Source organism: Ananas comosus, linkage group 15 (genome assembly GCF_001540865.1).
Source record: "Ananas comosus cultivar F153 linkage group 15, ASM154086v1, whole genome shotgun sequence".
Classification (NCBI taxonomy): Eukaryota; Viridiplantae; Streptophyta; class Magnoliopsida; order Poales; family Bromeliaceae; genus Ananas; species Ananas comosus.
In genome coordinates, this window is record NC_033635.1 from 2,428,755 (window position 1) to 2,566,536 (window position 137,782).

General features: G+C 35.8%; 14 protein-coding genes, 1 long non-coding RNA gene and 1 pseudogene across 26 annotated transcripts in view; 8 read left to right on the forward strand and 8 right to left on the reverse strand.

Moving 5' to 3' along the window:
* LOC109721540 (protein OPAQUE1-like) lies at positions 4,118-26,212 on the reverse strand. 8 transcript variants are annotated; one of them, XM_020249193.1, is made up of 38 exons: positions 25,836-26,212; positions 25,581-25,724; positions 24,686-24,831; positions 24,461-24,617; positions 24,311-24,369; positions 23,402-23,558; positions 22,272-22,421; positions 22,020-22,156; positions 21,355-21,501; positions 21,172-21,273; positions 19,556-19,613; positions 19,339-19,440; positions 18,221-18,258; positions 18,008-18,134; positions 17,734-17,904; positions 16,976-17,107; positions 15,701-15,810; positions 14,893-14,953; positions 14,050-14,227; positions 13,179-13,384; positions 12,807-12,926; positions 12,171-12,269; positions 11,146-11,367; positions 9,939-10,078; positions 9,541-9,652; positions 9,359-9,406; positions 9,176-9,223; positions 8,885-9,055; positions 8,657-8,809; positions 7,684-7,860; positions 6,108-6,245; positions 5,576-5,646; positions 5,390-5,489; positions 5,269-5,325; positions 5,138-5,194; positions 4,930-5,010; positions 4,753-4,835; positions 4,118-4,597 (listed from the first exon to the last, which is right to left on the reverse strand). In XM_020249193.1, exons 1-38 carry the CDS (start codon positions 25,953-25,955, stop codon positions 4,462-4,464), a joined length of 4,515 nt encoding a protein of 1,504 aa, XP_020104782.1. In that variant the 5' UTR covers positions 25,956-26,212; the 3' UTR covers positions 4,118-4,461. The 8 variants fall into 8 exon arrangements, 5 of the variants coding, with proteins under 5 accessions (XP_020104782.1, XP_020104784.1, XP_020104783.1 ...); XM_020249195.1 differs by lacking the exon at positions 21,355-21,501; XM_020249194.1 differs by lacking the exon at positions 16,976-17,107.
* LOC109721722 (E3 ubiquitin-protein ligase SPL2-like) lies at positions 28,127-32,788 on the forward strand. The gene is made up of 7 exons (XM_020249472.1): positions 28,127-28,594; positions 29,509-29,610; positions 29,718-29,888; positions 30,001-30,122; positions 30,402-30,521; positions 31,628-31,914; positions 32,418-32,788. Exons 1-6 carry the CDS (start codon positions 28,235-28,237, stop codon positions 31,911-31,913), a joined length of 1,161 nt encoding a protein of 386 aa, XP_020105061.1. The 5' UTR covers positions 28,127-28,234; the 3' UTR covers position 31,914; positions 32,418-32,788.
* On the reverse strand, positions 33,640-35,923 carry LOC109721498 (nodulation-signaling pathway 1 protein). Its single transcript, XM_020249149.1, has 3 exons — positions 35,799-35,923; positions 34,572-35,634; positions 33,640-33,687 (listed from the first exon to the last, which is right to left on the reverse strand). The coding sequence occupies exons 1-3, from the start codon at positions 35,921-35,923 to the stop codon at positions 33,640-33,642; spliced, it is 1,236 nt and encodes a 411-aa protein (XP_020104738.1).
* On the forward strand, positions 42,771-43,609 carry LOC109721406. The gene has a single exon (XM_020249027.1). It carries the CDS (start codon positions 42,783-42,785, stop codon positions 43,386-43,388), a length of 606 nt encoding a protein of 201 aa, XP_020104616.1. The 5' UTR covers positions 42,771-42,782; the 3' UTR covers positions 43,389-43,609.
* LOC109721405 (copper-transporting ATPase PAA2, chloroplastic) lies at positions 43,755-52,172 on the reverse strand. Its single transcript, XM_020249026.1, has 17 exons — positions 51,474-52,172; positions 51,196-51,273; positions 50,372-50,469; positions 50,193-50,246; positions 49,510-49,596; positions 48,747-48,911; positions 48,366-48,476; positions 48,054-48,122; positions 47,861-47,970; positions 47,232-47,337; positions 46,818-46,884; positions 46,407-46,486; positions 45,818-46,272; positions 45,342-45,516; positions 44,908-45,039; positions 44,269-44,419; positions 43,755-44,152 (listed from the first exon to the last, which is right to left on the reverse strand). Exons 1-17 carry the CDS (start codon positions 52,102-52,104, stop codon positions 44,034-44,036), a joined length of 2,688 nt encoding a protein of 895 aa, XP_020104615.1. The 5' UTR covers positions 52,105-52,172; the 3' UTR covers positions 43,755-44,033.
* Positions 55,030-57,506, forward strand: LOC109721663 (ylmG homolog protein 2, chloroplastic). Its single transcript, XM_020249387.1, has 3 exons — positions 55,030-55,449; positions 55,978-56,177; positions 57,007-57,506. The coding sequence occupies exons 1-3, from the start codon at positions 55,159-55,161 to the stop codon at positions 57,251-57,253; spliced, it is 738 nt and encodes a 245-aa protein (XP_020104976.1). The 5' UTR covers positions 55,030-55,158; the 3' UTR covers positions 57,254-57,506.
* On the forward strand, positions 57,542-59,123 carry LOC109721664. The gene is made up of 2 exons (XM_020249389.1): positions 57,542-57,607; positions 58,584-59,123. The coding sequence occupies exon 2, from the start codon at positions 58,629-58,631 to the stop codon at positions 58,950-58,952; it is 324 nt and encodes a 107-aa protein (XP_020104978.1). The 5' UTR covers positions 57,542-57,607; positions 58,584-58,628; the 3' UTR covers positions 58,953-59,123.
* Positions 60,847-74,952, forward strand: LOC109721033. Its single transcript, XM_020248433.1, is given in 9 exon segments — positions 60,847-60,858; positions 71,921-72,171; positions 72,316-72,355; positions 72,992-73,062; positions 73,678-73,772; positions 74,151-74,218; positions 74,317-74,427; positions 74,656-74,713; positions 74,715-74,952. Coding segments are annotated over 8 exon segments (762 nt in total). The 5' UTR covers positions 60,847-60,858; positions 71,921-71,933; the 3' UTR covers positions 74,796-74,952.
* Positions 61,466-61,879, reverse strand: LOC109721499 (NEP1-interacting protein-like 2). Its single transcript, XM_020249150.1, has one exon. It carries the CDS (start codon positions 61,877-61,879, stop codon positions 61,466-61,468), a length of 414 nt encoding a protein of 137 aa, XP_020104739.1.
* LOC109721500 (RING-H2 finger protein ATL73-like) lies at positions 64,263-64,898 on the reverse strand. Its single transcript, XM_020249151.1, has one exon. The coding sequence runs from the start codon at positions 64,896-64,898 to the stop codon at positions 64,263-64,265; it is 636 nt and encodes a 211-aa protein (XP_020104740.1).
* LOC109721502 (RING-H2 finger protein ATL64-like) lies at positions 69,877-70,353 on the reverse strand. The gene has a single exon (XM_020249152.1). It carries the CDS (start codon positions 70,351-70,353, stop codon positions 69,877-69,879), a length of 477 nt encoding a protein of 158 aa, XP_020104741.1.
* Positions 75,344-85,596, reverse strand: LOC109721032 (F-box/LRR-repeat protein 15). 2 transcript variants are annotated; one of them, XM_020248430.1, is made up of 17 exons: positions 84,788-85,596; positions 82,963-83,221; positions 82,729-82,861; positions 81,698-81,797; positions 81,410-81,607; positions 81,065-81,335; positions 80,847-80,945; positions 80,557-80,645; positions 80,372-80,471; positions 80,104-80,274; positions 78,878-79,030; positions 77,811-77,971; positions 77,523-77,721; positions 76,495-76,955; positions 76,303-76,366; positions 75,881-75,970; positions 75,344-75,754 (listed from the first exon to the last, which is right to left on the reverse strand). In XM_020248430.1, exons 1-17 carry the CDS (start codon positions 85,162-85,164, stop codon positions 75,677-75,679), a joined length of 3,003 nt encoding a protein of 1,000 aa, XP_020104019.1. In that variant the 5' UTR covers positions 85,165-85,596; the 3' UTR covers positions 75,344-75,676. The 2 variants fall into 2 exon arrangements, with proteins under 2 accessions (XP_020104019.1, XP_020104020.1); XM_020248431.1 differs by lacking the exon at positions 78,878-79,030.
* Positions 106,479-110,101, forward strand: LOC109721819 (AP2-like ethylene-responsive transcription factor AIL1). 2 transcript variants are annotated; one of them, XM_020249613.1, is made up of 9 exons: positions 106,479-106,979; positions 107,602-108,259; positions 108,381-108,463; positions 108,594-108,602; positions 108,682-108,770; positions 108,864-108,937; positions 109,017-109,067; positions 109,165-109,241; positions 109,448-110,101. In XM_020249613.1, exons 1-9 carry the CDS (start codon positions 106,739-106,741, stop codon positions 109,924-109,926), a joined length of 1,761 nt encoding a protein of 586 aa, XP_020105202.1. In that variant the 5' UTR covers positions 106,479-106,738; the 3' UTR covers positions 109,927-110,101. The 2 variants fall into 2 exon arrangements, with proteins under 2 accessions (XP_020105202.1, XP_020105203.1); XM_020249614.1 differs by having other exon boundaries at positions 106,479-106,958.
* On the forward strand, positions 117,022-118,629 carry LOC109721820 (protein ELF4-LIKE 3-like). 3 transcript variants are annotated; one of them, XM_020249615.1, is made up of 3 exons: positions 117,023-117,184; positions 117,269-117,307; positions 117,971-118,629. In XM_020249615.1, the coding sequence occupies exon 3, from the start codon at positions 118,030-118,032 to the stop codon at positions 118,387-118,389; it is 360 nt and encodes a 119-aa protein (XP_020105204.1). In that variant the 5' UTR covers positions 117,023-117,184; positions 117,269-117,307; positions 117,971-118,029; the 3' UTR covers positions 118,390-118,629. The 3 variants fall into 3 exon arrangements, with proteins under 3 accessions (XP_020105205.1, XP_020105204.1, XP_020105206.1); XM_020249617.1 differs by having other exon boundaries at positions 117,037-117,184; positions 117,269-117,275; XM_020249616.1 differs by lacking the exon at positions 117,269-117,307 and having other exon boundaries at positions 117,022-117,184.
* LOC109721503 lies at positions 122,442-123,319 on the forward strand (annotated as a pseudogene).
* Positions 136,497-137,782, reverse strand: part of LOC109720983 — a 1,416-nt gene continuing 130 nt past the window's right edge. Inside the window, exons 2-3 of the long non-coding RNA XR_002219115.1 lie at positions 137,519-137,688; positions 136,497-137,153 (exon numbers count right to left, since the gene is read on the reverse strand). This is a non-coding gene — a long non-coding RNA (uncharacterized LOC109720983). The remainder of the gene's footprint in view (positions 137,154-137,518; positions 137,689-137,782) is intronic.

The following is a 137,782-nucleotide window of genomic DNA, read 5'->3' on the forward strand; positions in this document are numbered from 1 at the left end:
CCCTATCTATAATTTATTATATTCACTTTAGCACTCTATGATTTACTGAATTTTTACTTTAATACCATATGCTTTTAACTTTATCACTAATATAACAAAAAAGTTAACAGAGGAGATAACGAAAAGAGAAAAAGGAATCACAGGTACTAAAGTGATACATTTTAAACGACATGATACTAAAACGAAAAAACGCGAAATCACAGGAGTAGTATTTAAAGTTTTTTTTTTTTAATTTTTAAAAGAAAGGTTAAAAAAATTAGTTTATTTTTAGTAAAAAATTGAAAAAAGAGTTTTCTATAAAAAAAAACCTTTTTTTTGAAAAACCTTTTTTTAATATTTTTTGAACAAATCAAACAGCCTTTTACATAGCCTTTGCGTAAGTCAAAGAAAAAAAGTTAGGTGAAAAAATTATCTCCTCTCTCATTTAAATCAAAGTTTTAGAAAATAATATAAAGAGCTAAAGAGAAAATAAATGGTTGAAACTGTAAAATTGACAATAGAAGAAAAGGTTTTTTTTTGTTCATTTTTTTTCTTAATTCAAACAACAAAAAAAACTTACCTTCTATTAATATTATTATTATTTTTCTTTAATTCTCTTCATCCATCCGAAGGGTTTCTTCATAATCTATCTTATATTGGTTCAAAATTTTCCACATCCTGTAATCCATGAAATTAATATTTATAGTGAAACATATATTTAGAAAACTAGGGTTGTTTTATTCGTAATCAATCGAGAAAAAGTAGAGCACACAGAAGTTCCTTATTAACGATTCAAAGAATGCCAAAAAAAAGTTAAAATCTAAAATTATTTCAACTTCTTTTAGATCCACCCAATAATTAATTAAATAATGATAATTTGCTAGTTGTCCCTGTCACTATTTAACATCTTCTTATCCAAATGATGAAGAAAAGTTGCTTGAAAGTGATCACAATAATATAAATATATATTTTTTTAATTCACAAAGTTGTCTTATACACATGATAATTAGGGCCATGGTTTTAACAAAATATGAATTGGCCCTAACAAAATAGGTACACAATCATATATACTTTCTTTTTGCATTTGATCTAACACACACTCGTCATGATAATCTATTAAAATTCACTACAATTTACAAAGGATAGAAAATTTATAAATTCAATTGCAAGATTGGCAGTTTATTAACAAATCCGAATTTACTATTGATAATATATATATACTTTAGATCTGATCACCAAATTTAATAACTTTGATTCATTAATAGTTAAATAATTCTCTTAATAGTAATACCATTGGAATTCAATATGGGATACTGGTATATTAACATAGATTATGTGAAGAAACTTTATAAATTTATAGCAGAAGCGTATAAAATTTGTCTGAATTATAGACTATTTTAAGTTGATTATTTAAACTTTCAAAATTTTAATTTTAGTATACAATCTCTCAATTTGTTTGATTTGAATAAAGTAATTCTCATAATTATAAACTTATTAAAATTTTATTGACTCAAATAAAATAAAATAAAATAAAAAATGAATAGTAAAATAAAATTTTAAAAAATTAAATATTTTAAATCAAAATGATGTATAATTCGTACCAAAATATCACGAAAACCTACCTTACACAGAATCCAAAAGCTTTCGTCAGCAGGAGGAGAGGAGCGGGCTTTTTTATAAAATAACCCTCCAAAAAATTGTAATTGGTAAAAAAATCATATAAAAATTTTATTTGTAAACTAACCCTCCTTTCGCCACGTAGGCGCCACGTCAGGATTTTCTTATAAAGACGGTGAATCGTTCGCCGTTTTCTCTTATTTCTTTTAAAGGCGGTGAATCGTTCACCGCTTTCTCCCATTTCTTTTAAAACGGTAAATCATTCACCGCCTTTCACTTATTTACTGTTTCTTTCTATATCTCATATAATCTTAACAACTTTTAAATCCTAATAATTTATCCATATAATTTCATATAAAAGCAGTTAAGATTATATGAAATTATATAGATAAATTATTAGAATTTAAAAGTTGTTAAGATTATATATAATTTGTTAGAATTTTTATGTGATTGTTAGGATTATATATGGAATATAGAAAATAACAGTAAATAAGTTATGGGAGAAAGCGGTGAATGATTCACCGTCTTTAAAAGAAATAGGAGAAGACGGTGAACGATTCACCGTCTTTAAAAAAAATGAAAAACGTGATGAACGATTTACCGCCTTTAAAAAAATTCTAACGTGGCGCCGACGTGACGAAAAGAGGGTTAATTTTACAAATAAAATTTTGAGTGGATTATTTCGCAAATTTTAAAATTTTAGAGGATTATTTTATAAAAAAATCCGAGAGGAGCTAAAAACGTGTACTAGCCTGGACCGCCTTGTGGTCCAGAAGTACACGAAAAGAGCCAAAAGAGGGTAACTGCAGCACGAGAAAATGCAGCACTAGTACTGCACCGTCCCCCAAGTTAGGACGGATAGCTGGCGACTTATTGATGACGAGCGATTGGGCGGAAAAAATCTAGAATAAATCAATTATATGCACGTTCTTAGTCAATAAAATTAATTTTTTTTAAATTCATTCCTCGGATCATAATTAATAAAAAGTAATTTTACTATATTTTTAAAATAATCTATAATTAACATAGAGTCCGGCTGCTATGCTATCGATAGCACCAAGCACTTAGTGCTATCAAGTTTTCTGCCGTTAGATTAATCATTTTGATTATTTTTACCCGTTAAATTATACTATTTAACCAACTACCTGCTCAACTCTAGAGGGCCCACATCATTCTAACCACACATCTCTTAATCCAATGACCAAAAACTTGATAGCACTAATGATTTTGTACTATTAATAGTATGGTAACCTCGTGTGATATAATAAACTTTCTTTGTTGGAAGGGGGTGGTAGGGGTCAGTCGAGTCCGTTTTCTCTCTGAACCGGTGAACCACCTCCTCCCCCAAGGCCCCAACATGACATCCACGTGACCTTCCTCACGTCTAAATTGCTCCCTTCTGAAATAACTTAAATATAAATATTTGGTAAATAAAGAATTTTAAATTTTTTTCTGTTAAAAAAATTGAAAATGACCGACAATTGTTTCTTCCTTAATCTGAGCCATGCGGGCGGTTAATGATGGTGAAGAAACAAGGTTGGAAGCTCCAGCTTATACGTGCGCTCATTTTGGGTATTTAATTTTAGATCAAAATATTCAGAATTTTTCTAAACTATTGATCATTTGAGTCGGTTACACAATGAATAGTCCTTTAAAATTTTGATTTTACTATCTAAAATTTCAATTTATTTGTTTTTAATCAGTATACAACACTTTGACTTTAAATTTTAAATTAATTATTTATTTTAATAAAATTTATAATTATAAAATTGTATGACATATAATAATCAAACCTGTAAATATATACGATACATTCAAATTTTAAAATCAAAGTGCCTTTTACCGACCCAAACCAAATAAATTTTAAAAATTAGATAGTAAAATCAAAAATTTAAAAAGTTGGATAGGCAACTCAAAATAATTTATATTTCAGAAAAATTCTGTATATTTTTACCTTTAATTTATTTGTTGGTGCCTCGGGCATTTCCCTCAACATTTTTTTAAAAAACTGTTGGGCTTGAAGAGTTGTATAATTTTCTTTTCTAATTTTTCAGATTGAGTTTGGCCAAATAAGATAGGTCTAATTGTCCAACTTGAATGGATCTAGATCTGAATCTATGAGAGCTAACACACCAAAAAAGGGGTTCACATCCAACATCCTATCAAATTTTTGAATAGTCCTATCAATTTTTTTAATGCTAAAACTCTAGAAAGAGTGTTTCACAACTTATCTCTTACCGAAGAATTAACAGTATGCTCATCCCCAGCCTCCTTTGCTTAGATTCTTACAGAAACTCTTATCTCATTAAATTTAATCCGCTAATATTTAGAAGAATCTTTTTCTTAACAAATACGAGTCATTGGAGCATTTCAAATTGGTCAACGAGTAACACAGTTGTGTATTGGTCGCATCACATCTTCTATTAGCTCCAATAATGCAAGTTACAGCTAGCATACTCCCTAAGATATGAGAGTAATAAACTATCTAAGAAAACACAACTATACAGTTATTGCAAGCATATCCAGACCTGCCAAGAAAAATCAATTACAAATGCAAAAAGAGCCAGCATACTCGCACAAGTAGATCATAGAAAAGCACACAAAACAGCTACTATAAGAGGGAAAAGTACAATAGATGTATCTCAACAGTGATCGAATAGATGAAAAGATTGAAGTCATCAAACATGAAGTTAGGGAACCTTGCCTCTATAATCCCACTCTTCTTTGTGGGGAGCTCGTCATTGAACTAAACCTGTTATGAGGCAGATACTAGCCAAATACTTGCTAAGGCATTCAAGATTGGCATGAGTAGGGGGATCAAATTCATGGCTTGTAAGAACAAACCTATTCTTTTTGTCTCGTCATCTAAGAAACAGGAGACTCATCCTGCTGTATCAAGAATTGAGCAGACTGGATATGATGAAGAGATGGTGGAAGCTCGATTTCGGTTGGATCTATTGCAGGAACAGACTTTGATATCTCCTCCGTGGAGAAAGGAATGCTGAAATGGAATAGGAATAAGATGTAACGATCGCATTGAACATTTTTTAGACAATAGGTAAGGATCACAAATAAAAATAGCTGTCAAAAGCATGGTCAGCCTGATAATACCCAGAGTAGCTATATTCATGAATCCAAGCAAAAGTAGGAACTTACCTCAAATCATCATCCAACAAAAAAGAATTTGACACAAGATTTTGAGAGTCTTTGTTTACCATGTCCCTCATTGTTGCAACAACCTGTAAATTGTTGTATGCACTGCTTATAGGAAGGGAAAAAAAAAATATCACATCCTTCTAAAGTTGGCAGATAGAGAAGTGCAAGATAACATGCCTCGCTTGAGACACTTTGCGTACTGTACTTGTCATCCCAATACATCGTACATATTCGATAAATCTGCCTCACACTGAGAGCCTAGTAAATAAGAATTGAGCAATAAATCATCAATTGTCCAGAAAAATCATAGTCAGTTTTAAGAAAGAAATAGAATATAAATCATATATCCAGAATTTTAGAATATTCAGTAAACGTTGGCTTATACCGGACAAATATCATGCTTGATCTCTTTAAGAGTCTTTTTCCGCTTCTGATGAATAACCTGCAATTCCCCAATTTCATAAAAAATCAGAAAAATCTGTATTGCTAGCGTCAATGTGGCAACTTTAGTTTTACCAGAAACTCGACAGCTTGTCTGATGTAATTTAGCTCATCCCAAGCAGCACCTGCATACTACAGTGTATAAAAGATAAGAATCGAAAACATGATACCTAAATAAGAATAAGCAGTTGCTCACCTCCTCTGTTGCATCGGTAATCCACTTTTCCAGCACAGCAAGCCCAGACTTGACATATTCCCCATTAGAAAATGCGCAACATTCTCGACGTAATAGCAGACTATTTATAGTGGTGGGAGGAGGGAATAAGTTTAATCAACAATTAATCTCAAAGTTAGGCGGTTAAATTGATTAGTAACTGTTTACCTGTTGAAAAGTTGGATATTGATGAAGGAAAAAACTTGAGTAATGAGTTTACGAATAAAAAAAGAAGGTACCTGAAAAATACTTGAAGAGCATTACATGCAGCTACCATATGGAAATCAGTAGATGCAGAAAAAGTTACACAACATATTGGAAGTCATAGCAAAAACACAATAGACGATATGAAACTCCCAACATCACATTTATGTCCGCCATATTTACAGTTATTCCAGTAATTATTTCTCTTATCCCTTCTGACGACAAATAAATATAAATATTGACTTTGTTCTCCGTTATTCTAAGACAGTAGATGATGCAGAGCTTACGAAGAAAGATGACACCCACTCCGCCCCATCTTTCACCACCCGTACCCCCAAACTTATTTGAATTAAGCTGTGCCTGATGGAACTATGTTTGCCTAATTGATATATAAACTGAATCTTTTACTTGGCAGCAATGTTAAGCAGATCTTGCATAAGAAAATAGACAGCAGCAGAAGCAAGAGTTAAGGAAATGGTTAGGGAGAGAATCTCACAAAATTTTTATGTAATCGATCCATAAGTGAATCCAAAAATTTGATAATCCGGTCCCAGTGAGTACTTAGTGGCTGTTGAACACTACCTTCTGGTGATCTGGATCTCCTTCCACTAACTCCTCGAGTAGCTTTCGGTGCCTTTGTATGATACATTCACAACAACAAGAAGATTCAAGGTAACTACCTGCGTGAGTCGTTTTTATCTTGCAAGGAAGAATATTCATATTATAACATGCACACAACAGACTAAAGGGACTGCATGGCATCAAGAATTGGATCAGATAGGGAGACGGAGAGCGATACTGGGGGAGGAGGGTCTAGTGACCAGAGGCTTCAGAGCTTGCAAGAGCTCAGGATTCCTCAACACAATTGGGTGGAATAATTCCAGCGGTGGATTATCGAATCCCACCCGTCGGTTGGGATCAAATAGGATTTGATTCGAAAATCATGTTGATCCGCCAGAAACTTGCAATTTGTTAAACCTTCTCTCTCCCCCAATATTTCTTTCTAATTTATCCAATCCAATCCAATCCAATCCACCGGAAGGCAAACAGGCATGAAGGTAACTTATACATATGTGCTTGAATGTGAGAATAAATTATGACCTTGTAAGCATCATTCAGAACAAGCATACTAAGATGTACGGATCATGTACACTCACATATCCAAACAGGTGGTCTTATGTAAAATATGGCACAAGAGATGGTGAAACAAATTCATCTAAAGTTGATATTTCACAGATGTAAAAAGCCAAGTGAAAGTATGATTCTGCCAAGACAAGCCAATTTACCACTACATGTGTTAGAAAGATAATTTCACTACAATTCTTCTGGTCTCTCTATGTTTTGATATTCTATATCTACATCTGGGCCATTGATACGAAGCTGTTGGATTAATGCGTAACTCTATTTCTGCCTAAAAAATCTGCCTAAGAATGCCTATTAATGTGTTAAGATACACTATATGGATGATTGAGTAGAACATAATTAACCAGACCAACCTTTAAGTGAATCTTGATTCTAGCACAAAAGGTTTGTATCAAGTATTAAGCATAAGAAATTTGGTGGTATAACATTTCTGGATGCATACAACTTCGACTGCATAAGGCTGTTTAAAAGACCAATCAAAATTATAAATGGTCATATATACATGTTAATTTTATATTTATATGTGCATGTGTCTGTGTGTTAAGAGTATTCATGCAAGTATGTAAATGCATATAATGCTGGATTTCATATCAACCAAACTGAATGACTTACATAAACTAGTCGATAGAAAAAGAAAAGGGAGCTGCAGAAAAAAACCAATACAGGACAAGGCTTTTCTTTAAGTATGTTAACAAAATAATAGACCCTACCAAAAATATAAAATACAGAAAAGCACACCAAGACCTAAAAAGAGCAACGGAAAGCACAGACCAATATTTCTTCTTCTTTTTTTTTTTTAATGAGGAACTGAATCAGGCCTTGATGTAGAAAATTGTCAATATTGTTCTAATAGCTATTGCAAATATATAAAACCACATAGCATGATAGATGAAGTGCATGATGCAATCAACAACAGGGGCTAAAGACACCTGAATGCAAAGGCTTAGGAGTGGTGATATCTCTCTCTTTAGATTATCTCGAATCAAGCCAAAAATCTTCTCCAAGCAGGCTGTCAATTGTTGCTTAAACAGCATAGCCGGGTAGCGAGCATCTACATGTGAAAGACTCTCTTCTTGTGCAGTATTTTTTGAAGGAGATTTAGGCACCTGCATTACTTGATCAAAAAATCTGATAATATCATGTCTGATTCTATAGATAAAACAAGTCTTTCTATTTGACCAAAAGTTATATCAAGCCCGCAACCATTTATGATGTATTTAATTGTTTCTGCTTGGCTAAATAGAAAATTGTGTCACCGTGATAAATAGTGCAGGTAACTAAAAAATTCTTCATAACAATCTCACAATCATAAGAAAGAAGCCTCATCATTGTCTAGTTATGAAGAGCCTACTCCACTATACATTTGAATTTTGTATCACGTCTTGTTAGTTCATCTAACACATTCTCCCTGTCAATGTATGTACTGTTCCTCCATATATGTAACTATTCATTTAGTCAATGGTGTAGAGATTTGGAGAAACTATTACCATTTAGTTCATTAACTAAATCAACACAGTATAATACTCTTTGTTACTCAGAAAATGTGACTATAATTTTGCCATATCCCCCTTACCCTTTTCTTTGACACTGAAATCTGACCTGCTATAAATGTCTTAAGGAAACGGTGCATAATTATTAAGAATTAGGTCCGGAACTATGTGACTAAATATTGGATGACATGAAATTTAGCTATGCACTGTCGAACTGTTTATTAATAGATGATGGAAAAACAATAGTGTACAGCAATTAGCAAAGCCAAAATCTTAGAACATGATAAATTCAAGTGGCCAGACAGTATAAGAGCACAACAAAAGCCAACTATGAGCAAGCAATGATATTGCTTACAAGTAGGATTAAATTTCTCTAATAAATCAGCAAGCAAGCAAGTTGGAATTCACATACTTGTGATGTCTTTCCACTCAAGACAAGAGACCAGGAAGAGTGTTGAGAAGGTGTTGAAGGGAATACATTTGATCTTAAGTTTCTTTGTAAGAGGCATAAAAGTGTGGAAGTATTGGCTAGCCAGTAAGGCAAGATGTCATTCTCACTTTCCACCTGATCATATTAAGATATATTGAGAGAACAAAAATCATTTCCAAGATATTGAAAGAAAACTAAATGGGTTCCAACCTTCAAAACAGAATTGAGTGCCTCAATTATGTAGTCAAAAATGCTTGTCCTTTCAGCTTCGAAAACTCCCCACTGGTGAAGCCATTTATATATAAGACAAGCTGCAATAGGCTTACCAGCTTTGAATCCCAAATCTTCTTTAATGCACCCAAGTAGAAATTCATGATGTTCCTGAAAAAAAAAGGAGAACATTTAGTTCCAAATATACTTCTCTTACACTTGAGCCGAGGGTATAAAGAGAAATAAGCAATTTAAAGAACTACCAGTTGCCAGAAATAAGAATCCCAGTACCTCATGTCTCTCAATATTCATTCTTGTTCTTCTTAAATCTGTTAAGCTCTGTGGAAAGGCAAAATATTTTACATGTGCAGGAGTTTCTTTAATTCAGGGGAAATAAAAGAACATTTCAGGACACTGATTTAGATGCTACACAATCTGACAAGGAAAAGGACAAGCTAGGTGAGGTTATCTTACATATGACCTCTGGTTGATAGTGGAAAGCATAGAAGGACCCAAATAATTCTGATTAACCAAAAAAAGAAAACACCCTACGGTTAGTCATTGTAAAACAGTATCTACAGATGTATTAATATAGATGAATCTAGCAGTATAGTGTAACAAAGCAAGAAAGAGGGAGAGTTGAATTGTTGAGGAACCTCAGAAAATGGTCTGAATGCCCCTGCTAGATTGTTCCTTGGAGATAAGCTTAATGCTTTTTGCCTCAAAATATGGTTCTCATCATCTAAATTTGAGAGTTTATTCTCCAAACTAAGACAACAAGAAAATAAATATTTAAGCCACAAAAAAAGAAGTTGAAAAATGAGTGAACATGAACTGAATAACAAATTAGTGCTATGGTGGAGAGCAAGTACATGAAATTAGTGGAAGTTTCACATGCTACAGGTAACAGGTAAATAAACTATAAAAGTGTAAAATAGCAAAGTAAAAGATAAATAAATAGAAATAACTAGATGTTTAGCAAGTTAATTGTCCTAATTGAAAATAAAACATTAAGTATGCATATTAAAAAATTCCCATCAAAACAATAAAGTACTTCTGCAAGCTCTGTCGTAGCTGCAAATATCTAGTTTCCACGTCTTGCAACTTGTCCAAAGTATCATGACTGCATTTTCGAGCATTCAAAAGCTCTTGTTCCATTTCCGAGTTCCTTTTTGATAGAGATTCCAATGTACTCTGCAGAAATGCAAGCCTTTCATTGCCTTATAGAAGCTATGTTGAAACAGCTGAAAAATAATAACCAATGAAGAAATTCCTCTACTTTATCATAATTCAGTTATCATCTGTCGATACATATTGAATAACCAATCTAGATCACTTGACGCTAGAAATCCCGATACCAAGTATGTTTATAAACAGTTGTACATTAAAAGATAGATAACAAAGATATTTTAACATGATAAGTCCAATAAATTCACATGATACTTTCCACATGAATTTTGTACAAATTATTAAGTCCAACTGCCACTAAGTAGATAATCTCTTTGGAAATAATGCTTCACATCAAAATAACGAAATTCATAAGATTTTCTAATTAACTAAATGAGCACCAAATTTCAGAAAAGTTGTATGTACCTAGTTAAAAATGCCAAACAACAGAAAGATAGGAAATCTCATTGACTTCTGGTAGTATTTCCAATTTGGTTTAGCGAAATTATAACTACTGACAAAAACAGGCCTATACATATTGAAATGACAGTTTTTGTGAATATTTCGTCCTTCTTTTCTGCCATTTCATACTTGAGTAGAGATGTCCGAAATATGCATTGTCGGATCATATGATTACTTAGATCTGTTTGAAGTAAAGAGGACTACAGAAGTGATACAACCTTATATAACTCTCATGAACACTCGTAGAGCATAGATTAAGAGAAATCATGTGTTTAACATGCGCTAGACCAAAGATTATTGGAGGCTGCTATGAGTATACAAGGATTAGGAGACTAGTATCAGCTACTTGGGCTTAAGTTTTCTAAGTCATGAAGGATAAAGCTTGACAAGTTACTATTACAAATACTAGTGGACTAGTATGGGTAGTTACGACTTATAGAATATCTTGGTTTGGATTAGGCTTTCTTGTTTAAGAATCAAAATATGCAGAGTAAACAGACAGAAACGTACACTTTGTATATTGAATTTTTAGTTGCTATCTCATTTAACTTATTAAGGAATATCAAAATTGTGCATTATCAACTGATATAAGATGTTAATTGATCTAAATTAGACATGAAGTCCACCCATACCTTTAGAACCAAGTTCTCATTTTTACATTGTTCCATCTCAGCAAGCATATTTCTGAGAGCATCTTGATCGTTCATTGATATCTCCAACTGCTGTTTGAGCAAGATATTTTTGTTGCGCTCATTTAAGGTTTCTAGGTTGGCTGCTTCCAGCTCAGCTCTCAAACATTCGAAATCTCTTTGCAGTTTTGAAATTTCGACATCCTTGGACTCTTCAACAGCTACCTATGTTAAGTGTTCAACAGTAAAGTTTTTGATAATTAATTGTAAATAGATTTGAAAGTTACAAATAAAGATGCATAGATGGAGCACTGAATGTGGTATAGTAACGGTTTTAAAGTCAATAACAAAACAATAAATTATCTCCATTTACATAACCATATTGTTGGTATAAATAGATCTAAAAAACATAATAGTTCCCATTAATATTCCTAAATGTTAATGAGACTTGCAAGAACTACCTGGGTTTACAACTGTAACGCATTATTTTAAGTATCATATATTTTTGGTGTACCAGCCAAAACAGAATTACACCACTGGGCCTCTTGTTTTTGCTCATTAGAATGAGAAAGAGTGATAAGTGATAACTGGACATATATGATGAGTAAACCTCTAACTTGACACGAGTAGTTCAAGTGTTCAACTTTGGTCGTAACGACCAATTGTAGATGTGCACTACACAGGCCACTCCTATATTTGGGGAGTGATTATCTACCATGTAAAACATAAGGACTTGGTCCCCACAGGTCTATGTCATTAAATATTTATCCTATTATTCAAAAGGTTTCTATAGGTGCAAGTTAATCTAACCAACCCACTGATCAGATCTTCATAACTGCAGGATAGTACACCGTAGCAAACAAATATTAACCATCGTAATAATCAGGTTACTGAAGCAGGGAACGTTATAAAATATAAAGCCAACAATATAGCACAGTAAAAAACAAAATGATTTAACGTCATTATTTACTTGACTGCCACAAAATAGATAGCAGAAAATTAAATTAAAATTGGGACATGGAACTTACCCGTAGTCTCTTCTCTAAAGTTAACCGCAAAGTCAGATCTTCCAGATTCTTCTCAAGTTTGTTTTTGGCCTCACGCAAAGCGCCGGCTTCATTTGAGGACTAGGATAATTTACGAAAGAGGAGTTAAGGGAACGCATGTTTTGGAACAATGAAAATGAGAACATTAGATCAAGTAATGAGATGAGCTACATACAGAACTAAATTGTTCTAAAAGACATAATAGGAGTATACCATGCAGTATGGCAAACTAAATTTATAAAAGAGGAAGAAGGACCTCTTTTATCAAGAGATATTTGATTGTAACTTCAAGCAAAAGTGTTGAACAAGTTAATGATGCATACTTGTTCAATGTTTGCTTTGAGGATTTCTATATTGGGGATAGTGAGAATTATAGTTAAGAAGAGCTTTAGTTCTAGGTGTTATCCCCAAGATAAAGGGATATCTTCCCTAAATTCCAAGTGGAATTTGCTAATTCTTCATTGTCTTTGATGGGATAGTGAGGATAAACCCCAACCAAAATTGCTGTAAAGTACTAAACAAATCAACTTGTAAAACTCGTGCTTTCTATCTTTATGCAATCTGAAACAATTAAAATACAATGTAATCGTATTCTATATGGTTAGAAGTCCTTCTTACATATTTAAGCCTCCGAAGTTCTCTTTTAGCAAGCTTTTGTCTCCAACCACATTGAACAGATATTGCAGCACGTCTGAATTGCTGAAAAAATGTGCAGATCTTCCACATCCTCCATTGTGCCTAAGTGATTACAGAAAATATAATGATCACATAACTACATAATCCTTATCTGATAATAAAGTTTACTGTTACTAAACTTGCGGACAAGAACATCATGCTTTTCAATGATAATTCAAGGACTGAGTAATGTAGTTATACTTTAAAAGAAAATCAAGCTTTAACTGAAAACTTATCACCTGCCTCAAAGAATAAAACGAAAGCATGATTGACAGAAAATCCATTTACATTAGTAAATATAGAGAAAGAGTGAACCTGAATAACAATAGCAGCTCTGTGCTTCTTCATGTCCATGAACCTTTTGCGAGATGAAAATCCTCGGATGCTAGACTGAATGACAAGAACCGCAGAATAGAGATGCAAAAATAAACGACGGTGTATCCAACCTCGAGTATATTTTTGTACTAAAAGAGCTGCTGCTGTTTCTTTTTTACAGGCATATATGCCTCGAGCCAAATAACCTGGAAAAGTAAATTATTTGGGCCAAAGGTATCTATATTAGGTATGAAACATCAAAATACTGGGACCATACTACATGATTCCAGTTCCACCTCACTTTTTTTCTTTTCCAACTTTTTAGTGAAGAAGGTATTTCATATGGTTTAATGATCACAACCTAAAAGAGTTCAGCATCACATAGGCACCATGGAAGGCTACATGCTGCGTGCCTCAGTCAATATAACAGCATGTGACTAGAAAGCCAATGTTCCATGCCATAGCAATCTTCTTTGGCTCTAAGCCTTTAACATTGTAACTGGTTAGATACAGCAAAAATCAGATTTCATCATTAAAAGCAACGCATTTTGTTTATATTTTCATATAGTTGAACATGCGAAGTGACTGTATGATCAGTCTTCTATTTGGTTTCTTAGTGCATTTTCTTGAACAACAGACTGTAAATGGCCTATAGTTGATAAAGATTCGCCTAGAGCGCCAAGTAGCTGGTATGTAGTACTCAAACTAAAGTGCAGAAAGCCAGAAACTACAACCAATGCACTCTTTAAGTCTATAACTGCAGTTATAGCAGTGCATTAAATTCTATGGAGTTCTACACACACAAACCCCTCATAGAGAGAGAGAGAGAGAGAGAGAGAGAGAGAGAGAGAGAAATTTTGCTGCAACATACCGCGGCAGTATGCTTGAAGACTAACAGCTGCTTTCCTCACTAGGAGAAACTCCTTGTGGGCTAAAAAGGTTCGTAAGAAATCCTGAATAATTCTTGCAGCTTTATCCAAAATCTCAGCACGTCGAGAATCCAAAAGTGCGATCTGACCAGCTCTAAGGAAAACCTTTGTCTTGCCAAGCTGAAGAATTTGAATGTCAAGAAGATTGGTACTGTGATGCGAAGTCAAAAGTAAATTAATAGGGAGTATAACTTAAATTGAACAACAGAAAATCTCAAATTTTAATCGAAGTATCAAACTTAATCTAGAAAAAGCACAGCTGTTTCCACAACAATTTTCGTGCTTGTTTCTGCAGCCAATTTTTAAAAAAATAAAAGATAAAATAATGTAATACTTCCATTGGGATAATCTGTCCATGGCAAGAGAACTGAAGGTCTTTTCCAGCTTGGTCAAACTGAAACATATTAATCCATCCTGTTGACCTCAACTTTTTATTTTTTCCTTCATTACTTCAGCTATAATTAGCTACTCCGCAATGGCTATCACAAACATTAGTAACAAAAGACTACGAAAGTCAGTGAAAAGCAGTTATTCAATTTTTTAAATTCATGACAAATTCCACAATACGCATTTAGTTGCCTGTGAAGATCCATAAGTAGAAAGGGTGATTATGACTAACAAAAATATATGCCAAACAACCATTTAACAACCTACGTCAAAACCTGTGACACTGAAGTTTAGAAAACAATGACACATACATATGAAGCACCAACATTGTTGTAGCACCAATTAAGATTTTGAAGATTATGCAAGAGATATTCAAGTGAAACAATGGAAAGACATACTTGGAAATTGTTGAGCTTTAGTTTCTTTATAATTTTCTCCGTCAAGGACTTCTCATCAAATCTGCAAGAGATAAAAAAGAGTAAGAATTTTATAAAATGCATTGTCGTATTAGTCACCCACGAATAAAGATGATGGCTTGTTATAGTCTTCTAGAAGCATAGAGAAATGAGAGGAAGAGCATGAACTAAGATGAAAGGAGTTAGATGACATAGTTCAGTCAAACTGATAAGGATGGAAACCCATATATGAACTCAAAGAGTTGACTTCTGAGGAAACAACCGTAAAATGGCATTAACGTCTTCTAATGTGCAAGCCGGACGTGAGGCCGAGAATTTGGGTAATACCCAATATGTACGTATGATGGAAACACTAACAAATTAGGTGACAAGTGGGGAATCAACCAGCTTGCTGCATATTGGGGTTTGGAACCACAGATACTATATATGCAAGTAAAAGTAGAAGACGAATCTCCATGACAAGAACAAATGAAAATTAACAGTCCAGATGTTAACTTTTTAAGGCTTAGGTGTTACGAAAAGAACTTGAGAAATTTGATGCATGAAATCCAACTCCACTATAGCTCACAAGTATAGGAAAATGAATAAATAATGCCACATGAGAAAGACATGCACAGCATGTTAAAGTTTTAGTAAGCAAAATGATACTTCATCATACAAACCCAACATGGAACTGAATAGTATCACAAAAGGTCTTCACTAAAGTCGAAGCAAGGACAATGCATAGACATATGAAGTACAATAATTAACAGAATAAGACAGAAACAGCAGTATAGAACTAATGAGCAACCTGTCATCCAGAAATTCAGGAGCTAAGATTCCAAAACGATCTATGAATTCAGAGTATGTCCTCCGTGTTGGATATCCAGCAAGACTTATCCTGATTGCCTCGAGTACACCCTGTATAATAGATCAACCGAGTGATCATGTCAACCAAGCCAACACTGTAAGAAAGAGAAAATGTAGAAAACACAATGGATTCCAAGCAAAATGAAAGGTTAGCTGCAAATAATACAAGAGATTCTAAGAATATTTTAAAGAACTAAGATGTTAAAAATGAACACATGACTTTGAGATATTAAAAAAAAATATAACGCATGTCCAGTTGTGCAAAAATTAGACAGGATGATTTGGTATTGAAGTCACCTCTTGTGGAAGTGTGCCCTCTTAAAGATTTTGAAGCATGAGACTGTCAAAAAATTTTAGTACGGGCAATGCCAGCATGAGGTCTTTATTGTACCTGAACAACCATCCTTGGCTATGACTCCATTGTAAAAATACAGGACTAAAATGAGATGATAGAGCTGCTATGTGCTCAAGAGGAAATGATAGACTTGAGGTTTCTGAAGTTGAAAGGAGGATATAGCAAAACAAAAACCACACTAGACCAAAATGAGGTAGTGAAAAAAAACTAAACCAGATAAATGAAATGAGAATATTATCTTTCTTAACAGAAGAAATCCTTGTATATATAACTCTTTGAAGTGAAGATATAATCCACAAATTCTATAATTGCTCATCCATCTCAAGGTTTTTAATTGAGTAGCAACATCTGATGTTTGCTCTTATGGTCCGCCTCTCGTGAAGGGAGATGGGACCTTGAGTCGCATTCCTAAGACTTCATTATAATAGTAGCATCACCTATAAGTAAAGATGGTATGCGCTGACAAATCTAAAAATTTACCGAAATCAAGGAACCTGCTTCTATCTACGCTGATTTGTTAAGAATTTATGCAACTGCAGTTCTTTCCCTTTTTATGGGCATATGCAGTCCCATGCCAATGACATGATGAAATGGGAGAGCCACATTAAGTTAATTCTGAATTTGAATAACATGTTTTCTTTCTTTTTACCAAGTTAAGTTATCTTCAGTGTCCGGATAATTCTTTTTAAAAGATGCAGAGGTCAAACCTTAGACGTATATAATCTCAGTATGAAGTAATGATTAGGTAGAAATTCAACAAGCCGATTGCATTAAACACTGAGCCCTAAAAAAAACATGTGATTGAAAAAGAGACAAAATATTTACATAAATAATAAAGTAATGAAGTTAATCTGTACTAACCCCGCATCGCAACTGATGTAGAACACTCCAATTTTCAAACTTTTGAGGACAGTTCAAAGAGTTGGGCTTTACACAGCGGATATAATGAGGTTCTGTAGAGTTGAGTGTTTCCATGAGTGCTTGGAGTTGTTGCTGTGAAGAACAGCTAATTATAAACATCAAATTGGAAATGTTATATACAAGGATTTAAGAGCCGTGGCACGGGGACGTGTCGAGAACTGAGTGCCAGTCACAAAAACAATTGTGTGCCTATACACTATGGTATGTGAAATATTTATTTTCTTTGGCACCAATATATCCTAATTGATTATTATATATCTTTATTAAATCTTTTGCACTTTATGGAGATAACTACTAGCTAATTTCAGAAAAGAGGATGACGAGCTGCGCCATCGGCATGGGGGTCATATCGTGCTGATATCTTATCGGCACGGTATGGCACAGTGGGCACAGTCAGTGTAGATAGACATTTAAAACTTTGATTATATATCTACAATTTGAAGAAGCTTAACGTTAAAGGTAAAAAAAAATCTAAGTATACGACAAGACTAAAGAACAACCCAAAAGAATTGCTCTCAGAGAAACTATTTAGGAATACATTGACAAGGTAACTAAGAAATTATGCAACTGCACAAAGCCTAAGCACAGAGCTCTTCAAAAGAAAAGCACCACATGCACACAAAAACAAAACATACCAAGTTGCAAGACAATCTTGAGCCTTAGATAAGAATAAAACAACTTAGATCTGAAGTCGATACCTTAAATCTGGATGCTACAGAAGAAAATTTATAAGATGATCTTGAATCCTCTGGTTGTGAATCAAAAAGTCCAGAAATAAAAGAGCATCTTGAGGAAGACAGAAGACCGCAGTGCTCTACAACTACATAGTCTCGATTTTTCTCCAGAAAAGAATCTGTTTGATAAGTCACCTACAAAAAATAAAAAAGGACTTCATCCTACATCTCATTATGTATGAACAATATGTTCATTTGATAATTTTGCTTACAAGAATAGCTGATTTATAGGACATGCCTTCCCAGCATAATGAGATAAGGCAAAATCTGTTTCAGAGAATTTCGGCTTTTCAAATCTTGGATGTCCTCTGAAGTTCTGATACAGCTTTGTACTGAATACTTTGTTTGTTGATCTCGGAAACATACTGAACATCAAAGCAAAAGAAAAATTAGTAAAAATAATTCTTGTGCGAGTGAAAAAAATAAAAAGAAAGGTAAATTTGTTCTTTACCATGCTTCATCCAATAGTGAAATTATTCCAATTGGCTTCTGCAAAATGAAGTTGCACAAGCACAAGTCATCAGTATTCCAGTAAGCATAGATAAAAACAATAGAATATAGGCTAAAATGCAGTGGATTAAGAAATTTTGCCAGGCTAAAATATTCCAAAGTTGGTTTAATTATGCCTGCACCAGAAGAGGAATCTAAGAGGGACATTGTGAAGACAAATCATGTGCTTCAGCATTTTGCATAAAGTAGCATTTCTCGATAACTAATCCAGCAAATATGTGGTTGCATTATTTCAACCCAAGACTGTTACTACTACAACAAGCAGTAACCCCTCATTATATGTAACGTAAAGCATACAGTTAATATATGCCTGTATGTTTTTTTTTCTGTACAAACTGCAAAAGTAGCTGTAAAAGAAGCGCATGTTCATGCTAAAATATCTGGGTAATAAGTAAATGCTTATATGGAGAAAAGAACATAAAAAAATCTCCTCCAATTGATTTTGCAACACTGTTCTGACAACCAAATATGCAATAAGATGAGTGGAGGTTCGCTCTCTAGCTAACATTACCCAGTCTCGGTGTTTGCACCCATCTTTTAGAATTTAGACGGTCATATTTTGTTAACATTGGATGCTTCCAACCAAGGAAATTTTCTCTTTGCTCATCAGTGGATTCAAAATGGTGGAACCAGATCCATATGATTAGTTCCAAAAGATATTTTAGTAAAAAGTTTGCCCAAAAGATTCTTCTTTAAGAAAAGAAGATTGCAAATGGTTTTTCAAAATCTTCAGAATATAAATCAATCTCGAAATCAATGGGGGTCAAGATGTGCTATTTCGTAGGTCATAAGACTTTCTAACTGTAGTATACAACATTACTTTGCCATACGGAGCGCCAGGTATGTCCTTCCTGGGGTTTAAAATAGAAAAAACAACCAATTATTTGGGGAGAGGGAACAAGTGACAATATATTACACCTAAGGGAATGACATAAGGTGAATAAGTAAGCATTACTTTTGTGAGCTAAAATTTGATAGCCGATCAAACTATTCAGCAAACTGAACTACAACAAGTTTTAGGCATCATAATTTACAGCCTTATACTTCAGGAGAAAAAACCTTCTCGATCAAATCCAGGATATCCTGGTTATCAACGAATTCTATGTAGCTCCAGTTAATTTCCTCTTTTCTGTATTCTTCCTGCTCCATCTTAAATACATGCTGCAATAAGAAACAAGATTTATGTAAAATCACAAAGTTACTAAAGGAGCTTCCGAGCACTTATTAAGGATGAACCGATGAAGTAATAAGAGATTAGTTGATAGCGACTGTACACCTCATTAAAATGTTGCTGAAGCTTCTCGTTAGCAAAGTTAATGCAGAACTGCTCAAAACTAACAAGAAGAAAGGCTGTCAGCAGAGTCAAAAAGATTAAAAACAAAAATTACATTTGGAATCTGATTAAATTATATAGCAAGAAACTTGAACAAAAAAAAAAATCAGATAAAAGCATGCACAACAAAATAAATAACTATCATAAAAATTGTGTCTTGCATTGGGAGCAATCCATTTTGCAAAAATGAGTGAAACAACCAAAAAGCATTCACTAAGGATGAAGTAATCTACATTAGTCAATGAAACCTAACAAAAAACTTCACTATCAATTATCAAGCATATGAGAAATACAAGATGTCAATGATGTAACACATATTGTCTAGTATGATGGATTGATACTTGATTTTAGCTTCCTTGTCCGTACAGGTTACTTAATGGATACCAATACTAGAATAATACATGCCCAATAAATGCCAGATACTTCTATCAACAATTTTGAAAATTTACCAAATGGGAAGGATATGGGCGTGACATGAGATTGGCCTTTTTGGTGTTGGATTATAATTATTCCATCTAGAAACCTATCATTAAGTTCTCACTTATGCATTTGCATGCCAATTGCATCAAGGGTTCTTGGTTGATAAAACCTAAGATTTCTTTTGTTTTAATTAATTTTTTTTCTTGGTTAACAAAGCTCGAAAAAAAAAAAAAAATATATATATATATTTGTACAAGGTTAGTGTGCTTATAGAGCTTTGTATTATCTAATCATTCGAACTGTTTACCATATATCTCGTTATAGAATTAATACATAATTTTAGAAACTTCATACCACTGTATCCCTTACGTATAGTATCTAAAAATTTTGAAGCATCCATACTGTGTCGAATCTATATCACATGTGTGTATCCACCGTCTATGCAATATAGATCAATATGTAATCCGTCATTTAATGAGCACAGGTACAGTAGACATACAGAAAACTTTTTGTTTATACTTCAATGCACCAAAGTAAGCATCGACCGCAACAGACTATGACAGGATGAAAATGCACATACACACGTTAGATATTGTCAAATTATCTGGGATTTCATGTACTTATACAAGCCAGTCAGATCAATCATGCCACAAGGCAAATTGGTGCATGCCAGAAAGAGAAGTCATAAATGAAAACACATAAAAATGAGATGAGTCATTAAATAACAAATTGTTGCAACAATTTAGCTTAAGCATTTTCAGTTAAGCACTTTAATCTGCGAACTTTGTCGTGTATTGCAATTTCATTCCTGGCCACAAAAAGGAAACCAACTTTTCCTCTAACTGTGCTTGATTACGCTGAACAAAGAAACAATTTTAAAAGATAGGTATAATGGTATTCTAACTCGGAAATTTACATTTTTTAAGGTCAGGGATGAAATTGAAATATCTTAGTAAGTTCAAGGACTAGATCACAAATACTGGGGATAGTACATGCACCATCCTTACATTTTACCCTACTTTAAAATTCTAACTTTTGCTAGAGTATCTACGACATGAAGAAAACTATGCCAAAAGGAAAGGAAAAAAATTTGCTAGAAGGAAGACAGGAGTCAAGACTAGAGTGGCCCAAAAAATGACCTGTTATGTTTAAAGCACTCAAAACCATATATGTCCAAGACTCCAATCTGTATTCTGGAATCCAGGTCTTGTCCTACCGACTTATTAACATTATCAACAAGCCTGCAATCACCATGCAAACATAGAATTGTTAAACATATCAAACATAGACAGGTAGAAAATGAAAAAAAGAGTAAAAGGTACCAATCAAATAATCGAGCATAAACAGTCTTAGCTAAAGCATCTCGACTAGCTGCAGCAGCGGAACAGTCAAGTGCTTTGACAATACTTCCCTCGCGAGTTTGTATGGTACGAGAACACAAGGTTGCAAGTAAAAGGCTCATGTCACACCTAATTTGCAAAGAGGAGAAGTCCACAATCTTAAGATAAACAATGAGCAATAAATGTACTGAGAGAGATGCATTGTGCCTCACAATATAAAAGGAATAAAACATTTGCAATTTTGCAGCAATATATAGAAATTGTCATTAAACCTACATCACAGATTTTGTATTCTTGAAATATGTAAAATAAAGATACAAAATAAAATATATGTTCCATACCAAACTTCGACATAGCAAATTAGCAATTCATCAGCAACATATCCACAGATAGTGCACAATGGATGCAAGGCTATCCAATAAATTAAGAGAATTTCAGAACATTTTAGTAAAAACAAGTGCATAAAATAACAGCCAAAATATAACTCAATTTGGATATATGTGGAGAGACAAAATAAGCAAAAAATCAGTTGTTACAATGACCTGGTTTTCATCATCATATTAAACTATATAATATAATAGAAATGCATTTGCTCAAAGTTTCAAGCCACTTGACTAATGAACTTCAAACAAGAAGGAATTACTAACATAAGCAATTCAGCAGCCATCTGGAGATGAAAATTAGATTTCTCATCCTTGATTACTGATGAATCGTGGTCTTCTCCGGGAGAAAATTCAATGTTTCCAAGGTGAAGAATAGCAGCCAAAGTACGAAATACTGCCTCCTAATAGGAACAGAAAGAAAAGAAAATTTTAACCAAGGACATTCCAGTAGAGATATTACCAGTAAAAAAAAGGTTCATGTATGAAGTCAGTATTAGAAGTACAGTAAGCTCTAACCTGCTCTACAAGACTTATACCAACTATATCCATTGCTCTCCGTGTTTTCAAATATTCTTCTGCACTGTTGTTTCCTTCTAACTCATATGTACTGCTTTGATTCAAGTAATGGAAGTTTCTCGGGTGGGCAAGCCTGTACTTCTCTGCATCCTGGAAGTATAATTACAGCGATGAGATTGATAAGGTTAAAATTACCTGCTAACATCATAAGCACCGCAGTGACCAAATGTAATACAGAGCATTGTAAAGAAATTAAAGAACACTAATTCCTGAGATCAACTAAGATGAGTGTGCCAATAAAAGCAGAGGCAAATTCAACTGAACTACATGAGGAGAAGAAATAAAAGAAACAAATTATCACAAGGATATAACAACAACCATTAGTTCACAACACGAAACACTCATGTAGAAGGTTCTGATGGCTTCTTACTTCCTACAATCCTTCCCAGTTGCATATCCATTTTGATTCCCATATGAAGTTTTGTGTAATACTTCTCTTCAACTAAGGTTCATTAGACTCAATTCTCTTTCCCTTACCTAGCTTCATTTCATCTTCTTTCACTCCACAGTTCGTTTGTGAAACTAACTAATACATTATGATATATTACTAAGTTAAGATGACCGTTCTGTTTATATGTCGATTCGTGCTTTTTTTTAAAACCAACTTACAAACAACAGTAAGAACTGCTAATTAAAGAGCGTTGAAGACAGTTTACTATTATCACTTTCGGCATGAAATTTCATTAGTGCTTTGGGGAGCTTTCACAACTTCAAAATGTCTATAGAAACCCCAAACTGATGGGAAAAAGCTTAGATAATTATAATCAGCTCAAAATTTTCAAATGACTTGGCCAAGAAGATGGTAGATAAAGTGCCCCTTTCTTTGCAGGAAGACCAAACCTATAAATATGAGAAATGAAAATGTTAAGGAATAAGCCTAGCAACTCGAAATATGCAAGCAAAGTCATGTATTCAATGAGTTAAGGCCCAACTAGGGTCTGAAAAGGCAAGTTCCTTGATGAAGACACTTGTGCACATAAGTTTACTTGCCCGACGGTTGCTATTCAAACAGACAAGCATATCCAAATGGCAAAAGTATTAATTGGACAACGTTTACAAACTTAATTTACCTTTCCAGAAGCACAAAGCTGATAAAAACAATGGTAATTTCTTTCAGTATCTGTTATCTGTACTACTCGGGATCTTTCCAAAAGGTAAGTTCTAATTGCTGCACCAGATATTCTACCAGTTTTATCAAACTGAATTTCGACGAACTTCCCAAATCGACTGCAACAATAAAACACAACGTATAGTATCACATTGTAACTCAGAGTAAACGGACATGATAACACTAAATTCAAGGTCAAATACAAAACAATTGGACCATTCGGCACATAGAGATAAACTTAGTAAAATTGACAAGGGCAATACAAACATACGTGTACATTGTGGCTAAAGCTGCAGTTGTTGGCCAACATAAGCACGCGTAACTAAGCATGTCTAAGAAATTATGCTACTTGTTCTTCGCACATTATTGTGGAAATTTTTGCATACCACACCACCTTGTGTTCTATCAGCCAAAATTATAGATGGCACAGTGTCCATGGGCATCAAAATTTCAAAGATAAGAAATTATTGTCTAGATGTAGACAGCTCTAACGATATGGATGATTGTCAGGAAAAACCATCATTGTTATAGACGTATTACAGATAGTCATATCTTAGTTGCATCATCTCACAATTAACGCTACATATACACAAAATCAAGAACAATTGACAATTCATTTAGGCATTCTCATAAGTTACAGTTGTCAATAATAAGCCTCAGGCTCTTGACAGTTTCACTCCACATTCTGAACTAATACAAGTGAAAGGAAGATGTTTAAAAAAATGAACATTTAACAACAGATAAAAAGAATATAAATATGTCTTTAAACTATTTGTCAAAGTGCATTTCCCCTGATGATTTTACTTCATAGATGGATCATGGAGCGCACTGTGAAGAGTCAAGAAAGTTCACAGCTTAAGCAAAAACTCACCTAGAGTTGTTGTTTCTAACTGTTCTTGCATTACCAAATGCCTCTAGTAGTGGATTTGACTGCATTAGATTGCAATAAAAATTATTGGTTTACAATGCTGGGGCTAAAAAAGTGACTTCAAGGAACACAACGCAAGCCAAAATAACTTACTTCTAGGACTTGCTGCTCAACAGTTCTGTAATGACCAGCAGCATGTCCACCAACATAAGTTAGGTATTGCATAATCAGCTTCGTAGTCTCTGTTTTTCCTGCTCCACTTTCTCCACTGACCAAAACAGACTGGCTGCGACCCTCATTCATCATAGCCCTGTTAAAGGAATAATGAAGTTATCTCTTTACAAGGTAAAGTATGCATATATGGAACGAGCAACCTGCCTGTAGGATGCATCGGCCACTGCAAAAACATGTGGGCTTAATTCCCCAAACTGGACACCCTTATATTGCTCCATCATGTGCGCATTGTAAAGATGAGGAAGCCTTGTGAAAGGATTAACTGCAATCAAGATGCTTCCTGTGTATGTCTATCAACAATATTAAAGTTAAGAAAACGATGTAAGGGTGAATCCATAAATGGAGAACAAGAAAAAACGAGGCAAGGTATGATAGATAACTGTGAAGACATCTCATGGATATATAATTATTATTAGCATACTACATTAGCAGCTTAAGATCAGGCAATTTGGGGCATGTGAATAAAGGCCTATTTGCTAAAATTAGTTGGCTAATTGTACTTTACAGTGTACACACTCAATTTCTTTTTCTTCAAACTTCTACAAGGAGATGAACAGAAAAGTACACCTCGCTACCAAATTTTGTCGACAGAAATAACTAATGTATCACAAAAGTTAACCAAATGAATGCAGTTAAATTTGCAAGTTCTAATACAATATTCTTGGTAAAGTTACTGATATTCTCGGTAATGTTCTTGAATTTTATCCTTTTTGTTGAATTTACTATAAGCTTTAAAAATTCTCTTTCAATTTCTACTTCAAGAAAAGCCATGTATCTAACGATTAGACTTTCTCATCGCCCAGCAATATTCTAACTTATTACGCAAGATTACCTCCCTCTTCATTGACTATAATGAATCTCATCAAATTCTATGGCAATATAAAGTAGCGTTACAAGGGATTTAGCAAAATATACAAGAATTGAAAGAATCTTTTCTTTGACGAAAAAATTTCCCTGATAAAAATCTTTATGAAGCGAACCAGACAATATCTTGCCTAATTTCATCAAGGGCTCAAAGCTAACTCCAAGAACCACTTACATAGATCTCATTGAGAGCATATCTCCGCGCAAGATTGAAAAGAACCCCAGGCTCATTCAGATACGTCAATTTGGTCATGTCATCGACCCCTCCATGATCCGCGTCCGCATCTCTAGGCAACAACTTCTCCGCAGTCACATTAATCTTCCAGAAACGAAACATACAATCATGCGAAGTCATCAAAAACCCAGACAAATCCCAACATCAAATCAAAAGAAAGAAAGAAAGAAAGAAGAATCGGAAAAGAATCGCAACCTTTTTCCCCTGAGGCGTCACCACGACGACGAGCTTCTCCTTAGGATCGACCACCTCGGCCTCCGCCCACGCGCACTCCTTATCCTCCACCCACACTGCCGATCCTCTTCGAAGCGCCATTACCGACTCTTGCGTATGGAAGCGTAGCGAGAAAGCAGGCTAGGTTCTGTGTGCGCGCGCGCGCGCGTGAGAGAGAGAGAGAGAGAGAGAGAGAGAGCTAGGGTTTGGGATCTCTAATGGCGATCGGTGGTTTTGAGGGGCGGGGGATCTTGTGGAGGAGGCGGGGAGATGGTGAGTCGCAGTGAAGGAGCCACTTCTCCTCGGTTAGCGATGATCGAGGCACGCGGCAACCGAAGGCGTATCTCTCGTTCGAAATTCGCTCCGCCTCTCGCTGCGAGTGTGGACTGTGGACCGTTGCGCGATTTTATATTAACTAGAATGCCATCGAAGGGGCATTTTCGTCATTTCGGATTGATGTGGTTCTATTTAACACGTGCTACACTCAAAATTGAAATTATTTCACGGACCTGGTCCACCAAGTTGCACCAGAACTGGTCCATTTTTTAAGCCCGTACGCCGTAGGCCTCGAGAGTCCAAAATGTTGGATGCTCTCTAGAATGTTTAAATAGTATAATCATAATTTTTATAAAAACTATATCATCTCACGACGGCTGGTCATATATTTTTATGGTATGAACTTGTATAATAGCAAGGTATTCGTGTACTAAATTATGAGTATTCACAAGGGCTAGCTTTTTTGTATTTAAGTTTGGTTTCGTGGGAGAGTGCAAATCTTTTATAGACTCATATGTTAAAATTTTATTTATTTATCACTAATATGTTATCCACTGTATTGAGTCTGTTTGGTATATAAAAAACAAAACTTTTAAAAATTTCTATTTATAAGAACTTCATGCCTATCTGGGAAAAAATCTTAGTTATTTAAGATACAGAAAGTAAGAAGCTCGGCTCACTGTACAATACTCTATACAAGTCTGGAATTGTTTTTATCCATTTATTGTATAAACTAAACGTCAGAAAGATTTTATTTGGTTGTTTGAGTTTAGCTTCGATGAGAAGGGAGAAAGTAAGATACAGCTTAATCGAATTGAAATACACATTACTCGATAGCTATTGTTTCTTTTCATATTGAAACGATTGTTTAGAAGGATAACATAGTTTTATACGAAAATTATTATCAACAAAACTTTATATATATATATATATATATATATATATATATATATATATATATATTGGATCTACTTTTTGATTATTAATAGCCCTTGGATTAAACACTATTCCACCTACCACCACCTACCACCATCATCTCAACCTCACATCTCTCCATCCAAGGGCTAAAAACACACAAGTATCACCCCCATGATACTTTTACAAATATTCTAGCCCTACTCTATATATATATATATATATATATATAAGTTTAATTTTATATAAATCCCTGCAAACATAGTGAATTATAAATATATCTCTACAAAGTTCAACTTTTATATTTTGTTTCTGTAAAAATTTTAATATTTTTAAATATAAATCTACCGTTAGAATCCGTTTGGAAAACTTTAGTTAACCATAAGTTAAATACTTAACTCTGATTAATTTATGAGATAAATTGACATTTTTGTCCCTCTTATATTATACTGTTGTGACTTTTGGAGGGAGGCGTATTTGTGATGGCAAAATTGACATTTTACTTAAAATATAAAACAGTTCTACAACGGTAACAAGTTAGATGGACATATTTGAAAATATTAAGATATTTAGAAAAACAACATATGAAAGTTGAATTTTAAAGAGATATATTTATAATTTACTATATTTGTAGGGATCTGTATAAAATTAACTCTTATAAAAGCATATACTTTCTTAACTACTTTTAGGCGCTTCTAACAAATGTGGATAAACACGTCACAATTTTTGGATTCAAGTCATACACCAAATTTTTTGAAATTTTATTTTTTGAAAGGTAGGTAGCATGCTACCTGTTCCATTTATATCATTTTAAAAATAAACTTAGTTGAAAATATGAATTAATTAAAATTTGAATTTAAAATCTCGCATATCAATTATTAAATTTTTTATCACTTATGTTAGGATTAGGATATAAAAAAATTTAAAATTTTCCTTCATTTTTCATTTTTTTTTTTTTTAATTCATCGAACCGACTGAGCTTACAAAAACGACAAACCCATCCCCCGAACGTAAGTCCGACCCGCGCACGGTGCACCCTCCCAGAGGCAGTTAATACGCTCGCTCGGTGCGAAGTACTACACGCGAGCGACGCAGTCCATCGCTACTTCACGTAACCCAAAGCCCAAAGGGAGCGAGTGTCGTCCTCCCCTCCTCGCCCCCTCCGCCCCGCCCCGACGCGCGCGGGGGCCATGTCGTCGCGCGACAACGAGACCGCGGCGGCGATCGCCCGCGCTGCCACCTCCTTCGACGGCGCCGTCCTCGGCATCGGCCTCGCCCTCTGCGCCGCGAGCACCTGGGCCAAGTACTTCGCCACCTCCCACGCCCTCCGCCGCATCCGCCTCGCCCCCTCCGCCCCCATCTCCGACCTACGCTCCCTCCTCCCCTCCTCCTCATCCGACGACGACGAAGCCGCCCTCATCGTCGTCCGCGGCCACGTCCAGCCCCGCTCCGCCGTCGACGGGCCGCCATGGGCGAGCGCTAAGAGCTTCGGCTCTCTCGTCTCACAGGGCTCCGGCGAGCGCGCCGTCATCGTGAAGCAGACGCAAACGGTACGGATTAGGGTTTAATTTAACAAGCGGATCGTTACGGATTAGGGTTTATAAAAGTTGCTACTGGTGTTGTTCCAAAAATTTGTTAGTAGTAAATGTGCTAGGAAGTGATTTGAGTGGGTTGAATTTAGAAATTCGGCTCTGATTCGATAATTGTATCTTTTGTTACTGATCTGGTACGAACTTCGAAAGCATCTTTAGTTTCCTTAATGTTGACTGATACGAGATATATGGAGCTGAAGTGTTGTTCTGACATCGAGCAAGAAAGAAATGAGTGATCCATTGCTTACATTGCCTTCAATTTTCTCAAGATAATCTGTTATCAAATCTCTTCCAGTTATGTAGTCTACTAGCCTGGTTTCATTTTATTATTCTGTTGTTCATTTTAAATACTATCTATTAAATATCAGCTACCAGTGTTTGTGCCTTTCTACTGCCTTACTATAATTTGTTTTTTTTCCTTCTTCTTTCAAGCTCCTGATATTAGTAATCGAAGAGAAACAACTCTGAAGCAATTCAATTATTTCCATTAAAGTCACGAGTGATGGCCATGATTACAAATTTTTAGTCACGAGTGATGGCCATGGTTACAAATTTTTCACGTAAGAAGTATATGATTCCTGTAAATAAAAATCAGGCATATAAAATGGAAAATTGAACTGAAAACAACATAGAGCAGAATCCATGTAATAATGCATTTCACCCTTTCAGGTTGCCTGCTTTTGAGTTGACCTATTAGAATGTATTACAGATTATTAATTTATTTTGATAAGTAATTAAGTGACATAAATTGACTTTGATTACTATGTTGAATGACAATAAGGGTGAAATCAAAAGTCTGTTACTTTTCCCTTTTTTTACGTCTTTGTGGGTTGTTCATACGTTTCTAATTGTGTCACTTGATTTTTGTGAAGTGCTTGTACAATGAATGGAGGGGAATTTTTGGGTGGAGTTTTGACCTGCATGCAATATTTGCAAAATCTTGGAAGGAGCAAAGGACAAGCTCATTTAGATCGGTACTTACTTTTTGTCATATTCATATTGTTATAACAATGATTATACAGGTTGAAAATGTTGAAATTGTTTTGAAGTGTTAAGATATGTTTCCTACATGACTTTCTAGGTTCCATTTATTCTTGTGGAAGGTGGTCGTTGGCCACGTTCTGGTTATGTTCATGTAAATTTGGATGGATCAGATCATCCACTGCCCCTTACAACAGTTTATCATCAGTTGCATCCTATTCAGGCAACTCCTTACACATTGTTCCAGGCCATTTTTGGTAATGGGTACCCTGTATGTTCTCAGCTTTCTCTATTTGTTTTTGACATGCTACTTCACTATTTCTATTAGCTTCTTCTTGTGCTTATGTTGCTCTTTGGTTTGATAATTATTATTGCTTGACCAGGTTGCATTGTTGGATGAAGAGAAGATACTTCCTGTGGGAAAGGAGATTACAGCTGTTGGATTTTGCAGGACACGAGATGGTGCTTTGGAGGTCAAGTCATGCCAAGAACTACCTTTTTTCTTGTAAGAACCTATTTTCGTATCTGGCTGTTTTTCTCTTTCTCGTTGTGATGCATCGTAACATGGTCTATTGACATTATTCGTAATTTTGATCTGTATAAGATACCATCAAAATTTGTTCACCACCTTCTTTGCACTTCCTACTAAAAATATTGAATTCCTCCAATCCATCTACCTAGACTTATATCCCTCTAATTGAAAGACTCTTTTTTTTAAGCCCAAATTTTAACTTATAATTTGCACCTTTGCATGCAAAAAATTTATTGGTTTTGTGTCATACAGGTCTGAGATGACAAAGGATGAGATTGAAGCTGAGCTAGCTACTAACACTGCGGCTCTTCTTTGGAGTGGCATTTTGCTTGGAACATTATCAATTGGCATACTTGGCTATGCCATCGCTAGGTATTGTATTGAACTTTACTTGTCAAACAATTTTCTCATTTTACACTGCAACATTGTCAACCTATTTCCATCTTAAGGCCAAAAATTTTAATTAGCCCAATTCTATCAAATAATTTTATCTTCTTCAAAGCATGATTGTATTTATCTAAAAGAGACAGTCGATTTGCTTCATTAGTAGGGAGCCTCGATATTGCTTAATCGTGTTTTGAGCTTGAGCTCTACCAAACAAATATGAAACTTTACATTTCCGGGTGATAACGTAGCACATAGCTCCATACTTGTGGCTAATCCCTTCACTTTTTGTCTGACTATAAACTCGGTAAATTGCCTGAATGGTCTTAACCTTTTAGAGGACTTCCAGTTTAGTCCTTGACCTTTCACTTTTTTTACACTCTTTGCTAGCTTTTTTTGTTCTGCTGCAATTTTAGTTCTTTTGCTGAATTTCATTATTTAAATAAAACATTAAACAGAAATGACCATATAATCACCATTTAAGTTACGTTTATACTCTACTGAAGATGTGAAATGAATATTTGTGTACTGGATGGTCAAGGTACCTTACTTGAGTTCTCACTCTTGTATGGTAAGAAATTTGGGGCAGATTGATGATGGGTATATAAAACTACAGCGCCCACCCAGCAACCTTGTTTTGACATTGAATTTCTGGGTAATGCCAACATATGTAATGCCGACATATGGTGTATGAACTGTCAGTTAGTAGCTGAAAAACATGTTTCATTGCTGTGCATTGAACAACTAGATTCTGGAAAATTTAAGCTTACAAAAAATCGTAGAATAAAATGTTGAGTGTTATCTGCAACATGTAAGAGGCATACATGTATGAAATCTAATTTTAATGTCTTGTTAGCTGGTCATGAAGCTGTGCCATGATCATGCTTATATTTCTAGTAGAGCTAATGTTTGACCTGAGAGTTTTCAAAATATTTGTGATCTTCTCTGCTAACAAAGGCCTTTTAGATGTACGTCACATACAAATGATTAGGTTTAAAACTTAAAGTCACCATGCTGAAGTTCACACCAGTTGGAACTTTGCTTTATGCATTTATGTTTCTGTGTGTACTACTGATGTAACTTCAATACTGCAGGAACTGGTCGAGATGGAAAGAGTGGAGGGAGAGAAGGAAACGTGATAGAGAACTCCGCAATCAGGCTGCATCAGTCCCAAGTGGCATGGAAGAGGAGTTGGGTGAAGTGCCAGATGGCGAGCTATGTGTCATCTGCTTAATGAGGCGAAGGAGGTCAGCTTTTATTCCTTGCGGGCATCTTGTTTGCTGCCCCAGTTGCGCCTTGACTGTAGAGCGGGACTCATTCCCAAAGTGTCCTGTGTGTCGGCAAAGCATTCGGTCTTCGATCAGGATTTATGATTCTTGAGGTATTTGGACAACCGGCACTCTCTTAGGTTTTTAAAGTCAACTTTTTACACTTTATTCATAGTATTCTCTAGGTTTTCAAATTGTACATTTTACACTTTATTCATTAGAACTTGTTGAACTGATAGAAGCAATTGAGAGAAGTGAATGTTTTTGGTTGAAAAAGGAGGTTATCCAGTAGCTTTTCAGTTTCTACTTAAAATGTAGTGTGTCTTCTCTTTTCTGCTAATTGTTCTGTCAAATTTTTCCTAAAAGTTGACGGGTTTAACATTAACTCTTTTCTTAGTTCTTCTATTTGAGCAAATCTCTCTCTGAAACCTTATCCCGGTTTTTTATGTATTTCTTTCCTGGTTACAACTTTACAAGAGACTACAATACGAGGAACCCTTCGTAGATATAGCTGTGAGATCTGTACAACCAGCGTGAAAAGTTGCTCTTTTGTTTTGCTAATTTGTTTCCGTATTTATCGATGAAAGCTATCACTTGCTGTTCTGTTTCATTACAGGAAATCACAAGGACAAACCAGTGCTTTCAAGTCAGGGCAGAAGATTCCAAGCTCTTTGAATGGTCTTTCTCGTGAATCTTTGTTGTGAATATGTTGTTGATCTAAGCTTTAAACAGTTGAAACTAAGGATGAATCTTATGAATTTTCACTCATTTACACATCAGCCCTTCTGTCCTGCTACTTGAGTACCCGGTTGATATAGACGGCTCACGGCAATAATCTTATTTCTCAAAGTTTGAGATGTTGAAGCTGTATATAGATCATCCGATAGTTTTGTTGAATTGTGAAAGGATTGGTTAACAGTTCTCCTTGTTAGTACATTGACAAAGTTCATAGCTGTTAAACACCATTCAACTTTTCTTGTTTGATCAGTTTGCTTACTTCATGGCCGAATGCGGCCCTTTCACGGCCACGATGCTGGATCCTCACGATGCTGAGCGGTGTATTTTGAAATAGAATAGCTCTTTTATTTGCCCGTCGTTTTTGGCGTGGTATGATACAGCTAGCGGCAGGAGCAACCCTGTATATGGAGGAGGGAGGAGAGGAGAAAATTGGAGTATAATCTCTTATAATCTTTTTAGAGAGCGAAAAAATAGGGGGTTGTTTTGCGAGATCCAAAAGGCGAGGGATTCGTAGCTCAAAACAAGGTGAAATGCATCTTAAAGTTACGCATTTCTTGTCCAATTGAATCCATTTCGCCTATCAGATAATCTCCCGCGGCTTTGCTCAACAAATGAAATTATCTTAAGTGTCTATTTTTATAATTTGGGTATAGTGTGATAAAATGTTGTATAGTAATAATAAAAAGAGGAATGCGACTTGTACATGTGAAAATGGTTGTAAATTTTATACAACAACAATCCGATGGTCTAAATAATCTTGACAGATTTTTATTATTGAAATAATAGACTAATAAGATGAGTGTAAAAACTTTGACTCTTGGATGGTAAAAGTATAAGGCTTTTGCCGTGTAATATTAATGCTCTAACAGAAAATAATTGTAAAGGTTGTGCGCAAAAGAAAAGATTAAGAGATATCAGGAATTTACAAAACAATATGATTTTTTTTTTTAAGCTCTAACAGAAAATACTTGCAAAGGTTGTGCGCAAAAGATAAGATTCAAAGATATCATAAATTCACAAAACAATGTTAGAAAACAATGAATCCTAGCGAAAACTATTCCTGATAGGATAAAAGAATGTTTGAGTGACATGCATAGTTGCTACTTGTTAGTGATTAATGGTGTAATAGCTGAAATCTTTTTAGCTTTCTACAAAGTTAAAAAAAAAGGTCTAGAATGCAACAGCTATATTGCTAATATGGCGTCCCCAATCAATGAGATTATTATTATTTTTTTAGATTCATCCGTCCCATCATTGTTATTAAAAAAATATTTTTATTCTATTTTTTTTAAGAAAAAATATGTGAATGGCTTGTTAGTGATGATGGTGCAAGTATGGCATACTAAATTTTCTCCCGCAAAGTTCGAAGCTAATGGTGCATATTTTTAAAGAAAGAAGAGATTGTCAGAATGTACATAATTTCATCCCAATGTCTTCTACAAAACATAAAAATGTACATGAGAATTTTGGGTGCTCCTGATTATTTACCAGCATTGGGAATTTCCATTTGGCTCCTAACACATTGCTCCCCAACTCCAACAGTAACATTTACGGCCAAATTTATAGTTAATAAATAAAGACATTCTATTCCAACTTAAGCTATACATGCTGGAATTTTAATCCTCCCACATTCCAGCGTAAGATTCTGATGGTCTCTTCGTACCGATCTGGTGCCAAATCTGTGACTGCAGATCGTACATTCCCCAAAGTAGGTAACTACTGCAGCAGCTACCTCAGCAATTTAATATCCAGCTCCCCTCACGAGATTGGACGCATTGCGACTGGACGGCCGCGATGGCGCGGATGCTCGAGGCAGTTGCCGAAACCGTTATTTGACAAAGAGTCCAGTGGGCCCCACTCTAGAGCCATCTAACGGTCGTGGGGCTTCCACAGGGAACAGAAGGAAACCGGTTGCCCCTTCCACCACNGCCTCCACCGCCTCGTCCCCGAACCCCTCCTCCCGAAACCCTAACCCCACCATCCTCTCCCTCCACCTCTCCCTCCCCTCCGCCCCCTCCGCCGCCTCCAAAACCCTCGCCCCCTCCCCCTCCACCACCCTCCTCTCCCCGCAATCCCTCCCCTTGAACGCCGCGCTCGTCGAGTCCAAGAACCTCCACAACATCTCCGCGCCCCTCGCGAACCCTCCCGGAGATCCGCCCCCGGCGACGGCGGAATCGGCGCCGTCGAGGTCGCTGAGGATCACAAGGTCCGGGTTGAGCTCTCGCACCGATCGGAGGATCGCCGTCCGGTCGTCGTGGCCGGCGTGGCCAAGCCGGAACTGGGCGCACACGACGAGCGTCTCCCCGGCGCCTAGGGCGAGGTCGCGCCCCGCGAGCGACCCCGCGCGGTCGATCCGCAGGTTGAGGTCGATGGACTTGGCGTAGCGCAGGAGGTGGGAGGAGAAGTCGTACCCCGGCGGAGCCCTCGAGAACGGCCCCGGCGGGGCGGAGTCGCCGGCGACGGTGAGCCGGACGAGCGGCGGCTGGGGCCCGCCGCCCGGGCGGCGGGTGAGCGCTTCCAGAAGCGTCGGCCACTGGACGCCGTGCGAGACCCCGAGGTCAACGACGTGGAGGGGCCGCGCTTGGGCCCGGTCTAGGGTTAGGGTTTGGAGGATGGCGGCGTTGGCGAGGGCGTTGGGGAGCGTGAACCAGGGGCTGACCTCGTGGAACTTGATCAGGGCCGAGCGGAAGAGCTTCGGCTCCGTCGTGGCGAAGCAGGGCACGGCGGTGGCGGCAGCGGCGGAGGGAGGACGGCGAAGGGCGCTCGCTCCGGCGGCGGAGGAGAAGAGGCGGAACGAAAGCGCGCGGAGGCCATGAAAGGCGACGCGGTGGTTGGCGTCACCGGAGAGCGAGGCGAGCTCGTCGAGGACGTAGAACAAGTGCTGGACGCGGGAGAAGTTGGCGGCCTCGATGGCGACAGCACACGGATTCAGCAGCTGCTCCGCCCACCGCGCGTCCTTGCCCCCTCCATTGCTCGAGCTCGCCCCGCCGCCCTTCCCGTTGGCCTTCTTCCGCACAACCACCTTCCTTTGTAACTCGCTCTCCTCAATCTCTTCGTTTCCGTCCTGACCGCGGATCTCGATCCCCACCTTCCGCCTTTGNGATTAGAGGGAGAGAGAGAGAGAGAGAGAGAGAGAGAGAGGGGAAAGAGGAAGGGGGAAGTGGTGGTGGTGGTGGTGGTAGTGGTGGTGGTGGGAATGGTGAGGTTGGTGGTAGACGGAGTTTGGATGAGCTGAGCTTGGTTTTGGTCAACTGTCCACCATTCGTAGCCGCAAATCTCATCGGCAACAGCACATGGCTCTTCAAGGAAGGTTGGGAGGAAGGAGACGGAGTCCTCTAACCACTCTATAAGATGGTGTTGGTCTGCTCCTTCATCAAAGGTCATGGCTATTTTTGATTTGCTTTAATGGGGTGGTTCAATGGTGAATTCAGTGATTAATGGTTGCACTGAGGAAGCCTATTATGAATTAAGCAACACGGGAAGAGATTTATGTTTTTAGAGTGGCTATTTTATTGAGTGGGGCATACGGTCGATGATGATGGACATGATAGAGAGGAAGGATTGAGAGAGATGGGAGAAAGAGAATGGGGTCGAACCTCAGGAGTCTGGGCATTGACTTGGAAAAGAATTGGAAAGGGGGATGAATGCATGGGTTTGCCTTTGCCCTGTAAGCATCTTTTGTTTATTTATGGGTGGTTCGCATATGTACCCCTGCAAATATGCGAAATTGTGCACATACATATGCAAGAGCTAATTTGGAATTTGCATGCTTTTCCCCTCGCAGAGCAATCTATATAGAGGTTTTTGCATGGAGACCCTTGATGGGCCCAGCATAGGTGTGCAACAACACACAAAAAAGTATATGTTTTCGACAGCACGCATGAGGGTAGTCGCATAATTATGTATATTTGTAGAGGTATATCTGCAAACCTCAAACTGCATTTATTTAATTAATAGAGATTTGCGGCTAAGAATAGCGGGAGGAGATGGTAGGAAGGACGGTGGATTGGATTTTTTTAATGGCTTTCATTGGTGTTATGATTTGAGATTTGTGTGGTTCTTTTATGAAGTATTTTGCTGCAGTTTGCTTAAGGAGTATGATAGTGATGGCTACTTGTTGCTAGTTGGTATGCAAATTATATTACTTGTTCCTATCTGCATTATAAATGTTAATGATTGGAATCCAAATGACAACAGGAGAAGAGGTGAGAAGTGGTGGAAAAATTCTCTCTTCCGGGCACAGATAAGCAGAGGTTTGCCTATAATATATCGACAGGTGTCATTGGGAGATAGTGATGTGTTCTTTTGGATTCTTATTGGTTACGGGTGAAGATGCATTACTGCAGAATGGATTTGCACGGAGGTGAGAAAAATGTTGGGGTTCCTTTTTTTTCGGGAGAGGGGGGGATGGTGTGGGGCTTGATTTAGACCAAATTTTATTTCAGTGGAATAAGGCCACCAATGTTTGTCGTTATTAGTAGTACTTATTGTGGGGACCATTGGTTATTGAGCTTTTTACAACAGGTAACATTCTGTCTTTTTCTCTATTTTGAGTCTTGTTATTGTAATTAGCTTTGGCACACACTTAAATGAAGCCATGTATGTATATGAATAACTATGGCAACAGCCATCAACTATCAAGCTACATCAGTACTATTTAGACGGCTTCATGTATTTTTATACTATCCTTCATCTCTTTCATGCACTACATACATTTTCTCAGCCAGCAGTTTAACTTTAGTCCCGCAACTGCATGTTATCATTTGATATTTCTTTTCCCTCTTGAAACAAATATAAAAGACACATAGTTTCTCCTGATAAACATTTTGCATGCTTTATTAACTTTAGTTTATCCATATTCATTCCTGGCAATTTTATCCTTTATGGATCTTTATGAAGGTCTCTGCATAGTTTTTATCAAAATTTAGACCTCTATTTGGTATGAAGGAAAAAAAAAAAAAAAAGTGACTTCTCATTAGATATAAAAAAGTGACTTTAATGAAGTGTCACAGGGAATTTTAAGTGTAAAAGATTGATTGCTTGGTTGATGATGATCTAAGCATAAATGCTCCATTTGTTTGCCGTTCTTTTACTTTTTCTTTTTCTTTTCTTTTGAGAGAGTGCTTGTCGCTCATGTTAATCACCAAACTTACTAGCCAGCCAAGCCTTGTGGATAATTTCTGAAATAATTGTTTTTTTTTTTTTTTTTTTTTTTGTCTTCCCTTTTTGTTCCATCAACCAGCCTTAGACAATCGGACCAGATGCTGGCCTAATTTGATGACAGAAAAAACTACATTCCAATGAATTTATAATTGAATCTGCCTTTATTTTTCTCGGTGTGAGAAAGCTGCTTCACTTCCCCATGGAGGTAATGAACTCACTCATGGTTTTATATTAATCTATTTAGTGCAATTTTCATTGAGAAAAGCTTTACCTGCAACTGTTCACTTATTTTAGATTAGTGACTTGTTCCTATTGCAACTCCTTGCAGGTCTATTGTATGTAGGAAAAGGAACAGAATTTACTTCCCCTTGTTCGCTGATGATTAATCCGATGATAAACCAATCGATCTTTTACTGGTCTTAAAAGGAGGAACTATACAGATAAGATAAGGGCGGACTTTTTAGAGGCATAGGACAGTAAAATGATAGTTCCAATCATTTCCCTCTTCCTTCTCAAATTTGATGATACAATTTTTTAGGAAGACCTAACGGAGCATGTATTTGGGGTAACCAAGTGGTGTTCATAAACTATTTAGGTTCAGATCCAGCAGTTGTAGTAAAGTCTTTAGCTTAAAACTAATAAAGAAATAGAGGACGACCTATCATTGGGAGACTGGTTTAGCTGTATTGGTTTGTTTATTCATCTGAACCAGAATCTGGAATGTAAAGACAAAATTTCTAGCATCGGTATGCTTAGAATATGACGGAATCTATTTTTTTTTTCTTTTACTTATTTATATCTCTATAGGAATCTTATCAAGACGAACTTTCCCGAGCTAAACTGTTGTTAACTTTTGTGCTGGGCCAACTCAAAGAATAGTTTTGTTTTTTCTATTGTCGTTGGAGGTAGGAGAGCAACACATGCCATTTAGGAGGCTCTAGTCTATCACTGAAGGTAAAGAACAAAAAAAATGGATACAAGTTGTTTGGGTGGTAAGCATTGTCAGGATATGCCATTTTTGATACCTTATGCCCTTAATTTGGATTTTGAATACTGTTAGGTATAGTTCTCTTTCTGGGGAAACATACAGTTGATGCTGTCCTCATCATTTCTTTCTTGGCTTAAACAATTTCAGAGAGAGTATGTCTTAGTAAATTCACTATGTGATTTATGGGAGAGTGAATTTAATGGAAGTTGAATTTCTTTTTTTCTCACAATAATGAACGTTCGGAGAAAAGTGAAATAAAAGGTCATCCTATCGGCTTTGCTGCTTTGTCCTTTTCTTTCTTTGTTGGATCAAAGTTTATCATTTTAAAAACCAAAGTGTCAATTTCTTTGTGCGAGCTTCTTTTTTGGTTAAATTTATTTGTTTTTGAAAGGAATACAATCATCTTAATTTTCCACATTGTAGGCAGAAGCTGTAGGGGGAGACAAGAAGAAAAGGGAAAAGTTTGCTAGTTATGTTAAGATTGATAGCTCACTTATTAATATTCATAAAATACACCTTTGATATCATACTGATTGTGACTTTATAGTGGTCTTTTTCAAGCATCTTCACTTTGAAAAGCATGTTCTCTCATTGTTTAATGTGCTAGCATATTTGAATATCTGATGACCTTTACCTTCCCACTTCGCTTTCGTTTACCCAACTCATTGTGAAGCATGACATCAGAAGGAACTCGTAGAATATAAATTATGGCTCCACTTTACCTGCTGCAGCCAATACCAAGTTGAGGTACTGATTACATTCTTAGGCACTGATTTTTCTAGTTCGAGCTTCTACAGAATTACTATTTGCTTACAACTGTTTGAAAAAGCAGTGGTATTGGTTTCACGATATTATCCTTTACAGCTCATTACAGGAAAAGTAGACACTTCAAATTAGATGCTTGCTTTGGGAACTCAAATACTCATTTTAACTTCTAGCATAGAAAAAAGCTCCAGATATGTTGTTAGACAAATATATTGTTTACAGAAATTTTTTTTTCCTTTCCAGTAGAAAAGCCACTCCAGAAATTGTTTTAGAAGCTAGAGTAAACGGATGCTTAGTCTCCTAAAATATGCTTCTAACTCGGGAGACAGGCCTACTGCGTCACCTTGGTTATTTTTTTAGTATGCTGGCTATTGCATGTCACCGGTAGTTGGGTAAGCTAATGAATGAACTACTGTGACAAATTTAGTTCTAGAAGATGAATTAAGAAACCTCAACAACTTAGTGGAGTTGACCTCTTCATAGCAATGTTGGTTATGTAAATTATGAGATGTGGATGTGACAATACATAATGCTTTTACTGGATGACACTGATTACCTATTTCATAATCAACTAATCACCTTCTGATTGCTGTTCTTCGTATGTTCTTGCATTGTTATTCATCTCTCTTTCCTTTTTTTTAATTCACAGTAGAGGTCCTTATCTCACATATTGCGCCCTTTTGACCCCTCATTTAGATAGTTTTGTACAAAGCATCTGTAGTTAGGAAATTAGATGCTTCAATCGTGTTGGAGGTTGTGTGAAATGTTGTCCCTTGCTTTCCTACGTCATTTCCATTTACTTGGCTTGTTTGTTTAATGCTTATTTATTAGTGGTGATGAAAGCACGAACTTACAAAGGAATCTTTGCCCCATTCAAAAATTTAATTAACATGCTTAATAGAAGTGAATACTTACGCAACAATTTCATAGTCATCTCCTTGTTATTAGTTTATATGACTCGAAAGTCAATAAAAAAGTAGAGAAAAAAAAAATGTTAGTCACCTTCCTGTTTATTTATTAGTTTTCCCTTATAGAATTCACTGAGAGGATTCTCCCAAAAAAAAAGAAGAAGAAAAAAAAAAAGCAGTAATAGCCCATCTTTCTTGCTTTGGGTGGTAAATTGTGAGAGTGCAATTTAGCACATTCATTTTGCATTCCTAAACAAACATAGTAATATATGTTCTCTAACTACAATGTAGAACCAAACTTCTGGGGCCTTCAAAACTTAATTTTTTTTTTTACTTCTTATGATAAAGAAGTTTTCCTAACTCTTTAACTAATATCCTGCTTTGTAGTTCTCATGATTGCGAACTTCTGTTGTGTTGATAGAAAAACATTAGGTCAACCATTTTTTCTTTTTTTTGTAATCAGACTCTATATTACAACTTTTTCAAAAAAGTGAAAGAATAGCATCAAATGATCAGCTCATCCATTTTAGTAAAATGAGTTACTGCAGTTCTAAAAGCAAACCAAATAGGCGCCATGACCTTTGCACCATGCATGTGCCAACTGTCCATGATGCAGCTATTCAAAACCAGCTAACATTAAAATGCAAATACAACAAACAGAAAGCGCATAAGAACAAAGATATAGCACCCGATCATCAATATATATAGTACCAAACATAAAAAAGAAGCAAACCTCATCATCCCAAGATCCAACAACAGCATTAGAAGCCCTCTCCTGTAAAGGCCTCAGTGCCCATGGTAACTATTAAGATAAAGTTACACTATTTTAGAAGAACGTTATACTATTATATGTGTAAGTTACACTTTTTGATATGTAAATTATACCCTTTAAAATAAAAATTGCACTTTTTAAATAAAAGTTGTACTCTTTGGAAGATAGTTACACTATTTCTCCTCCAAAAAAATATCTTTTAAGACGAAAGTTACATTCTTTAAACGAAAATTGCACTCTTTAGTAGATAGTCACATTATTTCTCCTCCCAAAAAATGTAACTTTCGTTTAAAGAATGTAGCTTTCATCTTAAAGTGTGCAGTTTATATTTCAAAGAATACAATTTACATTTATAAAAGCGTAACTTTATTTTAACTATGCAATTTCATTATCTTCTTCTTTCTTCTCTAGTTCTTCTTTCTTATTATCTAGTTTTTTATTTTTAGTTAATTTTTTTTGTTTTAAGCAGACAAAAGTGTTTGACCAAAAATGCTCCCGTACAACTCCCGCCCTTCTCGCCCCAACCTCACCGAGGCTGCACTCGTCGCTGCCTTTTGGGACGCCGCACTCGCCGCCGCCCCGTCCTCTTCTCCAGCGTCGTCGCGCTCTCCTCCGTCTCCGCCTCACTCGTCGCCCGTCTCGGGTCGGCGCAGTGGGTCGCATGCCCCCTCCCTTGCCAGCAAGTTTTTTTGGCGCCAATAAGCACTTTTTTTTTGTTGTTGGCGGCAGTGGTGAGGATAGCGAGTTCCCAGAAGTTGGTTTGGTGGGTGAAAAATCTACTGCAACGGAGATGGAGGTGAAAGTGGGTCGCGAAGAGCCACGAAGGCAGTGGAGGAGGTTCGGAGAGGAAAAGAAAAAAAAGATCGTGTCACAATCTCGGCGGGGTTAGAGGTGAGGAGGGTGAAGGGTGAGTGGGCGCGGGCGAGGGCGCATGGAGCGGATGCTAGGAAGGGCGTCCCAAAGGGCGGCAGTGAGCTTAGCCTTGATGGGGTCGGAGGCGAGGAGGGCAGGTGGTGCGCAAACGCGAGCACGAGAGGTAGAGGCGAGGCGGGCCGTCTCCGTCTCCGCCTCTCTCTTCGGAGAGAAAAAAAAAATGAATGAGAGAAAAAGAAAAGAGAGATAGAAAGTTATAAGGATATTTTGGTCAGTTTTTTGAAAATCCGACTTGAATCTGTAAAATTGAAAAAGACAGACCAATTTTACAAAAACTCAAAATTTATATTTTTTATGCAAATTGGCCAAATAATTTTTGAAGTAATTTTCACAATAAACCAAACACCTCCTGAATAAATCTTGTTAAGAACGGCTTTTTGCACGAATAATTTTTTGAGTTTTGAAAGGAAGAAGCGCGCGGGGGTTACGACAAAAAGCCGAAAGGGCTCCAGAGCCGTTGCCTTCCGACACTTTCTAAGCCCTTATAATGATTAGTGTCGCGATTGGTACCCTCACCCTCGAACTCGGGAAAAGGCCAAAAAGCAAAACCAAGCATGATGGGATTCATCACCAGTCACCACCCACTTAGCCGTTGTTGGCTTACGCTCCAACGGTCACATCCTGCTCTATTTAAACTTCTTCAAACTCCCCGAAGCAACAATTCTCGAGTAATCGAAAACACATTACAATTCCCTCAAAAAAATACTACAAAAAATGGTTTACTTCACCAATCTTCGAAGATCTTCCTCGCTTTCTAACCTTCTCCTATCATCTCTAAACCTCCTCCTCCTCTTCCTCTCCTCGGCCTCATTCGTCCCCATCTTCCTCTTTAGAACTTCCCCGACCTCTTTCGGCTGGGCCCTCGTCACCGTCTCCGCCACCACGCTCCTCTCTTCGCTCGTCGGCTTTTACTCCCGGCTCACCCACCTTTGTTTCATCACCCACGTCTCACTCGTGCTCGCTTCGTCGGTCGGGCAGGTGCTCGGCTTCCTCTCGCTCTTTCTCAGGCACGATTCAAGCCTCGGGCTATTGGGCTCAGTGAGGAGCCCGAAGGAGCAGTGGGTGTTGCTAGTAGTAGAGGAAATGTTGTTGCTCGCGATGTTTGTAATGCAGTCGGTGGCGCTGATACTAACTTGTGTGGTGGAGAAGAGGTGGGCGAGAGAGTACGAGGAGGTAGAGGCGGAGAGGGAGGCAGCGGCGAGGAAGAGGAGTTGGAGAATGACACGGGTGCAGGAGGAGGCGATGGCAAATGCCGCAGCGATGGCGGAGGTGAAGGGGAGGGAGCTGGATGAGAAGATGAAAGTATGGGCAGTGGGTTAAAAACGAGTTTGAAGAGTGTTGAAAAGGATGATGCAGTTTGTATGTTTTTGCTGTAGTGTGGGTTTGATTTGGTTGGTCATTATAGGGTGGCCATAACAAACTCAGGTTATATTAGTCGTACTATGTGGCTTGGTCGCTGAACCATATCAGCTTGTTATTGAGGTCAATAAATTTGTTGTTACACAGCTATTTGACAACATACAGCAGCATTAGAAGTCGATCCAAATACTCAGAATTGTGCGAACAATATAACAATCTGAGAGTGTTACTTAAAAGTAATGAAAATCGAAATCCTATATCTTACTTTTATGGGTTAGTCCGCCACAGTAATGATTCATAATGAAAATACAGCATATTCCTATCTGGTAAATTGTAGAATGTAGGATAGTAGTACTACATTCATCTTATTTTTTTTACGAAGTAGATGTTCTCAATCTGAATCTCGTGCATAAAATTGGTGGTTACACAAAATGGATGTGGCTAAGACTAGCTCGTTCAAGTCTAACTAGCAGAGAAACCAAACACGTGCCGAAGATGAAGTTTGACTAAAAATTTACAGAACAATCAGACAGAGTGAAAATTACAAGATTGTGATATTGGACTAATCGATCGACCTAATGAAGTGTTACACACAGAATCTTTGCCTCATCTATCTGAATCTCGTGCATAAAATTGGTGGTTCTCTTTTTTCTGAAATGATCCGTGTAGCTGCAGAAGCAACGAATTGCTGACAACGAAGATAGAGCTCAAAGCCATCAAACCTCCTATAGATCAATCACAAAAGTAGAATTAATAATTTTGGAGTGAGAATTTTTCAGTTTTGACTTTCTTTTTCTGAATTTCATACAAGAAATAATGGATTTATGTGCCGATGAAGTACCAGAAAGAGATGGTGTCATGGCGAAATCAAATTGAGGAAGCAATACCCCAGCGGCAACGGGAATGGCAACTATGTTATAAGCCACAGCCCACGCTAGATTCTGATGGACCTTCGCCATTGTTGCTTGAGCGAGAGAAAGGACATCAACTAACTGTATAAAATATAACAGCTCACAATGTATCAGGTATAGTAAGATCGAGACATTATATCAGCGCAACTGACTAGTTTAATGAGCCTGAATTACTCTGTAGAATACTTCTCAAAATGCTTAAAAGAAGATTTTGTATGATAGTTGGACTGTACCTGAAACTTCAAGTGCACAAACAGTGATATGAAAAGAAGAATATATCATTCATTTGTAGGAAGTGATTGTTGTCATGACAGATGATGCATTAGAAGATTAATTTTTACAAGCTTTTGTAGGCACACAAAGAAGCTCAAAATAGAAGCAGCAATCCAAGTTTTCAAGAAATACAACACCAAGTTTAAATTGATTTCAACTGGATTTTGTCTACCAAGATAATATGAAGATTTCTTCTGCACATGATTGATTTTACTCAAGTATTCTAAATAGAAAGATGTGTCGCACCAAAATAATGATGAGGCCGTGTAAAAATGGTAGTGCTATTGATGCTTTACCTGGGAAAGCCTATTGCCAAGTAGAATAACTGATGCTGCATCTGATGCAGCATTATCCTTTGCTTCAGTTTGCAAAGCAACTCCAACATCAGCAAGTGCCAAGGATGGTGCATCATTTATGCCATCGCCAACCTATAACACAAATGAAAAAACTAAGTAATCTTCTCTCATTTATGCCATAAACATATGCATAGGGTAAAATTTCTATATAGTTTAGTAGACAGATGTGGAAACTTTTTTTTTCCCCTAAAGTGGCAGTCTTTATTGACGTGAAGAGAAATACGAGGCCATAAGTAGCACACTGAACAATATAGGAATCGTACATGGAAGATGGCAAGCGATGCAATAAGAAATTCATAGGAAATTCAATTTTCAGGTTCAAGATATTAAACATAAATGCGAATCTTGTTGAGCTATGAGATCAACTGGATTACCATTGCAATGCTATGCCCTTCAGCTTGCAAACTTGATATGACGCTTGATTTCTGCTGTGGAGCTAAGGATGAGTTTAAGTTTTCACTTCCAATTCCAACCATCTTACCAACACTTGCCACTGCCTCTTTCCTGTCACCTGATAGGAGGATTGTTTTGATTCCCTTTGCCTGAAGCCTTTTTCATTCCAAATAAACAAATAAATAAGTGTGAGCTATCTATCCACTAAGTATTTGATCAGATAAACATAATTTAGACAATAGGATAGACATTAATAATCTACATAAGAAAAGTTATCGAGCATAGAGTAGTTGCTTCACCAATGTAGTTGAAATCCCAATCCAAGAAAACTGATGATTAATATCCAGAGTTTTATTGAAGAGTGAGTGGAGCTCAAAGCGAATATGGCCTCTTGCAGGCTGCTGCTGAATATATCAGAAAAATTCTATTTCTTTTCACTTATGCGTTCAAAGAGTACCTTTCAACTGTAGATTTTGCATCATCACGCAAAACATCTGAAATTGCTATAGCACCAATTATGCCTTCCCCTTCACGACCAACGTAAACAATTGATTTCGAGTGGTTAGAAGATGATTCCATGTTGGAGGAATCCATAGCTACACGAAGTTCAAGATCCATCAATTCATTTAGCGAGGCCTTCTGTTGAAAACGTTCGTGAACCCAGTCTTTCGTGCCAGCTGCAACCAAAGATCCATCTACTTCAGCTAAGCAACCAAAACCAGGCTCTGTCAATTGTCCTCTTGTGCTTGGAATTTCCAAGTTTAGCAACTCTGCTTTGTTCATAATAGCCCTTGCAATTGGATGGGAAACTGTTCTCTCCACTGCAGCGGCTAGCCGAAGAATTTCTGATTCTTTATATGCCAAAGAGGCAACAGCTGTAACAACTGGTCTTCCTTCAGTAAGAGTACCCGTCTGATAGTTGAAATTCATAAGGTATGAGGAGATATGTTAGAAATAAGGTGATACTGGTGCATGCCTGCAGTTGTTTTTCTTTACCAAAAATATAGGATGAAAAAAAAAGAACTGATTAAGACATAAAAGAGTACCTTATCTAATGCAACAATGTTTATCCCGGCCAAACGTTCCAAAACATCACCTCCTCTGATAAGGAGTCCTTGTTTAGCCCCTGCTTTTAATTAAAGATAATAGGCATTTAAAAATGACATCGATCATATGCGAACAAAGGTAAGTGCTTCGGCAGAAATCCATCATGAACAACAAAACCACATCCATGAGGTGAAAAAACAATACAATAGCAGCACATGAACAGCAGTCCATGAACTACCAAATTAACTTGATAAGCTACAAAAGTATGGGGATTGACAGCCATAAAGGATGATCAATACATTATGATTTAATATGCTACAGTTTTGAGCAAAAACGATAGATTGGATTCTTTTAGTAAAGTTTGACAAGAGATACACGAGCTAAAGCAATCAGTCGTATAAATAAATTACCAAGAGAAGTGCCAACTAAGATAGCTGTAGGTGTAGCAAGCCCCAGAGCACAAGGGCAGGAAACCACCTGAAAAGTGACAATAGTTATAGAAGGAAATGAACAGAAGAAGGGGAGAATTTAATCAATGATATTGCAAACTATTATGAGAGCTAGATCAATTAAAGAGATAACAAAGTTAATCAGTATTTTCTCATGCATATTATCAAGGAAATTATTGTGAATGTCTTGCTTCAAAATCATGAGATTTAACGGATAAACCTGAATTTTATAAGTGGTTGTAAACTACAAATGAAGATTTCGTCAAGTAAATATTGTTTTCATAGCTGCAAATAAGTCAGTTTTTGAAATAAATAAAACAGTACAGATCTTCAAGTGAGGAGATGCACTTCGAAAAAAGGGATAATAGTACTTACCAGTACATCCACTGCAAGCTTCAAGCTTAAAATCAATGAGCTCCCATCAGGACCTGCAATATCGTTGAGAAGCACTTCTGGAAAGATGTGTGATCCTATGTAATACCTAAATATTTGTTCAAATAATTACATTTAGAAAGGCCCAAACAATATGATCTAATAATTGAAAAAGTGAATGCATTGAAAGAACTATCAACCATTCCACCTTACACATTTGCTCACACTATCAAACAACAGAAAAGGGAAAGACAAAACATCATCTTGAACTAACAACGGATTGGGGCTTGCATTGACAGGCAAACAATATAGCCAAGACATATGTCAAATGGTAACAATCACCTCAAACTAATTATAGTAACTCTACACTTTACAATGAGAAACTCAGAGATTACAACTAAGCAATATGTGCCAAACTGTTTAGCTACTATAGAAATATCGCACTTTAATGATACTAATAGATTGAAGAGTCAGTTTGAGGTGGTGTTAGAGACTTTCAAGTTTGCATGATAAAGTAGAAGAAATTTTGTGCCTTTCTAGTTTCTACCATCTTACAAAATGGAAACGAGGCATCAAGAATATTATTGATACAAGTGTTTCATCTAAAAACCAGCTAGAAAGTTAAAGCGCACCAGAAAAAGAATGTTGCAGCTGACAATGTCATGACACTGTATACAAAAGGCCCAGCAATTGAATCAGCAAGTCTTTGAATAGGAGCTTCACGTGCTTGCGCATCCTCAACCTGTGAAAAATTGCAATTAGAAAAATCCTTTAATCTTCAAATGATTTTAAGTATTAACTTGGTGGATGAAATCATGTGCCAACCATGCGAACTATCTTGGCAATCGTTGACAAAGCTCCAGTTGTTGTAGCTTTAATCCTCAGAGGCCCATCCTGAAATACAAGGTTAACAACAAGCATGTTATCATGCATTATTTTACAAGCGTTTTAGAATGTCTAGCACTTTCTCTCACTTCTAAAGTAACTTCTACATCTTAGGAGCATGAGGTTGACCTTTTTCAATTTGAAAGAAGAATATTTAACTCTAGGTTGCTTGAGGGCTTGTACCCTTGGTGCCCTAATGATTATGTAAAAGAACATTCCGGAGAAAACAATAAATTTGAAAGATGAGCATACCCAGTTTACAGTTCCTGCAAAAACAGACAGGCCTCTTTCCTTGAACACTGGAAGAGATTCCCCAGTCAGCATAGATTCATCAACAAAACTCCTGCCTCCAAGAACATCGCCCTGCATCAAAATTTGCCTAGGATCAAAGAATTTTAAGCATGAGGTAAACATTTCTATCAATATCATTGTCAATTAGAGGTGTGAAAATCATATCTTGAAAGACCCTAGAGCATAGGTCTATAATGATGGCAAATGTTTAATAAGGCCAAAAAAGCAAAGGCCTGAAAAGCATGCAATTAGCAGCAGCTGACGAACTTTAAAAATTGCCATTCAGCATCCAAAAGAAGAAAAATAATTAAGATAAATAATACATCAATCACAGTAACATACATCCACAGGAATAGTCTCCCCTGGCAAGACCAATATAGAGTCTCCAACACGAACATCATCAATTGGGACTTCAATGCTAATCGCATCTGCACTTAAAACACCACTTGATGAAGAGCCCTCCTCAGAGGAAGTAATTACTAATCGTGACTGAGGGGATACTAAGGACTGCAAAAAGAAATGGAAAGAAACGAACTTAGTTAGTTCTCCTAAAAGCAACAATTTTTCAAGAGAAATTAGAGATACTGTGCAAGGTGATAAGAACAGCATTTTCTGCAATTTTTCAGGAATTAATAAAACTTTAATAGCTGAATAGACATTCGAAAGATGATCAGTATATGTGTTAAAAGTCCCTTGAGATCATATTTATGTACTGAGCATATGGTGTAAGGTGGTTTTAGATTGTAGTTGAATGCAGAACTTCAGTTAGCTGAGTGAATATGTCCTCTATCTCTTTCCTTTTCTTTTCAGAATTGGTGTAGACAGAGAAATTCGATCCAAACAATCATATCCCTACACTGTACATTTGTTAGTTCTTCCAATGTCCAAAAGCATACATCAATAGGCCTGACCAGCACACTAGTTAGGAGTAAAATCTTTGGTGGTATTACACCAAAAGCACTACTATTAGGTGCACGTAATGTCAGTGTACAGATTGTAAACAGTCCACATATAAACTTTCCCTGAATGAAATGAACCAGCGAAGAATGAGGAAAGATTATCTACCACACGGCATAAAACAAATCGTTACAAAACAGTAACTTACCAAGAGCTCATTCATGTCACTAGATGCCTTCAGCCTAGCTCCTTCTTCAAGAGAACGTCCCAAGAGGACAAAACCAAGAAGCATGACCTGCATGCTAAAAACAACTTTCTTGAATGAGAAAGATATTTGAAAATCAGAACATATCTGCTTATGAAAATCTACACGGTCTAGCTTGTGTATTTGTAGCATGTAAATTAAACTAACCAGGAGAAAGAAGCATATGAGCTGATGTAATGTTGGAGCTACAACACAATGTAGAGAACCTTCTTTTTTTTTTCCAGCTTTCTTCATTATCATAAAATGAAAACTATTGATCTAACTACAGAATAATGATATCACAGTAGCTAATGAATTAGAAAGCTTGCTATTTTTCGTGATTATAGGCCCAATGAGCCTTGAATTTGCAACCTTGATGAAACACTATTCAGCAAAATAGACCTTATTTGGGTGATCTTCCTCTGTCGAGCTGAGGAGGAGATTCAAAGCACTAAGAATGCATTATCAATTTTAGCAGATATAATTTCTCTAAAGCTTTTAGACACATTACGATAGAAGTACCATCCATAAGAAAGCAAAGCAATAATTGAAAGAGGCAACTAAAGTAAAAATGAAACAACAAACAAGTTCATATCATAAAACATGTCCAAAGTTTATGTGGGGGGGGGGGGAGTAAAACAACTCACCGGTTCATCAAAAAAGGATGCTTCCCATTCAAGCCCAGGGTTTAGCAATGACACCTTTTAAGAAACATAATATTTAGCACAATTGATTATTCGATGCAGACAGAAGGATCTCAATAAGGCAAACATATCCATCCAAGGAAGCACTGCTAAAACCAAGTCAAATTTTCTGATTTACTTACCGCACTAAGAAGGAATGCAGCAATAGATCCAAACCCCACAAGAGAGTTCATGTTAGGGGATCCTTGCTTGAATGCTCGAAGACCATCAAAAAGTATATCTGCAAAGTAAATTAGAACATAAGAAGAGAAAATTGGAAATGCCTGGAAAACCATATAATCATGGTAATTTGTTTCCGCCTATAGCTGGAACCAAATCTGATCTATATCTCCACTCTCTTTTACATCTTTTCTAGAAAAAGGTAAGAGCTAACGATAAAAATCTTCGTATAAATGAACACAACAAACCAATCCCACGGTTAGAGAGACACAATTAATAGAATCTAGCATATGAGATGAAATAACAAAGGCTTCAGGATAGACATACATCATGCAAATTTGTCATAAAATTGTGCAAAGAAATACACAGAATAGAAGTGGAAAATTGTGAGAACGAATATAAATGCAATAAATCAAGAGGAATAAAAATAAAGACATCTGACATTTGAAGACCCACTAAATTTTATTCTAGGACATTCTAACATAATTCAGATAATGCTGAAATATCAGGAAAGCTAATGCGTAAAAGCACATAATAATGATATGACAGGCAGCATAAAAAGGTACTTAAGATTTATATGGAGATTTGATGACCAAGCACTTGATTAGTTCGTAATCTATGTATATTCATCTCTGCATACGCTGATGGAAATTTTTTTTTTTTTTCACAATATGCTGGGATATGAGGGATGCTGCCGAAACAAGAGAAAAGCAAATTCAACTAGTCAAGTAACTCATACAGAAAAATACCAATGAAGCGTAAATCATCAAACCAATGCTGCAAGTACCTCTGCCGGGTCCAAACAAGGAGACCATAGCAATGCCACATTTCACATAAGAATTGTGCAATATCTCCCACAAAGACCCTGCATCAGCCAACAATCAATTAATCAACCAATTGTTGCACAGCACTATAATAAAATTAAGCGTTCAAGAACCATGCAGATTATACATTCAATTAACCGCTGTAAGAGGATAATAGAGATCTGAAACAAATTATAACTTGATTGATATTGTGACGACCATGAAAATAATTTCAACTCGCCCTTATGCGGCAAAACCTCACCATGAGCGACGTGAATTCCAAGTGAATGCAAGAGGTGCGACGCGTGCGATCCACAGCAGAGTGCCACCAGCGTCCAGGCGAACGCCACGCGGTTGCGGCTCCTCGCAAGCAGCTCCCGCTTCCTCTGCGCCATCTCCTTCAACTTCCTCACGTTCTCCCCAACCCCCGACCCCGACCTCGTCCTCCTCCTCGAGGGGAACCCGCACTCCGTCAACCTAGCAGCGAGCTCCTCCGCCACGGCCTCTTCCTCCGCCGCCGCTCCCGTGCGGAGCCGCACCGCAGCGGTCTCCATCAGCATGTTGACCACCGCCGACTCGACCCGCTCGTCGGCGGCGAGGATCGACCGGACGCGGGAGGCGCAGGCGCCGCACATCATGCCGCCGACCTCGAGGAGCACGGAGGAGCTCTCCCGCGCCCCACGCTGGGAATCGCCTGCGGGGGCGCCGATCTCCACGGCCTTCGCGCGGGGGAGGCGGAGGAGCCTCGTCGGCGGCGCGCGGCGGCGGTAGAGGCGGAGGGGCGGGAGATCGTACCTTCGAGTGGATCCCGCGACCCCGACGTAGTTTCTAGAATTAGGGTTAAGGTTGGAACCCGGCGAGAGGGCGAGACGAAGGAGAGAGGCGGTCGCCATTGGAGGAGGAGGTTTGAACGGCTCTTCAGTCTACAGTGAAGAGGAGATTTCTAAAAAGAAAAGGGAGAAGCGAAGGCGGAAGAGTACTCTAACGAGAATATATGTTCACGCCAAAGTTAACTACCGTTCAAGACCATCCTACGTGGCAGAAACGCAGGTGCGACACGTAAGATCAGGCTCGGAAAAAAGAAAGCTGGAATATTCGGTACACGTCGGGTTTAAAGGTAGCAGCCGTTCTTCGACCACACTATATATTTTTTTTTTTTCAATTTTTACGACCACATTTTCCTCGAGCGAGATATGTGGTGCGAATGATAAAATGCTAGGTTCCAGTCACCGTTACAAACCGCGAAATATGAGAAGCGTCGCATAACTGGGCATGCCTTGCTTCGTGATGAGGTTAACAAAGCTTACGTCTACTGGGGCATGAGCGGATTCCGCATATCCAACGGGCCGAGGAGAGCTGTGGTAGTTGGGAGTTGCGACGCACCCCACAAAGGTCTAGGGATAGGAGAAACTATTTTCTGCACCGGGTGTATAGGTACAGCTCATACATACACCTTACACCTTTACATTAAAAAACCTTCTTGGTATACAAAATTTATAAATTCTGTGCACCTATTTCTCACCAATCAAAAAATTCTTTTTTCTACCGTAAATTATAACACTAATTAATTTTAAATCTTATAACTTTATATATGTATATATATGAAATATTTTATTATTAATTAGTAGTTCTTAAAAATTAAATACAGTGCATGAGACATGGCGGATACACTTGGTGCATTTAATAACTTCTCGTTGCATAGATATTGAGGATAGAGATTAATTAATACGCAAATTCTACGTTTGACGTGGAATAGGCCCAATGGAATAAAACTGAGGATAGAGGTTACGTATCAGAGACGCACGATTCGTTTGTCCTAGGAGCCAAAAAGAAATTTAGACGGTACTAGTTATATTATTGATATAATAATATTTTTAATCATAATTTTTTTCTAAATTCATTCTATCATAATTATTAAAAAATTATTTATTATATTTTTTAAAAAATAATTGACTAATTATTAATAATGTGATATAAGTATTACACAATGGACTTTCATCTAAAGAGCATCAAGAATTTTTTTTCCTCCATGTATAAAGTGTGGATGGATTATAGAAACTGGAGTAACGTATTTAATGAGAGTTCAACATTGGACCATAGACTAATGAATTTCATTAGTCTAATAAAACTGCTAAAATGGTCAGCAAAAATAAAAGCCAAGCGCACATGCAAGGCAAACATACGGGAGAATAAAATATCTTTGTTATATTGATAAAAAATAATTAATTTCCTATTGACAAATTTAATAAATATGGTTTGCTTAATATAAAAATAACTGAATTAATGTCTCGTTTCTAGAGAATGGTATACCCACCGTTATAGCTGCTAAATCTACTAACAAATTCGGCAAGCTTAAATAATAGTTCTAACTAGTGTACGTAATGACCCGCGCTTCGTGGCGGGAGATCGTAACATTGAGAACTAATAATATGACTGTAATTATATTTATTTATAACGAAACATACAGATATATATAACATTAACATTATGTAAGATAACTAAATATATACTATAGATTATCTAATATGATGTAATGTCTTTGATAATACAAATATAATTGATAAAACAGTTCTTAGATCATTATGGCCTATTAATTGGTTCCACTTGATTTCTTGTGGGTGTTAACTTTGCTTCGTCCTTCTCTACTTTTCGAACTGCGTAAGTATGAACAATATTTCACATATATATATGGTGGAAAAGGAAATACAAATAATGTTTTAAAAATATTAATACTTACAAACGTGATTTTTTTGCTACAGCAGATATTTCAATAGGCAAATCACTATCATTGCTTGACAAAATACTGCAAGTCAATAATTTTTTTTTTTTGAACAGGCAGAACATTAATTATTAGATTTTTTTTTTCCACGGACAGAACATTAATTTATAATCAGTTCTTAACTTGTTTATTAATCATACCTTGATTGGCTTTCGGTAGGACTATATTCGCCAATAGTATTTTCCACTTGAGCACTATTTTTAACAGGTATAATAAGTTGATTTTCAGAAGCGGCCGTACTGTTAAATTCCTTTGCAATATGATTATTCTAAATCTCCTGTTTTGATTCCAATTACACTATGAATTATTTGTAAATTGTCTTTTACTTTGCTAACTCCAATAAAAATAGTATCTCACGCACAACATAAACTTTTTTCTTACAAAATTTTTCATACTACACAGCATATTCCTTGCCCTCTTGCTTTTTTTCTTAACTTTCTCTATATATAGCAATATTGTTTAACATCATACACAAGGTTCATGAAACAAAGAATTACATAGTACATAGAATATTGTGTGTACTTTTGCTATCTTTCTTATTATTACAATGCATGCATCTTCCCCCCAACTCTTTCTACTCATAACCCATGTGAGTCCATGCATGCCACTTGAACATAGCCCATGTGGGTACATATGAGGGAGAGAGAACATATGAGGGAGAGAGAAAATCCACCACGTGGCTCGACGGAGGAACGGCATTTGGTTTCAACTTTAGTATTGAGTTTAATAAGGATAAAAAATTTTGCTTTTAAATTGAAATAGCCATATAAATTATTGATTTTATTTGAGACAACAATAAGTCTAAGATCAGAATTCATACAACTGTTAAATTAAAAAGACATGTAGCGACAGTTGCTAACGTGCTGAGATTTTTTTTGTTTTTGGGTTAATTTAGCCTAGATTATACATTTTTGGTGTATCCAGTGTATAGAGTCGGCAACGTATCCGTTTGGGTGCTGAAGCCGTCTCTGACATTAAACTCGGCAACAATCTTACTCTCTTCCTCTATGAACCGTACACGTGGATACTCCACTGATCCAACGGATACTTCCTTTCCCTCCATCCCCGAACGAACGTTATCCGCTCTTTCCCTCTCCCTCCATCCTAAACCCCTGCATCCGTCTCCTTCTCCCTGTCCTCCCACCTCTCCTCCTCGCAAACCCTAACAATGGCGCCTCTCCCTCACCACGACGCCCCTCGAACCACCACCACTAACACCACCATCTCCCATTTCAGCTTCCTCGTCTCCTTCCCCTTCCTCCGCCTCCCCTTCTCCTCCCCCACCCACCACCAGCCCTCGTCAAAGCCGCTCGTTCCCGATCCAACGGCCCCAAACACCCTTCCCTCCCTCCTCTCCTCCGCCGAGCTCCGCCTTAAGGAGCTCGCCTCCGCACTCTCCGACCACCCTTTGCTCAAACCCTTGCTCTCGTTCCATTCCCACCTCCGGAGCTTCTCCCAGGTGAGGCGATCCGCCCATTAGGTTTATTTTGCATCTATACATCCCTGCAAAATTTGAAATTTGCAAATTTGTTGCTGCAAAGTTTTGATTCTCGAATATAGCCATCCACAGTTTCAAAATTGGTTACGTATTTTTCCTGCAAGTTGTGATTGCTAACTTTTTACTGTTGACATCACTGTGCTCTTGATAAATTTTGTTTTTAAAGAATATTTCAAGGGTTTAGGCCTTAGTGGTCATGTAGAATAATACAAGAGATAAAGTAGTGCATTGGAAATAAAACATAATGGCAAAGATATTGAGAGAGATATTTATTTAAGGGAAGAGTTGTTATTATTATACAAAACAATAATCGGTCAACTGACAGGTAAATTTGTAAAATTTGAACATTTAGAGTGGTTTATTTGATGATTAAAACTTTTGAGGACCAGTCCGCAGTCCGCAATTCTTCGCTACTTCGCAAGGATATGAAGGGAAATTTTCCTTTTGTTGAATCTAAATTTTTTGATATCTTTTGGGTTGTGCGTCCAGATCCATTGCAGAGGAGCAAGGAATCCGAAACTGTTGTCAGATCATGGCTTTGCAGCCGTCTTGCCTGGGGATTCAGTGGCAGGACTGGTCGTTGCCAATGGAATCATGAACTTCCTGAACATTTACAATACGTTACTAGTGGTTAGGCTGGTGCTAACTTGGTTCCCCAATTCTCCTCCGGCCATCGTCAACCCTCTCAGGTACGATTATTAATCAGTTCTTACATTTGGAAATGAGTTAGTTAGCAAAAGAGTTTGGCATATTGTATTCTCTCTCCTGGCCAATCTGTTCAATTTACGAAGATGAATACTTCTGGTGGAAAGGTGACCATAAGATTACATGGCCTATTTAAAATGAGTAGTTATATCTGAATTCACTCAGGGTTCATCTACTTGTAAGTTGGAAAGTAGCCATATATACTTTCCTATTGATGGTAATGAAACAATTTTGACAATAGTGTTGTGCTTCACAATGCATTGCATCATATAAATTGGATTACCTGAGTCTCATCTCATAAAATTGCCTTGTAATCTTGTTTTGGCATCGGCTTCTACCTTATTATCTGTCAACAATGGAAGTATCTAACTACTTGTATCTAAACCTCCTCTGACCTCTTCCCCGCAAGAACCTCAAACTTAAATCGAACCTACTATTTACCAATTCCACTACAAATGACCAAACTCAACAGTAAGGGAAGTAAAGAAAAAGCAGTACTCAAATTGCAAATTACCTGTATCATTATCTATGTGGAAAACAAAATCATAAATAGTAATTGCAAGTATGCAAGCGTAAGCGAGGTACTTATTTAGGATGCAAGTTTAGATACATCTTTGCTTCTCGCATGTGATTATTTTTTAGCTCGAGTCTTTTAATTGTAAATCCACTAAACTATTATTCCTCATGTTACAATTGATACACTGAATGGTTGTTGTTTTGAAACTGAAACTTTAGATTCATTTTTCTTTGCATAGTATTCAATTCCTTTTATGTTGCTGGAATTCATGGCTTTCGCTTCTAATTGTGGTGCAGCACATTATGTGATCCGTACCTTAACATATTTCGTGGGTTAATTCCGCCCCTTGGTGGAGCGTTGGATCTATCACCCATACTGGCTTTCCTAGTTCTCAATGTTTTTACCAGCACTGCTGCCGCACTTCCTGCTGAACTTCCTTCCACAACTCCATCTCAGCGAAGCACTTCTCATTTGATGCCTCTGAACCTCACAGCAGCGCAGAGAAAATGGATGCAAAGGGTATCCTTAAAGAAATCCAAGTAAATCGCAGGAAATGATGTGATGTGATGCATTTTAAGGCACAACACTGAAATCACGCACATCTTATAAATTGTATCCTGAATATCCTGTTGCACGTAGCAGAAGCTGGGCTAATCTGCAACTTTTTTTTTTTTTTTTTTTTGTATCTAATGTCAGTTTTGGATATTTAATCAGGTGCTTTTAATTCTTGGCATATAATTATTATCTTACTGTAACATGAATATCTATAAGTTATTCATTCTTTCTTTGTTGCCAACCATTTCTTCTTATAGCTCTTACATTCAGGATGGTGTTTGCTTTTCACATTATAAAATATGATCAGAGGGTAGCTGAATTTATCCAAGAGCTTTCAGTTAGGCCATTAATCTTCAGTTTTGCTTCAATTTATGTTTCAATTAGGTCTTAATTCACAATAATTTGGCTGTGTTTATTCCCCTTTTAGGAATAACAAGGGTGAATGAAATGATAATGCTTCCTTCTGTTTGGTTTTCATTAAATTAGTCCGAGCTCTAGAAAAACACGATTGTTAGCTATTGCTTTCATTTATATTGTTAAAGTTGCTGTGACTTAAACCAAGCTTAGTTGTGTTTGGAATGCATTTTAAATTTTCAAAGGTAGAAGATATCTTTTCATAGTGGAAGAGCTCTTTTTCTGAAATGCGGATGCAAAGAATGAAACTGTTGTTTCCTACTTTTTGACATTTGATGGTGTCCCAGTGAAGTGATATCACTCAAAGGACATAGTAGAACCCAAAAAGAACTATACCAGCCTTAGGACTTACACTATGCCTTCTAGTGGTAGAATATGCTCTAATAGCTTTCCCAAAAGCACAACGTCAAAGTATTCACACTACTAAGCAAAAAGATTCTGCTGCTTATCTTAAACAGGTGCACAGTTTTGTGCATAATATAGTGCCTCTACACCTTGACATGTATAGTTACTTCAGAGTTGCTACTCTAGCTATTTTAAAAGACTTGTACTAACCCAAGAGTTGCAGCAACAGTAATATCTTTTTCTTGATAAGATAGAAATCAATAGCAGCTTCTAGTGAGTTCAGTGATCCTATCAATCTTCTACATATTTGAGCATCTGATACCCACCATTGGTATGCAAAAGAACCTCCTTTTTATGATATGTATAATTTCCTACCTAACTATATAATTAATGCCCAAGAATAGATTCTTCTCTTTTACCAGGATTACATGGAGAGCCTTGGACAGCATTGAGAGATGTAGTCAAGGGTTGCTAGCTTTTAAAAAAATTTTAAAAAATAGAAAGATTCACCCTTGTTCCTGAAGCTTGCTTTGTCTAATCCATGGCATAAATTCTCAAGTGGGAGCAATTGTTAGCCTTCAAGCCCTCAAGAAAGCTGCTGCCCATGGGGAGAAGCACTTCTTCCACTGAGAAGCTAACTGCCATTGTTTTGGGACTCCTCGCAGTACTGTCGCCGCTATACATCGATCGAAAACCGGTGGTTGATCCTGACGACGATGAGGACCGGAGTTGGAGCCTCGCTTTCTCGCTTCCCCTGCTGCTTATAATACTAATTGTTGCCATCAATTTCTCGTGCTTTCTCGACCGGAGGTTCGCGAGGTTCGACCCTTACTGGATACACAGAGTGGGGGGATCTTCATGTGGGATCATAGCTTGTCTCCTGTTGCTTGGGCTGGTGCTTAAGTGTAAGACTTCACTTATTAGCTAAGAGTGGTTTGTTCTAATTGGACGGTTTTGTTCTAGTGAAGCATGTTTGTGAAGATGTGAAGATGGTGAGCAGTTTGTTTCTTTCTTGATCTTTGTGATATGCTTTTGCAGTTGTAATAGCTATCTATCTCTGCCTCACTACTGAAGTTATAAACATTTTTGTTTCCAAATACGTTTGACTTCTGATTTTCGAGCGCTTAGCTAGTGAAAGTTACATTTGACTTTTTTTTAGGTTGAGAGGGCTATTTGAAAAAGTAAACCTGTAAACAAAGTGTCAGTAGAAAATGTATGGAGATCCTCTCAAGTAGGCTATTTTGGAATAGCCCTCTCAACTTAAGCCCTTTTTTACTGACACTTTTTTTTTGTGTTTTTTTTTTAATGATATTTGGTGAAATGAATGGGATATTTTAGTAAAGAAAATAGTAATTTTGTTGAATCTCATAACTCTAATAAATTGTCCATAAATAGTGCTATAATAATTAATGATTAATAGCTAATAGAGCTATCAATTTAGGTGAGGATGTTTTCAGTTATTTCTATCATGCTTTCTTTTATGTACAGAAGAATATCTTACATTGAGAAATTAAGGCAAAACGTTTGGGCAAAATAATTGCAGAGATAGATAGTAACAAATTTAAATGTTAATTAAGGATATATATATCTAACAATATATTAATTAGTAAAAATAAAAAATTGAAATGCGTTCGGAAGGCGAGAATTCGATTATTTGTGGACTGATATTTGACAGTGCGGGGGATTGCTTGAAAGAAAATGGAGCTTCGAGTCCAAACATGTTCTTCCGAAAAAAAAAAAAAAAAAAAAAAAACAAGAAGAAGTAGAGACGACATAAACCTGATGAAGGCATTAAGATACCGTCTGACACTATTAGACGAAACAGAGCTAAGCCGAAGATATATTGAAATATGTTTTCCATTAGTCAGTAAAATCATAAAAAAATTATATATATATTAATCAAAATTGGCGTGATCTATGAGACATCTCAGGATTTGAAATAGTATATATATAGAGCAGTGTTACTGTGCTATTAGGAACACAACAGTCTTTATACTTCTAACTTTCAAACATCCATCAAATTTGATGAGTGGTTAGAATGAGAGGGGGAGGAGAGAGAGTACAACTGGGATACTATCGATAACACCAAACACTTAGTGCTACCAAGCTTTAACCCTTTGACTATTTTTACCTGTTAGATTATACTATTCAACCAACAATTCACTCAATCCTAAGGGCCCACATCATCCTAACCGTATATTTTTTCATCCAAGAGCTAAAAACCTAATAGCACAAACAACTTGGTGCTATAAATAGCATTACAATCTAGTTCTATATATATATATATATATATAAGCTGGCATACTATCGGTAGCACGGAGGTCTCCGCGCTACCAACTTGTTTTCAATGATGCAACTTCCAAATCGACGATTGGTTCCGTTAAACTTGATCTACATTATTGAAAGTATTTGGAAACTAAATTTCATAATTTTTCGGCATCATTTGGCTAGTGATCAAAATGTCTCAAAATTGACAATTTTAATAGTAGATGTGATGTGTTTGTGAATTTAATGGTTTAAAACAATCCAAATCTGATGAAATTTTTATAAAAAATTCTTTTCACTATTTAGAGTAAGATTAGTATCTCTGATTTTAAATTCAAGTCTTTCATAATCATTTTTTCTGAGATTTTTATTTTCAACCATTTATTTTTAGACTACTCATTTGATAGGTAAATGATGCCGAAAAATTATAAAATTTAGTTTTCAAATACTTTCAATAGTGTAGTTCAAGTTTAACGGAACCGATCGTCAATTTCGAAGCCGCATTATTGAAAATAATTTGCTAATCCGTACTATCAAAAGTATACCGGCCCCTCTCTCTCTCTCTCTCTAATATATATATATATATATATATATATATATATATAGCTAGTATGTATACTTTCGGTAGCACCAAGTTGAGAACGGAGTGATTTGGAATCGATTCTCACTTTGTGCATAGGCATGCATAGTGCGTACGTGATTGTGACTTACTGTACATCTTTAAATAATTAAAAGAAAACAGATAATCTAACAAACACCACAGCTAAATTGTGAACTCTGAAAACAAAATAATTCAACAAACACCACAGCTAAATTATGAACTCTCTATGCGAATCATAATTTTCAAATTAGTAATTTAATCGAAATAGTATGAGAAAAAAAAAGTGCAAGAAAAATGAATGCATGCGTCTTCATTAATTACATACGAATAGTAAATGTAGAAATCTAATAGCAATAATCGCCTTAACAAATTGCATAATACTGTTTATTCATATACTTCCTAATCCAATTTCACAGGGACCGCCCAAATAATTTTCAAAAAATAGAAAAGAAAGAGAGAAGGAAAAAATCACGCCTACTGCTGTTAACCAAGACATTGTTAACAACAACTTATGAATAATATATATGGATTATCAAGAAACTAAAAAGATCGTGATCATATCGTCGTCGTCGGCATCAAGATCGTCCTAGTAATCCTCCTCGCCATCCGAGGACTCTTGGGTCGATCACACGGTCTCGGCACAGCGGGCAGGTGCCCTTGGACATGATCCAGTCACGGAGGCAGTCTTCGTGGAACATGTGCTTGCACCGCGGGAGCACACACACCTTCTCTCCTGGCGCGAACTCCTCCTGGCATATCGTGCAGCTCGCCGAATCACGACCGCCCTTGGTATTCAAATCGATAGTGATCGGGGTCTCGAGCTGCGACCGTGAACGAAAGTTTCGCGAGGCGAGGAAAAAGAGGCTGAAAGCAAGGCCGAAATCGAAGATGTGGTTCATGACGGAGCAGTTGGGTCGGCGAGAGGTTCGCAGAGCAACGGCGGCGGGTGTCTCTTCTTCTTGCCGGTCGGAGGACAAAGACAAACCCATAGGAGCTTTTCGCTATTGCGACTGCTGAGGAGAATAGAAGAGGAAACAGGAGGAAGGAGAATAATAGAACTATGCAAATTGTGGATCAAAATAAGCTAGGGCTTGGTATTTATGCACTACACGAAGGGATATTGCACCCAAAGCGAGTTTTAATGGGCAAAGGATAATAGGAATAGGACTACGGATCAGAGGATTATTCAAAAAAAGATATTCATAGAGTTTAATATTTATACACTAATCTTATTCAAAAGTTCAGATGATATTTTTAAATTTTCGATAATAAGAAAATAATTTGTTTCAAGATTATTAAAAAAAGATATTCAATCGATAGAGTTTAATATTTATATTCAGTTTTTTAAGTCTAGAGATAGTATTGCTTATTTTATTTTTTCTTTAGAAGATAAAATAATTTGGCACTTGAGAATCCACCTAATATAATAATAGTGCTCGGAGTAATAGGATTTCCTAAACCGAGTCCCGCGGAATTTCCGAATCAAATTAACTTTGATTAAAATCCTTAGATCTCGTAATCGTAAACTACTTAGTTTTCTAGTCACAATAGGCAACACCAACGTGCAGTGCCTACAAATATATAAAGAACCGCATGCATATATAAGCCCCTCTCCTTTTATACGCCAATAGTAGTAATAGTACTGCTCTGTTCCTCCTCCTCCTCATGGCTACGTTCTCACTTTCCTCCATCCACTGGAGCTTCGGACTCGTCGCCACCACCGTCGTGTTGGTCCCATTCGCAGTCGCCTTCGCAGTCGCCATCCTCGTGATCCTCGTCCTCATCCTCGCCAACATCTTCAACTGCTGCTACGACTTCTTCTACAATCTCCGGCACGCGGCGAGAGAAGACGGCCTCCCGCGTACCCTCGACGACGTAGCCCCCGTTACGGTCTACTCCGACGGCACCGCTCCTTCCGGCCACCGTCCCGACGACAACGCCTGCACAATATGTCTGGACGAGCTGGAGGCAGGAGCGGAGGTGCGCGTGCTGCCGCGGTGCAAGCACACGTTCCACAGGAGCTGCATCGATCAGTGGCTCGGCGTGCGATCGGAAATTTGCCCTCTCTGTCGAGATCATGTAGTTGATATAGAAAAGCCTTGTGACCAAATCAGCATTGAGATTTCTATGTTGACAATCGCCAATGATGTCTAATTAATTAAGTAATTTTATGTAGAGAGTTTTTTTTTATTTCTTTTTTTTTTTTTTTTAACTTTGTATCACAACGAGTTTGGTAGCAGATTGAGTTGTTTATGTTGCTTGATAGTTCGCTCTCTTGCGAATATTAATTTTTGTTGTGAATATATAGTGATGGTTTTGAGCAAATTGATTTATAATTGTTCTCGAGCGGAACTATATATTCAGAATTGTTAGATGTAGCTGAAAATCTAGTTATCGGGTTGGATTTTATACTCCTAATTTGTGTACTGCTTAATGGTGTGATAAATTTTAAAAAATAATTTATAAAAAAAAATGAACCTCTATAATAGAAATAGACGGTCCAATAATAAAGAAACTTATTAAGAAATTTCGTTTTTCTTTTTACTCCGGAGACGATAAAGTGTATTATACTTTTTACTGTATTGTACTACTACGTATCCTTTTCTTATAGTAAATTTACTCCTCTGTCCGTGATTTTTTTTTTCTGCAAAAAAATTTCCCATAAATTTTTGTATTCTATTTTTTATTTTACTATTTTATTATTTGTCTATTTTGTGATTGCCCTATTTTTTTTTTTTATCGTTTTTATTTGTGCGCTCATCAATTTTTTTTTATTAGTGTACCCTAATTTTGCTATTCGAGTCGAAATTAATTTCCACAACTTGAATTTGGCTAGTGTTAGCTCTTCAACCTATTAAGTTCTTCTGTTGGGCCACACCTAATTAATTACCGAGCTTTTGATTTGATTTAAGTATTTTTAGTAATTATTAAAAATTAATGTTATTATATTCAACAATAAATTTAGTAGATCAAGTCATATCTCAATAACTAAAGCTAGTACACATATTATATTTGATAACTTCTTAACTAAATTTATTATAATATTTTAAATTTAAAAAGAAATATTACACAAGAACCAATTAAAATTTGTTCTTTCTCTAGTCGACTGTAATTACTCAATAATATTTATATTAATATTAACAGTATAGTATATACAAGAACCAATTTTCTCCATATACATGATGAATTTTTTTTAAAGATAATATGCTTATATTCCATTGAATAAAAAATTATGAACAAAAATGGTAAACAGCACCTTGATGCGACAGGCCCATGCAACCCAAAGCAGTGCCCAAAGAAAACTAATAAAGATCAAGAAATGAGAGATGCTACTTAATGACACAGTTAATTACATAAGCTCCAAGAAATTAATCATATCTCCGAGAAGAAGACGCTAATACTATCATCGTCGATGCCGAAGCTCTCGTCATCACCGTATAAGCCGTAGAAGTTCATCAGCGAGTCGACTGTCGGAAAACCATTGTCGGTGTTGTCGTCAGAATCACGATCGAGATCCCTGTCGGACATCGGTCGGGTGACGACGACGGGGTCCCGACACAGCGGGCAGGTGCTCTTCGATCGGGCGAGCAGCCACGGGTCGATGCAGTCCTTGTGGAAAGCGTGCTTGCACCGCGGCAGCACGCGCAGCTCCTCACCGGCCGCGAAATCCTCCAGGCATATCGCGCAGCTCTCCGAGTTGTTTCCGCCGCCGTCGTCGTCGGTACCATCATTAGCGTAGATGGTGATCGCGATCTCGTCGACCGTCTGATGCTGGGACGCGGGCGCGGAGTTGGCAACGGTTGGGGGCTCGTCGCGGGGGCGTCGGCGGCAGCAGCAGCTGCAGATTGCCAAGGCGAGGAAGTGGAGCGCGGCGAAAGCGACATAGAGCATGAACGTCTCAAGAAAACCGATGTTGTTGAGTCGGTCGTAGTCGTAGGCGACCGGAGCTGCGGCCACGGGTCCTCGCGAGTCGAAGGAGAAGGACGTGGTTCCGAGAGGCCGAACCATGGGAGCTAACTAAGCTCGTACTCTGGCGAACCAGGGAGGAGGAGGACGAGGAGGAGCAGGAAAGGTAATAGCTAAGTGGTGGTTGTAGGACGAAATTAACTGGTAAACTGTGGGACAACGCAACTGTCCGTAGCTTATATAATGTGCAAGTATTACTCTATATATTAACGGAACGTATCTTAATCCTAGTAGGATTTGTTGATGATTATACACAATCCTGGTAGAATTACTTTTCCTTAATTCCGAATCTAACTAAACTTTCCGAACCAGACTCGACAAAAATTGGTAATATACAGGTAAAACAAAAAGTTATCTGTTAAAATTTTAGGTACGAGTCCGGATATTTTATATATATATTCATACCGGATTTGGACCCAATTCGAACCTGATCTTTTAATGAATAGGGGCCGGAAAAATTTTCAAATCCGTACCCGGAGCTGGACCCGGTTAAATATCCAATAATAAATAAAAAAAATTTGAAGTTGAGAAATCAATTTCAATAGAACTTATAGATGAAATGTCTTTATATATTTTCATCATAGTGAAAATCCTAATCGTTCTATTTACTCTTTTTTTTTTTATTTTACTTGTTTTCTAATTCTAATTGTTTACCGTTTAAATTTTTCCTTTGAACAAATTTTATTAGATTGGGTGCAACTAATTAGAACACATATTTTTTTTATAGTGAGAGATTTATGGTTTGTTCGCTTAATAAAATTAATAAAAAATATATATATATACGGATATCCATACTCAATTTAGACCAGAGCCGTACCTAATTCATGCCCGGTCTTAAACGCATAGTGTACGCAAACTCGTTCAAATAAATCCGATCATTGTGTATATTATTAACTTAAAGTATTCAGATCTGAACTCGATCCGTAATTAAATAAATAGAATATATATTTTTTTTTATTTATTTTTTAAAAAATATAAATATAGTATATCAACTATCCAAACTATCCGGACCCGTCAATCCACGGATATCTTTACTAATGATGACCAGTCTTTTACATAGGCTCCAAGAAATTAATTAATCATATCTCCGAGAAGAAGACGCAAATACTATCATCAACGACGTAGTCGTAGATGCCGAAGCTCTCATCATCACCGTATAAACCGTAGAAGTTCGACGGTCGGAGAGCCGTAGTCCTAGTCTGACTCAATTCTAATTGTTGTAGATAATCGCTACGAAATTTGAGTGCTATATAAATAACTCAACACGCTCGTTTACTTGCACCTATTGCAAACTCTGCGCTATTGTTTTGTAATTCCTCGATATGGCTACGCCGTGGTCCGACATCTGGTTGGGTCTCTTCGTTCTGGCTGCTTTCCTATTACTTGCTGTCTGATACTCCTGCAGTTGGCGTTGGCGGCACAGCACGGTGCAGGAGCTTCCGGCCGTCGACCCTGCTCGATCCCCTCAGAATGACGAAATCCACTTCACCGTCCACATCGTCGACCGGCGCCACTGAATGATGCATTGTTTTATGAGATTGCTGATGCCTGATGTTTGAGTTTTTCTTTCTCTATATATATTTTTTCTTCTTATTTTTCTGTTCGCAATCTTAAGTAATGGTTATTAGGGTCTTTTTCTAAAATTTTAAGTGGTACTAATTATGCTGGTATGTATGGCTAATTTTTGCTTAATATCTGAGGTTTAATTCAATTCTTTGTTATGGATTCTCTTGTGGCTTCTAAATTCTAGTGCATTTTAGCAATTGGATATTAAGATTTTCAAAGTTGATAATTTGCAATTTTTTCTTGGCTCAAACTTACCTAATTTCTGAATTAGTTGATATTTGATTGGAAGTGTTAATTGGAGTGCAATAAACCTTTCTTTAAAAGAAAATCCAAAGACACCCCCTTTAGGATAATTGCTATCAGAATTTTAGGTATTTAATCAAAATTTGTTATAGGCTATTAATTGGTGTCTGTGCGCCCTAAGTGTTTTCTAGATCGAATTAAAGTACTCGTCTTAATGTTACGGTCAATGAAAGTTTGGCACAATGTATGCACTATGCAGTATATAAGCTCCGGAGAACCGATAGAAAAGGAACAAAAAAGAAAAGAAAAGAAAAGAAAAAAAGCGAAATAAAAAGCTCGCTGCGCCACGAGTATATCTTTCACGCTTCGAAGGGCTCTCTATCTCCTCGTCATCCTCTCCGGCGCGAGTTTACATGTCCTTCGCCCCCTCTCTCTCTCATGTCCTCGTCTCTCCCGCCCTGCGTTACCCTCCTCCGCGGCGCATCTCACCGCCCCCCCCTCCCCTCAAGCTTCTGGGGTGTTCGGCACGGCTTCGGGCAGGGCTATAGTCCGTGCCGGGCTGGCCCGGCTCGAACCTCCGGGCCATGCTGGGCCGCACCTCTGTGGCCCGACAGCCCGGCATGGCAGGTGCCTTGGGCCTTAGGGCCTAAGCTCTCCTCTTCCCCAGGAGCTTGAGGAGAGGCTCCCCATGGCGCCTCCGCCCACAGCCCCGGTACCCGAGGCCCCCGCGCCGGACCCAGTGAGGCCCCCCGAGACCCCTGCGCCAGCCCCAGCACCGGCCCTCGAGCCCCTCGCGCCGGCCTCGTGGCTCCAGCGCCGGCCCCCGTGGCCCTCGTGCCGGCCCCCAAGGCCCTCGCGCCGGCCTCCCGTGGCGCCTCCGCCCACGGCCCCGGCCCGAAGAACGGATGCTGCGGGCGACGACAGCAACGAAGCACCCCCCGGTCGATACAAATTTATTATTTTTAAAAAAATTAAATATTTACTATATTACAATTATTTTTATATATTTTTAAATAATTAAATTAAATTAAAACTAATTTTTTAAAAAAAAATTAAAAAATAAATATTTTAAGAAACGGCCCGGCCGGGCACACCCCGTGCCTTCCGGACCGAAGCGCCGTCCCGGGCCAGAGGCTAGACAGCTCGGGCCCGGCCCGGCACGGTCCGAAATTAAAACCGGGCCGAGCCAGGCCGACTACTAGCCCGTTTCGGTCCGAAAAATGTGAGCCGTGCCGGCCCGTTACAGCCCACATTACACTGAGATATCTTGAAGTCATTGGTGGACCGTACTGCAGAGAAGTTTGGCCATGAGTTGCATGCATATAGTGCACGGGTGCATGTGAGAGAGAAAAAGAGAGTTGTGTTCTTTGTGGGTTTTCAAAAAAAGGGTTCTGGTTGTACTATTCTGTTGCAGAAGAGAAGTTAGATATAAACTTCTTTCTTTAATGAATTTTATTTTATTCGTATATTTTCTGTTTGGTTATTTTTTTTTTTTATAATTGCATCAGATTCTGCTAAAAATTCGATTAGACGCTTTCGTTGTAGAATTCCAACAATCAGTACCGGATCAACAACAGTCGGTAACAATACGAGTTAAGAATTCTCAAAATTTGGTACCGATGCGATGCGAATACCGGATTCCCAACAAAAATAATTTTGGCACTTAAAGAATCCACCTAATAATAGTGCTCGGAGTAATAGGATTTCCTAAACCGAGTCGGAATTTCCGAATCAAATTAACTTTGATTAAAATCCTTACATCTCATACTCGTAAACTACATAGTTTTCTAGTCACGATAGGCAACACCAACGTGTAGTGCCTACAAATATAAAGAACCACATGCATATATAAGCCCCTCTTCTTTTATACGCCAATAGTAGTAATAGTACTGCTCTATTCCTCCTCCTCATGGCTACGTTCTCAGTTTTCTCCATCCACTGGAGCTTCGGGCTCGTCGCCACCACCGTCGTGTTGGTCGCCTTCGGAGTCACCTTCGCAGTCGCCATCCTTGCGATCCTCGTCCTCATCCTTGCCAACGTCTTCAACTGCTGCTATGACTTCTTCTGCAATCTCCGGCACGCGGCGAGAGAAGACGGCCTCCCGCGCACTCTCGTCGACGATGTAGCCCCCGCTATGGTCTACTCCAACGGCACCGCTCCTTCTGGCTGCCGTCCCGATGACAACGCCTGCGCAATATGTCTGGATGAGCTGGAAGCAGGAGCGGAGGTGCGCGTGCTGCCGCGTTGCAAGCACACGTTCCACAGGAGCTGCATCGATCAGTGGCTCGGCGTGCGATCGGAAATTTGCCCACTCTGTCGAGATCATGTAGTTGATATAGAAAAGCCTTGTGACCAAATCAGCATTGAGATTTCTATGTTGGCAATCGCCAATGATGTATAATTAATTAAGTAATTTTTTGTAGAGAGCTTTTTTTTTCCCTTTTTTTTTTCCTTTTTACTTCGTATCATAACGAGTTTGGTAGCAGATTGAGTTGTTTATGTTTCTTGATAGTTCGCTCTCTTGTAAATATTAATTTTTTCTTATGAATATATAGTGATAGTTTCGAGCAAATTGATTTATAATTGTTCTCAAACGGAACTATTCAGAATTGTTAGATGTAGCTCGAAATTTAGTTATCGAATTGGATTTTATAATCCTGATTCATGTACTGCTGAGCGGTGTAATAAATTTTGAAAAATGATTTGTAAAGAAAAAATAAACGTTTGTGATAGAAATAGTTCCAATAATAAAAAAACTCATTAAAAATTTTTATATTAATATTAACAGTGTAGTATATACAAGAACCAATTTTCTCCATATACATGATGAATTTTTTTAAAGATAATATGCTTATATTCCATTGAATAAAAAATTATGTACAAAAATTGTAAACAGCACATTGATGCGACAGGCCCATGCAACCCAAAGCAGTGCCCAAAGAAAACTAATAAAGATCAAGAAATGAGAGATGCTACTTAATGACACAGTTAATTACATAAGCTCCAAGAAAGTAATCATATCTCCGAGAAGAAGACGCTAATACTATCATCGCCGATGCCGAAGCTCTCGTCATCACCGTATAAGCGGTAGAAGTTCATCAGCGAGTCGACTGTCGGAAAACCGGCAGAAGTTCATCAGCGAGTCGACTGTCGGAAAACCGTTGCCGGTGTTGTCGTCAGAATCATGATCAAGATCCCCGTCGGACGTCGGTCAGGCGACGACGACGGGGTCCCGACACAGCGGGCAGGTGCTCTTCGATCGGGCGAGCAGCCACGGGTCGACGCAGTCCTTGTGGAACGCGTGCTTGCACCGCGGCAGCACGCGCAGCTCCTCTCCGGCCGCGAAATCCTCCAGGCATATCGCGCAGCTCTCCGAGTTGTTTCCGCCGCCGTCATTGTCGGTACAGTCTTTAGCGTGGATGGTGATCGCGATCTCGTCGACGGGCTGATGCTGGGACGCGGGCGTGGAGTTGGCGACGGTCGGGGGCTCAACGTGGGAGCGTCGGCAGCAGCAGCAGCTGCAGATTGCCAAGGTGAGGAAGACGAGCGCGGCGAAAGCGACATAGAGCATGAACGTCGCAAGAAAAGCGATGTTGTTGAGTCTGTCATAGTCGTAGGCGACCGGAGCTGCGGTCGCAGGTCCTCGGGCGTCGAAGGAGAAGGACGTGGTTCCGAGAGGCCGAACCATGGGACCTAGCTAGCTCGTACTCTGGCGAACCAGGGAGGAGGAGGAGGAGGAGCAGAAAAGGTAATAGCTAAGTGGTGGCTGTAAGACGAAATTAACTGGTAAACTGTGGGACGACGCAACTGTCCGTAGTCTATATATTAACGGAACGTATCCTAATCCTAGTATTTGTTGATGATTATACACAATTCTAGTAGAATTACTTTTCCTTAATTCCGAATCTAACTAAACTTTCCAAATCAGGTTCAAATCCCACTTCTAGTTCTAGTCGGACTTTATTCTAATTATCGTACATTAGCGCTAAGAAAATTTGAGTGCTTAAGCTATTCCGCGATAATGGGTTTGTCCTATATAAAACATTGTTTTTATTTTTAATAAATCGTGACATTTTAATCTCTACAATATTTATAAAAATATATTATCTATAGATATATTAAAAGTTCAGTTTTAAACGGGTTACGTGTCGGGTTCTTTTTCGCGCGGCCGTTCCCCTCCTCTCTCCGATCCGTTTATGTCCCCTAAATCTTTCGGGCTGAAGAGCCAATAAAACATTCTGAAATGATTCGTTTTCTTTTTTTTATTTGTGAATCATATAATTTAATTAGGACTCAACATGACAACCGTCCGTTGCTTAAATAATGTTCAAACATCTAGTATCACTCTATACATTAACGGTACGAATCCTAATCCTAGTAGGATTTGTTGACGATTATACATAATCCTAATAGAATTACTTTTTCCTTAATTCGGAATCAGCTTCAATATCCCTCTTCTAGTCCTAATCTGAACTGAATTCTAATTATTGTAGATAATCGCTACGAAAATTTGAGTGCTATATAAATAACTCAACACGCTCGTTTACCTGCACCTATTAAAAACTCTGCGCTATTGTTTCGTAATTCCTCGATATGGCTACGCTGTCGTCCGAAAAGCCTAGTTTAAAATTCGTCCTCCTCTGGTGTTGTCTCTTGGCTCTGGCTGGTTTCCTATTAGTTGCTGCCGTTTCCTTCTGCAGGTGGCTTTGCTGCGATTGTCGTCGGCACTGCACGGCGCAGGAGCTTCCGGCCGTCCGCCCTGCTCGAGCCCCTCAGAATGACGAAATTCACTTCACCGTCCACGTCGTCGACCGACGCCACTGAATGATGCATTGTTTTATGATATTGCTGATGTTTGAGTTTTTCTTTCTCTATATTTTTGTTTTTCCTTCTTATTTGCTGTTTGCGACCTCAAGTAATGGTTATGAGTTTTGTTCCTCGTTTTTCGCTTAATATCTGAGGTTTAATTCAATCTTTTGTTATGGATTCTGTAGTTGCTTATCTTAATTTGAACGCATTTTAGAAATTGGTTATTATAATTATGCTATTGAATGTTATGGTCCATGAAAGTTTGGCACAATGTATGCAGTATAATATAAGCTCCGGAGCATTGAAAGGACAAAGAAAAATAATAATAATAATAAAATAAAGGAAAATAAAAAGCTCGCTGCGCCACGAGTATATATCTTTCCCGCTTCGAAGGGCTCTCTATCTCCTCCTCATCCTCTCCGGCGCGAGTTTACAAGTCCTTCGTCCTCTCTCTCTCTCATGTCCTCGTCTCTCCTGCCCTGCGTTACCCTCCTCCGCGGCGCATCTCACCGCCCCACTCTCCCCCCCTTCCCCACCTCCATCCACCGCCGCCTCCGCCTCCGGCGCCGAACCACCGCGACCTCATCCTCTCCTCCGCCGCCTCCGCCGCCGCATCACGGTGGCCGGAGCACCCGCCGCGCCGCCTCCTCCGCACTCCTCCTCCTCCTCCTCGACGGCCCCGCGGCGCGTCCCCACCGTTCGTCCTTGATCTCTCTCTCTCTCTCTCTCTCTCTCTCTCTCTCTCCGCGCTTGTTCTAAATCGGATGGTTCACGTTTCGATTTCGTCCCTCTCCTCTTTCCCTGATCTTGATCTGAATCGATCGGTATGTGATGATCGCAGGCGCTGATGCGGGGAATCCGTTCGATAAATATGTGAAGAGGTAATCTCTCTCCTCCGCTTGTTTGGTTTTGGATGGAAATTAGGGTTTTCACATTCGTGGAGTGATCGAATTCAGCTATTTCAAATCGGTAATTGCAAGTTCAGCTTACTATCATTATTTGGCCGTGTAAGAATTTATGTTTGCCTTACATATATTTGTCTGCATTTGAATATCCACCTTGAATCAACAGATTCTTGAAAAATGTGGCTGATGCCGAGTTTTTGGTAAAATTAGTCAGAGCAGCTGAAGTTGATGGGCTGGAGATAATTATGAACAACTTACTCTTCTTGTGATATGTGTGTTGTATGAGGAATGAGGTTGGGATTATCATTTTAAAGGTTTTCATGTGTTGTGTGCTAATTATTCACTTTAGGTTGTTTTCGGATATGATCTTATTATTCAGGTTACATCTGAATATGCTACTCTGTTTTTCAATTTTATATTATTAATTTCTTGTTCACAAACATTAATAATCCAGGTAACGAGTTCCAGCAATTTGTTATGACATCATAGCTGTCATTACATACTTAGATCATGTCATTTAACAAAGTTTAGCCATCATATTGAACTTCCCTTTTTGATCATGAGTGTGGCTTTCTTTTCATGCTCCTTTCTTTTTTCCCTCAATTTTGTCAGGAAAAAGCTGGAGCCTTTAGAGGCATACATCCCTGCTGTTCTTTTGACTCAAGCACAATTCGAGGACTTAGGTAAATAGCTGCTGATATTTTACCATCAACAACTAACCCTCAAGAAAGTGTTTACAGAGATTTACACACTTTTTGGAACTAAAACCACTAATAACTAACCCTCAAGAAAGAGTTTTTACGGAGATTTACACACATTTTGGAACTAAAACTGAAATTTCCTGCTGAAAGATCATTCAGTGTGTCAGTGTTAGGCGATAAATGCATTAAAACCTCATAATTTTCTTGCAGAGAAGGCTAATTCAATGCATCGTACTAAGGTTTTATAATTTATTAACTATTGCTAGACTGAAGTTCTGAGCCAAACCTGCCTAACTCGAGCTATTGCCACCCTATCAAATTCCAGGTTTTTCTTATGCGGAACCATATAATTGAAAAGGATATCTTATGTTAGATATCAGTGCACACGAATATTAAATTCTTGGAACAGCCTCATAAATGACCTAGAGTGCCTTTTGAATATAATTATTTATTCGAGTAGTTTATAATAAAATTTTTAATTTGTAATTCCTTTAAATGCTTGAGATATCTTTTATCTGATCTTCTTGTATGATGTATCACTTTCACTCTGAAACATGTTCTTTCACTTAAATATCCCCTTGTTGTACCTCTTCACAGAGAAATATCTGGATCTGGAGCAGCCAAACTATGATGAAAGCAGATCTTTACTTCGATCTGGTCCAGCTGCGTCTCTACGAGTAAATATTCGAGCTGTGAGTATCGAAGTAACCAAATAGAAATGATTATAATTGTCTACGAAATATGCTTGATGAGATGTTTCTTCTAAGCTTTCAGATATGGTTAGTTAGCTATATATAGTTGTATTTCTACAGTTTCTAGTCATTTTTCACAAGCAGCTGAGATTTATTATTTGTAAGGTGATTTGTTTCTTATATAGAACCAATGCATGGCGACTGAATCAAAACTAACTGATACCATTTTCAAACTATTACTACCAAGTTAGCTTTCTTCATTGTCGCCGAATGTGTTTCATGTGAGCGTTTTTAGGGCATGGTGGTGCTAATTAAGAGTTGTTTACACATGTTTATTTGCTGTGGCAGCACTTTATGACATTATGTTCGGAATTATAGGTGGCACAATATGCTACTGATAGTGGGCAAGGAAAAGTCGCTTCAGATGCCGTCGATCAATGCCTAAGGTATGGTTCTTTTCGAACGATCTATAACGTTCATCAGCATGACTTGGAATTTTCGTTCTTATTTGCTCTGTAAACTGAAAATTTTTCTTCTTTCATAGAGCATTAGAGGATCTCGACTCACTACTGCTACATGCATTGAGGAAAGACCCAACTGCATCAGTTGAATCTATGAAGAGCAAGATCAGGCTCGCTGTGGGTGCTTTGGATAGGTACTAGTAAATCTGCTTACTGTATCTATTTTCTGAATCTTCTCTTCCTAAAAAAAAACTATTCTTCTCAAACAGCAACTTTTTGCTTAATTGACCAAAAAGAGCAAGCCAGATCCTTTTTAGCTGCAATTTTATCGTATTATCCGGTATGATCTATTTTGAAAATTTTGATTCGTATTGAATAATACAAAAAAACCCCTCCAAATAATAGTACCTACTCATTTGTAGTCTCTTGCAAACTGTGCCATCAACAATTCTGGACAAAGGGAAGGCAATAGCAGATGCATTACAGGATTCCAAGTGATGGGAATGAAGGCAAGTTGGAAGATATGAATCCAGAGGTGAAACAATTGGAAAGTCTTCTCTGACGACAGATCTTAAGGCCTCTCAATAATGTTTCCGTCAAAAATAGGGAAAAGTGAAAAGATAAAAAGAAATGTTGTGGTCTCCAGTAATTAAAATGATGTATTCGGACGTATTATGATTCTTGCAAGATTGGTGCAAATTTCTGAAAATGCCTAATAACCACAACAATGCCAAAAATTAATTGATTCGTTGGAGGCATGATGACTGATTTAAAAAAATTAAGGACAAATAACATGTACAACGAGTTAGCGTACATTCGCTAGTGAAATCCATTCACGTCGGTTATGGGTTTTGTACAAGTATTCACGTGTACAGTAATACCCTTCAAACTAGAATGGTTTTGTGTCCTTAGGCCTGAATAACTGATCTTTGATAGGTACGGCAATTATTACTACGGCACCAATATACAACCTGAACCAGTATCATAGCTTAGAAGTAAAACAACGCAATAACTAAAAGCTCATCAACTATAATGTGGCCCCGCTACTTGGTAAACCAAAAACAGCCAATCGACCCGTTACCCGCCCTCCTATTAGGTATTTTTATAGCATTATCTAAAATTGAATATTTTGCAAACCACTAATACAATAACATAAATTTAGATTCAGCAACAAATTTAAAAACACAAACCACGCCCGCTGATTCCACCGCATATTTGTTACAAGGGCGCGCATATTTGTTACACGGGCGCACGTACGCTCTACCAAGCAAGATGCACAACACTAGCAACACCTCAGAGGCCATTTTAATGGGGTATATACAGGGGAAACGATAGGACTTTGTTAAGTCGTTCGTGCTACAGGAAAAACGGACCCGGTTTCAAATATTTAATAGGGGGATAAATATTACGAGATAAAAATAGCTATAAATTACTGCCTGCGCCTTAGCCCACTAGGCCGCTCTGGATGCGCTTCAGGCTCGGACACACCATCCGCAATCTCCAGAAATCACCCGCATTTATCTGACAACATAGTAACAGGAGATGAGAGGAGAGCGACGACAAATAAAGTAGTGGATGGGCCAAGGGCGAAGGGCCCACACCATATGAATTTTTTTCAGAAAAAAAAGTAAAGCAGAAAAATGTTACCTTTGAGCAGGAATGGACATTGAGGATCTCCAGCATATGACAGTGAGATATTGCTGATTCCAATTCTTCTTCCGCCAGCATGCTGCACGCCTGCAAGAATATTGTATTATAACTACAACGCCCATCGGATAAGTGTGGAAAAATGTTAAACCATGCATGAATGTTTCACCTCTGAGAGAGAGAGAGATAGGTTTCAACAGCAGACCACATGGGGAGCGTGACCATTAATATACTCAAAATAAAAAAAAAATAAAAAACTCTTTAAACACTAAATTGCATCGATTTTTTTTTTAAATCTAATTTGCATGAATATCAAAACTATGGTCCGCCCATGACATTAAGCTCAGCATCAAAAGCCAGAGAGAAAGATGTCAAGAAAATGTGAAACTAGTTTTCAGTATTTACAGGCAGAAAATACTTACCAGGAGCTGAAGGTTGGTCAATTTTGGACAATCAAGCCTCAAAATCTCCACGGAGCTACAGTAGCTGAATTGAAGAAGTCAAAATAAAATTAGAAATCAGAGGATAAGAAAGGCAGATACCGGCTAGTAAACAAAGTCAAGCTAGAATTTTTTTTTTAATCAAATAAAAAGAAAATTGAAGGAAAGACTGACCTCAAATTTAGTGTGCAAAGACTGATACATGTTAGATCCACTTCCTTTAAACTTGTGGACAAATTAAAGTTCAATTTAGATAAATATAAACAATTCGCTGTCGAAGGGATTAGAATTTTCTTCACATTTGGACAACCAGTACAATTAAGAACTTCAAGTAAATGGTCTGACTTCCTGAGAGCCACTTTGCTTGCCATAGTTGTTGAATTGGATGAACATGCATCTAGTAGCATCTCGGACGAATGGTTACTTGAGCCCCAAACCAGTTGGCAAAGATTTGTGCATCCATTCAAGTTCACGTGAACTAAGTTAGTGCAGCAAGAAAGAAGAGCCGATATGGCAGTCTGCCCAATTGATGAATATGACAAATCTAAATCAATGAGTGCTGGAAGTGCCCCTTTCTTGTAAAGAGCTTCTAAAGATGAATCAGTCAGATATTTGCAAGCCGAAAGTTTTAAGATCTGCAAAAGACGAAAATTTGTCAAAGTACCGACAAATGAAATGACATTCACAGTTATATTAATTAAATATGGATCAAACAAATATATAAATATAATAATGATTAATGTTTTACAAACAATTGTTACAGTTAAAAAAAACTCGACAGTTGAATAAAGTTTGCACTGCACCTTCACATACTGCTATATCAGTTTCTATTTACTTCTAGTTTTGTTTTACATAACATCAGTATACAGTTCGAGGTCATATTTTATGTGTATATTTATATTTATGGTAGAGAGGTTCATATAAGCATTACACATTAAGCATTTCCACCGAATGCAATTGTTTGGAAATTTTTATGAGTCACGAAAAATGGCCGGTAGGTTGAATACCGTAAACTAATCTGATAGAACAGCTAAGTTAGTTTTGAAAAACCAGCATGTAACTTACTCAAACACATTTTATAACTTCAGGGGGAAAAACACTCAACACCTTAGGAATCAACCAGATAACTTAAAGAAGATTAAACACGATGTTCTGATACCTAATAAAGGGGAATGAATGTTGAAATTCAATAATTTACCCACCATTAACTGAGAACAGGTATCAACCACTGGTTGTAAGTTCGTCAGAAAAGTGTATGATAGATCAAGGAGAGTCAATTGTCGAAGCCAATGCAAAGAAGACAATCCATCAATCCCTACGGACAGGCATGAAGATAGGATTAAACATTCAATGTTAGGGCACAAAGCTACCGTTGTAGACAGCGAATCATCCACGAACTGCCTGTATAAGGAAAAATGAAACAAATAGATGAAACAATTAGCTTAAGCACACACAGGACAACCAACGTAGACACGAGGACAGAATGCAACCTGCAAAAAGAGGCATCCAGGGATTTCAAGCAAGGGCAATTAATTGAAGCCTGAGAAAGCACACCACAGCCTTTTAACTCCAATATTAACATTTTCGGAGCCTCAATCTCTAGAACACTCAACTTTGGGCAAATTCCCAGATTAAGTGATTCAAGACCAACCTACCAAAACAAGGAAAATATCTCATCAAGAGCATGGATGTTACAGTAATTTAAAACACCATGCAGTGTAAAACTTGATGTTAAAGTAAAGTCAGCTATGAAACAGAAAAATAAAGAGAAAAAGACCCAGCAGAACTACACGGTCATAAATTATATATATTTGGTGTCCATCACCATTACAGGTAAAAGTTATTTTCTGAGACAAATGCATTGAAGATATCCAATTCTGACAGGTTAGAAAAAGGGAGAGAGAGCAAGCAATCAATAAATAAGATATTTGGAAATACAAGTTGAGCTAAAATGTTATTAGTAGCAAATAGGCTCCATTGCCATCCATTTGTTCTCGGTGATAGAGCCTCCAAATCGACGATCGACACAGTTGAACATAATCTATACCACTTGAAATATTTAGAAACCAAATTCCAAAACTTTTCAACATCATTGGCCTAATGATCAAAGGGTTTCAAAATTTAAAATTTTAATGGTCGATATAAGATGTTTTCTCCCTTAACGGCGTAAAGATATCCAAAGCAATTGAATTTTGGTTAGAAAATTCTTTAAACTATTTAGAACAAGATCTATAGTCTTGATCTTGATTACAAAACTCATATCATTACTTTTTAAAAGATATTCATTTTCAGCCTTTCATTTGTGTGTCCACCTAATGGACAAGAGAACAATATTGAAAAAAACATGAAATTTGGTTCCTTGATACTTCTAGTATAAATTATGTTCAACGGTGCCGAACGTAGATTTGGGGGCTCCATCATCGAAAACAAATGGGTGACAACGGAGCCCATTTGCTACTGATAGCATTCCAGCTCAACTCTTGGAAATACATAATTATCAGCAAGAGGAAGAATTTTTGCACTAGCATATTGAGCCAAAAAACAATAGCCAACATACTGGACAAAATACTGCTCTTTCCAGATGATCGCAGCCATCTAGATTTACGCTTTGAAGATTTGGGCACGACAGTTCAAGGAGATTCATAGCACGGCAACCAGCAAGTGACAGGCTGATCAAAGAACTACTGCTCAGCCCCACCATGGTCAAGCTCTGGATACACAACAAACCTCAAAGTGTAACAGATCTGACAGAAACTCAGATAATAAAATGTTATAACATGTTATATCAGATATCGAAAGATATGAGAAAGCATTAAAACATGAGACAGACACCAAATCACTTACATGAGATAAACTAATAAACATCAAATCACTTGTCAGCATTCAATATCTCCAATTAATACAAATACACAGATTATGTGCATATTTATTATTACAAACCAACAATTCTTACAAAAGTCAGTATGAACATAGAAGCACATAAAAGAAAAGTAACAAGAACCTGAAAAAAGATTTAATGTAAATTATAACAAGATTAACAAGCCCAACGTTAGAGGCTCAAGTCCAATATCTATTATTATAAGGCGGCAGAGTAAAGATGCAGAAGAGAAAATAACGAGTTACTTTAGTCTAAGGGTTCAGGTACCTCTATATAAGCATGGTAAATTTGGTAATAAGTGAATGACTAAGTTCACAGTTACCTGCAAGTAACAATAAGCATGGCCAACACTCGTGGATGTGTAACACATCATCTCCAAACAACAACCGTGCCAAAAGGAAGGCTAGACAAAAACAAAAACTGGTTTTCCGCCTGCTTTGGGTTGTTTCACTTCAAAGGTTCAGTTCTTTTTCGGTTTATCTAAGTGCCAAACAGATGAAATTCTGTGTAATGTCAGTTTTCTGTACACAAACTGGTTCAAAACTGAGCCTAACCATTTTAATCAGCTCTTCAAATTATTAATCATAATTTATAAAATATTTGCAGCCCTATAATATGTCTACAAATATAAAGCTGTATAGAAACTGAGACTCTAATATGCTAGAAAAGTTCGGAGTACCAGGTTCCAAAAATGTAGTCCATAACATGCACTGTAACATTTTGAACCATTGAACTGCAATTAGTCCAGTTTTCTTTCAGTTCATTTTCTTTTCTTCTTCTTTCTTCATTTTACACGAGATCAAATTTGTTCTGCTACTTTGCAGTGTTAGTTTATCACTATCAGAGATTTAGTAAATATACAAAGACAGTATCTTATAAAAGGTACAAAGAAGCAAATTGCAAACCTCACAATTGTCGAGAATCAAGGATCTGAGCATGGGGCAACCACCTCCATCGCTAAAAACTTTACAAATCGAATTTGTCAAAGATTCACAATCACTGAGGTCCACATCTATCAAATTGTGGCATTGCAATGTCAAAGAAGCCAAACTTTCTTGCTTTTGCAACACCAATTTCTGCACAACAGGCATTACAACTCTTGGAGTCTAAAGCCTTCATTGAACAACAACAAAAGAAAGAAGAAACTACTAGTCATGCAAGATAAAAGCTCACCTGAAGTGCATTCGATATAATGCTAATACGGTGGAGGGCTGAACATCTGGAGACCTTAACATAGGAAAGCACAGGACTCCGCAAATTCAACTCGACAAATCTAGAAGAAAGCAGAAAATGTAGTATCCACAGAATTGAGAATAAGGGTCACAAGCAGGAAAAGAGGCAGGGATATGGTACCATACTTGCGTAAATGTACAAGACTAATACTCCGAAGGTGCGGCAAATCTAGTGACACAGATGTCAACAGGCCGCAATTATCCAGCTGCAGCGCCTGCAATTATTTGTATAAAGACTGTCAGACTTCATGCACGAACTAGAAATATGTATATGTATATACGTACATATGTATATATATGAATACAAATATACATATAAATATATATGCATACCTGTATTCATATACACACACACACACATATGTATATACATACACCACTATGATAAGAAGCTAGCTCGGAGAGAAGGCTCTGACCTTGAGCATACGACAATTAGCTATTGCATGCATTGAAGCAGAACCTATGCCCTCACAACTTTGGAGTTTCAAATCTACCAACATTGGAAGTGTCACAGACTTCTCATGCAAAAAAAAAAAAGAATAAAAAAGAAGTTAGACTTCAGATCAAAATAACGTAAAAAAAAAAGAAAAATTAAAAGAAAGGTGTGCCAGAACATCAGAGTAACAAGAGTGACCTCAAATGCAATGTTAGGACAATATGATGCATCAAGAACAGAAAGATTAGGACATGTCAAAGCTATTTCACGCAATGTGTCGTCGCTAACACAAGAGCAAGATGACATATCTAATAATGCCAATAAAGGACATCCAATGGCTGCTTGTCGAATTGCACTTTCAGAAAGCTTATGGCAAGAAGAGAAGTCCAATTCATGTAACTTGGGACACTGAAGGGTGACGTTTGCCATGGTGGTGCGCTTCAGAGACAGTGTATAAAGCTGAGAGCATCTGTAGGTCACCAAAATTAAGCAATCAAGATAATATACTCACTCAAACAAGGTTGCAAAAGAAGACTATATTACCTGACTGAAATACGTAGTACACGACATTTTACAATGTGTAGATCACGCAGTCTCTCGTGGTATACAGTTACCTCATGTAGGCCATTACCAAGTGATGCATCACAAATGCTCAAAGTGGTCAAAGCAGGACAATCAGCCAATGCGAAAAAAAATCCATCACTTAGCTGCCCTTTTCCCAAGATTAATGTTTCAAGATGCCTGAAAGAAAGCTTAAATGCCTCATGAAGTAACCAAACACATTGGTACAAGAAGAGAGTAACCGAGGAGGAGGTAACTTAAAAAAAAAACCTTAGAGAAGTCAATGCTTCCATAACAAGCACATCAGCATTTAGAACACCTGACAAATTCAATTCTGTAGCATTTGGGTACCGCTGGCAAGTGGTGACAACTGCAAACGAAGGGAACCATCAATAAAGTAAACAAAAGCACAACAAGGGCAAAAAAAAATTAAAAAATCGATTTGTCCATTTTTTAAAGATGCTATGTCGGCCTTGGGTAACATAGAAAATTAGATGAACACTACGCTTGAATAAATCCTTCTAAAAGTTCAGGCTTTGGGTACCTCATCTTGCAAGCAATTATTGGACAAACAAATGAAATCAAGAAATAGCAGTTCATTCAACAAATAGCTGAATAGAAAATAATAATAATAATAACAATATGCAAAATAAAACAAATATTACTACAAACCACCATAAAATCAGTAAAATACAAGCTTTTCACGTGTAATAAGTAAGAGAAAAACTGCTATTACGAACAACAACAAAATCAGCAGAATATAATCTTTTCATATGAATCACTTACGTGTCAAGTTTAATCAAGTTAAAGATAAAATAAGATGTTTTGCGGGTGAGAGAGAGAGAGAGGGTCAGACCTATAAATTTAGGGCAGTAACCTCGAAAAGACGTAAGCAAGTTTCCAGTACTTGCAATAATTTGAGACCTAGGGAACGGCTAAAAAGTTATGTCCAGATTGTATATTACACAGTGTGTTTAAATAACTAGGATGAGTCTCTTCAGTGAATTGAGATTTTCTTAGGAAGTTACACATTGCTAAATACTTTCCGTAGTTCGCATGATTCTTCTTCCCCTCTCTTCTTCAAACTTGCCCCTCAGCTTTCTCTGTACCATCAGTTCTAGACTTCCAGTACCTCTACTCATACATTTTCATTATATGTTATGTAAAGCTAGAAATCACTACAGAATATGCTCTCACATAGTTTGCATGCACATTAAAGGTTGATGTTGCCAATAATATATGGTCTATGCTTTCACTACAAAAAATAAAAGAACAAAATAAAAAATCGCTAGACATCATACAGTTTTCTTCAGATATTCTTGTGTTCTCAAAGTTTAAACACCTCCAGAATTCCTCATGCATACTAGCTGACAGCCATTGCTTGCAGGTAGCACCTGCTCTACATAAATCCTTGTGGTCCAAAAAAGAGAAAATCTGCAACCGCATAGGTATATCAACAGGGGTTCTAATTCAAGAACTAGCAACTCTAAAAAAGATGAATCAAAGGCGCACATATATGTATAGTATGAGCATACCTGGTGCAGTAGATCATCTGACAGATCCATCCTTACCTCGACATCCTCCACATTTCTACTACCAGAGATGTCTCCATCAGCATCTCTGTCATCATTTGAGATACTCGATTTTCCACCGCCATCATCATTTTGAAAAAGACTCAGGTAATGAGATATTTGATATTTAGATAGATCTAACGAACTTTGGCATTCGCATTCTCCAGATACTGGCAGAAAAGATGCTTCCGCGCCAGAGGATGCAGCAGAATATTGGCTCGGTCTGTATAAAGAAAAATAATTAGAAGTCCAATAGCAGATTCACCTAAACCTTCACTTTCCAGATACAATGCTAGAGCCCTGAATACCATGTGTGTGAATATTCTGAACTTGCAATGCTCAACAATATGCGCTGAGCACAAAACAGAGAGTAAAGAAAAACGAATGCCGCAAGAGTAATAATATTGTCCAAAAAAGATCTTTAAAATTCCAATAAAAAGCCATTATGAAATAAGCATGTGAGAGCTACAACATTAGATAAATACGAGAGGTGACCAAGATTGACTAATACTTCTAACTACGTCTGTCTGTTATAGGAAGGAAATGCAATAGAATGTACATGAAGCACATTTGATAAAAGGTACCTAGACTCTAAAAAACCCAAAGAAAGTATCAACTTAGTTTGGAAAGATTTTTTTTTAATAATCATGGTACCACAGGTTGCATGGCAAACAAATACAAGCATTGAAGAAGAGCAAATAACACATAATGGAAAATAGATAAAGAGATGGGATCAAATTAAGGAGTAACTAGCTGAAAGATGCAAAAGCAAGCGGAGGAACTTATCTTATGCATACTATCCATATAAACAAATATGAAAATGGTAAATTGCGAGGTTATTTGGAATTATATAAAGGAACGAAAAGCAAACAAAAGTAAAGAAAAAAAAAGTTAAAATGTATGAAAATTTAAGAATAACTACAGGGCATTTTGAAACAGCCCAAACTTCAATTTTGTTTATTGATGCCCCTCAACTTTTTGCTTGTTTTAATTTTGTTTTATCCGTCGTTTCAATAAGGATTTCATTAATTTTAACAACAATTCCCATAAATCTGACAGCTCTGTGGCCTTTTCAGTTAACGGCTCACAGATAAAGGAACTGCTAATTTAAATAAAAGTTTCAATTATTTAACAAAAGCAGCTCAAAAAGAGAGAGTTGGGCTGTTTCATTTAAAGAAGACCGTGAGGTGTTTTCCGTACACGTTTACCCGAACATATATAGAATAGGCAAATTAATACAGTTGATAGCAAATAGCTATCTAAATTCAATTATGTGACAAGCTATAGTAAACACAGGGGAGATGCAGATGCAATATCCTTCCTCTATCCACTTGCAATTGTTTCTGGGTAGGATGAGAGAGTTCAAAGCACAGTGTATAAAAATGAGATCCCCACCAGATGCATCTGGGAAGTCCTGGTCGTGCAGTGTCTAATACATTTTCCATGTTTTGCAATTTTCATTGATTAAAAATGGTTAGTAGGATTGTTTGATCATGATGCCTACATAAATGAAGATGACTAACTTGTACACAAGTAATGCAAGTACTTCACTGCCAAAGGCGCAAAATTTCTTGTTAATCATCCAACCTAAAATCAACTTTTTAAAACCGATGCTAGTTTGCTAGGTACAGCTAAATTCATACGTATTAACATTGCACAAAGGCAAAATCTCGGTGCCACAGTCAAAAAAGAATATTACAAAAATGAAAGAAAAGGCAAAGAATTGAAAGATACGCAGGAAACAGAATCATATTGTGAATAAACGAAATGAACAAGAACAGGAACTCACTCTCCAAACTCGAGAACCTTGGCACGCTTGTGCTGAGAATCATGAGCCCTATCCTTCTCACCATTTTTCCTCTCTGTTTCCCCAAAGGCCTCATCATTCAGAGCTACTTCCCACGAGAGGGGACCAATCGACGGCTCCTCGAGCTCCTCTCCAAAAGGTCTAACGGGCGATGCCCTCGCCAGAGACGAAGAAGGCGCTCGCGTCTCGAAAGGCGAGCGTCGCATCCTCGAACCACCTTGTGACGACGACCCCGTCTTCGATCCCCGCCACCCGAGCGAAAGCCCTAGATCCAATTCGTCCAGCTCCTCGTCCTCGCCATCCCCATCCACACTCTCGTCGTCGTCCACGATGACGCCCTTCATGCGCCAATCCGCCATGGCCGACCAACCACCGCAGCGATCCACAACCAGGAAACCCCAACCCTAACCCTAACGTAACCGCCGGCCCCAAGATCGCCTCAAATTCCTTTCAAATTCCAACCTTACGTTTCCATCTCGTCTCCCCATGAGCCGGCCCCCAAACCCTAACCCTAATCAACCGATCGAAACCTGAAATCGCAGAGACTGCAGCTGGGGAGAGCGATCGCAAATCGATCTTCCGCAAATCGGAAGCGATCGATCGACGGAGGGAGGGAGCCGCTACAAAAGAAAAAGGGGGAAAATCTTGCGATAATACGTTCGATGGGGGAGCTAGGGTTTATACCTAGAATGAAGACGAAAACAACGAAATAACCGCAGAGATTTGACGAATCATCCGAGATCCCCAAAATCGCCGCGCGGGCGCATCATCGCGGAGACGAATTTTTCTCTCCACCCGTAACGAATTCTTTTTTTTTCTCTTTTTAGTTTTTACCTTCGCTCAATTTTTTCCTTTTTAATTTTTATTTTTTTTTATTTTTTTTTTTTTGCCTTTCCTCCGGTCGCGATTTCTAAAACATCGGCGATTTGAGAGAGGGTCCTCGGGGAGTCGGGTGGCGGGGCCAGCTGGATCGGCATCGACGGTGATTGCGACGTCACACTCGGAGTGTGTCGAGTGGGCCCGAATTTGGATGTGGCAGCTGAACGCGCGGGTGTCTTTAGAGTTGGAGTGTGTGTGTGTTTGTGTATATATATATATATATATATATATATATATATATATTATATATATATATATATATATATATATATATATATATATATAAATATTATATATATATATATATATAATATAAATAGAGGTGGTCCTCTGTTTCACCGTGATATATCACGTGAGTCGCATGCGACAGGCACAGTCGCAGTAAAAGGAATTTCCCTCTTTGGGTGAAACTTTTCCTGCGCCAGCTATACCAGATGGACACATACACCGCCCCCAATATTTGACATAATATTTTTTAATTAATATTTCCTTCCTCGAGACCCAGATGCCTTATCCATGTAGCCTAATTTATTATTTTAATAAATAAAAAAAAGTAGCGTACTATTTTTTTCTAAAACTATATATATTTTTTAATTAATATTACGGATTACAAAGTATACTTAGAAAATAACGGTAAATTTTATAAATATATTGTCCAGACATTAATCGGTCTCGAATATTAGCAATGTAGAATGAATTTTAGTTTAATTTATAGAAAAATTATTATTTAAAATATATAATCTTTGATATATAATTTTTTTTTAACAATGTTGTGAAATGTATTAAATAATTAAATTCTGATTTTGAAAGCTTTATAATAATTTGTTATAAATATATATATGTGGTGTATAAATTATACTCATACACCAAGTTCGTGCAATAATTTCTTTACGTTTGGTTACCACAACTGTTCAACACGTGAGTTGGTAATAATTTGTTTAACAGTATTGTTACTTGCATCCTCCAAATGGCATATAGATTTTTCATCCTTTTATTCAATTGCTTATTTTATACACTTTTTTAAAATTAGAAGCTTAGGGCTGTTAGGTTTAATGTAAAACTGCGGAAAAAAAAACTTTTAGAAAATAAATTTTACGCTTTTAGTGTTTGGTTTATAGGAAAAAAAAAAAAAAATTTTTCATTACGATTGTTTGGTTGGAAGGAAAAGAAGAAAAAAAAAGTTAATTATAAATAAAAAATTATTATATATATTTTTTATTTTATATATTATATATTATTAATATAAAATAATTATCATATTACATATATTAATATTATAATTTATATTTGTAAATAAAATATATTTAAAATATATAATATAATATATATATATAATAAATTTATAAATAATATATATATATATATATATATATATATATATATAAAAGAGGGGCAGAGAGAGAGGTCCATGGACCTCCTCATGCGGTCCACGAGGTGGAGTGGACCTCGTGGACCGCGCCCTTTGTTCTCCCCGCTGCGTGCGCAACGCCGCGCGAGATCCACCATGGACCTCGCCTCATGCGGTCCAAAAGGTGGAGCGGACCTCGTGAACCGCCTCCTTTCTTTCCCCGCACGGTGCACGCAACGCAGCGCGTTTTATTTTTCCGCTCGATTCGAGCGGAAAACGAAAACCCTCTTTTTCGTAGAATCTGAGAAAAAAAAAATTTCGGAAAATTTTTTTTTACGAGCCACCAAACATGGGATTTTCATTTTTCAACCAAAAAAAAATTTTCTTGGTGCTTTTACAAGGAACCAGACACGCCCTTACTAAATTTTTAAATTTTGGAATGAAAATGTAAGATCTATACTTTATTTTGCAGTGCACCATTAATATTTCTCCTAAGCTTTTTTCTGTTTAATTCGTGGAAATTATACAGCAGTTATACTTCTTAGTGCAAATTGGGCTCAATATGGACCGGGCTTGCGCTCGAGTATGAAGTGCAGGGCCTGGCCTAAATTAAAAGTAATGCAAAATAGGATATCATAATTTTCACTAGATGTTTCTACGAGGAGATCTACAATATAGCAGTTATATCGCATTATCTATAATCAACCAATTATATTTTTTTTGAGAGAAAGTATAATAGAAATGTTTTTTTCAAAAAGTATAATAGATTTGGTGAATTCCAGAAGAGTAATTTGATTTGTTGAGAAACATCTCATCAACAATGTGGCTGTTGCATTATAGGCTTAAGGATAGTTCGTGTGTGCACACTGCACACACAAAAAAAAAAGAAAAGAAAAGATTTTACTACAGTAAAGTCCCTCGTGTAACAAACTGTAACTATTTAAGAAACGAATTGTGCATGGAGGGGAGTGAGAGCACAATAGAAACAACATTTGATAATGATTTGTAATGTTATAGTATTTCTTTTCATCTTTTTCTATTTAAAATAGCCAAAATTCAACTCATGGTGAAGTGACGGAATCATTATATATTTCAAAATAGTAAAAATACTAAATTATTATAGGTTGAAAAGTATTATTATTTTAATACTTTGTAAGAATTATTAATAGTCAATTAATAAAACTGTATCAGTTCTTAATAACCTCCTAATTCAAATAATTTAATAAATTAGTAATAAATTTTTCATTTCAAATTAAAAGTATATAACAGTTTTGAAATATAACATAAATATATATATATATATATATATATATATATATATATATATATACTGAAAAGGAGGTGTGCATGCTTGGCGCTGGTGCTTCAGCTGTACTTTTTTGTCGCTCGGCACGGAGGCAGCGACGACCTGCTCCCACGGGGGCTCTCATCATCATTTTAAAAATATATATAAATATAAAAAATAATAATAATAATAATAATAATAAAAAAACCGACCTCTGCGGGTTTTTGCAAATAAATCCTCAAAAAATGTATAATTCATCAAAAAATTATATTATATTTTTATTAGACCAAGTAATTCTACATTGTCCAGCTCAACGTCAGGATGAAAGAATAGTTAAAAAAAATATAAATCATTATCCTTTCTAATAATATTTAATTATTAACTATCTTTTTTTTAAGATGGTAAACGATTAACCATCATTTTTATTTTTATTCAATATGATACGGAAAAAATTAGTTAGTTAAATAAAATTTTAAAAAGACTGTTTGATCGACGAAATATTTTTAAAATTATTTTTAAAATTGATTTTGTCCAACATGGCACCGCGAGTAAGTAGTGGGTGCTAAATTAAATATGTAGGGATGATTCTTGTGTTGTAACTAAAATCTGGACTTGTTTGGTCTGCGATATTTATTAAAATTTTTAAGATATGTTTTAAGATTTTTAAATTTGTGTAATTGTTTGGAGGTAGAAATTTGATGCGGCATAATTATTATTATTTCTTTTTGGCACTCTAACGTTCTAAAAATGTGAAAATATTTAAAATCCACCCAATTTTAAGATATTAACTAAATAAAAATATCTCTGTAAAGAAATTTTTTTTCAAGAAACGAAAAGTTTAGAATGCGATTTTAAGCGGAAATCTTAAATTGTGTAACCCAAAAGAAAATTTTATTATCTGCATTTGGTACGCATTAATTTGATTGGTGCTATAAATAATTATTCCTAATTCCATAAATTATTAATTACTAATCTAATACATAATTTTAAATAGTGGGTGGCGACAGTAGAAGGATGATTCTACCTCCGTCCCAAATAATAGTTAATAAATTAATTACTAAAAAATTTAATATAATAATTTTATTTTAATTTTGCTTGCTTTTAGCGTCCTTTTTCGCTCTCTTTGTCAATTTGCCGTGGACTGTATATATTTCTAATTTGATGTTCTACATAACTTTACATCACATAAATGATATTTTTATGTGCTTATGTCTTAACATGATCTATACATGGAATTTGTAATTTGCTTGGATTTTGTTTCATAATTCTATCTCTATACAATTTATGCCACAATGTAATTGGGTCACAAATTATATCACTCTTATAATATGATTTGCTCTCTCATTACGAAGTGTATTATAATTCAGAACAATTGCTTTCACATTGATTCTGCTAATATAGCCACCACCTCATCTTGTGTTTTACGAATCAATCGAACGAGTTATTACTCAGAAATCACTATCAAGCTGTGTATCTTTTCCGATCATAGAACGGATACACGAATAGCTGATCCTGCAGAGGAGTATGAATAAGAGAGGTAATGCAATTCCATTGTCGTTCGAACAACCGAATTACGACTACGAACCAGAAGTTTGAGACTTGAACCTCATGATGCCTAAGACTATGAATATTGATTATCTTTACGGTCCCAATTTGACGCACAACAATACGAACTTGTCTACGACTTCCCATCTAATGATCTGCATCATTAATTCTGCAAGCTATTCATTCGATTTCGCATACGTCAATGTCGTTAAACCGTGCTATCGTGTTTAAGGATTTAAGTCGATGTACTAGTTTGGGCCTAGGAAATGTTACCCTCTAAAAGTGCAGGTTCTATTTTGCGTATCCTCCGAGAAGATCTAATTTCTTTCAGCTTCCCTGGAGAGAGTCGAGGTAGTATAATGTTTGTTTCGTCGTCAGTTTCTGTTTTCTGAGGAGAACTTCAATTTGTTAGCTTACGATCGTTTTTTACTATCAACAATTTCCTTTTCAGAATCTGTGGCCTTGAATGCTCTTATTACCTAACAATGTTTCTGCTTACTTTTGCAGTGTGTTTAAGTACCTTGCTAGACAATCTTCTAACTAAATGTCAATTGTTTGTATTATTGTGTTCTACATATATATCCTAGCTTTTTTCCTTTTTAAACTCCATAATCGACGCCGTTAACTCATGTCGTTACGTTCATGCGATTGAAAGGGTGCCTTCGCTTAGTAAGCGGTAACGATCGAAGTTTTTTTTTTTTTTTCAGGCATGTGGGAGTTACTTGCTCAGTGCATTTCTTATTTTTGAGGTGTGATCTCTTTTTATTCATCGAATCGGAGAAAGAAAGTTTCTACTTCTATCCTTTTCGTAAGTTTACATTTGCCTTAGGATAAGCAGATTAAACATGATCACGGAAATAGCGCCCGTTGGTACGTATTATAGTAAAAAATGAAATGAACTTTGATCTCTAACTCCTTACGGAAAAGAAAAAGGGAAAAAGAAATAACTTTAAAGTTGCCACCTCTCATGCTTTAGTTTCAGATGTCGCAATTGTTACAGATTTCCGATGATCTTGATCAAGACATCTGTTGTGCAGAAACCAATTCAATGAACTCTTCAAATTAAAGAGTTTCTTAGAAAACAAATGCATGAATTTCGTCGATAATCGTATTACTACTCTCTTTTCCTGTTGGAGCCGCTTTTCTGCTGCCAAAATCTCCCAGAAAATCGTTAATGTGGGTAAGTTCGTGTAAATTAAGTTGCAGAGCATAGTATATATTATTACTGCATTTTCCTCGGAATCTCTTGATGGTCATGGGTTGCAGGTTCAAGTTTCTCCCAATATAAAGATTCTTCTATGTAGAATAGTTCAGGAAAGTGAAAGTTTTAGTAGATCGAAATATATAGATCGAGAAAACGCGCTTACAATCATATGGAACTCTCTCTATGAAACCTTTTAATCGATCTGTAGGAACTCTAGTACTTCGAGTGTATGAAGGACGAATTCAAAGCAATTGTTCTCTAATTAATATTGTATCAGAACAGGAGAATTTGAATTTAAAATTTGATTAGATTTTTAACATACTTTTTTTTTTGTAATAAATTAATTCAAGTCCATTATGTTTTTGTTACTTTATTAAGGCATGCAGGCTGAGGGCACATGGAGGTGGTAAAACGACAGCAGGACGAAAACAAGGGTCCGGTGGTGATGGACAGAAAGCAGACGCTAAAGAGCACTGGCGTATTAATTGGCAGCTGCAAAAACAAAACCAGCTGATGGAGGTGATTGAAAGAAAGGAGACAACGTCCATACTCGGCCATTTATTATTGTCCTCTAATTTAATTAATAACACCACAATTACAAATTCCCTTTTTAAAGTCACTCAAGAGGAATATATATATATATATATATATATATAGAGTGCGGCTAGGATGCTTATGAAAGCACGAAGGGTTCTGTGTTTTCACTTTGTTTTCGATGTTCAGACTTTCGAATCGACGATCGGCTTCGTTAAACTTGATCTAGAGTATTTGAAGTATCTAGAAAATAAATTTTGCTGTTTTTCGATATCATTTGCCTAGTGATCGAAGTGACTCAAAATCAACGGCTAAAAATAAAAATCTTACAAAATATGATGATATGACATTAAAATTTTAGATCAAAGTTATTGATCTTGTTTTATATGGTATAAAGAATTTTCTATCAAAATTTCATGTGATTTAGATATTTCTACACCGTTAAACTTGCAACCGGTTTACCACGGCCATTAAAATTACTGATTTTGAGCCCCTTCGATCACTAGGCAAATGATATCGAAAAATTACAAAAATTTTTTTCTAGGTACTTCAAATATTTTAGATCAACTCTAACGGAGCCGATCGTCGATTCGAAAGTCCGAACATCGAAAACAACTTGAAAGCACGGAGGGCTCCGTGCTTCCGTAAGTATACCAGCCCTCTCTCTCTCTCTCTCTCTCTCTCTCTCTCTATATATATATATATATAAAGTACTAAAGAGAAAAAAAAATTAAAAAAAATATAGAGAAAGATCTAAGCTTAAAATTTCGTTTCATTCGGATATAAATAAAAATTATTTAGTAAAAAAAATAAGTATAAGTTGAAGTATAAGCAGAAATTAAAATAAATTTTTGTTTGGTTAAAAATTGGATCGGTATAAGATAGCATGTTTGAATGGTTAAATGAAAATAGTAAAAATAAAAATAACTATAATTTTAAATTAATAAGATTTTATCTAACTAATTAATATCAAATTATTAATTAAAAATATTTTAATAAATTAAAATTTTTTACCTATGATTATTGTATAAGATAATAAAAAAAATTAACAAATTAATTATTTAATTAATTATAAGATAGTAAATTAATTTTTAAATTAATTAGTACATTATTTAACTAGTTAGATGATTTGTTAAGAAATTAATTTAATTAGTTGACCAATGTAAATATTAGTTATTAGATAAACACAATAAATAATTAATTCCTAATAAGCAAATTAATCACGATTAATTAATTAATTAATTACTTAGTTATTTAAGTAATAGATAATGACCTAAATATATTAGTTAGAATAACTAATAAGTTGAGATATTAATTAAAATTATATTTAAAATTTAATTAAACTTGTTCTCATGTGAGAACAAGCTTGTTCTAGAAAAATAATGAAACAATTATCCCACCTTATTCCTCTTTATTCCTAATCATAAGAACTACAATTTTCAAATACAAAAAATAACGCGTAGGGATAAAAAAGAGAATAAGAACTTATTCTCCTTCTTATACTTGAACCAAATAAGAGCTTAATTTTGCATTGTTTCAAGCGACAAAAATTCGAATCAATGATCAACGATCATCAATATCAAACACGATTTACGTTAGTTGAACACTTTAAAAATTAAATTTAGATATTTTAATATATCAGTGCCTATAGTGATCAAATAGTCTTAAATCTATTTTATATTACTCAAGCTGCTATCCCACAATTCCCTGTGAAGTTTATAAAAATAAAAGTAAATTATATTTTTAGTTCTTAAATTTAATTTATTATAATTTTTAATTCAAAATTTTTTTAATTACTATAATTAAATTTGTAAATTTAGTTTAATTGGCTAAATATTGATTTGCTGTTGATGTGAAAGTGGTGTAGGAGTATATATTGTGAATAATAACACGACAATAATTAAAATACCATATTACTTTATATTAGTGACTAGTTAACGGTTAATCAATTAAATTATATTGTTATACTGACCTTAATTGCAACAATTTATAAATATTTAGTCAAAAATTATAATATAATAAAGTATGAGAATTAAAGTATTATACTATAGTTTCAGGACAAAAAATATATTTTACTCTAAAAATAAAAATATTTTTTATTATATATTTTTATTATACATAATATTTTTTTTGTAATTTTAAATAAAGTTTAAATTAATTAGACGAACAAGCCTCAAGTTGAGCGCATGTGCTGCTCGTCTGGTTAAATAATAATAATATATATATATATATATATATATATATATATATATATATATATATAGTCCGGCTACTATACTCTTATGAGTACGTTCGCCCTCGTATTTATAAGTCGTTTTCGGTAATAAAGCTTTCGAATCGATGATTCATACCGTTAAACATTATCTAAAGCATTTAAAATTTTTAAAAATCAAATTTTATAATTTTTTGACATTATTTATCTTACAATCAAAAGGTCACAAAATTGACAGTTTTTAACGGGTATAGGATACTTGGTAGTTTAACGGTGTAGAAGAATTGGAATCGGTTGAATTTTTGATAGAAAATTCTATTCACTACTTAGAAAAAGATTAATAACTCCGGTCTTAAATTGAATGATCCGATCATCCATTTTTAGGATATCGTTCAATTTCGACCGTTCATTTTATACCCACTTGATGGACTTTATTATGATTTCGAAAACTTACAAAATTTATTTTCTAGAAGTTTCAAATACTCTATATCATATTTTATGGAGTGGATTGTCGATTCGGAAGCACCATCATCGAAAACAAGTTATGAGTATGAAGGACTCTATACTCATAAGAGTATATTAGTCCTACTCTCTCCCTCTCTCTCTCTCTCTCTCTCTCTCTCTCTATATATATATATATATATATATATAATTTAGCTAGAATATTTTTAGAAGCATCTATCCCTTGGTGCTTCTAGGTTTTTAGCCGTTGGATCTACTATTTCATTACTAATAACCTTTGGATCAAACACTATTTCACCTACCACCACCTACCACCATCATCTTCATCCTACATCTCTCCATCCAATGGCTAAAAACTCAAAAGTACCACTCTCTTGGTGCTTTTGAGAGTATTCTAGTTCAACTCTCTCTCTCTCTCTCTATATATATAATTCTGTTATGATACTTTTAAAAGTATAAGTACTCGATGATTGTAATTTTTTCATTGTTAGATGATTAAATCTATTCATTTGATCATTTTTATTCATTAGATCATACTAATTAACCAACTACTCACTCAATTTTAAAAGATCACTATTATTCTAATCGCACATTCCTTAATTTAAGGGTCGAAAACTTACAAACACCAATAATTTGTTACTTTTAAAAATGTAAAAACTCAATTATATAATAATAATAATAATAATAATAATAAGTTGTTAACTTGCTTTTTCCTGTATTACTTTACCTAAAGTTAATACCCATAAATGACTAAATAAGAATTGAGCTAAAATACTTTTAGAAGCACCAAAAAAATAGTGCTTTCAAGTTTTTAGCAATTGGATCTAGTCCTTGATTATTAATAGTTTTTGAATCAAATACTATTCCACCTACCACCACCCACCATCATCTCAATTCTATATTTTTTTTTTCAAAAATTAAAAACTAAAAAACACCATTTTTTTTTGTGCGTTTGGAAGTATTCTAACTCAACTCGACTAGATAATATAGTCAATAATAGATCATGAAACAATAATACACACCAACTTACGTAAATTGCTGTAAATTAAATTAGAGTCGTTTTGATAAATGGACAAAATTAATATATTCCTTGTAGAACAAGTGTAACTAGACACGGCCATTTTTGCGTACGGGTCAGATACACTCACCAACTCCAAAGCTTTCGTAGTAAAAGCCCCAGCTATAAATGGCAAAAAAGATGTCCCTTTCCCTCTCCCTATAAACCCCACCGTTTTGATACAACTATGCGAAGATTCCACGAAGAGAGAGAGAGAGAAGAGAGAGAGAGAGAGAGAGAGAGAGGGGAGGTGAGTTTGTAGCAGGGAGAAAAAGCCAACCTCACCTCCACCTCGGGAACCAAAATCAATCCAACTCCAATCTTTTTAGATTTGTACCCTCACCCCCTCTCTCTCTCTCTCTCTCTCTCTCTCTCTCTCTCTTGTTTTGGTTCTGCATGCATGTGTTGCAGTGTGAAGTATATATGTATAGAAAGATATGGAAGGGGAGCAGCAGCTGTAGTGTCCTTTCCGTAGCTATGCTATGCTATCATGTTAGCTTTGGAGTCTTGTACAAAAAGATGGAAGTGTATGAGAGGGAGAAAAGAATATATAATTAATGCATGCACCATGGTCTATATTTATACTGGTGGAGATTCATGTAACTATATATAGAGTGAGGCTACTACGCTATCGGAAGCACGGAGCCTTCCGTGCTTCCAGCTCGTTTTCGATGTTGCGACTTTCGAATTGTCGATCGGCTCCGTTAAACTTGATCTAGAGTATATATATATATATATATATCCTCACTCCGATGATACGATAGCCTTCGTGCCTCGGAAGGCACGAAGGTCGAGCAAAAGCTACAACGCTGAAAGCTTAGCAGCTAGCCGAGGCAATTTGAACTAGATCTCATACACTTCATAGATCTTTTATTTAAAATACTAAAATGCTATAGTAAACGGATCACTTGTTTCCCCGAGTTTTAGTTGCCGGCTTTTATTTTTAGAATGTTTTACATTATTATACTGTAATTTTAAAATTTAGTTTCTATAACTAGAACAAAATATATCATATTTCTTAAAAGATAGTTTTAAAGTGCACTAAACTTATAAAAAGGTGGCAATTTGAACGTTTGCCGAGTGATGCCGGTAACTTTAAACAACTAAAACTCGGGTAAGCTAGTGATCCGTTTACTATAGTTTTTTATTATTTTAAATAAAAGATCCATGAGGTTTANAAAATATATATATATATATATATATATATATATATATATATATATATATATATATATATAGTCCGGCTACGATACTCTTATGAGTACGATCGTTCTGGTATTCATAAGTCGTTTTCGATAATAGAGCTTCTGAATCGATAATTCATACCGTTAAATATTATTTAAAGCATTTAAAATTTTTAGAAATCAAAATTTTATAATTTTTTGACATTATTTATCTTACAATCAAAAGGTCACAAAATTGACAGTTTTTAACGGCTGGTATAAGATACTTGGTAGTTTAACGGTGTAGAAGAATCGGAATCGGTTGAATTTTTGATAGAAAATTCTATTCACTACTTAGAAAAAGATTAATAACTCCGATCTTAAATTGAATGATTCGATCATCCATATTTAGGACATCGTTCAATTTCGACCGTTCATTTTATACCCACTTGATGGACTTTATTATGATTTCGAAAACTTACAAAATTTATTTTCTAGAAGTTTCAAATACTCTATATCATATTTGATGGAGTGGATTGTCGATTCGGAAGCTCCATCATCGAAAACAACTTATGAGTATGAAGGACTCTATACTCATAAGAGTATATTAGTCCTACTCTCTCCCTCTCTTTCTCTCTCTCTCTCTCTCTCTATATATATATATATAATTTAGCTAAAATATTTTTAAAAGCATCTACCCCTTGGTGCTTCTAGGTTTTTAGCCGTTGGATCTACTATTTCATTACTAATAACCTTTGGATCAAACACTATTTCACCTACCACCACCTACCACCATCATCTTAACCCTACATCTCTCCATCCAATGGCTAAAAACTCAAAAGTACCACTCTCTTGCTGCTTTTGAGAGTATTCTAGTTCAACTCTCTGTCTTTATATATATATATAGTTCTGTTATGATACTTTTAAAAGTATAAGTACTCGATGATTGTAATATTTTCATTGTTAGATGATTAAATCTATTCATTTGATCATTTTTATTTATTAGATCATACTAATTAACCAACTACTCACTCAATTTTAAAATATTATTATCATTCTAATCGCACATTCCTTAATTTAAGGGTCGAAAACTTACAAACGCCAATAATTTGCTACTTTTAAAAATGTAAAAACTCAATTATATAATAATAATAATAATAATAATAAGTTGTTAACTTGCTTTTTCCTGTATTACTTTATCTAAAGTTAATATCCATAAATGACTAAATAAGAATTGAGCTAAAATGCTTTTAGAAGCACCAAGAAGATAGTGCTTCTAAGTTTTTAGCAATTGAATCTACTTCTTGATTATTAATAGTTTTTAGATCAAATACTATTACACCTACCATCACCAACCATCATCATCCCAATTCTATATTTTGTTCGTCCAAAGATTAAAAACTAAATAATACCATCGTTTTTGTGCGTTTGGAAGTATTCTAACTCAACTCGACTAGATAATGTAGTCAATAATAGATCATGAAACAATAATACACACCAACTTACGTAAATTGCTGTAAATTAAATTAGAGTCGTTTTGATAAATGGACAAAATTAATATATTCCTTGTAGAACAAGTGTAACTAGACACGGCCATTTTTGCGTACGGGTCAGATACACTCACCAACTCAAAAGCTTTCGTAGTAAAAGCACCAGCTATAAATGGCAAAAAAGATGTCCCTTTCCCTCTCCCTATAAACCCCACCGTTTTGATACAACTATGCGAAGATTCCACGAAGAGAGAGAGAGAGAGAGAGAGAGAGGAGGAGCTGAGTTTGTGGCAGGGAGAAAAAGCCAACCTCACCTCCACCTCGGGAACCAAAATCAATCCAACTCCAATCTTTTTAGATTTGTACCCTCACCCCTCTCTCTCTCTCTCTCTCTCTCTCTCTCTCTCTCTCTTGTTTTGGTTCTGCATGTATGTGTTGCAGTGTGAAGTATATATGTATAGAAAGATATGGAAGAGGAGCAGCAGCTGTAGTGTCCTTTCCGTAGCTATGCTATGCTATCATGTTAGCTTTGGAGTCTAGTACAAAAAGATGGAAGTGTATGAGAGGGAGAAAAGAATATATAATTAATGCATGCACCATGGTCTATATTTATACTGGTGGAGATTCATGTAACTATATATATAAACTCCAACAAAAGATTTACATTTTTTCCGTGTGACAAAAAAATTAGTGATTAAAATTCAAGATTCTAAATTTAAATTCTAATTAATTTATATTTTAAACTAAATTTATTTTTTTAAAAAAATAAAATTGATAACATGCTATTTTTTTTTCGAAGTAAAAAAAAATGTCCGAAATTCACATAAAAAAAATATCTTCTCCTGCCACGCAGCTTTAGAATCGAGTAATATATTTCCGGTGGAGTGCATGTATCGCTTACAGACTAATAAACCATATAAAAAGTATTGACAGATTAAAATTCACATATTATAACTAAACAAATAAAATTATAACATGTATTATAAAGTCTAAATCTAAAACTTTGATACACGCTGCTTTTGATCTAGTTGAATAAATTTTCAGTCAATATTAATGAGAGATTTGCAGTAACCGATGTGAGTTTGAGGAGTTGATTCGCTTTTTAAAGTAAAAAATAATAAGTAAAAAATTATTTTAAAAAATAATTATATGTGAGATTGTAATTAGAGAAATTGCTACATCGGGTAGATTTTTCTTTTCCTTTCAAATTAGATAGATATATAAATTCTAGTAAACATATCACATTGTCAAATTATATAAAATAAAACTTAAACAAAAGAAACTAACATATAGATTTAAGGATGATCACCAATTAGAAAAAAAAAAAGAAGCTATTATTGATTATTATATGAGAAGTATATAGATTTATAAAATATTTATAATGGTAAACGCATTGATCTTTGAAGATCTTATCTACGAGTTCTTACCTTCAAAAAAAAAAATGAAAAAAGAAAATCCACTAGTAAAGGCTAATTAAGTTCTTTGAAACTGGGACTATAGACCATGGTCCACGCAATAATATCCGCAGAAAAGGTCAGAGGGAGATGGCACATGTCCCGAGGGAAATCACTGCCCAGCGTTTCTCTATCCTCTCCCCTTTCTCTCTCCTCTTTTTTTTTTTTTTTTTTTGTTTGTGTGCGTGTTTTTAGTGTGTTTGTGTGTTAATTACTTATGATTACATCTTATTTTAGTAGTTTTTAAAACAAATTTAAAACTAGTAAAGATATTTCACTCAAACTAAATAAACAGAATTGAACTGGTCAAATTATTTCGGCTCAGACATATCGGTTTAGTTCGATTCATGTCTCTAATAGGATTTGATTCAGATTTTTAAAAATTGTAAAAATTTTGGTTCAGATTTTTAAAAATTATAAAAAACGAACCAATACGATTGATGCTCACGCCAACCAGTAGAGGGCAAAAAAAAAAAAACATTATTTTTGGGTCAATTGTAATATAGAAAAAGTATTCCAAAGTAATTATGTCACATAAAATAGTGAAAAAATTCAATGCGAAATAATATAATAATATATCTTAAAACATTTTTTTGATTAATTAATATTACTTTTATATAGTGAACGAGTATTTGATTGGATATTGTAAATTCTATATTTTACAGTTGAGAGAGAGAGAGAGAGAGATGATTTTATCAAAAAAAATCTTTATAGTAATTATAATATTTTAAATATAATTGATGTAAAATTACATTTTTTGTAATGAGAAGATATTAAAGAATAGTTTCGCATTTATACAAATATAGAAATAGTTATAATAATTTTTAAAATACAACACAATTGTGACAAAGGAAATAAAAACAAAACCAGGTGCGTGCCAGGAGAATTTGACACAACAGTAGCGAATGGTGCACCTTTGTATCCACTAGATATGTTAGAGAAGTTTTTTTTTTTCTCTTTTTTTGGTGTAAAAAAGATATAGTAATTTGTAGAAAATGACAAAACTTTTGCAAGCAACGAGGCCACCATTTTTGTACCAGAGAATTTTAGTTTTAGACTTAATATTATTTTTCAAATAATTGAGAGAATATCGGTTTATTTGATTGAATGTGGAATCGTTATCAACATTCAATTACTTTTTTTAGTTTAAATGTTTGCATGGGTAATCTACTCAGCTTGATTAATTTTTATAAATATCTTAAATAATTATTTAATCAAAAATAAGTTAGTTTGATTTGGTAATGAAATTTAAATTAATTAATAACTTGTGTCACCCTTACTTAACACAATTTTAAACATCCAATTCTCGTTCATTTAAACATTTTGCTAAATATAAATGTGATGCAACAGCTAATCGAAGAATTTGTCGTTCGATATGGTGATAAAATAGGCTTAGTCAAGTGTGATTCAAATTTGCTTTTCTCACTCGCGCGTGGTGAATGATAATTTGTTTCAAAATTAAACACAGAAGCTGCAAAATTATGCATAAATGAAAATTTAAGTATCCAATCTCATGGTTTGTCGATTAAATAATATCTTACCCAAATGTTGCTAAGATTTTCAAAAATAAACAAAGGATTATTTGATCGAGGACTTTGTCTAGAAATTTTAAAGTTGAAAGTAAAGTTGATTGTATATTGTAATTTATGAAAATCAAGGGAAGGTTAGTTAGTAAATTTTGCCCCAGTCCCTAATTAATTAAAACCTTTAAACAGAAACTAAAACCAACAGTGTTAATATTAATACATAACTAATAATAATGTAAAATATGGGAGATTAAAAATATTTGGGTTACTTATTCAGTTATTATTTTTTGAGTCACTATTATCGAAATTTAGCTTTTGGGTTAATGGGCGACGTACACCCGAGATGCGGCTCAGGAACGAAATCCGAGAACGGCAAGAGCCAAAAGTTATGTAACACACACCATGTCCCTCCCAATACGTGCATAAAAGAATACGATATATACTGTATACACCCTAAATACTAAACATAGGACGTATATTTTACGCTTTTAATTCCCTATTTAATATATTTTTTAAAATATTAATAAAAGAAAAAAATTTTGACAAGACAAGTAAATTTATACAGACCATAAAAGATTTATAAGTGTCAAGTTACATCTTTTATATATATATATATATATATATATAGCAGGGCTACTGTGCTATTAGGAGCACAGCAGTCCTTGTGCTCCTAACTTTCTAACCACCCATCAAGTTTAATGGGTGATTAGAATAAAAGAGGGAGGAGATATTGGAGAGAAACTGGGTGTTTCAATTTCTGTTCTCTTTAAATTTCTCTCCAATATCTCCTCCCTCTCTCATTCTAACCACCCATCAAACTTGATGGGTGGTTAGAAAGTTAGNAAGAATACGATATATACTGTATACACCCTAAATACTAAACATAGGACGTATATTTTACGCTCTTAATTCCATATTTAATATATTTTTAAAAATATTAATAAAAGATAAAAAATTTGACAAGACAAGTAAATTAATACAGACCATAAAAGATTTATAAGTGTCAAGTTGCATCCTCTCTCTCTCTCTCTCTCTCTCTCTCTCTCTCTCTCTATATATATATATATATATAAATATAATATAAAGTTTGGCAACGGTCAATGATAGAACTTTCGAATCGACGATTCATACCGTTAAATATTATTTATAATATTTAAAATTTTTAAAAATTAAATTTTATAATTTTTTGACATCATTATCTTATGATAAAAAAGATCACAAAATTGACAACTTTTAACTGCCGGTATAAAATATTAGCTAGCTTAACGGTGTAAAAGAATTAGAATAGCTTGAATTTTTTATAGAAAATTCTATTCACTAGCCAAATAAAAATTAATAATTCCGGTCTTAAATTGAAGGTTTCGATCATTTTTTTTAGAATGTCGTTCGATTTTGACCGTTTATTTTATGTTCGTTAATTTTTTAAAATTTTTAAATACTCTATATTATATTTAACGGAGTGGATCGTCGATTTAGAAACTCTATCATCAAAAATAATTTATACGAATAAAGCACCATATATTTATAAAAGTATAGTAGCTGAATTTTATATATATATATATATATATATATTGAGTCATGCGCGCGATTTGATAGGGGTAAAACTTAAATTCTAAACTTTACATAACTTAATTTTTTTCACTAAAAATCTATTAGAATTGTTTAAACACTTGAATCTCAAGAGTGTAAGATGTATATCATATATGAAACGTACAAACAGTATTTTTTTAATTTATATACTGTGGAGTCCATAAGAAGTGTTTGGTTTTAAAAAATTTAACTTAGTAGAATTTAGAAATTTAGTTTAAGTGTTACATTTTGTTTTATACCTTTGACAGAAAATACTGAAAATATTACCGGGATAAAAAAAAATGATGTCAAATTTACACCATATTATGTTTATATTTTAATAACAATACTTAATTTGAGAAGGTATATGTAGATTTTTTTTTTCCTTTTTGGTCCCGAAACAATATTTCGGTGCAGCTTGTAAACGGGATTAAGAAATGTATTGCTGCAGCAGAGAGAGATAATTTAAATAATCCACAGCTTGGTGGTATATATATGCTTGGTGGTATATATATGCTTGCTTGAATATTTTGAATATATTATTTAATTAATCACAACTTAATTTGTATATTTTAACAATTTTTTTTTTCTGTAATTGTAACGTGAACGAGTTTACAGGTAAAATTGAGAAAATGTACGTAGCTTACTATCGTCGTTCGTTAAGGTAATAATTTTACTTGCAAGATAAATTATATCACAGTGAAAAAAATATATAACTCGAAAAGTACTAATTAAATATTATATATATTATCTCTGGTAACTATCTAACTGCAACTCTTATTTATCAATCGTTATATAATATTTTTCGTCGGTAAAAGACAAACTTGGAGAGTATTGTATTGTAGTTTTCGCAATGTCATTGTTATAAGTTATTCCTGCATTGACAAAAGCAATATAAAATTTATTAATTAACTTTTATATATATTTAGTGCAAAACATTCGTACATGTTTAATTATTTTATTTGATAATGTGTAATATTTTAAAACTCAAAGTTTTTTTTTTTATAAAAGTCTATTTGGTTTCTCGAAAATGCATAATTTTTTTTTAAATTTTTTTCATCAGTTTATTTTTCAAAAAAAAATAAAAAACTTTTTTTTTCTTTTCAAAAAAATAATATTAATTTTTAGAAAGTATGGAAAGAAATTTTTAGTAATGATTTTTCTTCTTGGAAACCAAACGGTGAAATTTGGGAAAAAGATTCTTTTTTTTTTCGAAATTTCTTTTCATGTTTTTTTTTGGAAAAACTTCAAAAATCCCCCTATAGTTTCACAGTTTATCACTTTAGTATTGTGGTTTAAAATGTATCAAGTTAGTATCATGTGGTTTCTCACTTTATCACTTTAGTATCCTGTGATTTAAAGTGCATCAAGTTAGTACCCTGTGGTTTTGTATTTTATCACTTTAGTACCTTGTGGTTTCACATTTTATCACTTTAGTACCCTGTGATTTAAAAAATCACAGGATACTAACTTGATANCTTGAATTTTTGATAAAAAATTCTATTCACTACCCAAATAAAAATTAATAACTCCGGTCTTAAATTGAAGATTCAGATCATTCTTTTTAGAATGTCGTTCGATTTTGACCGTTCATTTTATGTCCGTTAATTTTTTAAAATTTTTAAATACTTTAAATTATATTTAACGGAGTGGATCGTCGATTTAGAAACTCTATCATTAAAAATAATTTATACGAATAAAGCACTCTATATTTATAAAAGNAGGGGTAAAACTTAAATTCTAAACTTTACATAACTTGTTTTTTTTCACTAAAAATCTATTAGAATTGTTTAAACACTTGAATCTCAAGAGTGTAAGAAGTATATCTTATATGAAACGTACAAACAGTATTTTTTTAATTTATATACTATGGAGTCCATAAGAAGTGTTTGGTTTTAAAAAATTTAACTGAGTAGAAATTAGAAATTTAGTTTAAGTGTTACATTTTGTTGTATACCTTTGACAGAAAATACTGAAAATATTACCGGGATAAAAAAAAATGATGTCAAATTTACACCATATTATGTTTATATTTTAATAACAATACTTAATTTGAGAAGGTATATGTAGATTTTTTTTTCTTTTTTGTCCCGAAACAATATTTCGGTGCAGCTTGTAAACGGGATTAAGAAATGTATTGCTGCAGCGGAGAGAGATAATTTAAATAATCCACAGCTTGGTGGTATATATATGCTTGCTTGAATATTTTGAATATATTATTTAATTAATCACAACTTAATTTGTAATATTTTAACAAATTTTTTTTTCTGTAATTGTAACGTGAACGAGTTTACAGGTAAAATTGAGAAAATGTACGTAGCTTACTGTCATCGTTCGTTAAGCCCTTATTTGGTTGGGGGTTAAGGGGTGGAATAACCCCTTAACCCCCATTTTATTCCCAAAGATTTCAAAAAATGGGTGGAGTTAGCTAACCCCATCTCAAATAAATTATCCCGGGTTAGCTAACTCCACCTAACCCCACCAAACTCCAACCAAACACTATTTTCTATTCATAATAACCCACTATCTTTCTTATCACACCTACTCCAACCAATTATTATCCTTCTTTATCAATCATTATCTTCTTATCCCACCTACTCCAACCAAACACTATTTTTCATTATTCTAGACTAACTCCAACCCCCAATCAAACACAAAAAAACTTTAACCCTACTTTAACCCTGAACTTAACTCTATCTCTGGAATAGCTATTTTTTTCTTAACCCCGAACCAAACGGAGGCTAAGGTAATAATTTTACTTGCGATCGAGATAAATTACATCACAGTGAAAAAACATATAACTCGAAAAGTACTAATTAAATATTATGTATATTATCTCTCGTAACTATCTAACTGCAACTCTTATTTATCAATCGTTATATAATTATTTCCATCGGTAAAAGACAAACTTCGAGAGTGTATTGTGGTTTTCGCAATGTCATTGTTATAAGTTATTCCTGTATTGACAAAAGCAATATAAAATTTATTAATTAACTTTTATATATATTTAGTGCGAAACATTCGTACATGTTTAATTATTTTATTTGATAATGTGTAATATTTTAAAACTCAAAGTTTTTTTTTTATAAAAGTCTATTTGGTTTCTCGAAAATGCATAATTTTTTTTAAATTTTTTTCATCAGTTTATTTTTCAAAAAAATATAAAAAACTTTCTTTTTTTTATTTTTTCTTTTCAAAAAAATAATATTAATTTTTAGAAAGTATGGAAAGAAATTTTTAGTAATGATTTTTTTTCTTGGAAACCAAACGGTGAAATTTGGGAAAAAGATTATTTTTTTTTTTCGAAATTTCTTTTCATGTTTTTTTTTTTTGAGAAAACTTCAAAAACCCCCCTATGGTTCACACTTTATCACTTTAGTACCCTATGGTTTAAAGTATATCAAGTTAGTATCCCGTGGTTTTTTACTTTATCACTTTAGTACCCTGTGGTTTAAAGTGTATCAAATTAGTACCCTGTAGTTTTGCACTTTATCACTTTAGTACCTTGTGGTTTCACATTGTATCACTTTAGTACCCTGTGATTTAAAAAATCACAGGACACTAACTTGATACAAAATAAAAAACACAGGGTACTAAAGTGATAAAGTGCAAAACCACAGGTACTAACTTGATACACTTTAAATTACAGGATACTAAAGTGATAAAGTGAGAAATCACGGGGTACTAATTTGATATATTTTAAATCACATGATACTAAAGTGTAAAAAATTGAAACCACAACGGAGTTTTTTTTGAAGTTTTTCTATTTTCTTTTTAAAGATTAAGGCAATCCCAGCGAAAAGGAGAAAGGAAAAGCACTGTAGCAGCATTACTTTTTGTCATTTGTTTATAATATAATAATAATAATAACAATCATTCCGCCAATATATAAATGCTTCGGAGGAGGATGCGCAAAGCCCACGACACACACAACATGGTCTTAATCCCTCCTCCCACCTCGTTCTTGGGGTTGTGAAGGGTTTCAAGGAAACAAAGCCTAGGAGCTTTGGGTTTTGAGCATATAGATCTAAGAGAGAGAGAGAGAGAGAGAGAGAGAGAGACCCAAGTTCCCAGTATACTAATAACTCTCCCAGCTGGGTTTAATTCCTCATCTCATCAGATTCTTTTCATTTCCTTGGTTTCATTTCCTTGGTTTCTGGGTTGGTTGCTGATCTCAAAGCCCTCTCTCCACGCTATTCCATGCGATGGATATGAGCACTTGGCTCGGCTTCTCCCTCTCCTCTACAAAAGGAGAGAGCTCATCTTACTGCGAGGAACCTCTGAGCAATGGAGGAGAGGGTGGTGGTGGTGGTGGTGGTGGTGGTGGTGTTAATGGTGGTGGGGGTGGGGATGTGGGTTTTGCTTCGCCCCCTCTGCATGCTATGCCCTTGCGCTCTCGTGAATCCATTTGCTTCATGGAACAAGGTGCTTTTAGGCCATCTACTGGTATTGGAAAAATTGATGGCTCCCCTTTTTGTTGTTGTTGTTGTTGTTGTTGTTTTAGTATTTTCATCTCCTTTTGTGACATAAAAGATTATATTTTTCTCCTTATTATAAGATGAAACTTTTGCAAGATGTTGTGAATTCAATTTGATTTGAAAGTATATATATTCTTTTAAAATACATATATGCATGTGTGTGTGTGTGTGTGACGAGTTTTGTTTCATAGTTTATGTACCTAGTTCTAATACTCCTGTTGTTAATTAATGGTACGTGATGCTTATTATTGTTTGAGAATTTTGCAAATATATATTTCTCATGAACACATTTGGAGATCAAATAGTGTGTTGGAATGAATCTAATAGTACTTTTGCTTTAATTGTTAACTCGTTGAAACTTAAGTACATATATTTTCCATTTCTGTTTGCAGTAAAGTTGCCGTGCACTTTTGCTCAAAATCGCCCTTTTTTTTTATCATGTTCTCTTTATTCATTTGTACTTCATCTAATCTAGTTATTCTAAAGTTTATTAGTAAAGAAGACGATACTGCAGCATATCTCTCACTACTATGAAATGTTAAGGAAAATAAAATAAATAAATAAATTCCTTTCTCATTTTAATTACACAGATTGGAAATATGGAAGTGCTATGTCTACTCAATCTATCACCTCAAATGAAGAATCAAAAGGGCCAAAGCTTGAGGACTTTTTAGGAAGTTATATTGAAACAGCCAATGAAGATCACCAAGGCCACCACCATGAGCCCATCACCAATCTCCATGACATGTACTACAATGGCCATGGTGGCCTCAACATTAATGTCAACATGCCCCCCTCTTTTAGTCCCCAAGAGGGAGACGCAGATCAGGAAGATGCGCAAAGTGCATTCCAATTCATGCAATCCTTTCACAATCACCCGAACCTCAATCCTCAATTCCTCGTGCCCACCCCTAACTTGTACCCAAACCCTAGCACGAACCCAAGCCCAGCTGGTTCTGTGTACAGTGTGGGCGCCGACGGCTCGTCGACCTCGATATCGGGGATCAAGTCGTGGCTCCGGCAAAACCCGTACTTGCCGGAGAAGCAAATCGTCGAGGCAGGAGAAGCCAACGTTCGGTCGCTGACCCTCTCGATGAGCCCCGGCTCGCATTTCGTGCCGGGTGCGATCATGTGCGCCGACGATGACCCGAAGAGCTCGGCCGCAAAGTGCTCGGCCCGAGAGCAGGTTCCCAGGAAGTCAATTGAGACATTTGGGCAGAGAACTTCTCAGTATCGAGGCGTCACGCGGTTGGTTCTTCGATACGAACTTCGTGAATTCTAATTCAGAAGTCCTCAAATTGGATGTTCAGTAATTATTCAGCGCCGCAATTGTCGCTGCTGATGATGTTAAACTGGGTTTAATTTGTAGGCATCGATGGACAGGTAGATACGAAGCACATTTGTGGGATAACAGTTGCAGGAAGGAGGGGCAAACCAGAAAAGGAAGGCAAGGTAATATATATATATATATAATTGATTTTATTATTGTTGCAATGTTTATTGCTTAATGTTTTATCAAGAGGACTAACTGTAATTTGTTATGATCTGTTTCTGGGGCAATTGTTGCTTAATTTGGGGACAGTTTATTTAGGTAAATCAAATTTCATCTTGCTTAAGCTTTTGCATATCATATTTGCTCTAGTCTATGTATTTGATTAGTAACTTTATAGGGGGATATGACAATGAGGGAAAAGCAGCGAGGGCTTATGATTTAGCTGCACTGAAGTACTGGGGTCCAACAACTCACATTAATTTCTCAGTACGCTGAATCTAAAAGGCCACTTGTTATTTGATTTACTTTGTTCCTTCATATATACCTTCTCAACCAAAAAAAAAAAAAAACTTTCTGTAGCTAAGTACCTATGAGAAGGAGCTGGAAGAGATGAAGCATATGACAAGGCAGGAGTTTGTAGCACACCTAAGAAGGTTTGATAACACAATATTGCAACATGTTACTTGTGCATATATGCTATGCATATTTATTCTTGGTATTGTAATTGTTTAGAAGGAGCAGTGGATTCTCTAGAGGGGCATCTATGTACAGAGGAGTTACTAGGTTTTTTTTCTTAAACCCTGAGCCATTGTATTATAAATTCATTCTCTCTCTCTCTCTCTCTCTCTCTCTCTCAATGTTTTCTTTTGTTTTGTGACAGGCACCACCAACATGGTAGATGGCAAGCTAGAATAGGAAGAGTGGCAGGAAACAAAGATTTATACCTTGGGACATTCAGTGAGTTGCCACTATATATATATATATTTTATATCTTGTGAAGTTTTCACACAATCATGTTCTCATATTTCCTTGCTGAATATTTGATCCAATCACTTGTACTTGCAACTTTGTCGTAAAGCATGTTTGAGTATATATAGTCATTGCATGTTGGGCCCCCTTAGTTTTTGCCCGGTCCTTAATCTGGACCTTGCTGGTATTTGCAGGCACTCAGGAAGAGGCGGCCGAAGCCTACGACATCGCGGCCATCAAGTTCCGGGGCGTGAACGCGGTGACCAACTTCGACATCAGCAAGTACGACGTGAAGCGCATTTGCTTGAGCACCCGCCTCATCGGCGGCGACCTCGCCAAGCGCTCGCCCACCGCCTCCGACTCCGCAAACGGTGGCCCACAGCCTCTCGCCGTCGCAAACCCTACAGCCGCCTCCGTCGGCGGCGGCTGCGGGGCAACGAATGACTTGTCCGGGAGCCCTAGGGTTTCCGATCTGCATCATAGCGGCTACGGGGCTCTCCCCAACGCATTTTGTAATGCGAGTCCGGTGAAATTCGAGGGTGGGGAGAATAGTCGTAATGGTGGGAGTGAAGTCGGAGGTTTGAACTGGATGGCGGCCGCTGCGGCCCCCGCGGGGCTTCCGATGACGGCTCGTCATCGGCATCTTCCGATGTTTGCGCTGTGGAATGAATGAGAATAGGTGTATGCATGTAAACGTTTAGCTTCGTTAATTAAGGCCTAGTAAATGTTACTCATGCAGCGCCCTTGTTAGTTAGTACCTCGCAGGTGCTAAACAGTTTTGGTGCGCGCAACATGTAATGTTTCAAACTCGCAGCTGAAAATTGACTTCTCAGCGATGCTTTACTTCACTTTTTGAGCGTTAAAAAAAAAATATAGTACCGAAATGACTGTAAATATCTTTGCCTCCGCGTGCATGAAGAGTCTTGTGAGGCTGACACGTGGGGCCCACATGTCATCCTCAAGGCGCCTAATTTAATCGCTACATGTGGCAGCGAAAGATCACCGTGACATGACACGGAAAAGATCAAAAGATGCGGAGGAGATCTCGCAGAAGGAACTAATGCCACATCTAGCCTTATTGAGAAAAAAAATTTCCAATCTAGCCTTCTTCTTAAAAAAATTCCCAACCTAGCCTTTCTTTTGATGGATTAGAAAATAAAAAAGGCTTAAGAGCATTTATATGTTAATTAGTAGAGAGAAAATTTTTCTCTCTCTTTCCTCTCAATTAATTCTTATAATAATAACAATAATTAAAAATTAATATTTAATAATAATGATATTATTATTACTGAATGATAATTTTATTATTATTATTATTATTATTATTATTACTAGTATTTAGTACAAGTGGTAAATCACTTGGTGGTCGGTATTTGAAGTTCTGAGTTTGAATTATTATTATTCTATCTAAGTTTATTTCTAAAAAAAATAAAGGAAGAGGATAGCATCATGCTATCTTTCTGAGAAAAAACATTCAGTAACAATAATATTTATTATTATTAAATATTAATTTTTAATTAATATTATTATAACAAAAATTAATTATTTTTAAATATTAGTAGGGTGGGAGGAGAGAGAGAAAAAAATTTCTCTCTCCTAATTAGCATATAAATACTATTAAAGTTATCTTTTATTTTCTAATTATCAAAAGAAGGCTAGGTTAGGAATTTTTTTTAAAAGGAGGCTAGATTGGAAATTTTTTTTTCTAATAAGGCTACACATGGCATTAGTTCTCGCAGAAGTCGCTAGAGGACAAGGAGGCACTGGGCATCAGAAACCCAGTTCCGAGGCATGTTTATATGCATTAATACATCTATAGATGTTGCACCTACTCAATACATTACATTTTGGTGTGTGTGACGTGCATGCTTACATATTTATGTTATCCATTAAATTATATTGAACATGTTACATGTTACATTTAGATTTATATTGACCTAAGAACTCTCTAACATTCTCTCGCATGCATTTTGCCCCTCTCTCTCTCTCTCTCTCCCTCTCGTTGGCAAAAAAGATGGGGCCTAACGTCCACTTTGTCCCTCAACCTGTCTCTCCAATTCCAACATCCTCACCACCCTTCTCTTTTCTCATGGCCCTTTTTCTTTTTTATTTAGCACCATCATATACTGGGACTATTCCATGGCAAAAAATCCTTCTTTTATTGTTACCATGCGAGGAAATTTTGTCTTAGGTTAATATATATATATATAGGCCATGGCTACGTACTATACTATTATGAGTATTGGAGTCCTTGTACTCATAAGTTGTTTTTAATGATGGAGCTTCCGAATCGACGATCCACTCCGTTAAATATGATATAGAGTATTTGAAACTTTTAGAAATAAATTTCGTAAATTTTCGAAATCATAATAAAGTCCATCGAGTGGGCATAAAAAAGGATGATCGGATCCTTCAATTCAAGATCGGAGTTATTGATCTTTATCTATGTTGTGAATAAAATTTTTTATCAAAAATTCAATAAATTTCGATTCTTTTATACCGTTAAACTAGCAAGTATTCCATACTGGTCGTTAAAAATTGTCAAATTTGTAACTTCTTGATCGTAAGGTAAATGATATCGAAAAATTATAAAATTTGATTTCTAGAAATTTTAAATGCTGTAAATAACGTTTAACGGTGTGGATCGTCGATTCAGAAATTCTATCTTCGAAAATAACTTATGAGTACGAGGGCGATCATACTCATAAAAATATAGTAGCCAAACCATATATATATGTCTTCAGCGATCTCCTGTTCCTCCGTGACCCGTAGTCTTTGGGTCAAGGCTCCGTACAAATATACGTAATTATGTAGATATCTACAACGTGGATGAGTTATGTAATGTAAAACCACACACACTGCACGTACGAATGTATAAATACAATAGGTAATTTAATATAACTTGTACAATGTACAATGTAAATCTAAATATAACTGGATTCTTGAGAGATTGTAAGAGAGCGTACGTAAAACGGGGAGAGAGAGAGAGAGAGAGGGAGAGCAACCGTTTTTTCTACCCCGGATTGCAGGTGAAACAGGGAGTTGGACAGAGAGGTTAAGGTTGTAGGAGTGGTGGGAAGAGAAAAGAGTACCGGGAAAAAGAAAAAATAAATCGTGGTAGTATATGACCCTGATAAGGTACCGTTTTTTAGGAAGAAAATAACAATGGTACGCTCCTTGAAAGACAGATATACATATATATATATATATATATACAGANTATATATAAAAGATCGCTTTCCTTCTGCGTTAGAAGTTGTTGTCAACCATAGGGCTTTCGCTTTCTGAGCATTTATATCTCATCTTTGCTACCTTGGAACTCGGTGTAGCTGCTTTAGGACAAAAAAAAAAAACTGAACCTGCCCAGAGTCCATAGATCTGTAAACTAAAGCAGGTTCCTTTTCTTTTTTTTTTTTCAATTAATATGTTTTATATTTTTATTTTTATTAATGAACGGTTAGTAATTATTATTATTTCTATAAAATTATTATTTTATCCTTTCAAAATACTTTTTTATCATCATCTACTTTTCTTATTTGTTTCTAAAGTTTAGTTTGATATTGACGTGAATCTCATTAGAATGGAGTTGAAAAAAAATATATAGGGATATATTTTTGCATTTTTCGATGGAACCGTAGAAAATATATCATAATCGACTAACCGCAATATACGGAATACAATATTATGTACGGAAACAAACAGAATATTTTTCCATCGCCGTTTCTCACTGCACGTAACGCAATTTTTCCGTATGGAAGTTAGCTCTTCGGTAACTACACCTTTCTCAAACCTATGGTACCTATCAGAATAGGATATGAAAAGTACTATTTATGAGATTTCAATCAGAAGTGTATGATTTGCACCCTTTTATTTAAGAATTTACAAAATTCTTTAAACTTGTAATATTTATAAATTTTTTTTTTTTGACAAGAAAGAGAGAAATTTTGGTTTTTGAATGAAAAGAATGTAAGATTTACATCCCTAACATTGCTTTTTTATTTATCAAAGAAAAGTGCCTATCTCTCATATAACCCATTTCTTTTGTTGAACTCTCTGTTAGAAAGACTAGTTAACCTTCTTTTTTTTTTTTTTTTAATTGGGCTATAAAAGAGAAATGCGGTTGGTGCGGATCATAGCCCATTTCTTGAGGACCCACTAACCAATAAGATGGTTCTCCCTGTGAGAATACTCAAAAACCCAAGCCACAAAAAATATATTTGGGTGTCTGCGAAGGGCCTCCCTATTAGAAAGCGTACGAATAATCCAAGCCACAGAAATTATTTGGGCATCTCCGAAGAAAATCATATATATATATATATATAGAGAGAGAGAGAGAGAGAGAGAGAGGCTGCTGTTGATTTGGATCATATTATTCAACCAATCACCTACTCAACCCTAGAGGATCACTATCATTCTAACTAAGGACCACTATCATCCTAACCCCATATTCATTCATCCAACGGCCGAAAACTTATAAGTACAAAGAGCTCTATACTCATAAGAGTATAGTAGCTCTAGCATACATATTATATATTTATTATATATGATTTTAAAACTGTTGTCCTAAATTTATCGGCGAACTGGCATATGGCAGCTTGTATGTCAATCCATCTTAATAATACAAGTTAATTATATCTTGGGCTAATTTACTATATTCGTACTTTGTTAATAAATAATTGTTTTTTCTTTTTTTCCTTTCATTCTATTATTATGTATCTTGTATAGTACGCAATAGTTATTAGGTTAAATTCTTTTTCTTCCCCAATTACGTTGTCAAGATTCAGTTATTAAAATTGTTTTAATGCCCATTTACTAACTTTTATTTCAAGCATTTAAAACATGGGCTTGGGACAACGAATCTCATTAAGCAAGGAAAGGTGTCCGTTTCTATCCATCTTTTCGCCATAAACGGTAATGAATGATGGATACATCTTTTATTTCACTGTAAAAAATTTTAAAGGTTAAAAATTACATTAAGTGTTATTTTAAAAATTACATATAGTTTTAGTATTCATTCTCTCCCTTAATAAGGTACTAAAATTACATTGTAATCCTCTGTTCCATAGTTTACACATTTATTATAAATAAATAAATAATAATAATAAGTATGTCATATGTTTTACTGTAAAACTCTATATAAGGATTCTTCAATCTCCTTGTATCTATACTATTTAAAGATCTTTTCATGAAATGCTTTCCAGCCATATAGCATTATTATGGACAATTAATTCCCTACCAAATTTAGCAAATTTGACGTGGAGGTTCTTTGATCAAGAATTATTTTAATCAGTTACTTAATTGGTATTCTATCTCATTCAATTTGCTTGGTAATCTGAGATAAGACACAAGTGTACCGATTTTCTATTGCATTAATTGCAACTTTTTTGTGATCCATTTATTGTTATTATAATATTATTATTATTCTCTGTTATTCCATTGTTGACTCTTTAATTTGATTTGTTACTTATGTATATTTCTCTCTATATATATAAACATGGAAAATAATAGTTGAATATCTATATTTTTAGGTACGTACCATGTAATTACTACTCCATTTCACCAATTATATTATTTTACATATTTGTACTCTTTTAGGAATAAACTTATGTGAAGTGACATATATCTAACGACTTATTAGAGTATGTAATTAAATTTTGATTTTAAACCGAGCAAGATGTTATCAAATGGTGCAGTTTTCATATAATTTTGTAGCTTTAGCATTGTAAAAAAAATCCAAATAAATTGTTAAGGATTTTTTTTTTTAAAAAAAATTAAATAGGTAATAATATGTTAAAAAATATAGTTTAAAAAGATTTTGAAAATTAGCATAATATCCCATTAGATTAATCTTATAGTAGATTCTCAACTCCAAGATTCGTTTTTTTTTTTTCTCTCTTTTTATTCAAGAATTTTATAAAAATAATATTAAAAACTAGGTGTAGCTGCTCTGTGCATTTACACGGGTTACTTAGTAGTGTGTCCATAAAGTTCACGCCAACAACCTGAGTAGTTCTTGGTGGTTCTATATTGGATATTATATATATAAAACAGTCGATGCCTACATTATTAATTGAGAAATTATTGCGTGCTCTTGGTTCCCCAACATTACTCGTGTACCACCCGTGGACCACTTCTTAGTAACTTCACACTCCAAGTTTAAAAAGTTTTAATTATTTTTAAGCCGTAGTAATGAAGTAGATTCTCTACGGTAAATATTTGGGGGGTCCATAACTGACGTGGTGGACCCTGTCCTTCCGTCGGTGAGCCGTGGAAATAAGGATGAAATATTTCAAACTTAAAATTATAATTTAAACTTTAATTTGAATCCATAAATATAATTTAAGTTTTAAATGAAATTTGAATAAAACTTTATGTAAATTAAAATTTAATTTAAATTCAAATTCATAAGTTAGATTCGAAATACTTGATTAAATTTTAATTTTTAATTTAAGTTTAAATTAAAATTAAAAATTAAAAATTTAATTTCTAAGTTTAAACTCATATTTTAATTAAAAAGTTGAAAAAAAAAAATTTAATCCGAATAAATATCCATTCCGTACGGTTTCAACTTCCATTCTGGCCTCCTAGGCCGGATTGAAAAAACAGGTGATTAGGAAATTCTCATTCCACTCGGAAATCGGAATCGGAATGAGACTCCCGTGTATCAAACACCCACAAACGGATTTGCCCATTTCGATCGATTCCGATTCCATGGTGAAAAAAAGCGAACCAAACATACCGTAAGCTTACGCAATATGCACGAACAATTAATGAGATTAGTCAAAATCACGGAGAATGCATTGTGTAAAATGAATACTTACAAAAAAATATTTAAGGTTGATGGGCCACTAGTTAACCACAAGAAACCTAATCTTGTGGGCCATGGAGGAGCACATCACAGCCATAAAAATGTGAGAAATTATTACTTGCACCCAGTGCATTCATATGTCTAGTGCACTGCGCATTATTTAAATGTCCTGGCACATGCAATAAATTATATCCTGATTTAGAAAAATATAGATAAAAACATATTGAATTATTCTGAATTAAGAACTATTTTGAATTGGCTATCTAATCTTTCGAAATTTGATTGTACTATCCAAATTCTTCAATTTATTTGACTTAAGTCAACCAACCGTATTTAGTTTAACAAATTTATAGTCGTAAAAAATTACATAAGATATCGTAACTAAGCCTGTGAAGATAAACAGCGTAATAAAAATTTTAAGTCAAAGTATCATTGGCTGATTTAAATCATCAGATGAATTACCAAGTTGGATAGTAAAATTAAAATTTTGAAAGATTGTGTAGTTAATTCAAAATGATCCATAGTTCACACGAATTCAATACGTATTTAGGAAGAATATATAATAAAATATTACCAATGGTGTATACGAGATATGTACACGAGGTGCACGCAATAATTTCTCAAGAAAAGTGGATATTTTGTTGCCTGTACAAAGGGACAAGAGTAATAACTAGGTCCAAAACCTAATCCACAACTTTTAATCACACACACATCCCTGTTTTTTTTTTTTTTTTTTTATCTCAATTTATCAACCTAATCAATTACTACTACTATTAAAGCAATAAAACCCCACAAAAATGTTAATCCATTGACCAATCAAAAGCCAACAAAAAAGCATGTAAAAAGGAAATTTTTTAAACAAAAAATAAAAGAAGATCTTAAAAATAACAATAATAACTGAGAAAAGGTCGGTCCCTTGCGTGAGTGTCAAATCCCCTTATATTCTCTCTCTCTTTCTCTCTCTCTCTCTCTCTATCTCACTATTTCTCTCTCTAAAACCTTGTTTCACTCTCTCCGAGATTTCTTCTTTTCTCTCTCTTCTCCCCTCTCTCTCTCTCTATCTCTCTCTCTCTCTCTAGAGCTCTTCACTTGGTGCGGAGAAGAAATGCTCCGAAATTTCAAGGTAATCCAAACAAGCTGTGAAAATTCTAGATTAGTCCCTAAAGCCCCTTAAGTTTTTCTTTTAATCTCTCTTTTTTTTTCTCAGATTTGTTGTAGGTTATCAACGTTCACGGAGTTGGTTCTGGTTGTTTTCTGCAATTGTCACAAATTTCGTGCCACGATTAAATTTTTAGTATTCTCGTATATACAGTAGTAGTGTTTTTTCTTCTCCTCCTCTTTTTGTTTGATTTTTTTTTTTTTAAAAAAAAAGTTTTTGTATCCTAAAATTAAACAAATTCGATGCAAATTGCTTTCGTACGGAAAAAAAGAGAGAAAAACCCTGTCCTCGATTTCCCTGCTCTCCGCCAGAATCAAAAGTTCCTTTTTACTATTTAATCATCTCCTTTTTCTCTCTCGAAGTAAAAAAAAAAAAAAAAAAAAAAAAAATCCCCCCTCATTTCTTTTTCCATTTTAAAATTTTTCAAGAACAGGGTGTTTTGTTTTGTTTTTTTTTTGTGTTTTATTTTGGTTATGAAAAGAATTGGATCAGCTTTTAGAAATCAGAATCCCTTTTATGAAAAGAAGGACATGGGCTAAGTCATGATTCCCATTTATCAGTCCCTGTCTCTCATGCTTCCTTATACTTAACCAACTCCCAATAGATTCCTCTCTCTCTCTATCATCCTCGGTTTTCTAGCTCTGCCATTTTATTTTCCAACCACTCACTTTATATATGCTCTCTATTTATCGGTCCATTATTATTATTCCTTTCAATCTCTGAATTACAATCATCTTCATTTCATCGCAGGATAGCCGACTATCGATTTAAGAAGAAGAAAAAAAGGGAGAGAGAGCAGAAATTAGAGAATGGAAGGAGATGTGTTTTCGGGGCTGAACAACGGGGGAGGAGGGGGAGGAGGAGGAGGAGGAGGAGCGCAGGTGGATAGCAAGGTGATGCAGAATTTCCAGAAGAGCTTCGTGCAGGTGCAGAGCATATTGGATCAGAACAGGCTGCTGATCAACGAGATCAACCAGAACCACGAGTCGAAGATCCCCGACAACCTGAGCCGCAACGTCGGGCTCATCCGGGAGCTCAACAACAACATCAGGCGCGTCGTCGACCTCTACGCCGACCTCTCCGTCTCCTTCTCCAAGTCGATGGACGCCTCGTCGGAGGGCGACTCCGCGGGGAGTAAATCCGGGCAGAAGCGAATTAGGCCCGGTTAAAAAACAAGAGAAGGTGTGGATCAGAGGTGGATTATTCTCTTTGTAAGTGTGTTTGTGCTCTCTCTCTCTCTCTCTCTCTGTTTCTGAAGCAGTTCAATTTTTCTTTAGGAGGAGGGGGGGTACTTACTTTGTAGAACATAACCTTTGTGGGAAGTTTCCTTTTGTTGGTACTTATTCGCTTGTAGTTCAATCAACTAATTATGTGCCTTTTTATGCATTTTTACATGTCTTAATGATTAATCCGAGAGTAATTTTCCCTGGACCTTTTTTCAAGTAACTACTACAAAACATCTCGCTTGCTAATTTGGTAATTAAGCCTTCCATAAAGGCTTTCTCCATCAATCAACAACTATAGTACAAAATCACCAATGGTAGTAGTAGTACCCTAGTGGGGCTTTCCCTGCAATTAATCATTTTTCTCTACTTTTTTCTTTTTTTCTTTTCCTTTTTTTTTTTTTTTTAGCCTCTGCTAGCTGATCTTTTTATTTATTTATTTATTTATTTATTCATTCATAAACTTACAAAAGAGGTTGAGATGCCCCATGGAATCAAGGCCTCTTTTTTTTTAACTTATAAGAAAAGCACTTGTCATGCATCCTGGATGTTGGTGGGAGCTAGGCATGTATCTATCTGCTCCTGGAAGTGCCAGAGAGGAGGAGGAGTTGTTCAGTTTGTGGGCTGCTTCTCTGAAGATGCTTTTAGGGCATCAGCTTCTATTATTTTTGGGCTTCCAATCATGTAACCCACCCACTAGTGTAGAATCTCAGATAAGAGGAGGTGAGGTGAAGCCTTTTTGACCACTATTTTGGCATGGCCAATGCCAAATTAACCTCCTTGCTCCTCTTATACATGTTCCTAGCTCTGTGGGTGCTACAAGAACTGACATGGAATATAATAGGAGAAGGTAATAAAGCAGCAAAGATAATAATAAATAAATATATATAGTATAATAATGCCATGGCAATGGAATACTACTGCAAGTATCCAAACACAGTGATGTCCAATGACAAGGCCATGGGCCCAGAGCAGCTCTCCTTTGGGGGATGAATAACAACATCATCAATCATCAACACTTATCTGCTTATTTACTTGCCCCTGCACCTGGTATTCCACATCATCAGCCTGCTCTAGTATTATCCAAAGCCAAAGGATCTGTCTTAAAGCAAATTGTTCAGAAATAATTTTAACGCCTCGTCTGTCTCTCGACCTCACGTGCATGATGAAGATGAGATTGCTGCAAAATAACCGGTAGAAATTTAACCTACGACGCCTTGTGTATAGAAAATAGTTACTGATACAGAACATCGCAGGAGTAGTTTGAAAAATATAATCATATCAGGTGTTGCGCTTACTAATTAGCCGACACGTGCGTTCTAAACACTACCTGCATATCGGCAAGCATCTTGGAATGTTAGATCATTAATTCAAAAGGTTTGAGCTGTCAGAAATACGCGATCAATTCACTTAAAGCGTACAGATACAGCGCCCACGAGTCTAGATTGTGATTCGGTCCAACCAACTTAACGCCACTTCGAACATGACTCGGCCCACTTGGTCTCACGCCATTTCGAATATGAGACTTGGCCCAACATGACCTTCTGTCCAAAGAATATATATAATGCTGATCCATTTAAGCCGAGAGAGATTACGCATAAATATGAATCCAAACTGGTTGAGCTGATGAGATTCGACCACCCCTTTCTCTATGTTGATAGTTCAGCTGTTCCGAGGGAGGAAGGGGCCCACATCAATCCTTCTCGGAATCACTGCACGGTTGTTGGTTATTGGCCATGGAGAGGGAGAGGGAGAGGGAGAGGGAGAGGGAGGGGACCCATTTTTGAGGGTCCAATAATTTGGAGATTTTTTTGATCGTTCGCTTCTTACGAAATCAGGAGGAATTTGGGTGAAAACGAACTGTGCTTTGTGCATGCGCAACATTGTTTGGTGTGACCTCGTTTTCACGCCTCTTTAGCCGCTGAGACCACACTTTATTTGAGCTACAGTTTACGGCGCATCTATGTATCTTTCCATTGGTGGAAATATCCACGTTGAGTGATCTGGACCGTGTTGAATATAAAATATTATAAAAATATTATTTTTTAATTATTTTTAGTTTTCTAAAAATAATAATTGTTTCGTATCATTTAATCAATAATTTATTAAAAATATTATTATTTGATAGCTTAAGTTATTAAAAAATAAAGATAATCTCAATATAAATATTAAAGAATTATTTTTTGGCAGTTTAAGTTTGAACCGGTCAGTTTGACCTCGAATCGGTTGGACCAACTAGTTTAGACCGGTCGAAATTTGGCAACTTTATATTACAATAAGGTTCAATCATGGTTTTACCTCGGTTAATTCTATGACTCTAATACGTCTTCAGTCACTGGTTCAATTTGTGGATCAGTTTCTCTAAATACTAAAAACTATATATCGAGAGAAAATTAGTATAGAACTACTTGTTTAGGACAAACACTTTAAAAGATATTTCTAACAAAGCAGTGCATTTTAATAGAAAGATAGATTTTAACATCAAAAGATTTAGAAATTTATAATTCAAATAACTAAACCAAATTAATAATTAAAGGTGAAAAAAATGGTCTTATTTTTTCTAGAAAGACCTATTGTCTCATGAAAAATTTCACCTAAAAACTAACGAAATGTAAAAGAAGGGCCCACAAAAAAAAAAAAAAAAAGAAACNACTAAATTGTTGCACTCACGAGCCAATCCATGACGCAACGAATCACAACCACGACACATATCTATCAACAGCTACTCAATTAAACTTCGAGTTTGCTAAACGCAAACGCAAACGCAATGCCCTGCTTTTTATAAAAGCGCTTTTGTTTGGGTAATCACAAGCACCCACTCATCAACAAGATTTAAATATATATTAGAGTAATTTCACATCAAATTAAATAATGCCCTGGTCATGAGCTTTGTCTATGTTCCACAAACTATGCCTTTAATTGTTTATACTTTGTATGCTTAGTTTAGGTTGTTGTTTAAGTGGTAAAGGTGGGCTTTTCATTTGTTTATTTTGTGTAGTAAACTTATAATAGAAAAGTGAGGTGGAGAAAGGGAAAGATTCCAACCTACTCACATACTAGGAAACCTTTATTATTAGATTATTAGGGCTTTAAATTAAAAATTGGTTGAGTAAATGAAGGAACCAAAGTGAGTTTCTAGGTCTCCAAAACTTATCCAAATTTGGGATAAAACTTCTGCCGGGAGCTTCTCAATAACTCTTCGTTGGAAAGCTCTCGATCCACAGTTATATATTGCTTTTGTTATTATCAAAGAATTCATTAGGTATTTTTAATACTAAAATTGAAAAATAAAATCTTTTAAGAGAAAGATTATAATTATTAGATAGAGATAAAACTAGCACATAGCAGCATATCAGAGCGTCTCACTTAGGCGTCCTTGGAGAAATCTTTAAAGATACATTGCCACACTTGTGTACCGAGGTGTCACAAGTTCACACACGTGTTAACGCTCGATGCTCTTAATGGAGAAAAAAGGGAAAAGTGTTTTTTTTTTTATTTTTTTTAGCGTGAATGCGGTTTTTAAGACTATTGAATTGATGTATTAGCAAATAAAAATTAATATTTTCAGAGTTAATCTTAATATTTTTAAAGTAGAGGCATTTTATTTAATTACGGTTGAAATTTTTTACTTCGACAATATAAAAAGTCATTAATTTTCTTAGCAAATATATATATATATACTGTAATTTGAAATTGAGTGTGTGTACTAATAAAAAAAATTTATATTTATTTATGTTAATATATTAACAGTTTAGAAAAACAATATTTTAAAAGATCTATAGAAATGCTTGGTCATAGTTATAATAATAGATATAATAAAATAATAATCATCATTTAGTAAGAGTGTAAGAACAAAATTGTTTATTTAAAATTATCATATTATACTTGCTAGATCAGCATCTCACGTAAATCAAAGAGATTAGCATATGGAGTATTTATTATAATTCTTTATTTTATTTTATTATTATTACTGTTTTGGTCAATCACCTTCAGCCCCCATGACCAGTGTAATAGCCGTGATGAGACGTTCGTAATGTATGATTTTATATTGCTTTAAGATTCGAGATTACAGTATAGGCGGTTTAAATCTCCGTCCATTATGATGGGTTATTATCATTAGGCAAAACATTTTAATCATTTTAATTATAAAGTTTTGAATGTATTGATCTTTTTTTTTTTTCTATTTTTATTTTTCTTCTCGTGATATTTGTAGCTCCATAATTATTCGGTGGGATAGATTTATACTCCATTTTGCTCGTTCTCCTATTCTTTGTTTTGGATCTGCTTTTCATTTTGACCGTTTCAAGTACTGCACCTTTGGATCTTTTGAGTACTATGCTAGGAAACTTAACTGTAACTTAACTGTATTTTTTCAACACACGTGACATGATTTATATGATTATTGATTGGTTTTTTAAAGTACAGGTTGATCCAAATTATAAATGACTCTCTAGTTGGTGAATCTAGGCAATGCAACGCGGGTCGACAACAACGTGATCGAGACGTTCCGAAAGAGCTTCGTGCAGGTGCAGGGCATGTTGGATCAGAATCGTTTGCTGATCTCAACGAGATCAACCACAATCACGAGTCGAAGATTGCCGACAACCTCGATCGCAACGTAGGGCTCATCAGGGAGCCCAACAGCAACATCCGGCGCGTCGTCGGCCTCTACCCCGACCTTTCCGTCTCCGTCGCTGAGTCTGTGGAGCCGACTCCACCGCCATCGGAGGGGGGGCGCAGCCTCGAGGCCCCAGAGCAAGAGGAATCGGCGGGGGTAGAGAAAGAGGAAGAGAGAGGAAAAAAAGCAATGTAATAGAATACAATATATGACAGGTCACTGATCTCTCTCGGTATCTTCATCTTTTTATTTCCCGAGTTCTCGTAGCTATCTGTTTTGTTCATTTTTATAATTAAATTCAAAATTTTAAAATTCTCGAATAACATTTGTTAAGTTCTTAGTTAATTACGACCGTAAACAATCGATGGCACTCATTGTTTTAAGTTGGAGTATTTATACCAAAGCAGTGTTTTGACACACTGATATGTTAGAAGATGCATTAACAGCTATAGCGAAAACATGAATTTCAAATTTTATTAAAGTTAAAAAAAAAAGAAAAACAACATATTTTTTGTCAATTAGAAGTGTGATAATTTTTTAAAAAAAATTTAGTTAGACTAAATTGGCACTTAGATGACATATGGGGCCCAGATTTAATCTAGCCAGGCTGGGAGAAGCACAAATGATTTTGTACAGCTGGAAAAAAAGAATTTTAAAAAATTGCCACCAAATTGTAAAAGCGGTAAAATACTACAATGAAAAAAAAAAGAAGTTAAAAAGTGATATATCTATGCCCCAGGAACAGGACAAGGGAGGGAACTTCAAATGGGTTTGTTCTTCTTAGAAGAGAGATTTAAAGCCACAGAAAAAAAAAAAAGAGAAAAAAATAAAAAAAATGCTTATCTCCACTTTGTTTTCTTCTCCATGTGTGCAATAAATGCCACAAATGAACTGAGTTTCTCTATACAAACAATTAGATTCCACCAACTCTATGTTGATTGCTCAGTTGTCGTAAAGTGGACCCCACCATGGCTTGTATCTTATTTTGATTTTCTGAGTGGGTAAATTTCATGACCACTAGTTCCTATATTTTCAGCTAGATTTTATTTTAGTTTTCAAAATCTTAATTTCAGTATAAGATTATTTTATTTTTTAAAAAATTTTTCATTGTAGTCTCTATGTTTGTTTACTAATGAGGATAAACTATTACCTATACTTAATACAACTGTAAATTTATGTATCATACATTCGTCGATTCTTTATTCATCGCATCTTTCAGCATCAAGTAATAATCTTTTTTTTTGTTACGAAATTAAACTATTAAATAAGAAGTATCAAATGGGTGAAGATTACCGATTTAAAATGAATTTTGATGTATAAATATCTTATTCGGTATATTATTATAATTTATTCGGAAAGCTTGTATATATTAGTAGATAAAGGGTGTAATTAAATGTCTAGAATTAAATATTATATTCGGCCTTATAATTTTTTTTTTAAAAAATAAGATAACTTATTCCGTCTTTCAAACAGGGCCTAATAGAAAGCAATATTTTTTATTATAAAGTAACGAGTATAAAGAAATAATTCTACAAGTTTACGACTAAAATTTATTACTTAAAAGTTCAAGAATTAAAACATTAAAATTAAAAGTTTGGGGGCCAAAATAAAACTAGACTTGGAGTCCAGGGGCTGGTAGTGCAATTTAGCCAATTTGGAATCATCAACTTAATTGGAGATATTTGGACTTATGGAGGGAGAGATCCACATGGGTTATTTACCAAATTGGGTTAATTCTTGGGTTGGGAACACATTGTGTGCTTGCTCTTTTATAGATCTAGAATTGCTCTTCTAGCACCTAAAGTGGTTTCCAAGGGGAATAGATAGAGAGGGTCAGGCCAAAAGCATGCCCTACAAATTAACTATGGTTAGGTTAGCTCTCACCCTTGTGGTTTGAGATATTATAATCTAATCCTCTAGTTTGTTTTATTATATACAAAAACATATACTATGTAATACTACTTCATAACCCAAATTTAACAGTATAAAAAAAATGTATTTTTACAGACAGTCTTTAGTGCAGAGAACAAAGAGTTTGCTGATTGGTACTCGAGCTCTCAAAGTTGAAGGGCAGTTGCTTTACATTTTCAGCTAATTTTATTAAAAAAAAAGAAACATAACATAGAGCCTGCTATCTTTCCGAGGTGCTAAATTTAAGTCTCCGTCGAGAGAACTTCCGGAAAAAAGATATAGAGAGTTTAGTTTTCAGTTCTTTTTATTTTTTTTAAAGAGAACCTATAGAAAGGAGGACAAAAAAAAAAAAAAAATGTTAGGTGATCTGTATGCAGGGAATCCCAGGGAAAGTCCTCATTAATAAAAAAATAGTAATAAAAAAAAAAGAACAAAAAAAGTTGTTAGAAGGTCACTTACATCATTCCCAATTAGTTTAATCCTAATCTCTTTGTTTTTAAGGAAACAAATGGCCCAAGCATGTACTTGGTGCAAAGATACTAAGCCAAGTCAAACACATGTGGGACAAATTATTCATCAAATTAATACTACTACTTATTTGGAGAATCTGATGTTGCACGTATCATTCTAATTGCATGTGTCTCGATTCTTCCTTTTGCTCTCTCACCACTTTACTACCGTGCAAAATAATTTTATTTATTATACATAACTATTTAGGAAAAAGTTTTCTATGTAATCGATGTTCTGTATAAACAATTGTTATCTAGAGTAGTTGGTATTTTTTTTAAGAAAAATCAATTTGAGAATACTCAGTTCCAACACAAATGGGACAATGCAATTGTCTTGGTATGATCTATTACAAAAAGGCCCAAGATAAAATGGGCCGGCCCAATACTGGCCCATTTAGATAACTATATTAAGCAAAAAAGTAGAGCCCGGCCCATTTATGCGTCTAGGTACAAAAGCCTAGATGAAATTTTTCGTAATTATTTTATCGCTGGGACGAGCCCAAAATGGCCGGGTCGGATCTGGTTGGAACATATAAAAAAAAGAGGAAAAATTGCGAAGTTATTCATCTCTGGTTTTATTAGTTTGAGTGCGAGTCGCAAAAACCTAGATCGAAAAGACTGAACAAAAGTGGTTCGGGTCAGATTTGCTCAGGTCTAGTGAAGTAGATTGATTGCAAAAGCTGACACGTCAATTGTACTATGAGTTACACGCTGTGACGCTGAGATACCAATAATATATTTACTCATTCGGGATCGAATATCTCTCTACTGTCCAGGAACAGATAGTTTGGTGTCACATTAAAATGTGGGATAAAGTCCCAAGCAATGTGAGATGGTATCATCTCTCCATGCCCGGATAAATTAGAACAAGAAAATCTGCTGGTGAGATAAGGATCTGGCAAAATCATCTCCACAATTGACTTCAATGGGGGATGGAAAAGACAAAAAGAGGGGTACGATTGTATGCTTGTGGATCTTTCGGTTACTCTATGTTGTAGAGATGTTGCATGAAAGGTGACCTCACTTTAGCTCGTTTCAACGATGGCGAGGATCCGAATCATCGCCATCCGGTTCGGTCGAGTCGGTGATTCCATCATCTTTAAGTTACTAAAGTGATTTGAAATGGCGATCGAATCGTTTTCATTTGCATGCATGGTATTCTAGTTGGAAAAGCAAAGTTGCATATCCGTTTTCGCAAGAGTTGGATGGGATTTATTAAATCTGATCAAATTAAAATTAAAAAGAAAAACACTCTTAGTTGTTGTCGCATCAAATATCATTTCATGTTCACCACTATAAGAGGAAAGCGAAGGGAACGAATTAAAGGTTGGATGATCGGTAATAATGTATTTGTGACACTCCAATAATCCCGCATCAGATGGTTATGACTAGATATGAAAAATATATAAACTTAATTAGGGTAGACATAATAACTGGGTTTAAGTATTTTGGACCGATAGTTTTGGCCCAACGAATTATTATTGCTAGTGGGTTGTATCGATATATTTGGTATTAGAGCTAATTCATCGGTCGAAAATATGAGATGAGTTTTGACTGAGTCTGGATCGGGTCGGGTCGATATATTTGATATCAGAGCCAGTTCACCAGCCGAAAGTAAGAAATGAATTTTGGCCGAGTCAGGGTTGACAAGTCTCACATCGCTTAATAATTTTGGACTGTGTGTGTATTTAGGACTGATGAGGACGTCCGGGGGAGTATGTGACACTTTAATAATCTCATATCGGATGGTTATGACTAGATATGGAGGTATATAAATTTGATTAGATTAGATATAATAATTGGGCTTAAGCATTTAAGCCGGTTATATAGATATTGCATCAAATTTTATGTTTGCAAAAGTTGAGGTCAATAGTAGACCCATGGCATTGAATTATAGTGTGATTTGGGCCCAGCAAGTCACACTTTTATTGGTAGGCAATGGAATAGTGCCATACACAGCAGTGATTCCACTAGTGGAATATCCGTGGCTTTGCTTGATCCATTAGTGGGAGTCATGTCTTGGTTGATTTATGCCTCTTGGGTGGATCATGATCTGTGCTTGTTATCGTTATCATCATTATTATTGTTTTCGACTTTATAAACTCCGCCTGTACGGACGTGCGAGTATATTCGATATAACCGTTATTTTATAAAATTTTGAGACATTTGAGATTAGAACAATCAATCGCTTGCTCGGGCTAATAGTTGCTATCCGAATTGCCGTCCTTGAGGTCGGGAGTTCGAACTCCAGTTGTGCCCTAACGAAAAAGGCTTACGCCCCCTACTTTTTGGATATAAGATAATATTTTATATGCCAGACGAGTTGGAGCCTGCTGACGAGATAAAAAATAATGATAAAAAATCCTCTATTGGAATGCTAAGGAATGAGAAATCACAATGGGCCAAGACGGCCCCAAGGCCCAAAAGCCCGCAAATTATTGTGGCCCACTGACATGGGTTGTTACAATTGGTTCTCAATAGTCAATACTGTTCAACTAAATATTATGTGAATAGTTAATTAAAAAAAGAGTTAATTTTCAACTACTGCAGAAGCATTAGTATCAAAGTAAGAATTTTGCTTTCCAGGTCCATGGATGCAGAGGCTTGGGACACTTATCCGACAAAATATATAATTCCGTGATGATTCTATTCACTCCTCCGTATCACATAAAATACAGTACACAATTAGAATAAAATATTTATGGAGTAGTTAATTAATGCGCCATTCAACACAGCGAAACTCAGTTATATAAACTAGGCGAAAACACAAACTTGCTCAAAGGGAGATAAATATAGTGAGAGAGGCACATCAAAGCATTTCACACGACTCTCTCTTTTTCTCTCTCTCTCTCTCTCTCTCTCTCTCTCTTAAATCCACTTGAAATTTAAAGGGTTAATAAAGTTGAGGAGATAGAGAATGACACATAGACAAGCAATAAAGCAAAGTAAGGGGGGGATTAAAGAAGGCGATTGCACGTGGGGTGGGCAGCGTTCACGCGTGGCAGACAATGTCAGCACGCAGGTGCACGGAACAAAATATCTGCTCTCCATCACTAAAGCGTTCGTTAATTTCTATCACACACACACACACACACACACACACACACACACACACACACACACACACCAGCTTCTTGGATCCGGTTCCACTTTGTATTATTCTCACTTTTAATATACATGTCCATGTATATATATATATATATTCTTTACATGATTGTGTTCACGCGACCCAATTTGGTGGGTGGCTGGATCCATGTAAATATAGATCCGACCCGATTGTTAATTGAGTACCATTTTCTCAGGGAAATCTCGAAGATCAAACTTTGTAAGGCCGTATTTGGATATCTGGACAAGTTATGAGCATTCCCTTTTTTTTTGAGGGAAAAAAACACTAGGACGTAAACAAATGAGTATAGGCCGGATGTTAATTTGTGCATGCACATTAGTAGACGTGCTTGGATAGGCTATGAGTACTGTAAACGAAAAGGTGCAAACATAGCGAGTTAGTTGGAACGCAGAGAACTCACAAGATCATACCCAAAGTGCTCCACTTATAAAATTTTCGATGTTCTAATCACGGAGTTCGAGCGAACTGGAGTGTGGAGAGGTCACCACAATCAGTGAAGTCATACACACACCCCAAAATTGCCGAATGCCGCCCTAAACGGATCGAAAAAGTTCCCGCCCGAACCCGATTTTGCAGGCCTATAACACATAAGAAGGACAAAAGAAGTAAAGGGGGAGAAGTTAAAAAGCAGAAGCTGCTAATGCTGCTGCTGCTGCTGCTAGTCTACTTTGATTCGTTTGCTCCTCGGGATCGCCCCACCGTGTCTTCGATCTCTGTCCCTGTCGCTTCTCGTCTCTCTGTCTTTCTCTTTCTCTTTCTCTTTCTCTTTCGCTGCTCCCAAAACCGTGCGCTTTAGTTTTTAAGGAAAAGAAGAAGTAACGTGATGGGCCAAAACCCACATCGTCGACGCGTCGTTTTCATTGGATTTGGATCCCTCGTATTTTCCTACCGCATGGCACGTAGCAAAATGACTTCACATCCACACTATTATTATTATTATTACTATTATTATTATTATTATTATTATTATTATTATTATTGGTAAGAATAATATTTTAGATTATAATTAAGACAAAATTATATAAAATTTGTCTGTCAATACTTGTTTCTTTTACTCCCCTTGTCATTTAAAAACTTACACTTTCTTTTTAAAAAATAAAAAATATTCACAAAGGATACGCTGTGACAAAATGATCAAATTACTCATCATCTTCTTCGAAATGGACGTGGACGAAGAGGTTGGCAAGAGCGAGGGTGAGGCGATGCGGCCGAGGATGAGGATGAGGAAAAAGGAGAGATTCAGAAGCTTTTTAGGTATAAAACATAGGATATAAACGGAACTCTAACGGAGCACTGATGGCGGGTCAAAGTGAACATTTTTTATTTTATAAAGGGGTAAAGTGTAGATTTTTGAATGACAGAAAAGAAAAAGTGAAAAAATGAATATTGACAAAAATTTTTTCTATAATTTAGCCTATAATTAACTGTATCAATCTATAACTCCGTGGTATACTGGTACGTGATCAAGTTTTTATTGTGAATTCACCTTTTGAATACATTGTAAAATATATAACTTGTTAGTACGCTCTTCAGCTGAATACGTAGGATATATACCCAAATTATCCCATCAAGCTCTTTTACAACTATAAATTAGGTTACACATACTAGTTTGTTTATTATTGGAAAAGCATTGGAAAATAATTAAGAAAATACCTTAGATGATATCAAATAACAAAGTTATAAGCTTAATTAATGGTAGGATATAAAAATACACATTAGTTGACATGTTTTGTTCCACTAGCATGTAGAACAACATTCCCGACTTACAAAGGTAAAAAATAAAAAATTATTCTAGTGAGATATATATTGGCCATGGTCAAATAATCCGTAAATTGAAAACTAACAACAAGACCGACCGTCCCTAGAGCAAGTCGCAAAGGACTTGATGGTTGGTATTTGAGACCCAAGTTCGAATCCTAGTTGATTCATATTTCTAGCTAAGTTTATTTCTTAATGAAATAAACGAAGCGGGTAACATGTTACCTATCTCTTTAAAAAAAAAAAAAAANGAAAAAAAAAAAAAAAGAGAGGGAAAACAAAAGGTGGCCTTCAGGGAGCCCAAAAGTCGTGTTGTGCCTGTTGCATCCCATCCTTGGGAAAAACATGTTACCTATCTCTCAAAAAAAAAAAAAAAACTAACAACAAGACTTTTTTGCCTCCCTAGGACCTACCCAAAAAAAGAAAAATTTTAAGGAAGAACCTTTCTTAGGCTTCAGTCCAAAATTAGATTTAATTATCTTGTTATTCCAAATTATTCTCAGACAAAAAGAATATATCAGTGTTTTTGATCAAACTATATAAATAAGATGCCAAAATAATAATAATCTATTGGATTATTGGGTGGTCCAACACAAGCAATATCAAGAGGTTTAGATAATGTTGACACAAGAGATGCTTTTGAATAATTAATTCAAACAAAAAAAGGTATCAGAAACTTCCCAGTTACTTGAATAATTACGGATGACGATGGCGCTTAATTAGAGTAATTTCGTTTAATGTTATGTTACGAGTTTTTTTATTCAAAGTAAGTGCACTTAAAATTCGGCGCATAAGTTTAATTTGAACAAAAAGCTAATAAATGTGGATATCAATAATTGAGTACTAGGAAAGAGAAATGTTGCTATGTAAAAAAAAAAAAATTATGGAGGGGGGTGGGTACAAAAGATCCTAATCTGAGAACATACAAAATAACCAACTAATCCAAAGTTGGATTAGTTGAAGAACTATGAAACATAGCCCTTTTTATCTCACACACAGGGATGGTGTTTCCACTCTCTAGCATCTTACTTTAGTCCTCGAACTAAAGCACTGATGCTACATATGGAGGGTAATAAAAAACCATTGTGTTCTTGAGAATTTTAGTGAATAGAGCTTCTCCACAATGGAAATACTGGTTATGTATGGAGCTTGTCAAAATTAATATTGAACTTAAATTTGTACCGTTATCGACCAATTATTAACATATGATGACTTCAGGTTGTACAGTTTAGTGAAGTTGAAGTTGTAAAAGTACTATTCTCAAAAAAAAAAGTTGTAAAAGTACTCAGACATATTCGAAAGTTGAAGAATCGTATCAATCTTCCATGGCAGCTTAAATCACGCAGACGAGATAAATCTCACATCGATCGATCCTGCGAGATATGCCGACCCACGACATGCTTGACAAGAGCAGGAGGGTTTAGAGTTCAAGCCCACCACTTGCTCCACCACTAGGTACTTTGAAGATTATAGGGATCTTTGATGTTCAATATAGGTAAAGCCTTTTAGGATAAGTGATAGAGCCATTAAAAAAAGGTGGATGAAGGGTCAAATTTGGTTTAGCCAATTACCTTAAATTCTATTGGGGACTCAATATGCTGGATAATATTTGGACCCACAAATTCTGTCAAGTTTAGCAGCAGCTTTTAGCTAGTTAACAAAAGAGGCTAATAAGTGAAAGAAACTACTGATTAATCATAGATGATTTAAACTCAAAAGGTTCATTTATAAATAGCCTTATTATTAGATATTCTGAAACAATTGTATTTTTGTTCAGAGAGATAGAGATGACAAGTTACTTGCTTCGTTCAATTTTTTTAAATAAACTTAACAAGATATGTAAAGTAATTAGCAGGCCAGCTTCGCATTTGAAAGCTCAGATATTAATTATCAAGTTTTTAGCCAACGGTAGTGTATATATATAGCAAGTGAAATTTGTATCAAGGTAGAAATTCATAGCATTTAATATATCTACTGCTTTTTGCCAAAGTAATCTTATTTCCCTTTTGCTTTAGCCTCACACAAGCCCCATCTCCAAATTCTACAAAAAGCACGCTTCCTAGGCTGGGAAACTTTTGATCCTGCAATTTAAAAAATCACCAAAGGACCACCCTACTCCTGCGAAAGGCCTACGAGATTACATGATTAGTGCACCACCCTTCAACATTAATCCAAAGGCTAAGTCACCTTTTTGCTCCCATGTGTGTTNAAAAAAAAAAAAAAAAAAAAAAAAACGGACAAAAGGGATACATCCAAAAGCCATTTGATGCTTGTCTTATAAAAAATGTGCTCATGAATTGCTTTAGTAACTTCATAACTTGCTTAGATAAATCTTATGTTATATGTTTTTTTTTTTTTTTTTTTTTTTCTATTTTTTTAGACTCATGTGGACTTAGATTTGAGCGAGAGTGGGTTTGGCTTACTAGGCTCCGAGCCTTAATTTGGGCTAATGTGTTCCACGCTCAATCTGTAACAAGGATCAAGTTATAAGCTGCATCGCGACGCATGGCGAACTTGGCCGCGTTTTGAGTCAGCTTCCATGTCCCACAACAACATTGGCATCGAAGAATCAACTTCTCATCCAAGTCATATATATATATAAAAAAAAAGAGAGTGAAAATATGTGGAATTGAACCCCTCAACTACAAGCAATGTTCAAATAGATTCCCAAAATTTTCCTTTGATCAACTTTATTGAAAGTTTTATTAAATTTTACAATTTTTATCAGCTTTTTAACTTGTTAATTATTAATAAAATTCACGTATCTTTTAGCTTGAAAAGTAATTGACAGTGGTAGTCGTAAAATTTTGACAGATTCGCTGCCTAATTTAACTAAAATTTGAATTCCATCGACTGAAAGTTAAAAATTTTCAAAAGAAAAAAATTAAAATAGTTTTTAGTTGAGGGGTTCACCGTACAATTAATAAAAGGTGAAAAAGAGAGACGGACAAATTAACCACTTGCTGAGATCCAGCCGTGCAGAGCGACACTCCAGGTGTTCGACGAAATGCTTGTCCCAAACTTTCACTTAAAAACTCCGACAGCTATGTCCTGTGCATCAGCCACGATGGCGCAAGCACAAGCAACAGAGGAAGTGGTAGTGGCCACCTGAGATGCCCGTGGAAATTAATGTACCAAAAATGATACACCTTTGCTGCATTTCCACGTGCATCGGCATATTCCTAAATGCAATCAACTAAAACCCAACTCTTACATGCTCCCACTTGTTCAAGGCTACATTGAGCTCTAATACTATGCAAAAAGGTTTGAACCTCTAAAATCAATTTGTCAGACTCTGTACATTCCAAGAGGTTCTGTGTTTCATTCCCGCGTCTATCATATAATGGCGCACATTTCTGCTCGTTATGATTTATCCGAGCTCCGTTGCCGTACGAACCAACGTGTAAGAACTATTTCAAAGTTGTTTTGTTCTTATGAAAAGGGTAATTAAACTATTGTGGTCTCACTTGATTTGTGGTCTACGATTGGCGCCCCTTAATTACAGGCGTTACGAATTGAGGGTTTATCTAGTGAGCCCTTTTACGGTGTAAATTGTTCGACAATTAAAGTGACTTACGAGGTGGGTTATCCCTTTCCAGTGCCACGTGAAACGCAAGTGTTGTTTAAGTCTAATCCTTCCTATCATCTCCTGAATTGCATTAATTAAGCAAAGCCTTGTTTGGTAATTGCGAGAACATACTTGTCCCTTATTAAGGGCCATTTTTTGTACCGTACCGAGACCAAAAGAAGGAAAGAGATTACATATATAGATTTTAATAATATGAACCTCTTATAACAATCTCATATGTGGATAATAATCCAAATTAAGTGCGCTCTAGTTTGTAATTAAAAGGCCACTACAAGTTGAACCCAAGGGACTTTTCCTAAAAAGGTTAAGCAACCAATAATTGGGATCCGAACAAACCTTCCCCTTTCCTCTCAAGGGACCAAAACAATCCATCCCAATCCCAATCCTATTTGCTGTTCCTTCGCCTTCTCCATCTGTCACCTCCATCAACAAAACAAATTGCTCTAAACCGCTCAAAAATTATTGTCTGGACCTCTTCCCCCACATCTCGCGCTAACTATCAAACAATCTACTCTTTCATCGGACCACTCTTTCCGGCCCTGGTCATTGTAAAATAAGTTTTTGATTATCAAAACGGCAAAAGTTCACCTAAAAGTGGTGCACGAAAAGCTTTCTCTATACCAGATATTTTATATAAGAATACCAGCACTCAAATTAGAAACCATGTTTATGGAGAATTTCTCTCACAGTAGATTTCTCGTGTGAATTTCTTTTTGCATTAGGGTCAATTTGTTTTATCGAGAATGAAGTTTAGATCGAATAGGTTTTCGAATGGAGCTAGATGTCACAGGCTCGTTTGGTCCGTGCAGCGCTCGCCTTCCTTCGCGAAGTGAGCAAGTCTATCTTTCTCCTTGCTAAGTCAGGACCTACTCGCCCTAGACTAAGAATAAGAGAGATAAAGAAAGTTCTTCTATTATTTTGAAATAGAGATTACAAATAAGGATTCTGAGTTGAGGAGGGTGGAGGCCACAACTATTTAAAGGTTACTCGCCGCCCATAAAGCAAATGAAAAGATACCAAGTGGCATAAAGATACAAGTCAAAAAGGAAGGTTACGAGCTCTCAAAGTCCTAATAAATAAGACTTCTAGAAATATAGAAACTCTAAGAGACTTCTCGGTTCCCTCTCGAGGTCCGCATAGAAGTTTCTAGAAAATCCAGGCAAAACCTCCTAGATATCCGCTTTAGAGTTTGGGTGATTGCAAAAAAAAATTTCGGCGAAAATTTTTCTAAGTCCTGACATAGAGTTCAGATGAACGAGACGAAAATTGTGAAACTAAAGTTTTTCTAGTTTTGCCTTTTGTTTTATCGAAGATAGAGTTATGATAAACCAACTAACGAAGATAAATATCTATTTTTACTAATTTTCACGTAAAAAGCTATGGATATCTAATGGGGTAAGTCTCCAAAGAAGTGGAGTGCGCATTCCTTGCTTGAAAAAGACAGTTTCGGAATCCTAAGAAATTACTTCTTCATCTCCCCCCATCCATCCAGATCCAAATTAAAGGAGAGGAGAAGAGATTGGAATCCCCTCCCCACCCGTGCGCCCCCCTCTCTCTCTCTCTCTCTCTCTCTCTATCTCTGCTATTTTTTTATTTATTTGCAAAGTGGTCCCCCAACAATACATTAATTACTTAAACATACACCTCACCACACCCGTGCCCCGCATCTCGTCCTAATCCTGTACAAGAACTTGCCTTTATTCGCCACCTTGGAATACTAATAATTTAATGAGATCCGTACAGATATAGTAAGTAGCTGGCTTTCCGCAAAGAACGTCGTACCCCCTCTTGTCACGATAACCCTCTATTTTTATCTACCTGCCCTTTATTTGCCCACGTTCCTGTTAAAATATCTACTATTATTCATTGCTTCATTTATTGTAATTTTACCTTCTCTCGAAATTTAAATATTATAAATTATCGTAATTAATTTCGACTCGTTCTACATCAAGCTGATCACCCAATTTTTTTTTTAAAAAAAATTGAATAATAAAAAGCTTTAGATTTTACATTATTATTTTTTTGCCAGGCAAATAATATAATTGGGAATATTGTGAAATTCAGTTTGAACTAAATTTTTTCAACTAAACTAGACTTCAAATAAAAATTATTTTTCTTCTGTAGTTCGTCAGTGTAAATGTGAAAGTGAAATTCCCTCTTGTTCTACTGTTTATTTGGCGAAAAATAAAAAACGTAAAAATTAAAGATGTGTAAGATAAATTAATATTTTATTATTTAGTTATTTTTTCCTAATTGACTTTGCTAATTGACTTTTAACTGTGTTGGAGCGAAGTCAATTACGGTATTTTGAAGATTTTGATTTGCGAACGAATGTGAAATTATAACGAACCAAATTATGAAAGTGAACATTTATGGCTGATAACACTTTTGCCACTCTCCGCTTTTCATAAAACAAACACGCCCGAAAATCTATTTCAATCTAAACTTTCTCTACGGTAAAACAAGATAAAATTAAGATTTTTAAAATAAGATTTTAAATTATAGATCAATTTAAAATAAGATTTTTAAACATTTGTCGGTTAAAATTAAAGATTTAATTAAATGTAACAATTTTATTAACAATTAATTAATTTAATTACTCTTACTGATATCTGTGAGTTAAAAAGTTAGGAATTTCAGAATTAAAAGATCATAAGGGCAACTGAGCCATTTACCATTACAGAAACCTAGGACCAAACCGATGGTTGATGATGATTGTTATTACTCCCTCTATGACAATGATGCTATAAATTCGTGCAGTGAGTGGTTTGAAGCATTTAATAGTTCGGAGTGACAATACATGGATGGGTATTATTAGCTAATTATTGAACGGTTAGGGCGATGTTTAGTACATTAAACCCATTAATAATTCGGATTATATTAATTTAATTATTTGACTATAGATCCTAGCTATACATTAATTAAATACATGATGTTCTACTGTAGGGAAAGATTCAAAACAAATACAGCATATATTTGCATCTATATATATATATATATATATATATATATATATATATATATATATATATATATATATATATAGAAGGAGAGAACATGATAATGTAAACATGGTAACCGTACCTCATGTGATCGGATACAAGGCGACGGACGATCTACGAGCAGTGTGCACCGTCGAGAAATTATTCCTGGACCTGGTTCGCCACATCAACCATGTTCTTCCATAGGATTACCCTCCTGAGAAGAAAATATACAGTATCACACTTACACCACATCATTAGTAACAAGACAATTATATTTTTTTATTTAAAAAAAAATATAATAAAATATTTTTCTATTAATTATGATGGAATGGATGAACTCAAGAGAACAATTCTATTAATTACGGACGTTACTAGTAAATTTTAAACTTTTTTCTCCATGAGATTTTATTCGATAAATTTTTTAAAATTATTTTTTCATACGATTTATGCCTATTTTATAATTTTTTTGTGTATTTAGATGAACAATGTGGATTTCAAAAAATAATTAATGCTTTCTCAATGATTTTTATCTATATATTTTTTCTTTTTGCTGCTAGTGAGGGTAAAAGTGGAACTCACGGGTAAATGATGATGGAAAGCATTGGGGAGCGGTCCAGGGGTGATGTGGTGGACTCGGTCGAGAGAAGCATTTAGTCTGTCGGGGGCACCGCGGCTCCACAAACATGATAATGCAGAGAGATCGCGATCGGCCGCACGCCCGCGAGAATCAGACGAGCGACATCGCCCGCCTAAGGAAAGAAGGAGAAGCGCCACGTCAGCAGCATGCCCTGCTCCGCAACGCAGAGCACCACAAAAAGCCCCACGAGCCCCCATTTCACACCC

Excerpts from the sequence above, each read along its gene's own strand:
- LOC109721406 (XM_020249027.1), top strand. The coding sequence starts at position 42,783 with ATGGTTTACTTCACCAATCTTCGAAGATCTTCCTCGCTTTCTAACCTT.
- LOC109721405 (XM_020249026.1), bottom strand. The coding sequence starts at position 52,104 with ATGGCGACCGCCTCTCTCCTTCGTCTCGCCCTCTCGCCGGGTTCCAAC. Across the intron at positions 48,123-48,365 it reads TTGCAGGAACTGTAAACTGG|GATGGGCCTCTGAGGATTAA; the intron begins GTATGCTCATCT and ends CTTGTATTTCAG. Across the intron at positions 44,420-44,907 it reads TTGGCAATAGGCTTTCCCAG|TTAGTTGATGTCCTTTCTCT; the intron begins GTAAAGCATCAA and ends TATTTTATACAG.
- LOC109721499 (XM_020249150.1), bottom strand. The coding sequence starts at position 61,879 with ATGGGTTTGTCTTTGTCCTCCGACCGGCAAGAAGAAGAGACACCCGCC.
- LOC109721663 (XM_020249387.1), top strand. The coding sequence starts at position 55,159 with ATGGCGCCTCTCCCTCACCACGACGCCCCTCGAACCACCACCACTAAC. Across the intron at positions 55,450-55,977 it reads ACCTCCGGAGCTTCTCCCAG|ATCCATTGCAGAGGAGCAAG; the intron begins GTGAGGCGATCC and ends TTGTGCGTCCAG. Across the intron at positions 56,178-57,006 it reads GCCATCGTCAACCCTCTCAG|CACATTATGTGATCCGTACC; the intron begins GTACGATTATTA and ends ATTGTGGTGCAG.
- LOC109721722 (XM_020249472.1), top strand. The coding sequence starts at position 28,235 with ATGTCGTCGCGCGACAACGAGACCGCGGCGGCGATCGCCCGCGCTGCC. Across the intron at positions 29,611-29,717 it reads GGACAAGCTCATTTAGATCG|GTTCCATTTATTCTTGTGGA; the intron begins GTACTTACTTTT and ends ATGACTTTCTAG. Across the intron at positions 30,123-30,401 it reads CAAGAACTACCTTTTTTCTT|GTCTGAGATGACAAAGGATG; the intron begins GTAAGAACCTAT and ends TGTGTCATACAG.
- LOC109721664 (XM_020249389.1), top strand. The coding sequence starts at position 58,629 with ATGGGGAGAAGCACTTCTTCCACTGAGAAGCTAACTGCCATTGTTTTG.
- LOC109721819 (XM_020249613.1), top strand. The coding sequence starts at position 106,739 with ATGGATATGAGCACTTGGCTCGGCTTCTCCCTCTCCTCTACAAAAGGA. Across the intron at positions 108,771-108,863 it reads CAACTCACATTAATTTCTCA|CTAAGTACCTATGAGAAGGA; the intron begins GTACGCTGAATC and ends AACTTTCTGTAG. Across the intron at positions 108,938-109,016 it reads TTTGTAGCACACCTAAGAAG|AAGGAGCAGTGGATTCTCTA; the intron begins GTTTGATAACAC and ends GTAATTGTTTAG.
- LOC109721820 (XM_020249616.1), top strand. The coding sequence starts at position 118,030 with ATGGAAGGAGATGTGTTTTCGGGGCTGAACAACGGGGGAGGAGGGGGA.
- LOC109721032 (XM_020248430.1), bottom strand. The coding sequence starts at position 85,164 with ATGGCGGATTGGCGCATGAAGGGCGTCATCGTGGACGACGACGAGAGT. Across the intron at positions 80,646-80,846 it reads CTAATTGTCGTATGCTCAAG|GCGCTGCAGCTGGATAATTG; the intron begins GTCAGAGCCTTC and ends AAATAATTGCAG. Across the intron at positions 80,472-80,556 it reads AGTCTTGTACATTTACGCAA|ATTTGTCGAGTTGAATTTGC; the intron begins GTATGGTACCAT and ends GCTTTCTTCTAG.
- LOC109721502 (XM_020249152.1), bottom strand. The coding sequence starts at position 70,353 with ATGGTTCGGCCTCTCGGAACCACGTCCTTCTCCTTCGACGCCCGAGGA.
- LOC109721500 (XM_020249151.1), bottom strand. The coding sequence starts at position 64,898 with ATGGTTCGGCCTCTCGGAACCACGTCCTTCTCCTTCGACTCGCGAGGA.
- LOC109721540 (XM_020249193.1), bottom strand. The coding sequence starts at position 25,955 with ATGGCGCTTCGAAGAGGATCGGCAGTGTGGGTGGAGGATAAGGAGTGC. Across the intron at positions 15,811-16,975 it reads TACATCAGTTGCGATGCGGG|GGTGTACTCGAGGCAATCAG; the intron begins GTTAGTACAGAT and ends TCTATTATACAG. Across the intron at positions 4,836-4,929 it reads CGCAAAGTGTCTCAAGCGAG|GTTGTTGCAACAATGAGGGA; the intron begins GCATGTTATCTT and ends AACAATTTACAG.
- LOC109721498 (XM_020249149.1), bottom strand. The coding sequence starts at position 35,923 with ATGACCTTTGATGAAGGAGCAGACCAACACCATCTTATAGAGTGGTTA. Across the intron at positions 33,688-34,571 it reads TGGAGGGGGAGGGGGCGAGG|AAAGCTAAAAAGATTTCAGC; the intron begins GTTTTGGAGGCG and ends TTAACTTTGTAG.